At 46.3% G+C, this 141,256-nt stretch overlaps 5 protein-coding genes across 9 annotated transcripts in view; 3 read left to right on the top strand and 2 right to left on the bottom strand.

Annotated features, from left to right (window-relative positions):
• The first annotated feature begins 8,674 nt into the window (after positions 1 to 8,674).
• Positions 8,675 to 19,299, top strand: SELENOK (selenoprotein K). 2 transcript variants are annotated; one of them, XM_036737531.1, is made up of 5 exons: positions 8,675 to 8,761; positions 16,461 to 16,551; positions 17,608 to 17,688; positions 18,457 to 18,543; positions 18,820 to 19,299. In XM_036737531.1, exons 1-5 carry the CDS (start codon positions 8,743 to 8,745, stop codon positions 18,821 to 18,823), a joined length of 282 nt encoding a protein of 93 aa, XP_036593426.1. In that variant the 5' UTR covers positions 8,675 to 8,742; the 3' UTR covers positions 18,824 to 19,299. The 2 variants fall into 2 exon arrangements, with proteins under 2 accessions (XP_036593426.1, XP_036593427.1); XM_036737532.1 differs by lacking the exon at positions 18,820 to 19,299 and having other exon boundaries at positions 8,706 to 8,761; positions 18,457 to 18,547.
• A 3,606-nt stretch (positions 19,300 to 22,905) lies between these two features.
• Positions 22,906 to 39,028, top strand: ACTR8 (actin related protein 8). The gene is made up of 13 exons (XM_036739046.1): positions 22,906 to 23,128; positions 24,999 to 25,169; positions 29,514 to 29,624; positions 30,812 to 30,916; positions 31,252 to 31,425; positions 31,805 to 31,898; positions 32,270 to 32,402; positions 33,043 to 33,196; positions 33,437 to 33,532; positions 34,420 to 34,560; positions 35,760 to 36,024; positions 36,484 to 36,647; positions 38,662 to 39,028. The coding sequence occupies exons 1-13, from the start codon at positions 23,006 to 23,008 to the stop codon at positions 38,803 to 38,805; spliced, it is 1,875 nt and encodes a 624-aa protein (XP_036594941.1). The 5' UTR covers positions 22,906 to 23,005; the 3' UTR covers positions 38,806 to 39,028.
• Positions 39,029 to 40,788: 1,760 nt separating this feature from the next.
• Positions 40,789 to 60,250, bottom strand: IL17RB (interleukin 17 receptor B). 2 transcript variants are annotated; one of them, XM_036737757.1, is made up of 11 exons: positions 60,100 to 60,250; positions 55,805 to 55,829; positions 54,704 to 54,841; positions 53,902 to 54,029; positions 53,128 to 53,254; positions 49,742 to 49,789; positions 48,315 to 48,367; positions 47,239 to 47,307; positions 44,808 to 44,901; positions 44,190 to 44,291; positions 40,789 to 41,465 (listed from the first exon to the last, which is right to left on the bottom strand). In XM_036737757.1, the coding sequence occupies exons 1-11, from the start codon at positions 60,178 to 60,180 to the stop codon at positions 40,921 to 40,923; spliced, it is 1,410 nt and encodes a 469-aa protein (XP_036593652.1). In that variant the 5' UTR covers positions 60,181 to 60,250; the 3' UTR covers positions 40,789 to 40,920. The 2 variants fall into 2 exon arrangements, with proteins under 2 accessions (XP_036593652.1, XP_036593651.1); XM_036737756.1 differs by having other exon boundaries at positions 48,225 to 48,367.
• A 417-nt stretch (positions 60,251 to 60,667) lies between these two features.
• Positions 60,668 to 93,815, top strand: CHDH (choline dehydrogenase). Of its 2 annotated transcripts, XM_036737754.1 has the most exons (10): positions 60,720 to 60,889; positions 70,946 to 71,026; positions 76,002 to 76,109; positions 76,584 to 77,306; positions 78,959 to 79,110; positions 81,494 to 81,623; positions 83,531 to 83,665; positions 88,774 to 88,916; positions 89,926 to 90,028; positions 90,802 to 93,815. In XM_036737754.1, the coding sequence occupies exons 3-10, from the start codon at positions 76,091 to 76,093 to the stop codon at positions 91,218 to 91,220; spliced, it is 1,824 nt and encodes a 607-aa protein (XP_036593649.1). In that variant the 5' UTR covers positions 60,720 to 60,889; positions 70,946 to 71,026; positions 76,002 to 76,090; the 3' UTR covers positions 91,221 to 93,815. The 2 variants fall into 2 exon arrangements, with proteins under 2 accessions (XP_036593650.1, XP_036593649.1); XM_036737755.1 differs by lacking the exon at positions 76,002 to 76,109 and having other exon boundaries at positions 60,668 to 60,889.
• Positions 93,816 to 104,471: 10,656 nt separating this feature from the next.
• The window catches only part of CACNA1D (calcium voltage-gated channel subunit alpha1 D), a 359,630-nt gene continuing 322,845 nt past the window's right edge, over positions 104,472 to 141,256 (bottom strand). Inside the window, exons 40-48 of one of the 2 annotated variants that reach the window (XM_036737724.1) lie at positions 138,248 to 138,378; positions 117,122 to 117,238; positions 116,004 to 116,371; positions 115,597 to 115,623; positions 114,195 to 114,344; positions 113,248 to 113,411; positions 107,951 to 108,072; positions 107,113 to 107,433; positions 104,472 to 106,633 (exon numbers count right to left, since the gene is read on the bottom strand). In XM_036737724.1, coding sequence (XP_036593619.1) covers positions 106,340 to 106,633; positions 107,113 to 107,433; positions 107,951 to 108,072; positions 113,248 to 113,411; positions 114,195 to 114,344; positions 115,597 to 115,623; positions 116,004 to 116,371; positions 117,122 to 117,238; positions 138,248 to 138,378 — 1,694 coding nt within the window. In that variant the 3' untranslated portion in view covers positions 104,472 to 106,339. The remainder of the gene's footprint in view (positions 106,634 to 107,112; positions 107,434 to 107,950; positions 108,073 to 113,247; positions 113,412 to 114,194; positions 114,345 to 115,596; positions 115,624 to 116,003; positions 116,372 to 117,121; positions 117,239 to 138,247; positions 138,379 to 141,256) is intronic. The other variant, XM_036737725.1, reaches the window with a different exon arrangement.

Genomic DNA, 141,256 nt, shown 5'->3' on the forward strand with positions numbered 1-141,256 from the left:
CTTGACTGTGTACATTCATTATAAGATTGTAGGGTTTTTTTCCCTTTTTTTTCCCAGTGGAGAGGGGACGAGGTGAGAAGAGAGGGAGGCTAGGGATAAGGTTAAAAAAAAAAAAGGAGAGTCTCTGAAGCATTTATTTAAAAATCACAGGAAGGACAAGCAGGACACTTAGGAAAATTATATATTGAATTTAGTCTATCTTTTTTAAAAAAGCAAACTCCACATAATATTCAGTTTGATATATAAGCCTCTTTTGTCTTGCTATGTATACAGAAAGGCTCATCTTATTTAGTAGTTGCTAAGTTCAGAATTTTTTAAAATTAAAAGGGTTTCCCAATGAGTATAAGCCAGAAGTGAGACAGGACCAGGTCAGTCAACAGGGACCATTAAGCCGCAGAGAGAACAATCAAGGTTCAACAGAAATTGATACCCGGATAAGACAGACAATAATAGTAAAGGGTCACTTCAATGCCTTTTATGGCCCAGATCAACTTCATCCTCAGGTACTGAAAGAACTGGCTGATGTAACTATCTGTAACGTTGGAACTATGATGTAAAATAGGAAAGGTGGACAATACTGGAAAAGGTCAAGTGCTGTTCTCATTTTCAAAAGAGATAGATAACAGTCATTTGGACTCTGATTCCTGGTCAAGTTTTAAAACGGATACTAAGGGACAGTAAATGAGCATCCAGAAAAGGCGCTGTTACTTATGATAAGCCAGCACAGCTTCATCTAATCCAAGTCCTACCAGACTAACTTTATTTCCTTTTTTTTCTTTTGACAGAGTTATTAAACATCAAGGTGAGGGGAATGCTTAAAAAAAAATCTCATCCCATTCCTACGGCAAAAATGGAGAGTCATGGACTAGATAATTAGATTAGATGGATTCTGGACTGGCTGAATGGTCAGACTCCAAGAGGAATCATTCACTGTTCAATGTCAATGTGGCAGGATCCCAGGTCCCGGATCTGTGCTAAGCACAAAGTAATTAGGAAACTATTAAATACTGCAAAGTCAAATAGAAGTGATTCTCTCTTTGTATTACCAGGCCCGCTGTTCTTCATTAGGATTGATCGTTAAGATCTGTCAGAGTAAGGGAATTCTGTAAAAATTATAGATGGAAATAAAAGGAAAGTCTTGACAAATTTTCATTCACTAAAAGGACATCAATGACTACATGTTTTATGTCCTCACAGCTGATTACATGCTCATTAAAAAAGAAGATAATCTTTGCTAAGACATGTGCCTCTCTGCCCCATTTGCCAGGGATCACAGAAAGGCTGCTGTAGAGGCATCTTCAGATCAAAGGACAGAGACTTGGTGGACTGGGGTGAACATGAGCACAGTTGCCAGTTCACAGGGCTTCTGGTCTTTGGTGGCTTCTTCCTAGTGGCAACATCGCAATGTAACAGAGAAAGAAGGAGGGGCTCTCTGGGTTTTCCTGCTAGCTCAACCATGTGTAACAACAACCCGGCTAGCAGCAGCTGTTGACGTGTAAGACCCACAACAACAGCACACAGAAAGCTGCCAACACAACTTCTCTGATCTGCTTTACTAAGGAAAGTAAAGTTAAGGGGTTAACAATCTTACTTTAATTGAACATACATATATAAACTCACTTAGGAGGAAAAGCATCAACATCTGGGTTTACAAGCCAGGAGTTCTTAAAATAGCTGCCCAGAGTCCCACCTATTCCAGTGACTGAGAGTCCCCAGGCAAAATGCTAACCTTTGAGTTTTCATATCCTGTTCAGGGACTGAAGGATTCACACCTAATCAGCAAAAGGGTGTGAGCCTGGGGCTTAGTACCCAGTTAGCAAAAGGGAGTGGGCCTGGGGCTTTGCAGGTAGTAAGGCTTAATCAAAGGCATTTGACTACTTTAGCATTTCTAAAAGGGAAAAGAGTTAAAAAAAAAAAAGTCCCACCTTAATTGGCAATACATCATGTAGCAAGTAGAGCAAGGTTGGGCTGACTTGTCTGGCAAAGAGCAAATACCAGGTGATGATCAGCCTGGGAATGGAATCAGCCAAAGGAAACAGGGCAGCTTGAACCCAGGACCAGATCAGGTCAAGCCACCAGGAACAAGTGGTGAGAACAAATCAAGTGCAGGACACAGCTTCTTTCTCCGGATTTCCATAGAGCACAATGCTGGGGATATCATCCTCCTTTTCCCCCCCCCCGGGGTTTGTGTCTCAATTTCTTTTCCTTCTGTTTCTCAAACCAGCCTGGAGAGAGGATCAGAAAAGAACTGATTTAATCCTGGCTACAACCCCATAGCAGCCTATCCCTATCTCAATTTTCTATAGTATTTGGAACTGCTAATCGCTGTGGTCAAGACTGAGGGGAGTTTATGGGGAAGAATGGAGGGCTGAACTACTTACAGGGCCAGTTTTGTGGGTTTTTTTTGGTAGTATCTGAGTTTATTACAATCCAGATCATACCACTAGACTGCTCTGAAACCCAGACAGAGATCAAGGAGACAAATCTGAGCCAGGGGGTGGTATGATAGCCCCTGGGCACACCTTTTAGTATTACTTCTAACCTAATAGCAATGAAATCCTGCACTGCCCCAGAGCCTACTTTAAAAAGTAGTAATGACCCCATTAATAGGATCACTGTGAAAAGCTGCTCTGCATTTCTATTCTGCAACCATTAATCATCTAACATAAATGTTATTCTTTAAAGGAAATAGTAGCATTATGGGTCATCTGTGGGCAGACTGGCATCTCACTAAATTGTCCTTGGCACTCTGCTTGTTGACTCATATTACAGAGAAGCCGACAGCCCTAGGCCATTTGGCCAAATGAATACACTGAAATCTTGGAGGCTTGCATTGCTATCTTTTCAAAATAATGAGAATAGACTGTGATAAGAACAATGTGTAGTCTTTTGTTTTACAACCAGCTAATAACCCTGCATTTCAACAAAATAGCCTCTCTGTAGCAGTGAAATCACATGAGGCAACAGGCCAAACTAGATCCCTAAATGCCTTTTTCTGAATCAATATGAATATATTTCTAGTAGGAAACTTCCAGGTCATTTCCCAGTATTTTTAAACACTCATGGTGAAGAATGTGGTTCAATGCCACCCCCCCAAAAAAATAGTTTAGAATCTGTTTAGTTTTGTTCCCTTTGACTTAATGAATCCCCAAAATTATCATTATAAAGTTGTGGCTTGATAAAATGAACCTCCCCTCTACAGCTTGTATGGCAAACAAAGTTAAGAAACAAGCAGCTTTTAAGTGCTGGCTGGCTCACCTTTTTCCTTACCGGTGCCTAAGTCTGCCTTGTGTGGTTTAAGGTGAGATGGATGTATGTATGAATTGCTACCTGCAAAAGTGAGGCATTGTGTTATCACTACTTATGGGAAAATAATGAAGCTACAGGTGTAAACCTCATTTGAAGAGACATCTTTTCTTTCTTTTTTTTTTTTACATTTTTTAAATATTTATTTATTTATTTAACATATTTAGTTTTCAGCATTTATTTTCACAAGAGTTTGAATTACCAATTTCCTCCCCATTTCTACCCTCCCCTCCACTCCATGATGGCGTATATTCTGGTTGCCCTGTTCCCCAGTCAGCACTCCCCTCTGTCACCCCACTCCCCTCCCATCCCCTTTTCCTTCCTTTCTTGTAGGGCAAGATAAATTTCTACACCCCATTGTCTCTGTATCTTATTTTCTAGTTGCATGCAAAAACATTTTTGTTTGTTTTTGAACATCTGTTTTTAAAACTTTGAGTTCCAAATTCTCTCCCCTCGTCCCTTCTCACCCACCCTCCCTAAGAAGTCAAGCAATTCCACATAGGCCACATGTGTATCATTATGTATAATCCTTCCACAATACTCATGTTGTGAAAGACTAACTATATTTTGCTCCTTCCCAACCCATCACCCTTTATTGAATTTTCTCCCTTGACCCTGTACCCTTTCGAAAGTGTTTGTTTGTGACGACCTCCACACCCATCAGCCCTCCCCTCCATCATCCCCCCCATTTTTTTTTCTTCTTTCCTGTGGGGTAAGACTCCCAATTGGGTATGTATGGTATTCCCTCCTTAGGCCAAATCTGATGAGAGCAATGTTCACTCATTCCCCCCTCTCCCCTCCTCCCACAGAACTGCTTCCTCTTGCCACCCTTATGCGAGATAATCCACCCCATTCTATCTCTCCTTATCTCCCTCTCCCAGTATGTTCCTCTCTCATCCCTTAATTTGATTTTATTTCTTTTAGATATCTTCCCTTCATCTTCAACTCACCCTGTGTCCTCTCTCTCTCTCTCTCTGCTATATATATATATATATATATACATATATACTACACAACACACATAGATATATACATACATACACATTCACCCATATATATACACAAACATATATGTATGCATATTCCCTTCAGCTACCCTAATACTGAGGTCTCATGAATCATACACATCATCTTTCCACTGTAGGAATGTCAACAAAACAGTTCACCTTTAGTAAGTCCCTTGCAATTTCTTTTTCTTGTTCTTTTTCTTGATTACCTTTTCATGCTTCTCTTGATTCTTGTGTCTGAAAGTCAAATTTTCTATTCAGTTCTGGTCTTTTCACTGAGAAAGCTTGAAAGTCTCTATTTTATTGAAAATCCATATTTTGCCTTGGAGCATGATACTCAGTTTTGCTGGGTAGGTGATTCTAGGTTTTAATCCTAGCTCCATTGACCTCCGGAATATCATATTCCAAGCCTTTCGATCCCTTAAGGTAGAAGCTGCCAGATCTTGGGTTACTCTGATTGGGTTCCCACAATACTCAAATTGTTTCTTTCTGGCTTGCTTGCAGTATTTTCTCCTTGATCTGGGAGCTCTGGAATTTGGTGACAATAATCCTGGGAGATTTCTTTTGGGGATCTATTTGAGGAGGCGATCGATGGATTCTTTCAATTTCCATTTTGCCCTGTGGCTCTAGAATATCAAGGGTAGTTCTTGATAATTTCTTGAAAGATGATATCTAGGCTCTTTTTTTGATCATGGCTTTCAGGTAGTCCAATAATTTTTAAATTATCTCTCCTGGATCTATTTTCTAGGTCAGTGGTTTTTCCAAGGAGATATTTCACATTGTCTTCCATTTTTTCATTCCTTTGGTTCTGTTTTATAATATCATTGATTTCTCATAAAGTCACTAGCTTCCACTTGCTCCAATCTAATTCTTAAAGTAGTATTTTCTTCAGTGGTCTTTTGGACCTCCTTTTCCATTTGGCTAATTCTGCCTTTCAAGGCATTCTTCTCCTCATTGGCTTTTTGGAGCTCTTTTGCCATTTGAGTTAGTCTGTTTTTTAAGGTGTTGTTTTCTTCAGTGTATTTTTCAGTATTTTTTTGGGTCTCCTTTAGCAAGTCATTGACTTGTTTTTCATGGTATTCTTGCATCCTTCTCATTTCTCTTCCTAATTTTTCCTCTACTTCTCTAACTTGCTTTTCCAAATCCTTTTTGAGCTCTTCCATGGCCTGGGACCAGTTCATGTTTTTCTTGGAGGCTTTTGGTGTAGGCTCTTGCACTTTATTGACTTCTTTAGGCTGTATGTTTTGGTCTTCTTTGTCAGCAAAGAAAGAATGCAAAGTTTGAGACTGAATCTCAGTGCGTTTTCGCTGCTTGGCCATATTCCCAGCCAACTAACTTGACCTTTGAGTTTTTCAGTGGGGTATGATTGCTTGTAGACTAGAGAGTTCTATGTTCCACGTTTGGGGAGGAGGTGCCAGCTCTGTCACACCAGCACTGCTCCTTCCCCAAGAACCCCCAACCCGAACTGGGCTTAGATCTTCAGCAGGCTGTGCACTCCTGCTCTGATCCGCCACTTAATTCCTCCCACCAGGTGGGCCTGGAGCCAGAAGCAGCAACAGCCACAGCTGCCCCACCTCCGCTGCCCCCGGGGCTGGAAGCCGAACTGCGAACTCCTTCTACTCCCGCAGCTTTTCCCACTAACCTTCTCAGCAGTCTTTGGTGTTTGTGGGTTGAGAAGTCTAGTAACTGCCACAGCTCACTGATTCAGGGCGCCAGGGCCCCCTCCACCTGGCTCCTGGTTTCTTTGGTCCACGCCGCTCAGGCTGGGCTCTGCTCCACTCCGTTCCCAGCTCCCAGGTCCGTGTGGGTAGACCTCACCCAGAGACCATCCAGGCTGTCCTGGGCTGGAGCCCTGCTTCCCTCTGCTGTTTTGTGGGTTCTGCCATTCTAGAATTGGTTCAGAGCCATTTTTTATAGGTTTTTGGAGGGACTCGGTACGGAGCTCATGCTAGTCCCTGCTTACCAGCCGCCATCTTGGCTCCGCCCCCAACATCTTTTCTTTCATAAGAAGAAACTTCTGTATTAAAGATGGTTTACTGCAATATTTATGTTGAACTCATAGTTTTCTTTAAAGAATAACCTCTTGGCAGCCTCTTAAGTTTGTCAAAAGAGAAACAGGATTTCTTTTCTTTTCCCCTAAATTCTGCAGGTTTTGTCCCTTCTTCCCACTGAGATAACTGCATCTTCTGTCAACATCATTCTCACAATATTTTTCATCTGAGCTGAGCAGACACTCCACCCTGGGATAACTGCTTCCTCTACACTCTAGGAATCAGAACTAGCCCACTACAGAATACCCCCCACCTCCCATCCCAATAACAAGCATCTATATCTAGGGCCAAGAAGTGTCTTGATTATATGCCAAGGCCTAAGGCTAATCATGAATGTGGGGGAAAAAACTATCCGTAAAGGTAGATTCTTGTGTCCTAGCCAGGCACAGGCTGCCAGGTCAATTAGCACCCCTAAAACTTCAAGCAGTTAATCATGTGTGTAAAGCACGTCAGTAGTTTTCCCATAGATACTGGCACTTGTGTCAGTGGGCAGGAGAGGGAATTCTACAGGCCCATAAGTGTGTGATTCATCTGGAAGTACTAGACGACTGCTAGAAGCTTCCATACCCTTTGAGTTCAGCCATGCTCTCGCTGACTTTCTGTAACTCAATACTGCAATCTCCGTCTGTTGTGCACGGGGCTTTGCTTTCACCTTTCAGAGGTGTTCTTATGCTAGGGATAATACAGAGCCACTGATTTGGCTCCAAATTGGAGCCACTTTTTTACTGACATCAACCAACTAAAATTTATTAGGCACCCACTGTATGACAGGCGTTGTGCTAAGCTCTAGGGATGCAAAGAAAGGCAAAACTCCAACAATAAATGCAAGCAAAAAATCCTCCTCTCAAGTAGCTCACAGTCTAACAGGGGAGATAATAGATGCAAATGATTACGTACAAACAAAACACCTACAGAAAAATAGGAGTCATGGAAGAAGGAAAGCACTAGGATGTCTTCCAGTAGAAGAAGTGGTGACTTTGGCTAAGACAAGACCTGAAGGAAGCCGAGGAGGCTGCGATGAGGAGGAGAGCTTTCCAGGCTTGGGGGCCTGTCAGAACATGATGGGGACTGGAGGATGAATGGAGAAGCCAGGGGCATGGTCAGATCTGTATTTTGGGTCCATCACTTTGGATGGACCGAATGGGGGAGACACTGGAAGCAGGGAGGAGGAGGAGTCCAGGGGGAGGTAATGAGGGCCTCACCTGGGATAGAGGCTGTGAGTGGATAAAAGAGAGGAGTGAGGAGCAGTTAGAAGGTGGGGTCAACACGACTGAGATGGAGGGGAGGGCTGAGGAGAGGGGCAAACCTGGGGCTGGGGGCGGTGGTGGCTCGGGGCAGGAGAGCCAGGGCGCTGGAGGCACCTGCACTGCCAAGGCGGGGATGGGCATCTCTTAAGTAACCGCTTCCGATAGGGGGGAGCCCCACAAGCAGGACACGGGTCCGGTGGTGCCTAGACCAGAGGCCGAGACCGGGCTGGGGGTGAGCGCCGCTGGAGGCAGGGAGAGGGTGCTGGGGGTCCCAGGGAGGGGCTGGACGTGGCCAAGGGCAAGAGGAGGATACAGGAAAGGCTGGGTCTGGGGGAGGCTTCCCCCTCCCCGCCCGGGACCCCTGGCTCTTCGGGGTCAGAGACCACTCGATGGGCATGGTGGGGGTGGGTGCACCCGGCGGGGGGGCCCAGGGGTCGCCCAGCGGATACGCCGGGTCCACGCGGGGGTCACGGGGCCCCCTGGGCGGTCGGGCTGCCCTCTGGCCCGGCCTCGGGACCACCGCCCCAACCCCCCGGGATTACAGCACGCGGCTCTGCATACAGCAAGCGCCCAATAAGAGCTTGCCCCTGCCCCTCAGCCCCTACTCGGCTGCCAGGTGCTCCGGGGAAGGGGCCGCCCCCAGACCCGGGCACCCCACAGCATGGACCCGGCCCGGGTGGAGACGGCCGGACGGGGGCCGCCGGTTTCCTGCAGGCGGCCTCAGACACTTACAGCTGGGGCTTCAGTTTCCCCGACTTTCGTAAGCCCGGAGCTCCAGCGAGAAGGAGCAGCCTCTGCACCGGAACCAGCTAGGGTCTCTCTAGGCGGCTCAGGCTCGGTGAGCAGACGGCTTCCGGTCACGTGCCGACGCACATTTACCACCCCTTACGCCCCGCCCACTATTGTCGTAGAGACGCCTGGCGGCGCACGCGCGGCTTCGGGCCGAGCCCCCATACGCTCAGCCAATGGACTTCTCCCAGATCACTCTTGCGTGGCGCCCCGCCCTGTGACGTTAGCGGCGCTGGTGGCAGAGGAGGCGGGTCCCCCGCACCGCCACGGAAGCCGGGAGGAGACCACCGGAGACGGCGGGCGGAGGGTGGAGGGTGGAGTGCTGCGGGCAGGAGCGGCGCCATGGTGTACATCTCGAACGGTGAGTGAGGGGCGCGTTCGGGGCCTGGGAGGGGACTGGTCCGGACGCCACCGGGAAGCGGGGAAAGGGATCCGCCCACCCTGGGAGGCCAGCCCCCTAGGGCTGGGGGGAAACTGAGGCTCGGGGATGCCGGGGGAGGGTGACCTCGGAGGCCAGCCCTCCAGCTGGAGGGGGCCCCGGGGGCCCTCGAGGCGAGCCCGTGGGAGACGTGTGACGGAAGGAGAAACTGAGGCTCCGGGAGCGCCCCGCCCCAAATCTCGGGGTGGAATTAAGGAGGTTGTCGAGGGTGGCAAGAAGAGGGGCCGTGATGGGGGTCGAGGGGTGGAGAAGAAGGGAAGGGGGGTGGAGGAGGAGGGGAGGGAGCGATGTTGGGGAGCACGAGAGCTGACTCACAGGGGAGGGGGCGAAGGGCGAAGGGCCATGGTTGTTGTTTTACGACTTGGTCAAACTATGTATATTTTTTAAGGGGAAACAGTAACAAGTTTGCACAGTTTCTTAGACAGTCCTCTCCCCTGATCCTTGTATCCTCAAGCATTTGGGTTTATTGATGATTATTAAGCCTCAGAGACTATGGATCATAGCACCACAGGTATAATTCGTCATTCAACAGTCTTTTATTAAGCACCCACTTGATCAAGCCAGACTGTGCTAGGGATCCAGAGGCAAAGGATGAAACAATCCTACGCCCCAGGTGTCTCATCTAAGATGCCCTCATTTTACAGATGAGGCTCTCAGGGTCATGCATCTGTTATGGATCAGAGGCAGGATCTGAACCCACGCTCTAATACCAACTTGCCCTGGTTGATCTTGGGTAGGAGTCACATAAAAGTCTCGGAGCTTCAAGTTCCCGCCACATAACATGAATAAAATGTTTGCCCCACCTCCCTCTTGAGATGGTTGTAAGGAGATGAGCAAAACTTTCTGTGAGCTGTAGACATGTGCTTAATTAAAGTGGCTCACTTTTTGTTGGCTTAGTTCAGTGATAACAGCTCCCATTTCTGTAGTGTAGGGTGATTATTTGCTCACAACAGTCCCCAGTGTTTCCAGTATTATCCACGTTTTCCAGCAGAATCTGACCCCGGGTCCCCTGACTCGCCATTCTCCCATCCTCCTCCCTCCTTGTCTCACTTCTCCTCTGGAGGGTACTCTTCTAGTGCATTTGTATCATGGTTCATAAAGTGCTTTCTTGACAACAATCTTGTGTAATTTTAAAGGCCTTATCCCAGTTTTACATGCAAGAAAAAATGAGGTTTGCTTAGTGAGTTTTAAAGATTTGCCTGCCCAGAGTCTCCTAGGTAGTAAATAGAACTAGAACTCCTCTGGTCCCTTGACCTTCAGTTCCAACGTTATTGAGTACCTGCCCTATGATAGGCACAGAGACCAGGGATAGAAAGATGAAAACTAAAAATTACTGCTTTCAAAAACCTTCCAGTTTGCTGGGGTGGGGCAGGGGTGGGGGCTGTGTCAGTGGATGCTGAATAATGCCAGGCCAAATATGACAGGGGTAGGGAAAAAGAAGATTCACTCGAGAAAGTGCCTTTGATCTGCACCTTGACCTGAGAGGGAACCCAGCAAGCAGAGAAGAATGTGCTTTCAAAGCCCTTGGGACAGCAGGACAGGGCAAGGCCAGCACATAGTCCATTTTGGCAGAGTCTAAAGCTGCGTAAAATGATGTGAAATTAGATTGGAAACAAGTTAACTGCCAGGCTGAGGTGTTTGTATTTTAGGCAGCAGAGAGCCACAGAAGGCTTTGGAATGATGCACAGGTCTTAGAGAGATTATTTTGGCAGCTTCATGAGGCATGAGTTAGAGAAAGGAATGATTGAAAGGTGTGAGACCATTTAGTGGCTCATTTTTTGTGGAACTGAGGGAAGCAGATTCCAGGATAAGAGCTAAGGTGGTTACCTCGTGTGAATGGACCCAAAGGAAAGGTGCCAAGAAGTGCTCTGTAAGTAGAATAAAGATGATTCAAAGCCCACATTGGACCACAGGACTTACCTGATCACTCCCAGCCCCAAAACCCTCTGATTCTATGCTTCTGGCCCCAGGAAAGTAAAGAGAGGAGACAGAGGTCTGGACAATCTGGGCTTGTCCCCCCTTCCCCTCAGTCAGGAAGACAAAGCAGCCTGCAATCACAAGTGATGGGTATATAAGATTGTTGTGTGTGGCCCATACACCTCAAGCTGTCTAAACATGCACCCATGACTAGACCATCTGTGCTCTAAAATTGTCATGTCTGTTGCTTGTCATGACATTTAGGTAATTGACTGGAATTCAGAGCCATTTTTGGTAGATAGGGGCTAGCCAGAAGCCATCTCATGCTCATGAGGCCAGCATTGCAGGACAGCCCATGTCTGAAGTAGGGTGACATTGCAGAGTTCATGAAGCTGGGCAGTATAGCATGCCATGTCTCCACCCAGCTAGGGACAGATATAAAAAGATGAAATTTACTAGGCATAAAACTTACATCTTATATTTGGGTTCAAAAAATCCTTGCCACTAGTAGCAGGTAGAGGAAGTGTGGCAGGAGATAACTTTTGTCTGAAAAAATCTGGGGGCACGATTTCAAGCATCAGTGGAACCTAGGAAGGTGTGAGAGAGACAGAGAGAAGAGGAGGAGGAGAGGGAGAGAGAAGACAGAGACAAACCCTCTGATTTCTGCCCTGGTCTGACCACAACTGGGGGGGACATAGCGTTGGGTTCTGGTTCCACATATTAGGAAGGAAGTGCAGGCCTGCTGCTGGGTTGGTGAAGAATGAGAGAGAAGTCTTTCAGATCCTGCCTTAGGCAAGTTAGTGGGAGGAATTGAGTATGTTTTAATGTGAAGAAGAGAAAATTTGGAGCCATGATAGTAGTCTTCAAGTGTTTAAAGACTTGCCATGCCTTTTCTGCTTGGCCTCAGAGGGCAGAATTTGGAAGCAGCTGAGGCAGTCTGCAGTTTAACATAAGCAAAAACTGTCCAGGGCAGCTTGGAGGTGAAGCAGTGGTTTTCCTTCCCTGGAGGTCTTCTCATGAAAGCTGCTAGCAGACTTGGTTAGGGAGGAGCAGGACTCTGTGGCTTCTCCATTCCTTCCAACTCTGGGGTCTGAATGAGAGTGACAAAAGTTTGAAAGAAATATCAGAGATTGCAGAGGTAGAATTGATGGGATTGGAGATGGGAGTAAGAGAGTGGCAAAGAAACAAAGATGGCTGAGATTTCAAGCATTGGGGGATTGGAAAGATGGTTGTATCTTTAACAGAAACAGGGAAGTCAGGAGGAGGAGCTGATTTGAAGGGACAGGTGCTGAATTTGGTTCTGAAAGTATTGAGGTTCTATGCAGGTGTCCACCAGGAGCCTGACTGCCATCTGGCTGAAAGTGATAGATTTGGTAATCATTGATTTGCAAGGTAAAAGCCTACACTTTGCTCTGGAAATACATGAAATCAGCCTAAGTAGGAGATCAGATACCAAGCTTTGGGGAATATTGATTGATAGGGACAGGAAAAAAAAGAAAAGGAAATCTGTGGAGGAGACCAAATGAGCTAGAACCCTGAGAAGGCTTTTTCTGTGGAAGGTACCAAAGTAGCATATGCTTTAGAGACTTCCTATCAAAGGAGAGAGAGGGTGTTGGATTTAGCAGTTAAGAAGTCATTGTCCTCTGAGAGATGGATCCTGGAATTGAAGGGGAAGTGACCACTGAGCAAGTAGAAGCTAAAGGCACAGACTAATCAGTCATTCAAAAGGTTTGGCTCTCAGTTTCAGAGGCCAGCCTCCATGAATTGTGCCAGTAATTGGCAGTCTGTTCAGCCTTGCAGTACCCCCAGAATCCAGACCCCTGGTTACTGAGGAACCAGAGACTCCTCACTTCTGCCCACCTGTAGTGAGTGGCAACAGGCTGGACCCACAGAATTTCAGAATGAAAAGGTGTTTCACTTGCCACTAAGTTCAACAGCACCCTGAGAAGAATCCCTCCTAATGGAGTCAGCAAAGGTGTTATCCATCTCTTCTTGAAAAAGCTCTGAAGAGAGGGAGCCCCCATTCCACTTCAGCTCATCTCCTAAGAGAGGACAATTTTCCTGACATTGAATCTAAAGGCTTGTCTTTGACTCCCACCCTTCCCTTTGTGTGGGATGAAAGATCCTCACCAATTAAAAAGTTAATTTACAATAAGGAGCCATCTCAGGGTGGGAACAGAAATAAATTTTATTCAATTCTTGAGAATAGGGCGTCCTCTGCCAGAATAGATCTAGCAAGGGAGGCGCTTTACAAGGGGCAAAGCACCAATAATTATACCTAACACAAGAGAATTCCCACCCACCTCTGACCCCTCTCACCATTGGCTGGGAGGTGGGCTTACAATCTGAGCACGAAAGCCAGACAAAAAACTGGAAATCGAGGCACAGAAACTCCAATTCCCTTAGTTAATACAACTGAGGTAACATCTATAAATCTAAAGAAGGAGAATAGGATAAGGGGAGGGGGAGACCTTCCCCATTCTTTTACAGTACTTTTACAGTAAAGGAAAGCAGGTCACAGTGACCCTGTTCTTACTGAGCAAATCTTTAAACCAGAACCATAAGAAAGAACAAAAAGTTTCAGGGTAAACTTTCCCAGAGGCTGAGCCATCAGACTTTCATGGCCTTAGAATTTTTCCACTTCCCTGTTTCCCTATTTCTTGATCTTTAAACATTTCTTAGCATAGATAATAGATAGATATTTATACATATCTTCCCTGTGAAGTCTTTACATTTTATTTACCTCACACACCTTGTACCTGATCTGGCCTCTGGGGCCAAGCAAAACAAGGATGCCCCCCCCCCATACTTGCTGAAAGGTAAAGCATAGCTTTCGAAGTCTTCTCTCTTCCAGGCCAGATTCCCCCAGTTTTCTTCACTTGGTCTTCATGACATAAACTCTGGGTTCTTAGCCCATGTCTGTTTTACTGGTGTCTTTCTCAAATATTTGGGTCACACCTGCTTTTTTGGAATCTACTGAGGAATAATAAATTCTCTAACCTAATCCTTGTTAAGTCTTTATGAGTCTTTTTTTATTTGTACTTGTAGAATAACCAGTTGTTTAGACTGGATTCCACACTCAGGTTCACTGATCGTGTATTTGGAGTTAGTTTATCCCATTCCTATTCGGGACTGTTAAGTTGATTTTTTTTTCCCCACTATCAAATCTGTTGTAATCTTTTTTTCCCCACTTCTTCAGAAGAAAAAAGAAAGGAAAGAAAAAGAGCAACCTCAGCTGTAGGTAGCCAGTTTATATTGCTTAGAACAACCCCGTGGATCCCAGTCTGTTACCTTTCCCCTCTTCTTCTAGGCTCCACAAACCACTGGGTCAGACAATTGTTTTTCTTTGTCATCAGCCTTCCTATAGCTAGTTTGTTTTGGCTTGAGTCTCCCCTCCCCCCACTCTCATCCCCTGCCCCTCTCCCTGTCCCAGCCTAGTTCCCTGCTTACTTTATTTAATTTCTACCAGGATAACCAACTGGAACCTTCCCCAACCCAGACCAGATAAGAGTGAGATTCATACTATCTCTATCCACCAGCACCTCCCCCATGTTTGAACAATTCTTTTCCTTTGGTGTCCCAATTACTATCTTATTGTTATAAGAAACAATAAACTTCTCCTTCCTTCTCCCCATACTCTAGGTGTTTTTTTCCTTTGTTTTTTTAATCCTCTTTAACCCTTTTTAACTCTCTTTGTTCTTCTCAAAAAACCTAAAGATTTGAGACTCCATAGGGATAGTAGCATCTTCTCCCTTTTCTGGATGTAAGCACTTTCCAGGACTTCAGTTGGTACTGTTTCTTTTGTCTGTTGTGTTTGCCTTTGAAGGACTTAGCCAAGCTCTTGCTTTCTCAAAAGCAATGATTGGAAGTCATTGATTCACAAATCCTTTTTTTGGGGGGGGGTGGTAGGTTTATTGGCATGATTACAATGCGCCCATTTAGCACAGCTTTTGTTGCCTTGTTCAGCAGTGCTTGGTAGCTGGGCTGTCCCTTTAACTTGCCTGAGGGACCCTTAGCAGTATGGGAATGACCTAAGTAAGGTGCCCTAGGGCATGTATACACATGTTGAAATGCCCAGGTGCCAGCCTAGCCTGGGTGCCCAGTAAAGAGGCAAGGAGGTATCGAGGCCTTGGAGTGGTAGGAAGGCAGAAAGTTGTGAGGTCAATCATCCTAGGGTGGGGGAGACCAAGCGGACCCTCTAGAACCCAACACCAGGGAGAACATAACAAGGCTCACTTGTTCAAATACAGCTTTTAGAAATATTTCTTGTGCCTGAAAATTTTGCTTTCTAGTGCACAAAGCTATTTATTTTGTTTTGAAACGAGTAAAGTCCTAAAGCCTCCCAAGGACAATGATCAATCAACAACATAGAACAGAATTGTCAGACTTACCAAGAGAGCACAGATGCTTTCAGCAGGTGCCTGCCAGGGAGTCTGGTCAAAGAAGTGTTAGGGAGTAGAGAATCAGAGGCAAAATGTGGAGGTGTGAGGGCCATCAGGAGCTTGTGTGTGGGTGTGTCTCGAGGGAGAATTCAGCCTAAATCAAGAGTTTGTGAGCCCAGGCCTGGACTCTTGAGGCTCAGATAGAGTTGGCCTTACACCTTGTGGAAAATATTATACTATTTTATATCATTTCTAATTTCAACCAGACCCAGAGCCTGAATTAATGAGTAACTGAAAGAAAATCCAGGACCTGGACTTCTTTGTTCTCTCTAAAAGTTTGCTCAGGAAATACCCTTACCTCTGTCAACAAGACCAGATTAGACTGACCCTGTTAGCCATTAAAGGATGAGACCCTAACCCCAAGAAAGACTACCTCAACAAATCCTATTCAATTAAGGAAAATCCTCTTCTTGTATCATGGTTAAACATACATGGGGGTCATAAACGTGAGATAATACAGGCTTGCTAGGTCTGCTAAAATAACGTATATAAGTTTTCTCATTCCTTTGTTCAGATAGCCAGAGCTTATGCTCTGACTCCTTGTATGTACAAGTAAGCTAGCTTAGCTATGCTTTAAGGGAAAATAATAAACAACATGGATTTTTCTATCACCTAGTTCTGTTGTTTCCTTCAACCAAATTTTCAGGTTTAACAGCCTCCATGGAGACAGGCAAGCAGGCTCTTATCAGAAGCTGCCAGGCTGGCCAAACTGAGCTGGGGGCTCACCATTGAAAAACCCATAGCCCCTCATTTAAGGCTTAAAGTAAAATTGATCTGATATTCTGTTTTTTCTGGATGCAAGTGTATGCTGTAAGAGCTTCTGGGAGTGGCCCTTCAGGTGCCTGTCTCTGAGCAGGCAGGAAGAAAGACAGGTGTCAGGCATGTACATTCTCACTCATGGCTTCTGTGGGTGTTGGGTAACTGTGTATGTGTGGGGGTGATGTGGGGGTGTTTTAGGTGTGGTGTAGTGTGTTAGTGAGGAGTTCAGGGAGGTCAGATTCTAGAACAAAGGCCTAGGTCATTGTGCAGATCATCACCTACCCCATACCACCCCCCAAGACATGTGGCTTTGCTTGTCAGGGTTTCCTGTATTTGGGGTATGTTTAGGCAGAATGTTCACTTGGAAGCCTGAATCTGTTAGGGGTTGGTGACTAATGAAATGTTTATTTTGAGCATTTTAGTGTAATACCTGTTATAAATTATCTGTTTCTCAATGAGGATGTTGCTGATTTTCTGGTTTGCTTTTCCATCATTGATTGTAGGTCAGGTTTTAGACAGCCGGAATCGGTCACTATGGAGTTTATCATTCATAACAGATCTCTTTTGGGGAATCGCTGACTTTGTGATTATGTTGTGAGTATTTCTACAAATGTCTGTTAATTTAGCTCCTTTTTGTGTGTGAATCTGTGACCTCTCATCAGTGTGGTTCTCCACTTCCTCCAGCCTTCAGATAGTGTCCCTTCCCCTAAATCCTCCTCTGTGTCTCCATTGTAAGGTTAAATTTTGGAGCCTGGGGCTTCCATCAGTGTGGTAGCCCTTCTTCCCTGAGATGAGCCTCAGAGCTCGTGTCAGAGGTTGAGCAGTAGTGATCCATCCAGTGAGCAACCCTGCCTCTAAAGTGGAAAATGCAGTGGTGCTTTTGTGATGAGGTCTGTCAAAAACTCAGTTTTTCTTTTCTGAGTAATTTTTTATCTACCTCATTGCTGTTTTCTCATGAACAGTCGGTAATTTGTGGCCGTCTCTTAAACTGAGCTGCAAACCTGTGTGTGGAGCATGGCCCAGTCCATGGGTGGTGGGATTTCTGACAGGTGCTGTTGACACCCAATGGTGCTGTGGCTATCTGGGATCGTTTTACACTATACCAACACCTGCAGATTCAGCCAGAATTTCTTCAGTGTCTGCAAATGTGCTTGACCTGGGGGCTAGGAGATTTTTTTTTTTTAAGAAAAGAGAAAAAAGCAATAATCCTTGGCCCCCAAAGACCATGTAACTCACTGAGGTTTCCACCTCCAAAGAGCTCCATTTTGATTTGTACATTAGCAACAAAGAATACCTGAATTCTCTGAAGGTTCTGGGGGCCTTGTACATGTCTGGAGTGTATGAGTGTGTGGAGGCCTGGGGAGTATGAGCTCTTAAGACCTTCACTTTGAAAGCCAAGTCCACTCTTGGTGTTTGTGGAGTGTTTAGTTCAAGCAGCTTTCAGTGTGCATTCACATCTCCTGGAGCACAGTCCTGCTTAGCTTTGATTGACTTTACTCTGGAAATTAATTTTAGGCTAACCAGTTAATTCTTACCAAGCCTTAATGTCATCTGGTTTTCTTCAGTTTCAGATCCATTAGAAAGTGTAACTGAAACTGGTACCTGCCTTAAAAGTTTCTTTTCAGCCTTCTCATTTCTTCCCTCTTTCAGTTTCAAAAGCCTGCTTCAACAAGATGTGAAAAGAAGAGGCTACGTTAGTTCATCTGATTCCCGGTATGATGATGGAAGAGGGTACGTACTTGCATTTTGAAAATCACAGTATCTAGATTGAGAGGAAACATAGTGTGATACTCTGGGGGGAGGGATTGCTGGGTTTTACAGGTAAGCCCCTGGGTTCAAAGCCCAGCCCTGGCAAAGGACTTAATGACCTGGCCCTCCCGTTTCCTCATTTGTAAGATAAGGGCTAGGTGAAGATGGTCTCCAAGGGCCTTTCCAGTTCCGAATCTTTGGTTGTTACGTTTTAAGGCTTGTTGTTAGTCATGTCTGACTCTCTGTGACCCCATTTGGGGTTTTCTTGGCAAAGATACTGGAGTGGTTTGCCATTGCCTTCTCCAGCTCATTTTACAGATGAGGAAACTGAGGCAAATAGGGTGAAGTGACTTGCCCAGGGTCACACAGCTAGTAAGCAAGTCTGTGGCCAGACTTGGACTCACCAAGATGAGTGTTCCTGACTTCCAGCCCAGCACTCTATGCATTATGGTGCCACCTAGCTGCTAAACATTGAAAGTGCAAATAAACTTGCACATGAACTTGAAACCTTGTTTCTGGGAATGAATACATTGTATTCTGACTCTAAGCCCCTCTTACTTCTTTGGCTCAGTATTTTTCACCCACTGAGGGAGTTATTTCTTCACTACGCTTTGAGGCTGGCATCCTACATGGGAAAGCAAGAAAAGGGCCCCCTTGGAGACTTGAGAGGGCCATTGTGGAAGCTGCTTCACCAAGGCGGGGGACGTAGATAGACACATGGACTGATAAGTTTATTTTCCTTCTAAACAGGCCTCCGGGAAATCCTCGCCGCAGAATGGGCCGGATAAATCACCTGAAAGGCCCTAACCCCCCTCCAATGGCCGGTGGATGAGGAAGGTAATGGGACCTCTATCTCATCTGTTATTTCCAAAGCATTTTTGTTTCTAAAACAATTCCTACTTTGACTATTGAGGCTGTTTTAATAGAGAACCACACTTGGAAAGATGGATTCACTTTCATCAAGCTACATTCGATTTTTGTCTAGATTGATAACATACCAAAATGATTTGATTAATTTAGTTAGTATTCTAGCTTTCTTGCCTTATTCAGATGGCTGCTTGAGGGTGCAATGTTCTCAGTGCCCCTGCTAACTGGGTTCTTCTCCTCTGCTAGGTAAATGCCTGCTCTGAGAAGCGGGCGAAAAGACACACCCTCCCTTGGACAAAGGAAAAGAAAATCAAGTGTTGACCTTGGAGCAGTGGAGGGCCCTGTGTCTGAAGAAAGCTTGCTCTGTTTCTCCACAGATTAATGATGTTATGCTGGGAACTCCCACCAGCTGGGATCCAGTGTGACTGATTGCAGTTGTATAAATGCACATGTTCACTATCTCTTATTTTGTATAGTTTGTGAAAAGTCTCATGTAGTTCTAATAGTAAATATTTTCAGCTTGCAAAGCATTGCTTTTATTCCGCCTTGTTTGATAATGTCCCCTGAATTTGAGGGGAAAACCATCACTACAAAAACATTAAGTTTATTTTTAAAGTTCAGGAAAGACTTAATATTACTGTGGGTGGTCATTTTTCATTTCTTAAATATGTTCCTTTGTTTGCTTTAGTTTATGAATAAATCACATGGCACTTTTCAGTTTCCTAAGTAGTGTTCCATCATCTACTTTGCTTTTGTTTGTAAAGAAATCACTGTGCTTCATGAGATCTGCATGATTAGGCATCTTTATGAGCCTCCAACGTGTTAGAGAGATGCCTTCCATCTTTTTACAAAGAACATGGCCCCATGAGTACCTGAAGTAGTCTGTGTTTGTGTCAAGCACAGATCCCCAAGGTACTGAGGCATCTTGTACCTTAGGGGAAAATCCTGTATTCCTAAGAGATCCAAGCGGAAGCCTGATAAGATAGGAGGCTAAATGCAACCTTTATGTTTTGAATAATGAAGCAAAGTTCACAGGTGAGATTATATTTTTGAAATTTTCAACACTGAAATCTAATTTTGATATACTTGGAAATCCAAGGGGAAAAAAATAATCTGAAGTTGTTTGTTTGGTTTTTTTTATTGCTTGGGTGAGTGCTTGTTAAGGTGACTCTGCTGAGAGAAGTACTTCTAAATAAAGACATATGCCATGTGGAACAAAAAAAGAACACACACCCACACCCACACCCACATTCTTGAAGTCACCCTGCAGCTGAGGATGCATCAGCCTTATTACTGGTGCTGTGGGCAACCCCTTTGAAAGGAAGTGTGATCTTTGAGGAAGGGACTCTCTTGACTGTCAGTCGCTGCCCCCTTCCCCCCACCCCCCCAACTACTGGTCTAGGCTTCCTGTGTCTCTTTCATTCATCCCTTTCTGGCAGCTCACACAAGCTTCAGCCTCTTAGCTCAGGCCCTCCTCTTCTTTCTCCTCCCATCTTCCCTGGATTACCACAATAACCTAATTCAGGGGTCCATAAACTTGTTCTGGTTTTTCAAAATATATTTGTATAATTATTAGTGGTTTCCTTTGTAATCTTGTGTTTTAGGCTTTTAAAAACAATCTGAGAAGACATCCATGGCACAAAAAAAGATCGAGTCCCTCTCCTAATTGGACTGCAAACTTCCAGATTTCCCCTTTGCTCACTCTTTGCAGCCTTTTTGGACCTGGCCAAGTAATCTGTTTAAAGCTGCAGGCCTTCCCATTCACCTGCTCCAGAAGCTTCAGTAATGAATTCCCCATTTCCCTTAGGGTCCAGACAGACTCTTCTCTTGACAACCTTTCACTGGCAGATTGCACAAGTTAACACCCCCAGGCTCTCTGTTCTAGCCAATCAGCCCCATCAGCCGTTCCTTTCACAGGACCTTCTAGCTCAGGGGCCTTTGCCCCTGCCTGATGAAATGCACTCCTCCCCCCACTTCTCCCCTTCCTCCTCACTGACCCCCTTGGCCTGTTTGGAGCCCTTCCTCTTTAAAAGAAGAGGGAGAGCTAGGCCATGAAGCCTGGAAGACCTGAGTTCAAGTCCTACCTAAGACACTAGCTGTGTCACTGGGTGAATCACAACCTCTGTGCTCAAGACAACCCTTCCAGCTCTATATAAACTGCACAGAAGATGCTGGCCCAGATTGGTTTCTGGGAGTTTTCTCACTTGGGAATTCCCCAGACCAGTGAAGTCTCAAGTCTGGGCACCCCACTCCCCCCATCCTGAAGGGCCTCTCTGCTTTTAACTTGTAATCCTTCTTGGAGGGTTGGGGGGAGAAAGAAGGGATCTGTCTTCAATTGCCTGACACACAGTAGGCAATTAATAAATGACCACTGCTTATTTTGCCCAGGCTGCCCTCTGCCTGGCACTGCCTCCCCAGCTTCTTCCAAGGCTCTGTTGTGCCACCTCCCAAGGGACGGCCTTTCTCTGTTTCCCACACCCAATGAGTAGTGCCTTCTCTGCCCCAAATGTTAAGTGTACCTGGCCTATTATTCCCCCACAGTAAGAAGTTAGGACTTGTTTCTGGGCCTGCATCCCCAGCCTAGCATCCATGGTAGGCACTTAGAAATGTTTGTTGGATTAAGTTAAATCTTTGGAAAATTCTCAGCTAGAATTCAATTCCATCTATGAGGCATACATCATGTGCTGCAGTGAGAGAGATCTAACAGATAAAAATCCTTTCTCTGATAGGCAAAAAATGAAAGTGCACTGAGGTGGTCAGCTGCCCAATTGATCAGCCAGCCTCATGTGCCCCCTACTGTGTGCTGGGCACCAGGAACACATGCACAAATTCCTCCTTACAAGGACCCTACAATCTTCATGGGAAGAATTAAGGAATAAGTACAAATACATAAAAAGGACTCGGACACAGGTAGTTTGGGCAGGAGGACACCTGTGGCCCTCGGAAGATCAAGAGGAAGTCGTGCAGAAAAAAGTGACAAGAGCTGCAGCTTAAAGCAAGAGAAGGAAAGGAGGGAGGGCCTTCTGGGCACAGGGCACTGCCCAGCTTGGGTGGGAGAGTAGAAGTGGCAAGATTGTGCAACTAATTGGATAATTCCCAAGTTATGAACCTAGGAGCCTGGAAGGATGGTGGTGTCTTTGGCCAAAATGCGCACTCAGAAAGATGATGACTTCAGTTTTGAACATGTTGAATTTTAAATGTCTCTGGCACATCCGTTTCAAAATAGTCTAACATGCAATTGGTGATCTTGTACTGAAGCATGGAAGAGAGTGAGCCTGGACAGGGAGAGAGAGACAGAGATAGACACCAAAACAGAGAGAGAGAGAGACAAAGAGGAGATACAAGATACTTAAACCCATGAGAGCTAATGAGTTTGCCAAAAGAAGACAGAACCTTGGGATACACCTGCAGATATGGGGAGGGGCTACGGATGATGATCCAGCAAAGGAGACTGAGGAATGGTCAGACAGGTAGGTGAACCAGAAGAGAACAATGTTACAAAAGCCCAACTCATTGACTCCTCTGAAGCAGGATGTATGGGGTGTTCAAGGAGGACTAGCAAAGAGACAGGAAAACCAGGACACAGCTTAATAAATGCTTGATTGGTATGCCCTGCCCTTACCCCATGAATGTAAACTCCTTGAGGGCAGGGGGTGGTTTCATGCCTGGCATACAGTAGACATTTAATAAATGTTTCCTGAATGAGAAGGTTGCATCCTCAATCATCCCTTTGTTCTCTCTGATCTTCAACCCTATCCCTGTCTCCAGGTTCCTTCCCTATTGCCTTCAAATGTGCCCAGATCTCCTCTATCTTTAAAAGACCCTGGACCCCCAAGCTATCATTCCTTCTCTTCCTTTCTCATCCAAACTCAGCTGAAACTGAGTAGTCTAAAGTCACCAATGATTTCTTAATTGCCAGATCTCATGGTCTTTGCTCAGTCTTAATCCTTCTTGGCCCATTTGCTATATTTGACCCTGTTGAGCTTAACAAATGCCCTGACTGACATGCTGTGCATGTCCGGGCATACTAGGACTGTAGTGATAGGGGCCTGCCCTCAAGGAGCTTACCTTCTACTAAGCAAGCATTTGTTAAGTGCCTACTGTGAGCCTGATACAGTACTGAGCAATGGAGATGAAAGGATAAAGGAGATTCCGTCCAGACCCTCAAGGAGCTTCCATTCAAATAGGGCGGTGGCTCAACACTTGTTACGCAGCCTCCAGTCCTCCACAGTCCCACAATGCTTATCGCCATGCCGCCCTGGAGGCGGCCATCTTGGCTCCTGGTAAATGGGAGCCGCCGCAGGAACGCGAGGGTCGTTTGCGCCTGCGCTTACTCTTGCGCCTGCGCCTGCGCTTTGAGGTCGCCCGGTAGCCTGCTGCCCGGCTCTCCCAGTGGCTGAGGAAGGGGTGGGTGCCGGGGGCAGCGGCGACCATGACCCAGGCGGAGAAGGGAGACCCGGAGAACGGGAAGGAAAAGGGCGGCGAGAAGGAGAAGGAGCAGCGCGGCGTGAAGCGGCCCATCGTGCCCGCGCTGGTACCCGAGTCCCTGCAGGAGGTGAGGCCGCCGCCCCGGGACCATGGACGCGGAGCTGGGAGCGCCCCGCCCCACGCGCTGTCCAGTGGGGGAAACTGAGGCACTGCGCTCGGGGCTGGGCTCCTCCGCTGCAGCGGGCGGGGGATGAGCATCCTCGATCCGTGCTTGTGGACTGACTGCGAGCGGCTGGCCGGGACCAAGCACAGGGTCTCTAAGCCAGCCCCTGCCCAAGGGCGGGGAGGTCCTGGGGTGGGGAAAGGGGTGTGCGTGACTCTGAGGCCCTACTCTGTGCTGGGGACGCAGGGGAAGAAATGGAGCCCTACTGTGTGCTGGGGACACGGGCAGAAAATGGAGCCCTACTGTGTGCAGGGGACACAGGGACAGAAAATGGAGCCCTACTGTGTGCAGGGGACACAGGGACAGAAAATGGAGCCCTACTGTGTGCAGGGGACACAGGGACAGAAAATGGAGCCTTACTGTGCGCTGGGGACACGGACAGAAATGGAACCCTAATATGTGCTAGGGACAAAAGCGGAGCCCTACTGTGTGCCGGGGATACAGGGACAGAAATGGGATGGGGCACAAGTCAGTCATTTACATGCTAATTAAGTCGAATTATCCCATCCCCCCCAGTCTGGACTGCTGGCTTTCTCTCCTACATCAGTTACTCTCCATCTCCCATCTCCAAGCCTTTGCCTGGTGGTCCGGTATGGAATATGGGTCTTCATTGACCCCCCTCCCTTCACTCAGGCATTGTCGGTGCTGTCCTTGGTGCTGGGGATTCAGCCCTTTGGAGGATGGCCCTCCCCTCTGGGAGCTTTCCTCCTGTTGGGTCCCCCACTTGAACATAAGCTCCCCAAGGGCAGGTACCCCCCACCCTTTTTCTTTTTTACTTCATGTCCCCTGTCTTGTTTCCTTGCACATAGTAGGCCCTTTGTGAATGCTTTTTGACTTGGGTAAGTACCAGGTCACTGAAGGAGGAAGAGAACAGCTCTTAGTTGGGCTTTCTGGGGGAGATGGGTTCAGATCCCCCAGCTAAGGGGACCTTAGGTGAGTCTCTGAGCCTTGGAGAGGAGGGTGATGGTCCCTGGAGTCCCAGGGCGGAGGGTAGGAGCACAAACCTGAGGCTTTGGGGGGCTTAGAAATGTAATCATTTCTGCTTGACTGACTGTGTGGATCTGCCCTCATGGAGGGTCCATCACTGATTAAGCGCCTACCGTGTGCAAAGAAAGGCCAAAGACAGTCCCTCTCCTCAGGGAGCTTTTAGTCTAGAGGGGAGAGAACCTGCACATTAATAGCAAGCCCTAGGCAGGATTGTTAGGAGATTAACTAGAAGAGGAAAGGCCCTGAAGTGAAGAGGAGCTACTTCCTTGGGGTGGGGATGGGGGTAGCTGGGACTTGAATGAAACCAGGGGAGCCTTCCAGGCCTGGGGTCAGGGTTCAAGCTGGGAGGTTCCTGACCCTAGAGGTCAGTCAGTGTCCAGGTCTTGCCGACTCCCCAGTCAGCTCTCTACCCTTAAGGGCATCCTCTTTTGCTGTCCTTTGGCTCGCACAGTAAATGGGCTGATTGGCTTCTGCGCATTTGTGCTCCCATGGCCCTCCTTTGGCTGTGGGGAGGGGGTTTGCCCAGCAGTCAGGAGTGGAACTTTTCCTGGGGTCTAGATTGTTCTTTAGAGACATCAGCACTAGCTCCATCCAGGTAAGCTCAACGACTGCAGATGGGTGGGCAAAGAAACATTTAAAAGAGAAGCACAAGCAATAGACGTCTGTGATGGACCAGGCGTAGCTCCTCCGCAGGCCCTCCTCCCTGGTCACATTGCCTCATGTGAGCTCAGGCTTAAGAAGCAACGCATGTGTTTCCCCTGATCCCATTCTCTGTTTTGGATTGCAGCAAATACAAAGCAACTTCATCGTTGTGATCCACCCAGGCTCCACCACCCTGAGAATGGGGCGAGCCACAGACACCCTCCCGGTCAGCGTCCCCCATGTCATTGCCCGGAGGCACAAGCAGCAAGGCCAGCCTATGTACAGGGACAGCTGGCTGCTCCGGGAGGGCCTCAATGTAAGTCTTCAACCTTGCATGCATGGACAAATGTGCCTGTTTTGTTTTTTTTTAATTTAATTTAGTGGATTTTTTTCAATTAAGTCTTTTTCTCTCCCACCACCCCCCATTTAAAAAAAAGAAAAGAAAAACAAAGCTCTTGTAAGGAATATGTTTATTCAATAAAAACAACTCCCCTGTGGGCCATGTCCAAAAGCACAGGTCTCGTTAGACACCTCGAGTCCATCACTCCTCCATTGGCACCGTGGAGGTGGCCCTGCATTGTTAGAGCTGATGCTGCTCTGCTGGTCCTACCCTTTCACAGCTGAATCAGTTCACACACATCCAAAGCCTTCCCTTCCACAGTTACGTGTGGTTTTGTCGATTGCACTGTTTGTTAAAAGTGATTTTTTGTTGAGCCCATGGTCCTCCAATAGGTGTCCCATCCCATTGTATGGGTCTTCTCTCCAGTGTTGCAACTGTCAGCCCATCCTGTGGGTCTCTGATCCACAGGTGAGGAGGAATGTCCTCCTGCAGATTCCTCAGAGAAGGACCACCTACTATGCAAGGGCTGGAAAGTTCCTGGACATTTCTTGATTTTGATTTCTTGTCCGTTAGCTAGCCCCTGTGCTTACTGTGTGACCGACTGTTCTACTTTCCTAGTCATCTCTCTCTGTGATAGATTCCATTTTTACTGCTTCTGCACAATTTCTCATAATGTGTTGTAGCCACTCACCACTACCACTGGCTGCTCCTCTCCACCTTTGGGGGACCCCACATTTTAATCCTTTAGATACTGTGTGTTGTCTGTGACCTGTAGCCACGTGGCACTATCTGAATTTCTCATTAAGCAAGATGGCCGTGATTTGAGGGAGAAGGTCAGGGTCATTAAAAGCACTGTAGAAAATTACCTCGTGACCAAGATAACTGACATTCTTTTTTTTTTTCCCATTACTCATTGATTATTTATTTCTTTATTTGATATTTTTAGTTTTCAGCATTGATTTTCACAAGAGTTTGAATTACAAATTTTCTCCACATTTCTGCCCTCCCCCCCACTCCAAGATGGCATATATTCTGGTTGCCCTGTTCCCCAGTCAGCCCTCCCTTCTGTCACCCCACTCCCCCCCCATCCCCTTTTCCCTTACTTTCTTGTAGGGCAAGATAGATTTCTGTGCCCCATTGCCTGTATATCTTACTTCCTAGTTGCATGCAAAAACTTTTTTTTTTGAACATCTGTTTTTAAAACTTTGAGTTCCAAATTCTCTCCCCTCTTCCCTCCCCACCTACCCTCCCTAAGAAGGCAAGCAGTTCCACATAGGCCATATGCGTATCATATGTAAAACCCTTCCACTATACTCATGTTGTGAAAGACTAACTATATTTTGCTTCTTCCTATCCTGTCCCGCTTTGTTCAATTTTCTCGCTTGACCCTGTCCCTTTTCGAAAGTGTTTGTTTTTGATTACCTCTTCCCCCTATCTGCCCTCCCTTCTATGGGCCTCCCTTTTTTATCTCCTTCCTCCTTTCCTGTGGGGGTAAGATACCCAATTGAGAGTATATGTTATTCCCTCCTCAGGTCAGTTCTGATGAGAGCAAGATTCACTCATTCCTCCTCACCTGCGCCCTCTTCCCTTCCTACAGAACTGCTTTTTCTTGCCACTTTTATGGGAGATAATTTACTCCATTCTATCTCTCTCCTTCTCCCTCTCTCAATATATTCCTCTCTCATCCCTTAATTTGATTTTATTTTTTTAGATATCATTCCTTCATATTTAACTCACCCTTTGCCCTCTGTCACTCTATATATGTATATTCCCTTCGGCTACCCTAATACTGAGGTCTCGTGAATTATACACATCATCTTTCCATGTAGGAATGTAAACAAAACAGTTCAACTTTAGTAAGTCCCTTATGATTTCTCTTACTTGTTTACCTTTTCATGCTTCTCTTGATTCTTGTGTTTGAAAGTCAGATTTTCTATTCAGCTCTGGTCTTTTCACTGAGAAAGCTTGAAAGTCCGCTATTTTATTGAAAAGCCATATTTTGCCTTGGAGCATGATACTCAGTTTTGCTGGGTAGGTGATTCTAGGTTTTAATCCTAGCTCCATTGACCTCCGGAATATCGTATTCCAAGCCCTTCGATCCCTTAATGTAGAAGCTGCTAGATCTTGTATTATCCTGATTGTGTTTCCACAATACTCAAATTGTTTCTTTCTGGCTGCTTGCAGTATTTTCTCCTTGATCTGGGAGCTCTGGAATTTGGCGACAATATTCCTAGGAGTTTTCTTTTTGGGATCTTTTTCAGGAGGCGATCGGTGGATTCTTTCAATTTCTATTTTACCCTCTGGCTCTAGAATATCAGGGCAGTTCTCCTTGATGATTTCTTGAAAGATGATATCTAGGCTCTTTTTTTTGATCAGGGCTTTCAGGTAGTCCAATAATTTTTAAATTATCTCTCCTGGATCTATTCTCCAGGTCAGTGGTTTTTCCAATGAGGTATTTCACATTGTCTTCCATTTTTTCATTCCTTTGGTTCTGTTTTATAATATCGTGATTTCTCATAAAGTCACTAGCTTCCACTTGCTCCAATCTAATTTTTAAGGTAGCATTTTCTTCAGTGGTTTTTTGGACCTCCTTTTCCATTTGGCTAATTCTGCCTTTCAAGGCATTGTTCTCCTCATTGGCTTTTTGGAGCTCTTTTGCCATTTGAGTTAGTCTATTTTTTTAAGGTGTTGTTTTCTTCAGTATGTTTTTGGGTCTCCTTTAGCAAGTCATTGACTTGTTTTTCATGGTTTTCTCACATCACTCTCATTTCTCTTCCCAGTTTTTCCTCTACTTCACTAACTTGCTTTTCCAAATCCTTTTTGAGCTCTTCCATGGCCTGAGACCAGTTCATGTTTTTCTTGGAGGCTTTTGATGTAGGTTCTTTGACTTTGTTGATCTCTTCTGGCTGTATGTTTTGGTCTTCTTTGTATCACCAAAGAAAGATTCCAAAGTCTCAGTCTGAATCTGGGTGCATTTTCACTGCCTGGCCATGTTCCCAGCCAACTACTTGAGTTTTTCGTCGGGGAATGACTGCTTGTTCCAAGCTTGAGGGGCTGCGCTGTTGTTTTCAGAGCTATACAGCAAGCTCTGCCGCACCAGCGCTACTCCTCCCCCAAGAACCACCAACCTGGACTGGACTCAGATCTAAGCTGGCTCTGCACTCCTGCTCAGATCCGCCACTTAATTCCTCCCACCAGGTGGGCCTGGGCCCTGAAACAACTGCAGCTGTACTTCTGTAGCTGCACCACCTGCTCTGCCCCCAGGGTAGTGGCCAACTACAAACTCCTTTCACTCTGTCCCAGCAGCTTTTCCCACTAACCTTCTCTGTTGTCTTTGGTGTTTGTGGGTTGAGAAGTCTGGTAACTGCCACAGTTCTCTGATTCAGGGCACTAGGGCCCGTTCCGCCAGACTCCCAGTCTGGTTGGTCCGAGCGGCTGGGCTCAGCTCCTGTCTGCTCCCAGGTCCGTGCAATAGACCTTACCCTGTGACCATCCAGGCTGTCCTGGACTGGAGCCCTGCTTCCCTCTGCTATTTTGTGAGTTCTGCAGTTCTAGAATTTGTTCAGAGCGATTTTTATAGTTGTTTGGGGGGACCTGGGGGGTAGCTCACACAAGCCCCTGCTTTCCAGCTGCCATCTTGGCTCCTCCCCCATAACTGACATTCTTAAAAATTAGGAGTTTGTGCCAGATTTGGTGACAGCCAATCTGTAACAAAAATACAGTTGTACCATGTAGTAATTGACCATTTGTATTTTTTGCTGCAGGTGCTTAAAGAATTATTCAAGGAGTTGCTTGTTACTAAAGGAGACCTCCAGAAATCAGATCACAGTTTAAGCATACGTCACTTTCAGTTTTGATTCTAAAACTCAACCTTAGAATTCCAAAAACACAGCATTTCAGGATTCATTCATTTGTTATATAGTGCAGCCATTCTAAGGATATGGCCAGGGCCGGGGCTGCATACCTCTAACTCTCCTATGGGGAGGCTTGGGCCCAGGGCTTTTTGGTCAGGGGCCCATCCTGGGGCCTGCCTGAATATGGTGAGTGAGCCCCCACCCCGGCAGGGGCAGAGTGCACACAGCCTGGCCAAGGTGAGGAGATCTGTCCTTAAAAACTAACCAAACTGACTGACAGTTGAACAAATAAATAAACCAAACAGCGCAGTGTGATTCCTGTTTTTCTGATGATTAAAAAATTAAAACTCAGAATATTCTTACCCATTTCCTACTTCCGAATTGTGTCTGTGCCTGGGCAGTTATGTGTTCATAGAGTGGTTTTCTATTTTGTTCTTTATTCTTATCCATCCTTCCTTCTGTGCAGAAGCCTGAAAGTACTGAACAGAGACAAAATGGCCTTAAAATGGTGGACCAGGCAATATGGTCCAAAAAGATGTCGAACGGTGCAAGAAGGATCCCGGTGTCCCCGGACCAGGTGAAGCATTTGCTCGTTTCTGTGTCTTGGGCGTGATACCTCCTTATGTGAGTGAGCCACTGAATGAATGGATGAATGAGAACGGCATTTATTAGGTGTTTACCACATGCAGTGGGGATACTGTCAGCACAGGAAGGCAGTCCCTGCTCCCAAGGGGCTCCCACTCTAATGGGGGAAGGCAGCACATGACAGGAAGGCCAGCTCCAGGGCAAAAGGCAAGCCCCAGACATCTTTGAGGAACAGTAGCAGGGCAGGTGGGCTGAGGTCATGTAAGTAACTACAACGAGAATGTGGTGGGAGTCAAGGGTAGAGAAGGGGCTGGAAGGTAAGGCCTGCAGGGTCCCACGAGGTTGTATCCAGACAGGCTTCCATCTTATCAGAAGGGAAGGTGGGATTGATCCCCATCTCTTGAGCACCCTGGGAGCAGCCAGGCAGCTTGGGCAAAGGGAACAGAGAAGGGTGTAGGTAGGTAGGACCTCCCTCCCCAGTGGTGAGTGAGGCTTGGGGCTGGGCCTGCCCTGAGCACACTCCAGTGGTGTTCCTTTACTAGCTTCCAGTGCAGCTTCTCACTTCTTAGTAGACCGGCTACCAAAATCTGTTGACTGGTGGGCAGCCTTCAGGCAGGATTGCACTCATTCCTCTGTGTTATGGTGGAGGGCAGAAAGAATCACACCTGTGCTGGCTACCTGTGATGTTCCTGAGCTAGCATCACTAGTATTTTAAAACCCTATAATGCTAGAGGTGCAAGGCACCTTTGAGCTCCTCTCAGCCCACCTTTGTTTCTGAGTTACAAGATAACCAGGCCAAGAGACATTCCATTGGAAAGGCCGCCTTTACCATTGCCCTAATTTCAGGTTCTTGGATGAAGGTCTTACTGGAGTCTTTGAAAGAATGATGTAGCCCTTGCAGAAGCTTTAGGAACAGTTATGTGCACCACAGAAAGATGTGGTCTCCTCTCTCGGAAGAGTGAAGCATTATTCTCAGATCAATGCTGAATTACTGCTTAGATGAGAAAATCCTGGGAAGGGGAAATTACATTTGTGAGCAGAGAAAACACCCTTTTTACTGGACCCTTGGGATTCCTCCCCCTTGTCTAGGATCTTTGATCAGAACTGCTACTCTTCCTAGGCTGTGGGATATAGTCTGAATTTCATGTACAAATTGAAGGAATTTTCTGTAACTCCCAGGCTCGATCCTACAACAAGCAGATGCGGCCAGCAATTCTAGATCACTGCTCCGGAAATAAGTGGACAAACACATCTCAGCACCCTGAGTATTTAGTAGGAGAAGAGGTGAGCGATGTTCTCATTGTTGTAAAAAGTGGGGAATGGGGTGGGGGGAGGGGGCACTGTGGTTTGAGAATGGAATGGAGGAAGAGACAATTCCTCTTCTGTTTGCTGCTCATTGACTTGGTGGCCTGATGCTAATTCTTTATCTCTTGGCTGTTTCTAATCCTGCTTTTGGTCACTGAACATTCAGACTGTCTATTGAAGTGGTTCAGATTGTACTCTGGACATGGGACCACTCAGTAAATGTTAGCAAAAGTCTCTGGCCTTGATCTTTTGGTACAAACCAATAAAACCTGAGACAGTCGGTGTCCTTCATAGACTTTGTTTTTTATCCCCAGGCTTTGTATGTTAATCCATTGGACTGTTACAATATTCACTGGCCTATCCGCAGAGGTCAGTTAAATATTCACCCTGGACCTGGGGGCTCCCTCACTGCCATCCTAGCAGATCTGGAAGCAATATGGTCACATGTAATACAAAAATATTTGGAAATCCCCTTGAAAGACCTAAAGGTGAGTGAAGAGGCCCTCAGCATTCTGCGACCTCCCCTTTGTACTAAGCAGCTGGTGTCTGGACTAATGGAGCCAGCCTCCCCCTTCCCCAGAGCTACTAACTCAGGCTCCTTTTGTTTTCTCAAACCTGAGGCACATTTCTTCACCTGTTTTATGAGTTTTGTATTCAAATTCTTATTATTCAAAGAAAGACATGACAACTTTTTTCCATCTAAAACAAAGCCAGTAGGTAGCAGAGAAATAGGATATGTAAATTCCTGACTTGTAAACGTGGAACCTCAGAGGGCATCCCCTGACCCCATTCAGAGACCAGTTGGGTGAGAGACTTTCTGTCCTTTCTTTGGATGGGAACAGAGTGTGAATTTTCCCTTCTTTTTAGTATTATAGGTGCATCTTGTTAATTCCTGATATTTACAACAAACAGCATGTGAAGGAAGTGGTGAATATGACCCTCATGAAGATGGGTTTCTCAGGTAAAAAGCATTACAGTCAGTCAATAAGCATTTATTGTGGGTCTGCTATGCACAAGGTGCTGTTTCACTGAGTGTGTAGGGTGATTTACATGAATAAACAAAAAAAGATTTTAGTAAGAACTTAGTATGGGCTGGGCCCTGGTACCCGAGAGGTGAAGAAGGCAGCCCCTGTTCTCAAGGCCTCATCCCCTGAGTCAGGGAACAGACAACACATAGAGGGGACCTCGGCTACCCAATGGATGGAAATGCCTGGGGTTTTCTTGAGGGTCACAGTCACCCTCATTCACTATCTACCACTGAGCTCTCAGGGCCTGGCTTATGGACTCTGGTTATATGCCAAGTCCAAGTCTGGCAGTGACTGTTCTTTGCAGGCATTGTGGTCCACCAGGAGTCTGTATGTGCCACTTTTGGGAGTGGCCTGGGCAGCGCATGCATCGTAGATGTTGGGGACCAGAAGACCAGTGTGTGCTGTGTGGAAGATGGAGTTTCCCATCGGAACACTCGGTAAGGGGCTGGGGAGGGAGGCATGTGGATTTTTCCCCATGAGTTTGGTTTTCAGGGGTCTGTGATTTCATCAGTAATCCACCAATTCAGCTGACTCCTTTGAGCCTCAGAGATGGTCTTTGTGAGGTGCTGAGCTTAAGGATGAACCTCGTGAACTTAGCTTGGTAATCCATCTCTGGGCCCTGGCCCTAAAGCCCTTTTGGCTTGGTAGAACCTGCCCGCAGCTGGCCGACTGCATCTGAGAATGTAGGGTCACCTGAGTGCCGCCATAATGAGGCCCTGGAGGTGGGACTCGTGATCATGGATTGGCAGTGCCATATGCTCCATTTGCCCAGGCCAGCTCTAAGAGGGCCAAAGCTGCCTCTTCTTAGGCCTGAGACAGAAGGTGAAAGAACCCTTCCCTTCCCCTTTGCTTCTGTCACCTCATCATCTTAAAGGGTACCAACCCAAGGAATACAAATGAATGTTCATATGGACCTAAGGAAAGAAAGCTGCTGACAGGAAGTCCCTGGGGCTAGGGAAAGGAGCAGTTATCCACGATAACCTCCCTCTCCCTTCTACTTCCATGGGGTTATTGGAGAACGTTCTGTGCAGTCTTCGTCTTGGGGGAACCACCAACCCCACTCTGTTTTGGTTTTAGGCTTTGTCTTGCCTACGGGGGATCTGATGTCTCACGGTGTTTTTACTGGCTCATGCAGCGAGCTGGGTTCCCTTATAGGGACTGCCAGTTAACAAACAAAATGGACTGCCTCCTCCTGCAGCACCTCAAGGAAACCTTTTGTCATCTGGACCAGGTAGGTGCAAAGTCACGATGACCAAGGACAGAAATACTGAGATGGCCACGGAAATCAGGCACCTTGCAGAGTCCACAGTTTCTCTGAGTGACTCCTCGGCCCTTTGTGGGCCCTTCCCAAGCACAGTCAACTGATTGACATTATAATGGGTGGGCAGGAAAAGGTAGAAACCTGACTCATTTTGGAGCCTTCCATGCTGCTTTACACATGTCATGATTCTCCATTTTCCCAAAAACTTAGGACATCTCTGGCCTCCAAGACCACGAGTTTCAGATTCGACACCCAGACTCTCCAGCTTTGCTGTACCAGTTTCGGCTCGGGGATGAGAAGCTACAGGTAACGTTGGCCCAGGGGGCGGCCTCTGGCTCTAGGGACACCTGCCAGCTCACCTGGAGCTGTACCTCAAAGCTCAGTCTGAGTGCAAGCACAGAGCAGGGCTTTCTCCCAGGGTAGGGCCATCTTGGAAGCCTCTTGGGGGCTTTTCTGCCCCATCTGTCAAACTGCATCCTGTCCTCACTTGTGTAGTGAGAAGACAAGCAGAGTCCAGGATCCTGGCTCCGGCCCTGGTGCACGTTGGCTCTCTGGGCCTCAGTTACCTCATTTGTGAAGTGTGTCACTGAGCCCAGCAGTCTGAGGAAGCCTATGGACCTTTTTCCAAAAGCTGTCTTTAAAAACATGAAATGAAATGCATAGGATTACAGGTGAAACTTGTCATGTTGAAACACAGTTAGAAAAGTATTAAGAAAGAAAAGTTTACAGCCCACTCCCCTGAGATCTGTCAGTGGAGCCCTTGGCGGTCCACAGAGCCATGCTTAAGAGCCCCTAAGGCCTCACAGTAAGTATAACAGATGACATGCAGTGCTCACTGTGTGTGCTGTGCTCTGTGTTTTACAAACTTTATCTCATTGGATCTTCCAAAGCTCTGAGAGACAGGTGCCATGATTATCCCCATTTTATAGATGCCCCAACTTAGGCAGCTGGGTTTCAGCGACTGGCCTGGGGTCACCAAGCTAGGAAGCGTCAGGGCCTTCTCCCTCCAGGTTCGGCTCCAGCTGCCTCCTCAGTCCTCTAGTCCTCCCCCAGACCCCATCAGATGTTGCTCTCTCCATTTCTCAGCTTTAGAATGACATGGTCAGTTGTGCCGTCTGATGCCCGGTGGGGGTGCAGAGAGTGCCCAGGGGCGGCCCCAGGAGCATGCAGCTCTTCCTTCTCTCCACACTCAGGCTCCGATGGCTCTGTTTTATCCCGCAACTTTTGGCATCGTCGGCCAGAAAATGACGACACTGCCCCAGAGATCACAAGGTGACCCCGAGGACCCTCACGATGAGCATTACCTGTTAGCCACACAGAGCAAGCAGGAACAGGTCAGTCCCCAGGGGATGGGGGAGGGGGAGGCCTCGCAGTAATTGCTGTATCTGCCCCCAGCGTAGAGACAGCATCTCTGCATTTTTGTAGATGTTCTTGGTGAGTCTGGCTGGACACAGATGGGGGAAGGGGCTGCCAGGCAGCAGTTAGCCTGAAGATCTGGTGGTCTGAGGGGACCACAAAGAGTGCCTCTGCAGTGTAGTGGTGTGGTGTCCATGGCTGTGGCTAAGGTGGTCTTAGGTGCCATCTTTCCCTTGGACAGACCACGTCTGCAGCCTTGTTTACAACCCTGGGTTGCGCTTTACTGGGCAAAGACCTCAGTAAGCTGGACGTCATTCAGAGGAGGGCAGCCAGGGTGGGGATGGGCCTCAAGCTCATGCTGTGGCAGGGCCAGCTAAAAGCAGTGGAGAGAAGGCTCAGGGACAGAGCGGGGCTGTGTTCAGGGACCGGGGGGCCTGTCTTGTGGAGGAGAGAACAGACTGGTTCTATTCAGCTTGGAGCTGCTAGAGGGCCAGGGTCAGCCTCAGACTCTTACTAGTTGTGGGACCCTGGGCTTCTGCTCACTGAAATGGGAAGGAAAGAAGGAAAGGAAGGAGGGGAGTATGGACTTAGCATTCCACGTATGCCAGGCACTGGGCTCAGCATCTTACAGATGTATAATCCTCACAGCAGCCCTGTGAAGCAGCTGCTATTAATTTCCCCATTTTACTGAGGAGGGAACTGAGGTAAACAGATTAAGTGACTTGCCCAGGGTCACCCAGCTAGGAAGTATCTAAGGCTAGATTAGAACTCAGGTCTTCCTGACTCCAGGCCCTGTTGTCTGGGCCGTTTGGTGTCTCAGGCTGGGTGATGCTGGGTGAGTCACCTCAGGCCTCACGCCCCGGGCATCTCTCTAGGAGTGTAACCCACAGAGGGAGTACCCAGCACCAGTGGAGTCACAGGTGTGGACCAAAAGCCCTTCCTTGTCCCCATAGACCTCCCCCCCACCCACCCCCCGGTCTCCCAGAGTCCTCTTGGGAAATGCCTCCCCAAGAGGGCATGTCTTCTCCTAGTCTCAGCCCACACTTGGCCCTCGGACTGTCAAGGCCAAGGTTGGGCCCTGAAGCTTCTGGCTTGGTTCCAGTGTCTCTGAAAGCAAGAGGTGGTAGCCCGAAGGGTTATGGGTGATGCTCACCTGTCTCTCCTGGTCTTGCTTAAGTCTTCCAAAGCTACTGCTGACCGCAAGTCCATGGCCAAACCCGGCGGCTTCGACAGTGACCTGCGGGCTCAGTCTTCCGATATGCCAGAAAGGCTCCATCCCCAGGAAGTGGAGCTGGGGCCGTCCCAGAGCGACTGCCTGATGGCGGGCAACGAGTCTGAGGAAGCGCCCAGCGCCCTGATGTCCAGGAAAACCGCCGTCTCCCAGTTTGAAGGAAAGGCCCTAGGCCTGGACAAGGCCATCCTGCACAGCATCGACTGCTGCGGTAAGGAGGGCGCGTTGCAGGTGTCCTGCCGGGGGCCTTTCAGCCACCCGGGCAGCTCCTCATGAGTCAGAAGGTAGTATAAGGACCTGGCCTCACTCAAGATCCTTGACTCTGGCCCGTTCTGGCCCAGGTCTGCTGTCCACAGGGGATCAGACCCTTCTCCACTCGCTACATCTGGGTGTCGTTGGGGTCAGGCACCAGGTATCTGTGGAGCATTTTCTGGGCCGTGATAATGGTAGCTCACATTGAGAGGGGTCCCATTGGATCCCTTAACAAGCCTGGAAGGAACATGCTGTTCTTACCCTGTTTTACAAATGAGGAAAGTGAGGCAGAGAAAGGGTGAGAGATTTTCCCAGGATCACACAGCTAGGAAGTGTCTGAGGCTCAAACTCAGATCTTTATGACTTCCAGTCCAGGGCCACCTGGCCTGAAGGAATGGGGACATTACTGTCTTCACAGCCTCTGATGATACCAAAAAAAAGATGTACAGCTCCATCCTGGTGGTGGGTGGCGGCCTCATGTTCCACAAAGCCCAGGAGTTTCTGCAGCACCGAATCCTTAACAAAATGCCCCCTTCCTTCAGAAGAGTCGTCGAAAACGTAGAAGTCATCACGAGGCCGAAGGTAAGATGGCAATATGAGTGCTTGCCCAGCACCCCTCTCCTGACCCTGTCAGCCTTTGAGCAACTTCAGGGAGTGGCAATGGTGGGCGTCAGGCACCTTGAGGGCTGCTTCTGGAGCCAAAACAGCCAGCTCATAGGCTGGTCATCCCTAGAGAGGCCCGAGGGGCTCACTCCTCAGTCAGTATCATTGTAAACGTTTCGCAGGCTCCTGTCACTCCGAGGTGGCCCCAATCTATTTGATCTATATTGTCTCTCCCCGTTAGATGGTGAGCTCCTTTGGGCTGGGACGTCTCGTCCCTTCCTGTGTATCCTCAGTGCTTAGCCCAGGGCCTGGCACACAGTAGGCACTTCATCGGTGTTAGTAGACTAACAGATCCTCCTTGGGACAAGTTCTTGGGTGATGTGCAGTTATAAGGCGAAGGGGCTGGACCTCAGATCTCAGATCTGATGTCAAACCAGCTTGTGGCAGCCACAGGAACAGAGGCTCTGAGCATATGATTGCAAAGTGCTTGTTGCAACAATCTGGCAGGCAGCTGCTGTAGGGGTATAAGACCTACCAACAACCAGCACACAGAAAGCTGCCAACACAGGTTCTTTTGATCTGCTTTACTAAGGAAAGCAACATTAAGGAGTTAGCAATCTCAATTTAATCGAACATACAAATATCATTCACTTAGTTCAGGGGAAAAAGCCAGCACGCTGAACTTCAGAGCCAATGCAAATTACAAACATACATTTATAAACAGATCAAATACAATTCATAGTTACCAAGGAACCATCAACGTCTGAGTTCAGCCAGGAGCTCGACAATGGCTGGTCCAGAGTCATGCGCCACTCCTGCTGTGGCTTAGAGCTCCAAAAGAGAAAGCCAGCCTCTGGGTTTATATGTCTTGTTCAGGGTGAAAGGTGAGTCACACATGCGACTCACCCACGTGACCCAAAAGTGTCACAAAAATGCGACTTAAACCCATGTGGTCTAAAAGCCTCTGATATCACAAACATGTCACTCAAACCCATGTACACTAGGCTTTCCCTTGAGGCAAGGAGGTCATCAAGGAAATAAAGGTCAGACTCTTCAAGGGAACTTGCTTGAATAAGTGCTAAAAGCCCATCTTGATTGCCAGTACAGTGCTTTGATAGGATTCATCCCCAAGCCATTCACAGATTCTTACTGGATCCTCAGAAACCATCCTGGGAAGTTCAGTGATAGGAGTGATCATCTCATTCAGAAGGTAGAGGGGAAAGACCCACCGCAGGCTGTGGCCCTGGCACTCCCACGTGGAGCCACTGCTCCCTGGGCAGCTCCCCCAGCTCTCCTGCACAGCTCACTTGGGCACCTCTTCTACAGGATGCGGGGGCTAGAATTGGTGGTGATCAAGAGGGCTGCGAGCCTTGGATATCGTCGGCTCCAGCCCCCTCATTGTACAGATGGAGAAACTGAGGTGCAGCGACACTTTGCTTTTTGATTTTGAAGGTCATTCCTGTCTGTTCCTTTGGGAATGAGCCAGCCCTTGAAGCTAGGGTGCCACAGGCCAGTTGAGTCTGGTGAGACTTTCCTCGTCTGCAGGACCACTCATCCATCTCTGGAGGAAGGGTGGGCTCTCTATGCCATCAGTACTTCAAATGAGGTCTCCCTAGCGTTGGACACTTGTCAAAAACAGGATGGTCAGAATCATCAGCCTCTGTGCTTGTCTGAACTCTGGGAGGAGATCCGTTTTGGTCCACAGGCGCAGGCCAGGTCCTGTGCTCAGCATGTTGGCTCCTCGTTTGGTTTTCCTGTGTCCACGCTGCCTGGCAGGGTCTCAGTCCATGCCTGTCATGACAAAAATAGTTGTTCTCAAAATTAGGAACAAAAATTGCTGATGAAAAGGGTAAACATTTAATTTCACAGGTCACTTCCTCCCTTATGTGGGCTGATCTCCCGAGCTCTGGTTCATTCTTTCTATATGTCAGCAGGGCTGAAGCTCTTGCCTGAATGCGCAGTTGGTTTGACAGTGTTTCCTGTGTGCACCCAGGACATGGATCCTCGCCTGATTGCGTGGAAGGGCGGAGCTGTGCTGGCCTGTCTGGACACCACACAGGAGCTGTGGGTCTACCAGCGAGAATGGCAGCGCTTTGGAGTCCGGATGCTGCGTGAGCGAGCTGCTTTCGTGTGGTGAGCCCAGGTGTGAAGTCTGGGTTAGCATTGCAGATGACAGCGGGCTATGCGCTATGGAAAACTCAGATCTCACTTATTTTTCTAATTTATTGGTCCTTGTATTGGGTTTTATTGGGAGATACATGAAATTCAGTTTTCTGTTGAGGATGTAGTAGTGTTAGTCTTAGAACTGCAAATTGTACATACGATCAAGCACTTTGGAATAAACTTTTGGCATTGCTTAACTCTCTTGCCATGTTCTTTGCCGTACTTTAATCACAGAAATCCAGAGCTGTTGACATAAATCCTTCACGTAAGGTGGGTTTAGGCTGTTGTCACAAGGACAGCAGCTCCATTTTGTGAAAAGCATGCAGGTTGTGACCACAGGCCTCTCCCAACGTGACTGCTCCTGGCCTGTGCAGTGGTAGGCCCATTTGGGAATCCGTTTCCAATCTCATTTCCCATGTTCTCATATAGAGCAAGGTCAGGCCGGTTCTCTCGAGCTGTGTATGGCTCCTGTGTGGCCTTGAGTACTTCAGGTCCACCACCTTCTGTATGTTTGAACTTGGGGAAGGCAAATGCCTTTATGGAAGGGCACCATTAGGGAATCCTTCATGAGAAAGGGAACCAAAATCCGGCCACGCCAAAGGACTCTGCCCACATGCTTTTTGATGGCCTGAGTGCGGCCGTGGGCTCACTGGGAGCCCACGCTCTGGGAAGTTCATCTGGGCCTTAGGACAGACTATTTGTTGCCTTGCTGAGTGGGAGGAGGCCCCACCACAAAGGTGCCCACTCAAGGATGGAGCCACAGAAAAGCCATCTATCCTGAGCGCAAGCTAAGAGGACTGAGTGAGAAGGAAGGCCCTCCCCAGATGTCTGCGGGGCTACTTCTCCTGCGTGTTACTAAGTGGAGTCTGGGTGGGATGTACCACATGGCTGCAAAGACATTTCCAGCTCCAGGATCCTGTGGCTCCAACAAAAGCACTGGTTTTTCTCTGTCCCAGCACTCAGCGCAGTGCTGGGCACAAGATACGATAAGGATTTAATAAACATTTTCTTCATTTACTCATTCATCCGGTACTGAGTGGCTACAATATTGGTACAAGTGACTTATTGACATTCTCATCATGAATGAACCCAGCAGCTCATATGCTGCTGCATATGAAGCCTGACTTGGCAAGAACCTCTTTGGAGAAGCAAAGGCAGGGCTGGGCCCATCACGCAGAGAACCCCGTGTGGCGTCACTTGGAGGGCTCCTCGGCAGACAGCAGACCGGGACACCAGAGGAGGGCCAAAGAGTTAATATATGGGATCCTGCAAACTGAGTCAATGTTTTTCTTAGTATCCAGTGACTTCAGTGTGGTGAGTGGGGCAGAAGTAACATCAGCCAGTCAGCGTTTACTAACCTTGTACTCCGTGCTATGACAGAGAGGCAGAAGACAGCCCCTGCCCTGACTTTCTAGTTTTTCAGCAGTTCTTTTCAGATGTAATTTATATTCTCAGTTTTTTGAACCTGGAGCATAGTTAAGGTTCCGTTGTTTCTGATTAGAGCTAATATAGTAATTCGTGTACTATAATTTGAGATCTGGAAGCATTAATCCCCTTTTATTTCAATTTATTTTCCAATTTCATTCCAATTTTTTTTTTAATCATTTCCCTTGTGATTCTAGACCCTCTGTTCTTCCAAATGAATGATGTTATTTTGTCTAACTGCAGATTATTCCCGGTTGGTTTCTTAGCCTGACTTTCCAGGCCATGATATTCCCTCATCCCCCTCTCCCACCCCATTAATGTTATCAGTCGCTCTTTATGTACATTTGTGAAAAGGAGCAAAAATACCAACTTCTAAGTTCTATCAGCAGAGAGAAGTTTTACATGCTTAACAAATGCTTCTGTGGCTAAAAATACATGTCCAGGAGCCTGATGCAGAGCCCTAAATGTTAGCCTTCTTCCCCCTCCCAGTTTCCTAGGCCACCCCCCCCCCCCCACAAAGAAGCTGACCGCACATTCCCCTTCCAAAAGGCCAAGGTGTTACTGAACAATGGCCCCATTTCACTCAGTGTTTGTGTGGCCACAAAGGAAGTTCATGAGCAGGTTTCCCCTCTGCTTCCTGAAGTGTGCTCTGGTCCATTGTCTCCTATTGGGGGTGAGCTGGCCCTGAGGCGTGTGCCAGGTCCCCAGGGCTGATGGCAAGCAGGTTTCTACAGAAGGGGTTGGCGTCCTTCATGAGCTGGTACCTGGGACAAATGCTAAGTGCACTGTGATCCTCGGCCAAGGCAGCCTCCCCAAGCGAGACGACCAGGTACTTGTCCAGGGAAGTCTGGCTTCTCAGGTCACTGCAGAAAAGGTTAAATGCTAGAGCGAAGAGGTCTTGAGAGCTCTCCCCATGCCTGCCCGCACTTGGGTGGCAGGAGCTGTCACACGTGTCCGCCCGGCTGGAGAGGAGGAACACGATTCTGTCGGCTTCCTTCTTCTGGGTCGTGAGCCACAAGACCAGGCCCAGTTCTGCAATTTTCGTCTTCTGCCACTGGTCCAGGATAATATCGCTTCTGCAGTGATCCTGCAAGTACTCGGCAAAATTGCAGACGGTGTGATAGAAGCAGGCTTGGGGGTGGTATACGAGGAGTACCTTAATGGGTGGGAGGAGTGTGGGTGCATGGTGAAGAATCTTCTTGACTTTTTCTGCGAACAGAATACAGACAATACACTCATTAGCTGGGAGATGTGGATAGAAATGGGGTGTCAGGAAGATGACTTCACTGTGTGTGGTCAGGGAGGTGTCTTCTAGGATCATGGACTCTGCACCTGCCTCACAAGGTTGGGGTAAGCTGTTGTCATAGCCCGGCCATTCTGCCATGCCTCCTCCTCCCCTCAGGAGCTCACCTTTATTCTTCACAAACTAACAGACGCTGTAAATGCCAGCCCTAAAAGAACCTTGAGCAGTCAACACATAACCTCCCAAAAGGAGAGTGCCATCCTTCCAAGCAAAACTGTTGCCTCTCCAATCGCCTGAGCACAAACATTTTTAATTGCTGTTACCATGCAAATACTCATCACCTCAACCCTCTGTAGCAGGAAAAGCTCTCCAAATAGAGACTGAGCAGAAGAAATCAAAACCCCATGGGCAGAAGGTGAAGTGCATATCACTGCTCTCCTCCCATCTACTAACAGAACTGTACGGAGATGCTTTTGAGGAACTCTCACAAGAGGAGCTTGTGTCTCAAAACTTTTACTCACTTATCAGAAGCTGTTCTTTTATTCCCCTGTGCAATAGTCTGCCACATCTTAAACAAAAGAATTCGAGTCGGATTCCTGACTTGTTCCAAGACCATTTCTGTCTGGTTTCCATTAAATATATAATGAAGAGAACCATGATAGCTAACATATATTGACATAAAAACTGCTTCTGGGATTGAGAAGAGGGAATTTTCAGCTGAGGTCTCCAAAAAGAATTTTTTTTTTTTGGTAGACAAGATGGAATGTAGGTGGGAGCCAGTCACAAAGAAAACAGTATAATATTCCACTAGCATGCATACACACAGCAAGGATCAGCCAGTTTCCGAGTCTAAATAAGATAAAATTCTAACTCATCTTGGACCAATTTAAATCTCAGCAAACTTAACTGATTTAATTTATGGAAGAATTAAATTCCAGCTGAAATTGTTCTGGTTGAAACATGGCTTTTTCATCTGCCTCGCTTCCCATTTTAAAGGGTCTAAACATAAAGAGTGATGCAGTATATGGGGAAGGGCCAATGCTGAGTTTGGAGTTAGAGGTGCTGATTTTGAATGGCTGGAGTCTTTGGCCAAAGGTGGGCTATTTAAGCTCAGGGTTGGTGGTCATCCCATCATGGACCAGAGGGTGGCGGCATCTCTCCACCTTCTTCCATCAGAATAGCCCATCATCGGAATAATCCCCAGGGCTCCATGTAAGTGGGATTTTACCATCTGTATTACAGAAATACACAGGAGAAAGGCCCACAGGCCTGACGCCATCTTTTTACTGGAATAACTCAACAGATTAAAAGCCCTTTCCTGAAACAGCCCACAACAAAGAGCTTTGTGACCCTGCCCCTCCCCTTCAGGTGTCTCTCTCACACACACTTTGTATTATAGGCCCTAAGTGTAAAGTCCTTGAGGGCAGGAGCAATTTTATCTTCGTATTCCCTTTGCCCCGGCCCAGCAAATGGTAGATGCTTAATAAATTACGTTTCTTAGCCGTGTGGGACCTGCCTGTTTGTGCTTTGCTAGTATGGACCTCAGAACCTCAGGGTCACAGCACTCTGAAGAGGCCTTGGGAGACTTCAGGGGAAAAGCAGTGTTAGAAAAGGCTTCTTCAATGTTTCTGTGTATTTGTACATGTCTTACCTATGCTTGGAGCCTGTGAGGAAGTGCGGTGGGTGAACGTACACACACGTATCAGTTTATCAGTATATCAAAGACCATGTGAGAGCTTCTCCTCCACAGAATCCAAGTGAACTATACAAATGCCATCCTTGCAAATTCATAGATGCCTGCTGAGAATGTTAGCGCTAGAAAAGAACCTGGAAATGATCTCCCTGGCCTGGACAGCTGGACCGCTCTTTTAGGCATCTGATAATCAGAAAAGTCATTACGGTTCAGCAGCATCACCCCAGAATGCCACTCAAAAGCTTCTCCACTTACCCTACACATCCTTGCTTGGGCATTTTACAAATGATCGTAAGGGTTATTGTAGATTACAAAATAAAGAAGTCAGACACAGGTGTCGGTTGCCGGGTATACCAGTATGTGTGGGTGGGAGTGCTAGGTTTGTTCCCAACGTCCAAAGTATCTCCAGCAGATGGGGGAGGGGGGGTGTTTATCCACATGGGAAATAATTATGGCTGGTCCACCGAATCAGAGCCACAGGAACTACAGGCCCATCCTGGAATGTGATCAGTGTTGAGGTCAGCTTCTGTAGGAGGCAGAACTCACTAGCCTTTCCTTTTGGACTTTGAGCCGAGTGACTGGAATGGCCACTGCTGCCTCTGGTCCATGGCACCTCTTCCCTTTCCTCTACGCGGGCCACATTCCTCTTGGTGCAAGAAAGCGCAGAACAATAATATTTCACTAATATCTTACCCTTCTCATTTTTAAGAAACACTTTCATCTCCACGATCACCTGAATTCAGTGCTGACCCATCAAACCCAATTTCATACAGATTGAGAGACAGACAGGTTCAAGGACCCGCCCAAGGTGACAACCAGTATGTGGCAGGGCTGGGACTCAAGCCGTCATCTCCTGAGCCCACAGTCCATGCTGATCCCATCACATTTTAGCCACTGCTTCCAGGTGACAAAAGGGTATGTGTATTTTAAGCCCTATTTTAAACTCAGTTACCAGCAACATCAGGAGATCTGTAAACCTGCGAGCCAGGGCCCTTACCGTGCCTCCACAGAAGATAAAGTCCAACTGCTATCACCCATACGGCCACACTCAGAGTAGGGAGGATGAGGAACATCTGATGTTTCCGTGGTTGGCTTTTGTCTAACAAGAAAAAGCAGAACCACAACCGAGCGTAAAGTGGTTTATCTCAGAAGGTCCCTTCCCTTTTCCCCAGCTGCACACCCAGGACAGAATCTCTCTATCGCCGGCGGAAACACTAGCAGGCCTTTATGAGGAGCAGTGTCAATCCTGGATCTGAATGGTGCTGGGAGGAGCTCATCAGTTCCCATTTGGGGCTAGAAGACCTGGCAGAAGCAGAGAGAACAAGATGGAGACCGCCCTTCCTTCTCACTCCATTCCTCCCTGCCAGGATGTATCTCACCATACGTTAGCTTACACCTGTGATTTTGACTGGCCTTTGTCATCTCCCTAATTAGACACTGAGTTCTCCAAGGCCAGGCGCTCTGCCCTAGAGGCTCGGACTGTTGGAGCCAGAAGGATCAGATAGCTTTTCCAAAGGACATTCCACTCCAGCCTGGTGAAGGAACCATGACTTGGAGGTAAATACATCGCTCTGTCATGCCACGGACCTGGGAAAACGGCTTTTGGGATGCTTACCCAAGTTTGCTGGATGTCTGATTTCTGGACAGCTGGACACAGTCCCTCTGCGCCGTATGCAGTCATTGTTACATGTAGAGAAATAAGGAATTATCTGAGAAAAAATCACACCTGTGGATTTGTTTCTGTATATCTGGGCCACGCTCAGCCCTGCATCACCCTCTCCCTCCCCCTTCCTCCCCTTCCAAAGGACTGAGGTGTTGATAAACAATGGCTCCTCCACTGGCCTCTCGCCCCTGCTCTGGCCAATAGCGCCCCAACCAAGCCCCCTCAAGAGTCAGAGACTGTTCCAGACTGGAAGGGACCATCGAGGCCATCTCATCCAGTCTCCTCTTTTTACAAGGAAGGAAACCAAGGTCCAAAGACAGCATCCAAGCTCACTCCAGAAATAAACAGTCCTGCCTCTGCATTCTCAAATGCAAAACCTTTCCCCCTAGTCTGAAAATGAGGAGTTTGGCACAGATGAGTTCTGAGGCTCCTTCCAGCTCTGACACTTAAGTCTAGTGCTACATCCTGCCTCAGTCCCTAGTTCTTTGACTCCATTTCTGAAAAATGCAGATCAATTCAACCCAATCAGCCTTTATTAGAAGCCTGTTATGTGCCGGATATACTGAGAGCTGGGCACACCAAGACCAATTAGAAGCAGTGCCTGCCCTCAAGGAGCTTACATTCTCCCAGCACACCCACACCCTAGTTCTTGTGTGCCTTGTAGAACAACATATGAAAAATGAAGTAAGACCATACCTTCATTGGCCAAGCATTAAAAGAATTTCTCATCTACCAAAAATACCAGTACCTAAAACTTTCTGGCTTACCAGTCTACCAATCCCAACATAATTAAAATTTTAAATTTTGATTTTTTTAAATAAATTATTTCCTATTGGTAAAGTAAACAGATGTCTTCTTAGACGAGTCCTAGTAGAGGTCTTATTTGACTTAGGACAATAGTTTGTAAGATGTTTTATGGACTCTAGTAAACTGGTTTTGGCTACATCTCACCTGCCCAGCTACTGCCCCATGGAGACTAGGGAAATGAAAAACAACCTGAAACTCAACAGGGACTTGGGTGGTTCAAGAGTTCCTAGCCTATTGTTGTCAGATAACCAACTGTCTCCACTGGAAAATTGTTTAGGCACCCTAGGCCTCACTTTCTGTATCTGCACAGTGAAGACAACAATCTCCGTTTACCTCGGTAATAGAGATTTAAAGCTTCCTTGTCAGACAAAGCTCCCTCCCATCTGCCCCTTGTCCTGGCAGTGACCCAGAAGCTGAACTGACCCACATGAGTTCCCCTAATCCTCATGACAACTCGGTGAGATAGTCTATGGAGCTCTTATCTCCATTTTAGAAATGATGAAACTGAGGATCAGGGTCACACATATAGTGAGTGATGGGACTAGGACTGGAGTATCTCTACTGCCTGCTTCTGTCCACCTCCAGGGTTACTGTAAGGATACAGAGGGCTGAGAGAGTGGGATGAACTGTGGGAAGTGAAGAGTCAGACGGTCCCTGCTCTCAAGGAGCCCACATTTTAATGAGGGAGACAAGCCACGTGGAAGGTTCAGCCATAAGTCAGATGAAAAGGCCCCATGGTTTTTAGGGTGCTGTGACAGAATGGGATAAGGCCTCTCATGTCTCCAGCACTGTGCCTTCATGCTTCTCCTAAGTTTACTTTGGGGAGTCAGCCCTGGAAAGATGCTGAAAATCAAAATGACTTCATCCATCCACAGTGCCTGAGATGTTTGATCTATTAAAGATGGATGATAGTACTTGGGCAGAGTTTCTCACTGAAGGAGCTGAGTGTCAGAGTCCATTGTATCCGCTCCTAAGCTGTCCTGGGAAAGTGAGGCCTCACGCCCTTTCAGGACAAGGGGCCAATGGGAGGTAGCTCCTCCAGATCACCTGTCTGAGCAATCAAGGTGCAAACTAATTTTCAGAAGAAGTTAGGTTTATTATTATCATCTCCATTATACAGATAAGGAAGCTAATGGACATGCCCCAGGATAGAGAATTGAGTGGTCTGACACTTAGGGACTCTCCAACTGCTGGAGTCCCTGTTGGATTCGAGGTTGTTTTTCACTCTGGGGAACTCCTCCCCAGTGATTGGGCAGGTATATCAGGACATGGAGCTGGACCCCAGTGAGTCACACACTTCAACCTTTCACATATTTGCAAACAAAATGAGCAGCATTGCTGACCCCACCAGGTAGCTGGTACAGCTAGAGGTGGATCACAGCATGAGCCATCAGCCTCCCCCACCCACACAAGGGGACATCAGCCAAACAGCTCAACAAACGTACTTCGCAATGGAACACAAAGGTTGCCTGGGCAAGAAAGGGAGCATGGGATGAGTGCTATATACAGATGAATTCACTAGAAGCCCAGGTATGGGGGAGGAGGGTGGGAAACAAGCCAGTGAAGGGCTAGTTACCTGCACCAGGGCCCCTTTCTCTTCCTCTGCCGTCACTGTGATGACCACAGAAGCCTGGCTCTGGTTCAGCTAATGGACAGAATGACCATGGTTACATGGCAGATTCAGGGGATACGAGAAGGGAGAAAGCCACAGCTCTCAATGATCCACCTCCTGCTGCTAATCCCCCACCCACACCTCATCGACCACAGGGATGCCTAGCACACTGCTGGCACCAGGATCATCGCTGAGTCCCAAGGAGCCTTCCTGAGGCAAACCCCAGTAATCATTTGGCCTATCATATGAGTCCTTCAGAGAAGTCAGACAACCTGCCTACTTGGTGCCCGGCACTGTTCTAAGTCCTGGAGATACAGAACACCCAGCCACTTATAGATGGCAGTTTCCCTAAGAATATTTCAAGTGCCCCCATCTAATCAAATCAGGGCTCGGGCTTTCTGGGGTAGTAAATCCACCAGGAACAAAGCCAGGGATTGGGATCTGACTGAACCAAGTGAGGCATGAGAAAACTGGAATATTATTGTGCCTCAAGAACCAACAAATAGAGGAATTCAGAGAAACATAGAAGACATAAAAACTATAAAGTGGAGAAAGCAGAACCAGAACAGTCATACATGATGTAAAGGAAGGGATGAACTCAAACCAGTTCTAATGATTAATCTTGGTCATAGAGAATGGATAAAGAAACATGCTTCTCTCCCTCCATCGAAAGGATTATGAAGTCAGAGTTTCCTACGCCGATAAATAGTTGGTTTTGCTGAATTGCTTGTCCTTGTTCCAAGGAAGGGGGTATTCAGGAAACTGATTGTGGCTTAAGAAACAAAAGGCCTCAATAAAACATAACCAGTACATTAGAGACCTAAGACACTCAGCCTTGAATCCTGTCCAGTGTATCCTCTAGGCCTGGCCTTCTCCCTTTCCCAGGATAAGGAAGGAGGAGATGCTACAAAGGGAAAAGGGCCGAGCCTAGAGAGAAGTGAAGACAGTACCTCTAGAATGCCACTGTTTCCTAGGACATCATTGTTGTTTTCAATCAGGACCAAGTATTTGAACCCAAGGCTGCTGGTGCTAAAATTCACCTCCACACTCTTGTCCTTCTGACATGCGGTGATGTTTGGGGTCCACAGGCTCCCTGTTGGTTATTCCAAGATGGGAAAGGGTGAGGTTATCAACTCTGCCCTGATAGAATTCTCCGACACCATCTCTTCCCTCCATGGAGGTAAATACCCCATACTCAAAGGCTCTGGGATCAAGCCATTAGTTTCCCAGAAGAAGTTCTGACTGCCCCAGAAGGAAGCCAGGCACACTGAAAGAAGCATTCACTCTCTCAAGACCCATCTCCTCCACTATCCTGCTGTGTGACTGTGGGCAAGTCATTTGCCTGTTTTCTCCTTAGTAGAAGAAATGGGTTCATCAGGAGCATCTCTAGGGGTACCTCCCATTTAGAAGTTTCTGTGATCAAAGGTACCAAAGGCCATTCTTCCCTACAGTGGCTTTCACACTGGGGGAGTCATCACCTCATAGATATAGAATTGGAAGGACCCTCAGAGACTGTGCTAGTCTAACCACCTCATTTGACAGGGGAGGAAACTGAGGCCCAGAGAAGGGAAGGAGCTTGCCCTGTGTTATGCAGGTAGTAAGCAGCAGACTCAGGATTCAAACACAGGGCCTCTGACTCTGAATTCGGAACTCCTTCTGCTGTACTTTGGAACCTGGTTCCATGTCTGTTTCCTTCCCATAATACACATCGGAGGAAGAGGTGGCAGGAAGCATTCATGTTGGAATTTCGGGGGCACAGGGAGATGTCGCCCTGCCAGCCTGACCTTCACTAGCTTGCTCAGTGAACAACGTGAGGATGAGGGAACACCTCAACCTCCCCTGGCACAGGCTCTGTGCTGTGTCACCTGTGGCTTCATTCATGTGATTTGCAAGTCAAGCCCCTGGTTCACTTCTGGGAACCTGAAGGGTGTGGCCACACCACACGGGCTTAGTGTCCAGGTCAGGCACACCGCCCAGAAGCAGAACTAAGAATCCGGTTGGGGTCAGAACCAGGGTAGACACCTTATGAATCACTCCCATTTCTAGAGCTCCCAAAGGTTCCACAAGAACTTGGCTCATGACAGCCCCATGAGGCTGGATTATCACAGGTTTATCCCCCTTTTACAGGGGGAAACTGAGTCAGGGGATGAAATAGCTAGTGTTTATACGGTGCTCTAAGGTTGGCTAAGCACTTTACAAATGTCTCATTTGTAATGGTCCCCATTCTACAGATGGGGAACTGAGGCAGGCAGAGATTAGGTGAACTCCCCAAGGTCCCACAGCTAGTAAGTGTCCAAGGCTGGGAGGACACTCACTGGCCATCTAGGTAACCCCCTTATTTTGCCGATGGGAAACTGAGGCAGGCAGAGGTTAAGTGACTGGCCCAGGGTCCAACAGCTAGTGAGGATCTGAGGCCAGATTTGAACTCAAGTCTCCAATGTGTCACCTCCAGAAGCCCCATACTCACCATATTCTTGACACTTTTTTGTATATTTCATCACTGGGTCTTGACAGTCTAAGAAGGTAAAATAAGATGTTTTTACACTTTAGCCAAAAGCTCGTTTTTCCTGAGTCCTCATCTTCCCCCAACACACACATGATTGATGATGCCCCATAATGAAACAGCCCAGCACATAAAGCCCAAAGCCAGGCCATTGAATTTAAATGCAGCAGTTAAATTTTAACACCAAACCAAGGAAAGAAACTAATGCCCCATGCCATGCAAATCAGAAGCCTGGAATATAAATAGCACCAAGTCCCAGGAGAAGGGTGGGAGCCCTCCGTCATTTCCAAATGAGCTTTTTTTGTGGTTCTAGGACAAGTTGAAGCTGGCTGTCATCCCATAGACTGTGAGACCATCCTGGCCTGGATCCTGCCTTGAACACGAGGCCATGGAAATCTGCCTTTTTTGGCTCCCAATCCATCCGTGAAAATAACCCAACCCATTTTGTTCTCAGGCATCCCTGGCTTGTGTATACTCAGGTGGGGGTGGGGGGTGGGGGGAGAGTCCATCAACAGGGCAGGGGAGGGAGAATGGAGGATCCTTTGGGTTTAAGACCCCAGAATCCAACCCTGTTCACTTTAGCCCAGAGTCCTGGGCTGGGAGGGGGAGGGGGGGGGCGGGGCGGTAGCCCCAGGCCACAGTCTGCATTTCTATAGACTCTGTCAATTGTTTTCCCTAAAAGATTCTAAGCCACTTGAGGACAAGAGCTTCTTCACTCTTGTTTGTTTGGGTTTTTGCCCACCATCATGCACCTGGCATGGTAGGTGCTTAGGAAATACTGGCAGACACACCTGGGATCCCAAATTTCAATTTAAGAAACATTCACTAATTATCTGCTGTGATTACAGCCCCATGCTGGGTGTGAGAGGAGATACCCACCTCACGGAGCTTGTTAGGGGAACTGACAGACAGGAGTAGCTAAAATTCATGATAATCCTCCTGGCTATCATGGCCCAATCAGATTTATTAAGCCTGTGCATCAGGCATTATGCTAGGCACTGGGGACATAAAAGGAAATGAAAACTAGCCCCTGCCCTCAGGAAGCTGACATTTGACTACCCATTGGACAAATCCAAGGATGAGGTTTGGGTAAGGCTGCAGGAGGGAGTGGTGTTGAGGCCAGGCTTTTAGGGATGGAAAAGAGTTACCTCAGGCAGATTGGGGAGAGGTAAAGAAGGGAGGCCATTCCAGGAATCAGGCACTGCATGAGCAAAGGCAGGGCACTATGGGGTTTTCCTGGGGGACCATGAGGAGTCGAGTTTTGCTGGAGTGTAGAGCATGAACCAAGGAGGAGTATTACATGATGCTGGAAAGGTAGAGGAAGGCAAGATGGGGGCAAAGGTAGGACCCCAGGTCAAATCCTGCCTCAGGAACTTCCAATCTATGTGACCCTAAGCAAGTCACTTCACCTCTGTTTGCCTCAGCACTGACCTTCCAGAGATGTGGTGAGCATTAAATGAGATGATAATTGTAAAGCACTTAGCACAGTTCCTGGCATGTAGTAAGTGCCGTATAAATGCCCGCTATTGTTGTCGCTACTATAATCATCAATATTAAGATGATAGAGCAGCTTTAGCTAAACAGTTGAAGATTTCATACAGAGTTCTAACATGGCCGGACCTATGGATGAGGCAGATGAGTTCCAGGAGCCAGCCGCATGGGTGAACTAGAGGCAGAAGTAGAGAACTCCAGTAGAGAGTCCACTGCAATAGACCAAGAAGGTGACAGTGAGGGCCCCTGGTAAGGTGGAAGCTTCAAGACTAGAGAGAAGAAAGATCTTAGAGACAGCTGAGGGAGAATGGACCTCCCATCTAGAAGGGATGAGGAGCAACCATATTGACCCAAGTGGGCAAGTCAAAGAAGGAGCAGGTCTTGGAGGAAAGAGAACGAGCTCAGTCAGGAGGTGACATAGAGTTTGGAGTGTCCTGGAGGCTGTCAGAGATGCAAGAATTCAGGCCTGGAGAGGCAAATTTAGGAGTCTATTGGTCAGTCAACAAATTTTAAACAAGCCTCTGCATAACTGGGGAGAACTGAAATCATGGATGTGAATGGGATTGCCAAGGGAGAGAAGAGAAGGTCAAGGACAGAATTTGGGAGAACTTCCCACCTTGAGGATTTGCGAACAGGATGAGGAGCTAATGAAGAACCAAGAGGGCATAACATCTCCAAGCCAAGGGGGGGAAGAGTATTCAGGGTGCTCCTTGGTGTCACATGCAGTAGAGAGGTCACTGAGGCCACCAGAGTAGGTGACTAAGAGAAACTGGTGACTTTGGAGAGAGCTGTTGCCATGATCTCCACTATAGTGTAATCTCCTTGAGGGAGAAAGGATTTTTCATTTGTCTTTGTAACCTTGCCACCGTGATAAATGCACATTGAATTTGGTGAAAATGCACACAGAAACCAGATTATGAGAGGACAAGCCAGGAGAAGGGAGTCAGGAAGCAGAGACACTGTACGATGACTTTCCCAGGAAGTTTCACCATAAAGGGAAGGAGGGGAGAGATGGTAGCAGGGACAAGGGGAAGATTTCCACAAATTAGGGTAACAGATCAGTTTGTAAGCAGAGGGAAAGAGGCAATGGGGAATTCCAGCTTGAGGAGGCCAGACAATGATGGGGTACCTACTGGGGCAGGGTCCCAAGAGACATGGGGAGGGGTAAAATGGAGGGATTCATCTTGGGAAGAAAGGAAGCCACTTCTAACTCCTAGATGGGAGGGATAGAGAATGGGAGGGGGTTCAGTGAAACTGAGAAGTTTTGAGTAGCTCTCTTTGAATATGAATGAAAAGCCCAGCAGGTTGACCTCAGCAACGAGATGTGAGAAGCCTGTCCCCCAACTCCTTTTTGTGTGTTTGTCAGGGGAGTGCCCACAGGTATGGAACACTGTATACATTGGCTGGTGTGTGGTTTTTTTTAATGTATTGATTGGCTTTGCTGATTTTTTTCTTGTTTTCTAAAAAAAAAATCTGTCATAATGAGATGGGAGGGGGAGGGAAAGCAAGGGATACAGAGGGACATTTAAAAACAAACAAAGGAGGCTAACAAAAACTTACTTAAGAAACTAAACTATCTATTTTCCTGAAGCCCCAGTATTCCCGAAGAACAACCATACCGCTTTCACATGTTGTTTCTCTCATTAGACTGAGTTTCTTGAGGTCAGGGACCTCATTTTTGCCTTTTTGTCCCCAGTCCTTAGCACAGTGCCTGGCATACAGTAAGCAGAGAATTATGCTTGACCGACTGCCTGAATCAAGATAGATGATTGCCTGGAAATCCTGGGCTTGAGGACTGCCAGTACAATGAAAGCTGTGATGAGCAAAGGCCAGAGGGAAAGATCCAAGAAGGCCCTTACCTGGTGAGATGAATTTCACAGACATGGCTGTAGTATCTTCATTCATATTTGCAGGTGGGATATTATGGGCTCTGATGAAATAAGAGGTTTCTGGCTTTATAGAGAATCCAATGTAATGAAACTGCCACTAAAAGACAAAACAATTCGTGACAATTCAAGGGATCTTGGACGTTGATTTTCAGTTTCTGATCTGTGGCTTAAAGTCATCAAGTCACATGTCAAGTCTCTATCCATCCCAGCAATGGACAGAACAAAATGCATGGCCTGAACTGCCATGAGTTGTCAGAGCCAAAGAGGAGAGGCAAGGCAATATGGCGGATGAAGCACTACAGAAGCAACATGGAGTAGGTCACGTGTGTAGAAGATAGAGTCTTCTTCTACTTAGGACTGAATCTCACTCAAGACAGAACTGTGAAGCCTAGGGACTCTGCAGGACCCCAGAGAGGATAAACTTGAAGGGACTCTTGTGAGATTGAAAGTGACTTCTGCAGCTTTTACTGTGTAAATAAAATCTGGTCTAAGTCTGAAGCCTTGTGAGTCAATATGCTTATAAAAGGAATGGGGTGCCACCACTGAGGAAATGTCAGTGAACTTTCCAGGTTCTACCTGAGGTTGAGGCAGCAAGCCAGATAAATGAGAGAGATCCCAAATCACAGCCAGGCCCTCCATCTTAGGAGGCTGCCTGTAGATTCCAGCAATTACCCCTGGAAGTGACCAAGTTATCTGACCTACTCCACTTAGTGCTAAAATACACTCTCTGGGGTTTCTCCTTACTTTGCTGCCATTGGGTGGGGTTTGATTGTAAAATACTTCTGTGTAATTGCATCTCACACAGCTGTAGGATGAGAATTGGCCTTTTCCATCCACACAGATCTTGGTGGCCTTTAGCATCTGGATGCTGCCTAGAAGCAACGGGGTAAGAGAAGAGCATCAGGGAAAAGTCAACCAATAGACAACCAGCCAACATTTATAAAGGGTGCGCTATGAGCCAAATACTGAGCTAAGCCACAAGGATACAAAGTAAAATGGAAACCTGTCCCTGCCCTCAAGGAGTTTATACTCTAATAAGGGAATCAAACCATATGAATCAGAACATGGAAGATAAATACTTGAGTGGAGGGGAGGTAACTTTAGAAGGGACAGTCCTGAAAAGAGATGGACAAGTGAAAAGATAAAGACATCCCCCCACTCCAAGGGACATCATAGTGTTGGTGTCAGCATCTCCGAGGGCTATCAGCTGGAGGGGGCTCTGTCACCCAATTGTGCTCCAGGAACTGGGTATAACATTCCAGCCCTGAGTACCAGGATGGATCTGTAAGACAATCGTCGAGGGAGTTATACTACAGAGGGCAGGCTCAGTACTGGGTGATTAAAAACCACTAGCAGCTCAGGCACCCTGGCCATTGGTCACAAGAAATGCTGAGGCCATTTGCCTACATCCTCTTTCTAGTTCCCCGGTGTATTTTTCTTTTTTTGCTTGCTTTGGCTGATCGCAATAGACCCAATATCTTGGAGACTTCTATGCAGCAGAGACATATATTGCCTTGCTTCCACCATCCATACATCCAACACTCACCATCTTGCTTGAGTGTCCAGCTTATGTTCAAAAGGACTGCATCTGAATTGGTCTCGGGGCTGGCAACCGAATCCACATGGAGGGTCTGCAGCCCTCCTGGAGTCAGGCTGTTTTTGACCTTCCACTCTGCAGATGGACCTTGGAATAAAAACAGGAAGAGCTGACATTTGTACAGCACCGTAGAGCCTGATAAGGTACTATCGGTAGTGCAAGTGTCATTGGAGGCGGCAGGGTGGCTCAGCGGAGAGGTGTGAAGACCTGAGCTCAATCCAGGCTCAGATACTTACTAACTGGGTGACCCTGGGCAAGACACTTCACTTCTGCCTGCCTCAGTTAACTCAGCTGTCAAATGTGGTAGTCACAGCACCTCCCTCGAAGGGCTGTGAGGTTTGAATGAGATACTGTGTGTAAAGGACTCCAGAAATGTTTGGAATTGTTATTAACAAGTTTCTTGAATTCAACTGAAATGAATGAACAATGAACAAAAGACCAAAGGGTCCTTTGGAAAATCCTAGCCCAGCCTTCTATAAATATAAAAAAGAAAAGAAAAGCATCCACCCATCTCGATGCCGAGGGACTGGGGCCCAGCAGAACACATAGTGGTGAGTGAATGGTACAGAATACTGCTCTGGCATAAACAGTGACAGATGTGAAGAACTCAGAGCAATAGGGAAAGGACATCGAAGATAAGAATGCAAATAGGCCTGATAAAATCTAAAGGAAGATAAGAATGCAAATAGGCCTGATAAAATCTGAAGGAAGATAAGAATGCAAATAGGCCTGATAAAAATCTGAAGAATACTGAGAAGAAAGAAAGCACGGAGGGCCGGATGCAAATAAGAGAATGTTTTGGTCGAGTTTCCTTTAAGCAAATTAGAGTTTGGACTTTAATCTGTTAATTCTGTGCTTTATTGGGTTTCTGTATCTGACAGGATGTTTTGAGGGTAGCTATCAAATTCTAATTAAAAATGATTTTTGAAAGTCATCCCAAGATGGAAACTCAGCCTCCTCATTTTTCTTTGATCCCCAGTGACCACGATCAGTCGCTTTGTTTCTTTCAATGGGCCATAGCCATGATTTTTAGCAGACTCAGTTACTTACCCATCTCAGGAAAACACTTTATAGACTGCAAGAAAAGAAGGAAACCATGCATCAGTCACCAAAAAATGACAAATCCCTGTGGTCCCCATTCTGACCCAGATTTTCTTAACACAGTCCTTGGCACATAGCATCTGTCTTTAGAATGTTTGTTGAATGAATGAATGAGTAAATGAATGAATGAATGCATGAATGGCTTATATTTACCGTGAGGCAAGTCCTAGGAATGACCTTGGAGGTCACTGAATCCAGCTTCCTCATTTTACAGAGGAGAAAGTCAAGGCTCCAAGAGGTTAAAGAGCCTTCAACCTGAGTGTCTGAGGCTGGTCTTCCTTATACAGAGGCAAGAACTCTCTCCACCCAACTACATGTTTCCTACCTCTCAATCACAGCCTGACTTCCAGGTACTCAAAGACAATGGGTACTTTTTTTTTACACTGGAAAGTTAAGTTTTTCCCCATGAAAAAACTTTAGCAAAATCAGCTGAGCATCACTTGATGCCTAGGGACCAAATAAAGCCAAAGGCAGTGATTGGCTATGAATTTTCACATGGGGCTGGGGGAGGGGTGGGAGCCCCCCCCCCACCTCAGGGCACCTGGGGAGAGATGGGGACCAGACCTGTGATTCCATTGATCTAAGAACTCCCTACAAAGAAACTCCCTGTACTGATGCAGGTCAACACCTGCTTATCATCTTGGAGGGGGAAGGGGGCCTAGAGGACAGTGAGGGGCTCAGTGACTTGCCTGTGGAACCTAGGTCTGCCTCATTTTGGCTTTGACTGTGGTACCATGACCTTCCACACAGTTAGATGGTACCAGAGTCAGAACAGGTATGGAATGGACCACAGGTCCCTTTCAGCCTTGAAATACTGTTATCATGAGACTAGAACCTGCATCCTGTGACTCAGCTGCTTAAATTCTGGGGTTGTGGGGAGACAAGAGCTTTTTAAAGGCTATAGGATGTTAGGGAGGACCTACCTTGACCTAATGACCTCCCCCACCCTATTGGCTGGCCTTACTCTAATACACTTGGCCATCAGAGGTGCTTCCTGGGTCCATTAGCTTCATTCCCACCATGTCTCTATTTCAAAGCCATCTCTGAGCCAGGGTGAGAAAGGCACGGAACCAAGCTACTCTCTTTCTGGGGCCCCTGGGATTTGAGTTGAGTCCCAAATTCTTACCCATCCAATTCACTTTTAACTGAATATCCTGGCAGTGAAACTCCCCCTCTCCCTGGAGTCCATCTGTGGCCCAGCCCTGACTGCCACACTCTCTGGATGGCCCTCCCACAACCCTCAGAGATTTCCTGGGGTGAATGGCTCCCAGTGAAAACTCTGCCAGCCAACCCTGAGAATCACCTGTCTCTCTCCCTTCTCACTCAGCTGAGAACATTTGCATTTGGGAAAAAGCTTTTAAAGCTATTTTGGCATCTTGGATGTTCCTCCCCTTCCCATCCCTCTGATTTCTAAACTAAATCATTCCCAGTGAAGCTGTCATCCACCATGAAGCACTGGAATTAGGTTATGGTTGGTCAGAGCCTTGCATCTGGAGTTAGAGGACCTGCGTTCAGATCCTAGCCCTGCCATTTACTATTTATGTGAGCTGCAGCTTCCTCATCTCGAAAATGAGAGAAGTGGGTTCGAGGACCTTTGATTTCCTTTCCCTGGCACAGAGTGAGTCCTTAACGAATGTTGGTTAACCTCTGCCTTGGCCCAAGACCCATCCTACTACACCAAGTGCCCTCAATCCACCCTGCCCTTAAAAGGCTGAGATGTGTTGGCCTTCCAAGAATAGCTTTTTAAGAGAAACCTTACTGCATGTTGAGCTCTGGAGATGGGCTCCTTTGAGGCCCAAAGCTCATGTCTTCTGATAGAGGAGAAAGGAGTCTTAGATTGGGATGAAAGAATGTGTGTGCCAGAGGCAAGGCTTCTCTCAGGAAGTGGCAAACAGGGACAGAAGTGACCCTGTCCCTAGCTCCCCACACCCACCACCCACTGGCCCCTTACTTAGACATACAGGCTGCTATGTAGTCACACTATGGGATTAGGACAAAGGTGAGACTATTTGCAGAGTGGTCAGCACAGTGCCTGGCACACACTAGGAAGTGCTATAGAAATGCCAGCTACCGGCATCAGAAGAATTATCGTCATCATTGTGTGCCAAGCATCGTGCTGCTAAGTGCTGGAGACACAAAGAAAGGCAAAAACCCAGCTGCTGCTCCCAAGGACCTGAACTCACATTCTAAGGGAGAAACAACACACCACCAACTCTGTGCATGCCTGTGTGCATGTGTGATAGCTACCAAGAAGATGGGAAGTAATCCCAGAGGGGAAGGCACCAACCAGAAGCTGGGGTGGGGAGACTGAGAAAGACCCCTGCCAAGGGGGCAGGATGGGGCAGAGACTGAGAAAGACCCCTGCCAAGGGGGGAGTGGGGCAGAGACTGAGAGAACAGTGAGCCAACAAGAAGGTAGAGAGAGGGAAAAACCCAGGATTCAAACCCAGGTCCTCAGACTGAATTCACACTCCCTGTACCAGGCCATCTCCTTATGTTTCTGTCCCTGTCCCCAAATAATACAAACATCATGAGAACCAGGGCCAAGTCTGGAAACCTCAGGGTGCAGGGGGCCAGGTTTTGAGGCTGCATCGGTCTGTTGAGTGTATCATTTAGGTGTTCCCGGGCCACTCCCCACTCCACCAGATGAGCTCCTGGTAGGCATGGAACTGGTCTGGGTCTTTCCTTGTATCCTTTGTGCCTGGCACACAGTGGGTGCTTAATCAATGCTTGTTGGCTGCTTTTTCTTCCTGTAACTATCTAGAACATTCAAGTGCATCTCAAGGGCTTGGGGTGTTGCCGACAGTTGAACCTCAGAACGCAGACTGCTTGTTCCTGGTGGAAGGGACAGAATCCTGACTCTAGGAGGAACTGTAGCATCTGTGTAGTCCCAGAATCACAGAATTTGGGAACTAGAAGGGACCCCAAGTAGGCCTGGCAGGGAGGGGATTCTCTGACAAAGAAGAAAGGAAGCCCCTGGCAGGGAAGGGGGCATTGGGGGGAGGCTCCCTGGCATGGAGAGAGGGTCAGCAATTTAGTCGAACTCAGACCTGAGCAAGAATCCCCTCTGAATCACATGTGACACATGGGCAGCCAGACTCGGCCTGTGGTCCCCACTTAAGGCAGGACCCACCACCTTCCCCCAGCCACCTTTGGACGTGTCTACTTGGGATAAACTTTTTCCTGATATCCAGTCCAATCCCTTCATTTAACACATGGGGATACTTGGGCTCAGAGAAGAGAAATTCCTTGGCGGAGGTCTCACAGGTACCATGTACTTGGTAAGACGACCTGTATAAAGCACTTGGCAAACTTTAATGTGCTGTACACGTGCTAGCTGTCGTTTGGGTCAGAGCTGGGATTGGAGGAGCAGATCCACCATAAACCTCCCCTTACAGTTTACAAAGGAAGAAAGCTGAGCCTGAGTACATCTGGGTGAGTCTGGGTAAGTGGGGCACCTGGCACCTGAACCCAGGTCTCAGCAGACCAGAAACCTGCCCGGGGTCCACATGCTATGCTAAGGGAAATACTGCCAGCTAAAACGAGGACACCCCCAGCCTGGCCCCAAGGCCAGAGGTCCGGGTCTCAGTTTCCTTCTCTAAAAAGAGAGGTGGCCCCAGACCACCTCTAAGGTCTCTCCCAGGTTGAAATCCGGGATGCTGTGATAAGATCCTGAGGGCCTGTGCTGTTGTGAGTGAAAGGGAAGAGAACTAGCAGTGCACCCACTTCACCCCATCCCAATTCTCTGGGGATCTCTGAGTTCGAGGGTTCGGGGCTGGAAGATACTTTAAGGGCCATCGAGTCCCACCCCGGCACTCTCCAGGCCCAAGAAAGGGAGCGGGCTTGCCCACAGTGCTCACACAGGCTGGGACAGCAGGCCCTCCTCCTCACTCCCGAGCTCGCCACTGCTCTTCGGGTTTTCTCCCTCCGGGGCATCCCACCCTTGGGCACCTTCCAGGAGCTCAGCAAACTCTGGGCTCCGGGGGCAAGGATGGATGAGGGAATGGGCAAGGGACAAGCCCGTGTGCCTCGGCCAAGGGGCTTGACTTCTCTGGTCCGCCTCTGTTCTGCTCTCGGGGATAGGAAGGACTTACGGGTGCTCGCAATTGCAAAAGGGATAGCATCCGAGTACGGAATGGGACTGCCTAAGCCCGGAGGGAGGCAGGAGCGCGGAGGTGGGAGCCTAGGGGCTGCGAGCTCGGGCAGCCCAGAGGCAGGTGGGCGCTGGAAGGGGGCGGGGCTTACCTGCTCTGAGGCTCCCTGCCGGGCGACGCCGCTCAGCCACAGCACAGACAAGCCCAGAAGGGAGGGCAGCCCTGGCAGCATCTCTGAGGATGGACAGGGCTTATGGGACGCACCAGCTGGTGCGGGCTACCCGCCTGGCCACGGAGCCTTTGGCTGCTCCGGCTTCCCGGCCCCGCCCAGGACCCCGCCCTCCCGTGGCCCTGCCCACGGGGTTGGGCCGGACTGGGCTGGGCGGGGCGGGAGCTCTGAACCCTGTCCTGGGGCCCGGGCCCGGGGCAGGCGTGCCAGCACTGCGCCCTCAGCCCCCTGGCTGGCATCCAGGTGCGCACTCAGGTGTGCATGACCTCCCTGAGCCTAAAGGTTACTGTTATGTAAAACGAGGCGGGTGGTTGGGGCGGCCTCGACGGCTCCCAAGGGCCCTCGCAGCCCAGGTCCATGCCTCGCTTGGGTTGCGTAGAGCAACGACGGGCTCGAATCCGAACTCAGCGCTCAAGGCGCGGTGGGGGGGAATGAGGGTGCCGCGAGGAGTAATGGGACGCCGCGTTCGGCCGCCGGCGGGCTACCCTTTGTCCTTCCTGGGCCTAGGAGACGGGGGGAGGGGCGGTGCCTGGCGGGCCCCCAGAGTGGGGGTGGGGAGCGGCCCGCGCGGGCGCAGCCGTTAAAGTTTAGCCCGGACGGACCCGCCCCCTGCCCGGCCCATCCGCGCTCGGCCTCCGGGACTGTCTGCAGAAGAGTCCAGCTGGGAGCCAGGAGCGCTGGCCTGACGGAGCCGGCTGGCTGGGAGACCGCGGTGAGGGCTGGGGCATAAGAGAGGGAGAGAGGGGGACTGGCAGGAGGGGAACTGGGGGAAAGGGTGCCCCGGCACCGGGGGAGGGGAGGAGAGAGGAAGAGGTGGGGCCTGGCAGGGAAAGGGGCTCTGGGGTAGGGGTTCCCTGGCAGGAAGGGGGAGGGAAGGAAACTGGAAGAGGAGAGGAGCCTGGCGGGGGTGGAGGCGGGGCAGCACCTCCCAAAACGTCCCCCGGGACTCGCTAACCTGGACCCTTTCTCCAGTTGTAATTTGTGCCAGGGCCAGGCACAGAAAGGGAAGAGGAGGGCAGTCCGATGCCAGTCTTGTGGCCCTGCCGCCTTCCGGGTCGCCTGCCCTCATCACAGGAGATAAAATTTTTAAAGCCCTTAGCCCGATGCCTGGCATAGAGCAAGTAGTTAATAAATGCTTGTTCCCTGGGCGGGTTTGGTGAGAAAGCGTCTCCAACTGTCCTTGGCCCTAGGCCAGCTCAGCGGGGGCGAGCACATTTCTCTTTGGAGAAGGAAAGTGCCCATTAGAGCCCAGTCCCCAGCCGGTGAGTCCTTGGCTCGAAGCCAGTACTAGTCGCCCCGCCCCGCCCCACCCCGCCAAGGTGCTTGCAAACCCAAGTTACCGAAATCGCTTTGAGATTCCTTGAAATGGACGAACACCTGTGCTTGTTGGCAGAGGTTGGCCTTTGGGACAATTAGTTTGGCGTTCAGGGGATGGGGGAGGGAGCTGCACTTGGAGCTAGGAAGGTCCGCCAATCAATGGCGCCGCAGACGCTGCCAGTTTTGTGCCTCTTGAAATGGCGGTCATAGTGTTGGGAGGGTCCAAGGAGATAACTCAAGTGATCGCTCCAAGAAAGGCTTTTAAGGGCCAGATAAAACTCCTTGGTGTTATTAGGGTTGAAGGGGACCATCCCCCTCGCTTTACAGATGGGCAAACTGACACCCAGAGATGGACATTCACAGCTCAGACCAAAGGACACCTCCTACTTGAGCCATTACTGGACACCTCCCCCACCCAGGCCAAGAGAGCCTCAGAGTCAGGGAAGACCCAGGTTCAAGTTCATGCTCAACTGCCTCTTACAAGAGCCTTGTGAAAGAAACAGGACCCAGGTTCCCTTTTTTCTTTAGTACATGAGGAAACTGAGGACCAGGACTGGTCACTTATTTACACACAAGTCATACACCAAGTAGTCCTGCCTACCTGCTATGCAAATTTGGAAGGAAGAGATAAGGCTCATCTGGAATACTGGGAGGTATCAGGGATACTTCCTGGAGAAGGTGGCCCCTGATGCTTAAAGGATGGGAATGATTTCAGCAGTGCAAGATTTGGGGGAGTCAGTAATGTTTGAAAGATCATGGAAAATGGGACTGGTGCAACAGGTTGTTGACTGGCTGGGTCCAAAGAGTTAATGGTTAAGGGTCACCTTGGCAGGGCATCTCCATTGAGGTGCCCAGGGGCTCAGGCTTCAGCACATATAGCAGACTTATCTCATTTGAAGATGGCTCCCAGCTGGGAGGGATGTGTCAGTGTTGTACTGACAGCGAGTAAGACACGCCACAGAGTATAAGTTTTAAATGGAGAAGTTTATTAGCCGGCGACCGTTAGGGGCAATTAGATCTGCCCAAATCAAAACGGTGTCCCATAGAAGTGGAAGTGTAGTTTTTATAGAGAGTACAGGGTACAGTAGTTAATTGTCATTTTGCAGACTCAGCATGCCTGTGTTATTTAACTTTTTATGACCATGATACAATAAGAGGAACCTCCTGAATAGATTGTAAATACAACATATCGGATAGCTGACAAAGTGTCAACTGAAATTACAACCCAGGATCTCTGTGTCCAACTTGCCATAACTTCCCACAACATGGTATGCTCAAGATAAGGCAAAAGTCATATAATCCAAGATAATGTCTAGGGCTGAGGCTTTCATCCTTAATGGCCACAGACAGGCCAAGGGATGTTCCAGCTCAGTCTGTTGACATAAGATAGAGACATCCCTGAGCCCACTCAGTTAGACAAAGGAAGATCATTAGGCATTAGGCTTTTCCTGGAAATTTGCTTACATTCCTTGGAAAAGTCTTGGGGCCCAGGACACTCACCAAATGGCAGGAACTCAGTCTGTTTTTTATGCAGACTGAGGTTTGCAATTAGGGGCTGGGGCAGGGTTTTTCTAGCAATAGCTGGCTACTCAGGTATCACATCAGGATGCCCAAAGACTTAAAAGTTGCTGTAGAGCATGGGGCTGAAAATTCACAAAGGATCCAGTTTTCCACCCGGGTTTAAAAAAAATCAGCTTCCATAGGCACAAGTTGGTGAAGACCAGATCAGGCAGCAATTTGTCTAAAAAAATGATCCAGGGGTCTTAATGGACTGCAAGCTGAATCAGCATGAGCTGTGACAGCTGAAGGAGAATTCTGCCTTGGGCTTCAGTGAGAGGCACAGCTCCCAGGAACAGAGAATTCTTAGCCTTGCTATCCTTGGTCCCGGTTGAACCTCATCTGTAGTCTTGGGCCCAATTCTGTGCACCAGGGCTCTAAGAAGGATCATGATAAGCTGGAGAGGGTTCTGAGGAGGGCTAGGGCTGTCTTGTGGCTAAGGGATCCTTTGTGGCCCTAGGGGACAGAACCAGGAACAACCAAATTGAGGCTGGGATTCATGAAAAACTGAACAATTGGAGAGCTGTCCCAGAGGACCATGGGCCACCTGCCTCCTGAGATGCTGAACTCCCCTTCAACGGAGGGCTTGAGACAGAGGCCAGATGACTACTGGGATTCTTTCATGGGTCGGGCAGTTGCTGAGGTCCCTGCAGCTCTGATATTCTGTTTTTGTTCCAGGCCAGGATGGGTGTGTGAACACGGACTCAGGGACCAAAGAGGATGGGATGAGAATGGGGGGCACAGAGTAGTCTAGATTGACCTCAATGGCGAGTTCATGAAGAGAGGAACTTGATATGGCTTCTGGAACCTTGAATGCCAGGAACAGGAGTCCATTTCATAGGCAGATAATGCACACAGCATTATCTGTGCATTAAGAAGACTACTTGGTGTGAAGGATGGGTTGGAGAGGGAGACAGACTGGAGAGAGGAAGGCCATGAGAAGGACCTAAGATAAGAGATGAAGAGCCTCACCTGGGAGGGCCCCAAGGCAGCAGTGCTGGCCAGACTCACCTCTTCCCTCCAGAGCTATTGCTGTCCTCTGAGTCCCTCACTGCCCCACTTCGATGATGGACCCACATATCTCACACAGGGATTCCTAGGGTCTCCTGGCCTTGGCATTTCTCAGCCAGCCCTGGCAATGGCATCTTGGCAGATTGGACCCAATGCTTCTCTATCTGGGTCTTTCTTGGAAAGCAGGAGTTTGCATTTTAGCAAATTCCCGGAAGGAAAATATTCATCAATCACACGGGGATTGGATTTTAGCTCAAGGGCAAACACACAAGTCATTATTCTTCAGAATAGAAAGTGGGTCAGTCAGAGAGCTGTTTGCCCAGGAGAATTTGGCCTTCCCACATTCCAAAGGAACTCAGATACCCCTAGCCAGGTAGAGCAGACCTTCAGGAAGGGTTCAGTCAATTAACAAGCATTTATTAAGCCCCTTCTGTGTGCACTGTGACAAAAGAATTCCTTGCCCTCAAAGAGCTTAATCTCATTGTAGGGAGTTGGGGGTGGGTGGGTGGGTCATAGATCACTCCACAACCCTTCAGTGATTACCTATTTCATGCCTGGCACGGCTCATACAGAGACAGTAGTGAAACAGAATTCCTGCCCTCAAGGTGCTTGGGACAGGTTGGGTGGGCATGAGTAAGGAGGGAAGGGGAGGGAGAGGGCTTAGGAGGGAGGGGATGATCAAAGTTCTTCTCTGAATTAACCTGCCTCTGGGACTCCCCCATCAGCATCCAGCCTCCCCCCAGCTATATTTCAACCAGCCAGGTGTGCCCATAGGCATCTGGCTGCTCAGAAACCCCAGGCAAAGGACTATCACTCTGGGGAGCATCATGGGGACTGTCAGAGGCAAGGGGACAGGACCTGAGGACGTTTTTCCTTCCTGTGCTCATAGAGTCACAGAGCTGGGCTTTGAAGGTCAGCTAAGTTTTTATAGATGAGGGAATAGGAATCTGCTCAAGGCCACACAGCTAGTGACAGAAGGGACCAATTCAACCTCCTTATTTTATGGAAGGGGAAAGTCAGGCTCAGAATGACAAGGTCACACAGGCAGTAAGAAGCAAAGCCAGGATGTGAACCCTAGTCTAGAATCAGAGCTGAAAGGGCCTTTAGTGTCCAAACCTCTCATTTTACAGATGGGGAAACCAAGGCCCAGAGGGGGAAGCGACTTGCCAGGTCTTCCTGCCTCTGGCTGGCGCTTTGACCAATAGCTCTTCTTCCCATTTTCCTCCCCCACTTTGGAGAAGGGAAGGTTTTCTTGTTTCACAAGAAGAAACCCTGGGTCAGTCCCATAGCCTGCTTCTCTCCTTTGGGAAGGGCAGCTAGGCGTGCATCCTGGTATGAGTCTTGCCAGCCCCCAGGGCCAAGGACACGGCCCAGGGATTGCCTTTCTACCCAGTAGACACTGCTTTGGGTTGGAGCCAGCCAAAAACAAACTAGACTCTGAGGAGAGAGAGCATTTCCCCACAGAAACTTTTTAGCTGACCAGAGACTCTGGGCCTCCACCTGGGCTCAGGCTGCCCTCCCAGGAGGAATTTTCCATTTTGTTCCTTCTCCAAATATTTCCCAGGCCACAGGCTCCTGCCCAAATGTAGCCCTCAGTGGAATCATTGTCTTCTGCAGGGACTGAGCATCTCAAACTGCAAGACCACATTTTGGGGAAGACAGGCCCTGGACCAGCTGTTCATTGAGTCCCCAATCCCTGGGAGAGAAGGGATTCTCTTTGGAGAAATAGCATAGGGTCAGGGAAAACCCCTGAATTTGGAAGGGTCAGAATCACAGCTGTGCCACATAGTACCTGGGTGACCTTGACTGGTCACTGCACTGGGTCTCAGTTTCCCCATCTCTAAAATGAGGGGGCTGGACTCTGAGGTCCTTTCTGGCTCTAATAGGATTCTGCCCTGATATTCTTTGGGGGGCGGGGCGGGGAGAGAGAAACAAGTCACTTCACCTCAGAGCCCATTTCCTCATGTACATAATAAGGCGGTGGGACTTATATTGGGTCCCCCACCCCTGCCACAATCCTGGTGAGTAGGGCTGTGTCCAGCTGGAGACCACCTACGGGACTTGAGAAATGCTGCCCCATTCCAATCATTTCATGGGTGGCCAGTGGCTCCTGCCAGGAGTGTCAGCCCTGGTGAAGGACACGGAAGGCTCTGAGCAAGCCTTCGCCACTCTGGCCCACAGGAGAACTGCAAAGAAACAAAGCCACTGTTGTCTGCGTTGTGAGCTGCAGTATTCAGCTGTACTTCAACAAAGTATATGGGTGAAGCCTCGCTTGTACTATAAAGTGGCTTAGGAAGAGACAGATTGAAAGAGGAGAGACAGAGGTGGGGAGAGAGAGAGAGGAAAGATAGAGGGGAGAGAAAGAGGGAAAGAAGGAGGAGAGATGGAGGGGGAGGGGAGAGACGGAGAGAGAAGAGGAGGGGAGAGGAGAGGTGAGTCAGGAGAGAGGAAAAAGAAGATGGAGTGGGAGCGATGAAAAGAGGGAGAGGAGGGGAAAAGATGGGAGAGAGAGAGGAGAGACAGAGGAGAGAGATAAAAGGGATGGAGTGGGAGAGGAGGGGAAAAGAAGGGAGAAGGAGAAGAGGAGGGGAGAGGAGAGGAGAGAAAAGGTGGAGTGGAGAGATGAAAAGAGGGAGAGGGAAGGGACAGAGTGGGAGAGGAGAGGAAAAGAGGGAGGAGAGAGGAGGGGAAAAAAGGGAGAGAGGGAGAAGAGGAGGAGGGGAGAGGAGAGAGATAGGAGATGGAGTGGGAGAGGAAGGGAAAAGAGGGAGAGATGGAGAAGAGGAGGGGAGAGGAGAGATGGGAGAGAGAAAAGAAGATGGAGTGGAAGAGATGAAAAGAGGGAGAGGGAAGAGATGGAGTGAGAGAGGAGGGGGAAAGAGGGAGAAGAGATGGAGGGGGAGGGGAGAGAGAAGAGATGGAGTGGGAGAGGAGATGAAAAGAGGGAGAGAAGAAGAGATGGAGAGGAGAGGAAAAGATGGGAAAGAGGAAGAGGAGACACGTGATGGGGGGAAAGAGAAAGAGAGGAAGAAGAGACAGAGGGATAGAAAGGAGAGGGAAGGAGGGAGGGAGAGACAGGACACACTTGGGCTGAACCTTGCAGGCAAATAAGGATGCTCAGAGCCCCCAGTGAATCTGCCATGTCTGTGGGAGCTCTCTCCAGCCCAGATCACAAGGCGCTATCATTTTTTGTTCAGATCTCCCCTGAGCCAAACAAGGAGCTTGGGGGAGCTGAGGGCTCATGTTCTGTGGTCACCAGTGAAACAAGCCAACTATCTCTAACCATCCCTCGTTGTCAGGACCACAAAGGTAGTATGTGTTGGAGTTGGGATTTGAACTCGGGCTTTTCCTGACCCAAAGTCTATCATCCTTAATATGGATAGAAAAAGCCCTGTATTTATTTCCTTCCCCCTATATAATGTAAGGCAGCTAGGTGGCACAGTGGATAGAGCACTGGGTCTAGGGTCAGAAAGATCTGAGTTAAAATATGGCCTCAGACAACTAGCTGGGTAACACTGAGCAAGTCATTTAAACCCTGTTTGCCTCAGTTTCCTCATCTGTAAAATGAGCTGGAGAAAGAAATGGCAAATCACTCCTGTCTCTTCACCAAGAAAACCCCAAATGGGGTCGTGAAGAGTCAGATACAACTGAAAAATGACTGGAAAACAAATACAATGTCAGCTTCTCGAGGACAAAGTGTATTCCCTTTTGATCTGTATAGAAGATTTCCTGGAACAAGTAGATGATTAATAAAAAAGTTTGCTTTGAAACTACATATAACACCCTCCATCCATATATTGAACACTCCTTTGTCACAAAGAAAAACATCAGCAGAAGTGACCATCAAAGAGACTGGCTGACATCATGTACATGCACCACTTCATTCCCATGGCATCTCAACTGTCTCCACAGAGATAAAAAGTTTTTCATTCTCTTGGTTCTATTTATTTCACTTTGCATTAATGCCTACAAGTTTTCCCCTTATTTTATCTGAATATTTTCCATTTGTTGTTACTTACAACACAGTCTTGTTCTGTTAACATGCCACTATTTGTTCATCTATTCCCCAACTGATGGGCACCCACTTTGTTTTCCACTACAAAATGTGCTGCTTTTAATGGTTTGCTTTATATGGGACCTTTCTGCCTTTGCCTCCTTGGGGGATGTTCTCAGTACTTGGATTTTCTGCCCCAAAAGGTCCAAGCAGTGTTCTGGCCTTCCTCATGTTATTTGGGTAGGATGTGTGTGTTTGTGTGCTGTAAGAGATGCCAGTTTCAATGGATTGCCTGGCATATAGATGCTTGGCTTTCTGAAATCCTAGAAAGCAAAGATCTGATGGCATGTCTGAGAGGAGGAGAGCAGCCTGGGGCAGTGCCTGCAGGGATGGTATTCAGCATGCCCAGGAATGGGCACTCTTTTCTCCAGTCTCTGAGAAGGCACCAGACTAGAATCTTACCTACCTTCTGCCCCAAATATTGCTGGCATAGGGATATGCTTTTCAGGGTGTGTAGGGGGTTTGTTGTCCTCAATTTGCAGAGGTGGGGGACTATGGGTTTGGAATAGTGCCTCTACTATGAGAGATGGTTAATGTACTGGCTGGTTTGGTTAAACAGCTTTGATTTTTTGAGGGGGAAGAATATATTTGGAAATTAATGTAAAGAAATGGGATAATGCTGAGAACTAGATGAGATTTCTTTGGTATAGGGATCTCCTCCAGAGAGAAAACACTTTCTGTGAATACAGGTTGGCCCTTTCTCTACAACGTAGTCTTAGAGAGATGGCCAGAGCACAGAGACTTGAACCCAAGACCTTCTGGCTTTGAGACTGCTTCTTTCTCTCCTGTATGCCTTTGATAAAGACAACTGTAAAAATTAGATAAAAAACCAAACTGCATGCATCTTGGACCATTTTATTTGTTAGGAAATGGCCAATTCTCTTTATGTCTTAGGATTAGATTTTTATCCGAAATCTTTCATGCAGAAAATTTCCCCACTCAGCAGTTTCTCCTCTCACTCCAGCTCTGTTGATTTTGTTCACTCAAAAACCTTTGGATTTTATGTCATTAGAATTGTCTATTTTATCTCTTATGTTCCATTTAAGGAAACCGAGGCACAAAAGTAAAGGGACTTGTCCAAGTTCATATAGTTTATGAAGTGTCCAAGCTCAGGTGTTCCCAACTTTAAATGTAGCACCCCATCATGCCCACTTAGAGCTCACTATGACCTATGGAGGAAATAAATTGGCATCACCCTCTCTTCTGCCAATGTCCTCCCCACTTTTCCTGGTTCTTCCTTCAGAGAAGGAAGTCCTTCTCCCAGTAATATGTGCTTGGGCTGATCAAATGCTGGCTTGTTTGCCATCCTTATCTGATCCATTCCAGTGACCTCCTTTTTTGTTTTTTAACTTTGCTCTTGCTTTTTTTCATATTTTCCTTTTGGATCACAGTCCTTTAGTTCCTCTAAGGGAATTTTGTTATTGTTTAGTATAAAGTAACCCCCTTGGCCACTTGATTGGCATGGCACCCAAGCCATTAATTCATTTGTATGGTATAGGCATTTTTTTTTATCATTTTGGGGTAGTCCAGCCATGAACAATGATGATATTTCCAATTATTTTCCCCCTGAATTTCCATAAAGAGTATTTTATAGTTGTTTCTTAATCCTAGTGTATCTTGTAGTTAATTGGAATGGAATGTCTCATTTCCGTCCCTTTTCTCTGATTCTGGAAGTACTCTGCGGATAGTGATGATTTCGTGATTTGTTCTGTAACCTGCTGCTTTCCTGAAGCTGTTCGTTGTCTGCTTTTGATCTGGTGGTTTTAGTTTTCATTTAACTAATTCTCTAGGCTTGTCTAAGTAAATGATTGGACCACCCTCGTATAGGGATGGTTTTGTCTTTTTTCCATCCTTTGTATTTTTAATTTTATTTTGTCGTATTACTTATCAACAACGCTTCTAGAATTGTCAAATAGCAGTGAGGAAAGGAAGCATTCCTACTGTACCACTGTATTCACTGGAAAGGCCTCCAGTGCTGTGCAAATATTAACTCTTGGTTTTATACATGTTCTTTGGAGCATATTAAATAAGGGCCTTTCCATACCTGTTTGTTTCAAGGTAATCACTTAAACATAAAGTGCTACATTTTGTCATAGGCTGTTGTGTGTCTAATGACCTTACTGTATTATTCTTGTTTACGTGACTAATTATGGTAATTATTTTCTGAAGGTTGAGCCTTTTTTGTATTCCCCGGATAAATCCATCTTGGTCAAAATGAGTGTTTTTTTATATGTCGATGAAATCATTTTGCTAAGTTCTTATTTAAATTTTTGCATCCATATTTGTGAGGGAGATTGGCATATAGCTCTTTTAGCCTTGTCAAAAGAGTTTGGTAGTCTCTCAATTACTGAGAATAATTTTTGTAACAGGCATTCATTTTTCTTCAATCATTTGATAAAATTTACTTGTGAAATCAACTAGACCAGTCAGTCAGCAACCACTTATTAACTTTTGTTACGTGTCAGACATTATGCTAAATGCTGACGATCCAAAGAAAAAAGAAAAAACAAGTCTTGCCCTCAAAAAACCTGCATTTTAATGGGAGAGCCTCTGTGTGTGTGTGTGTGTGTGTGTGCGTGCGCGCGTGTGTAATTTTCATAATTCAGTTTTCCTCCTTTTAAAACAAGTAAGCTAATGGTTTATTGATTTTTTAAAAATAGTTCTGGGTTTTATCATTTTAATTGTCTTTTTGTTTTCTCTTTAATCAATTTCTCCCAATTTTCAAGATTTCTTTTTGTTCTTTTTTGTGTTTAATTTCTTTTCTAGTTGTTTTAATTGCACAGTCAGTTCATTAATCCTATTTTTTTTTCCCATTTTGTTACCTTCTAGATTCAGAGAAAGGCAGCCAACAGGTTTTCAGAGAGGGTAGTTTTCCTCCAAGAACTGCTTTAGTGGCCTCCCTAAATTCTGGTATGTTTTCTTATCGTTCCTCTCTTTTACATAGTTTGCAATTGTTTTATGATATGTTCTTTAAATATACTCACTGTTTAAGGCATTGTCACTTAGTTTCCATTTAGTTCTGTATCTTCCTTGTGTTTTCTGTATTAAATACTGTTTTTATTGAATTACAATCTATAAATGATATACTTTTCTGCCTCTTTAATTTTATATATGATGTTTTATCCCCTAGAAAATAGACTTTTTGAAGTACTATGTGATGAAATGTGTGTATGTGTGTCTGTCTGTCTGTATGTATATATAATATTCCCATTCAAATACCATGTATTTGAAACCTAATTTTTCCAACAGTATATTTAATTCAGGGGTTTTCTTTTTGCTTATCTTTCTTTTCAATTTATTTAGTTCTGACAAAGGAGCATTAGTCTTCTACTATTATTACCTAAATATTTTTTGCAATTCAGTTCAATTTTCCCATGTGAATGTGGTTGCTATGTCTTTTGATATACATGTGTACTTAATAACATTGTTTCATTTTCCTTTAAGCACAGTATAGTTTCCCTTTTTTTCTTGTCACAAATTTTTATTGTTGCCTCATCTAAAATTATCATTGTAACTCTTGATTGTTTGGAATCTGTCTGACATTATAAATTTTGTCCTGGTCCATTGTTTTCATTCTAGAGATTTATTTACTTTTAAAATGTGGGTTTATTATATATCAGATTGTTGGGAGTGCGTTTCTTATTCAATATGCCATTCTCTTTCATTTTTATTGGGAGTTTTAACCCATTCACATTTAAGGTTATCATGATTAGACTTGTGGGTTCTTTTTTTCCATTTCTTCTTATTTAAGTTACATTTGGTGCCTGCCATTAGCCTTGCTGAATTTTATTTGATCCTGGACTTTTCCCACAGTTTTCCACTTTCTTCCTGCACTTTCTCTGCCTTTTCTAATATTTCTTGAGTTTCCTTAAATTATTATTCTTGCTCCTGTTTTTATTTCTTTTTGCTCTTCTTTTTCCATCTTTGGTCATCTTTGCTAACTTGCTAAGTGGTATGGGAAATATTATACCATTTTATATCATTTTTAATTTCTAGTAGACCCAGAGCCTCCATTAATGAGTAACTGGGTGAAGATCCAGGACCTGGGCTTCTTTGTTCTCTCTAAAAGTTTGCTCAGGCAATACCCTTACCTCTGTCAACAAGGCCGGATCATTAAGGACGTTACCCTAACCCCAAGAGAGATTACCTCGCTTAATATTCTACAGGTATATACTATGTTATGGAATGTAATGAGACACAGAGATGCTGGGCTGTAGTTTCAACTGACTTTTGTCACCATCCTTTACAACTCTATTCCATTAAGGAAAATCCTCTTCTTGTATCATGGTTAAACATACATGGGGGTCATAAAAAATGAGGTCATACAGGCTTGCTAGGTCTGCTAAAATAACGTATATAAGTTTTCTCACTGCTTTGTTCAGGCAGCCAGAGTTTATACTCTGACTCCTTGTACGTACAAGTAAGCTAGCTTCGCTATGCTTTAAGGGAAAATAATAAACAACATGGATGTTTCTATCACCTACCTCTGTTGTTTCCTTCAACCAAACTTTCAGGTTTAACAGTGGGAAGTGAAATATCAAAGGTGTCTTTTGCATTTCTCCTACCGTTAGTGACTTGGAGCGATGTTTCATAAGGTTATTATAATCGGCTGTAATGCTTCTTTTGAGAATCTAGCTCTCTATTAGGGGATGGCTCTTTGTCTTGTGTATTCCCAAATTCCCTGTAGATCTTGGATATCAGGCCCTCATCAGGGACATTTGATGTACGGATCCCCCCTCCCCTGCCCCACAATAAACAGGAACCCTTCTTATCCTGCTTGTATTGATTTTGTTAGTGCAAATGCCAGTTTCATGTAGTTTTCTCTTTCATGATCCCCTGTCTTGTTTGGTCAAGAGCTCTCTCCATCACCATGAAGAGGTTTGGCGTTGAGGGATGCTCGACACCCCAAAGTACTGACATGCCGGGTCCTGCTGAAAGAATTCGACTGAAGCCTTCTCAGCCAGGGGAAAAGACAAAGTTTATTAAGGGTTTGCCATAATGGGTTGTCTTAAGAAATCCCACCCTTTGTGACGCCTGTTTCCACAAGCGGGCCATATTCAGAGCACCTTCATGGAGGCAAGATGGAGATTATATACACAAAGATTGTGGGAGGGATTGAGGGGTGGTCTGGGGTGACTACGGAGGAGCTGGATGGGACTGAGATGAGGTCAGACTCCAGGGTGGGAAATAGCTGAAGGCTACATGGAGATCACAGACAATAGAGGGCTAGGCTTAGGCAGAGACTTGGGCCCAATGATAATGCAAGGCCCATGGCCTTAGGGGAAGGCCAGATCCAGTTGGAAGACTCAAGGAGAGTTCAAGGGGGCTCCCAGAGACTGCGCCCTCATCAACCGTAGGTGTGAAAGGTGCCTGATGCAGTTTCTTCTTCCATCATGTGACTTAGTATTCAGGTGTCTTTTTGAGTTGATTGTGATCTATGGTGTGAGGTGGTTTAAACCTAATTTCTGCCACATTGCTTTCGAATTTTCCTGGCTGTCCTCACCAAATAGGGAATGCCTCCCCCAGCATTTACCTTCTCTGCTTTATTGAACATTCAGTTGGTTATTAAGCCCCGTTCGTCCTGATTCTTCCTTATGTGGTCATTTCTGCTGGTCAACCTCATTTAACTGGCACCAAAGAACTTTGAGGATTACTGCTTTATAGTATAATTGAAGTCAGGAAGTACCGCTTCCCCCAGCATTCCTCCTCTTTGCTTTTATTCTTTCCCCTGAAATTCTTGACCTTTTTTTCCTTGAGATAGAGAAGTTTTCTTATTTTGGTCTGGCTCCGGGTAGTTTGATTGGTATAGCACTAAATCTGTATTTTTATTTCAATAATATAGTCATCTTTTAAAAAAAAATTGCATGGACCAGTCATGAACACAGTAGGTGTCAGAGTGAATAGAAACTTGCCCAGGGTCACACAGTAAGGAAGTACCAGAGGCAGGATTGTAGTGCTAATCTGATCAAACATCTTCCCCACCCATTCAATAGGGCTCAGGTGGGCCTAGGTGGGAAGGCCTGATTATATCTTTGTTCATAAGTAGGCCCCAGACCTCTATTATATTATATTATTAGGTACTGAGGCAATGTGGGCGTGAAGCCCCCAGGGCCCTAAGGGGAGTTGCTCAGACCAGAGCGAATGGTATGTGCACTGAGTTCTAGTCAATCAGATGATGGCTAAGACTATAAAAAGAGAGCCCAGAACTGGGAGCAACAGAACCGAACAGGACTGGGAGCAGCAGAGAGCAGAAGGATTCGGAAGCAGAGAGCCAGCATTGAGAATGCAGAGCGGAGAGTACTGAACAAGAGGGAGTAGCGGAGAGCAAGGAAGTCGGAGTCAGCAGAGCTTCCAAAGACAGTGCTGAGGGAGGACAGGGAAGACTTGTGAGTGATCTTGTTGTAAGGAGGGGAAGCTTGGTTCCTTGCTATGATATTTTGTTATTTCCTTGTTACCACAGTGAGGTGGGCTTATGGGTTTTGGAATATTATTGCCACAAGAACAAATTGGGGGCATTGGTCCTTGAATCTGATCCCCTGGAGTTTATTTACTTAGACAAATAAATGTTATACTTCCTCTGCCTTCTACCTAGAGAATTCCTTATACTTCAAGATCCCGAACCATGCCCATGGTCCTCTCCAAGGTCATAAATTTTGCCTTACTGCTATACGGGCTTGAGGCCAGGTTCTCTTGGTTCAGTGGCTGACTCTCTGCCCACTACTCCTGATTGGGGAAAGGGGTATTTTGTTCCTGTTTCTTTCCTGAGGCTTTGAATTGTCTCTGTTTTCTAAGATGACTATCATGTCATCAACAAAAGACAGTTTTGCCTGCCTGTTCCTGTCTTTTAATTTTTCTTATATCTTATTTCTATTGCTAGCATTTTTTTGTATCAAATAACAGCAGGGAGAAAGAGATATACACATGTCAGGTGTTTATTGGGGAAACTTCTCTTGTTTCCCCATTGCAAATAACTTGAGCTTTTGATTTTAGATATATGGTTTTTATCCTATGGCCAATATATGGCTGGGTTTTTTTGGGGAGGGGGTGGATTTTAGCATAGGTAAGCACTGTACTTGGTCAAAGGCATTTTCTGCATCTGTTGATATAATCATGTGACTTTGTGTTGGTTTGCCAATTCTAAAACATTCTAGCAGTGTCAGACATTAAATGATGATACTGACAATGACCCAGAATCTTGGGTTTCTTCTTTTCCCTTTGCTGATTTTTGGAAGTGGGAGCAGAGATGACTATTGGCTGTGTGTGAATTCAGTGCAGATGGCAGATGGATGGATGGATGGATGGATTGGTGGATAGATGGATCAACTGGTGGATGGATGGATGGATTGGTGGATAGACGGATTGACTAATTGATGGATGGATGGATTGGTGGATAGATGGATCAACTGGTGGATGGATGGATTGGTGGATGGATAGACTGGACATGGATGATGAGTACAGACAGAAATGATGGGAGACAGGCAGGAACTGCTATTTATGCACAGGGCACATAGGCTGGAAGTGGCTTTGAAACAAAGACTGTGTTAAATTCTTACCTAGAAGAACCTCTGACTTCCTTGAGTCCAAGGCTCACAAGACTTGAGAGACTTATCTCAGATATTTGCTCTATGAAGAACTTTCCTTCCATTATCTGGTAACCTGAGGGGGATTGGATGGGAAGATCCATTCCAGCCCTTTCTAAATTGGTGGTCTTCTGACCTGAAGGATTCAGTCTGGTTTTTTCCCAGTGTAGTCAGCATATCTCTGGTCCAGCTCCTGTTTGTGGCAGCTGGGTAACTCAGTGGATAGAGCACACGACCTGGAAGACCTGAGATCTAAGCATCCCCAGGGAGAGCATTCTCATTTGGCCCTTCTTATTCCCTTTAAGGTGAAGGCCAATGGCAATGCTTCCTCAGGGTGTGCTGCTGTTACACCCATCTCAAGTTCTGTGCAAACCTCTGGTGAATCCATGTGGATATGTGCAAAAAACCACAAGGTAACTTGTGGGGGGGGAGGGTATCTGTCTCCAGAGAAGGTCTTCATGGAGAAGTTGGTGCTTGGAGGAAACTAGGAATTTGAAGAGGCAGAAGTGGAGTGGGAGAACATTCCAGGAGTGACACATAGCCAGAGCAAAGACATGGAGGTGGGAGATGGAGTGTCCCAAGAAAGAGCAATGAGAAGCCCAGTTTGGCTAGACTGTGGGTTGTGAGAAGGGAAGTAATAAAGTTGGAAGGGAAAGTCAGGGCCAGGAGACAAAGAGTTTTAAATGCCAAATAGAGGCATTTGTATTTGATCCTAGAGTTAATAGGGAGGGAGCCAGTGGAGTTGGAGTCTGAGAATGACATGGTAACACTGCCTCCAGAGGCCAGATGCCAGACGCCAGGCCAGGGTCTTAAGTTTCAGGTGACTTGCCCCGCTGCCATATTCTCATTATGTTTTGAGCATTTTACAATTGGATTGTGTCTTCTAGGGCAAAGGATTTTGCTGCTCCGGGTGAGGAGCATGTCTCTGTTCCTCCGAGCCTCCTCTAAGAAGTGGAGCCTCTCTCCTATGGCTGGGCTGGTGAGGCTCGCCCATCAGGCCATTTTGAATGGTGGGAAAAGAGACACCTACAGCTATATCATCGTCGGGGCTGGGTCTGCTGGCTGTGTCCTGAGCCACCGGCTATCAGAAGATACCAACAGCACTGTGCTGGTCCTGGAGGCTGGACCCAAAGACATCTTCTTAGGCAGTAAGCGACTCACATGGAAGGTCCACATGCCTGCTGCCCTGGTCTCAAACCTCTGTGATAATAAGTACAACTGGTATTACCATACCACCCCCCAGAAGGGCATGAACCAGCGAGTCATGTACTGGCCCCGGGGCCGCATCTGGGGTGGCTCCTCTTCTCTCAATGCCATGGTTTATGTCCGAGGACATGCGGAGGATTACAACCGCTGGAGTGAGGAAGGAGCCGAGGGCTGGGACTACAACCACTGTCTGCCTTATTTCCGCAAGGCCCAGACTCATGAGCTGGGCCCTAACCAGTACCGGGGTGGGGAGGGCCCCCTGTATGTGTCCAGGGGCAAGAGCAACCACCCCCTGCACCACGCCTTTCTGGAGGCAGCCCAGCAGGCAGGCTACCCTTTCACCGAGGACATGAATGGTTTCCAACAGGAAGGCTTTGGCTGGATGGACATGACCATCTACAAAGGTAAAGGGGGGCCAGGATCAGCAGAACCAAGACCATCCCTCACCTAGTCAAGGGGCACTTTTAACTGGATCCAAGCTTTGCACACACTCCTCCTCTCATCCTGTCTCTTCTGTGAGGTCAGAAGGATGGGTGATTTGAGCTCTGTTTTATGCATGGCTAAACTAGAGACCAAAAAAGGGAACAGGCTTGCCAGACAGTGGGTTGGGTTTTTTCACTTTTGTAAAAATATTACCCATTTTGTTGACCTGTTGGTTTGTCTAGAAATAGCATAAATTAATTAAAGATGAACTTCGAAAGAGAAATAACAAAGACCAAAAGACAGAGGCAGCCAGCCCCCTTCCTCAGTCCCCTAATCCAGGACCCCAAACCCTCTTCTCAGGGGGGATCCGCAGAGACCAGTCTTGGATAATAGCTGAGGAAGAAGAAGATAGTGAAGGAGTGAAGGGTGAAGGGAGTGGGTCAGATGGTCTCTGGGTGAGGGTAGTTATGATCATAGACTTACACATCACTGTATTGGGGGAGCTGAACTGAGGTCCCTGGTGTCCCTGCTCCCTCTCTAGTCCTGTTTCCTTCCATCCCTAAGACATTGTGGTTTGGCAATGACTATGCCAAGTTGATCTTGATAACAAAAGATCCTACATTCAGAGAAGGTTTGCTGTTATACGGGGCTTTGGGTGATACATTATCTCATCTTAGAGATAAAGAACCTCCCCCACCTCAAGTTCTGTGACTTAACCAAGGTCACACAGCTAGTGTGTGAGTGGCTTGAACCCACTTGAGGTTTGGGACCCAATCCACACTGTCCCTGGCTGCCTCTCCTATTTCTTAGAGACCTGTCAGGTAGTTTAGGATTTTAAAAAAACTTCCACAGGACAGGCTCTCCCTCCCTCTGCCTCAGGTGGGAGCACATGCTGGGGCCCAGTCAGGGACAAGAACCAGAATTCTGAGCCTTTGTTTTGTTTTGTACCCTTGGGCCATCAGTGTGGGGAGCTTGTAGACTCATCATAGTCTGAAACACATGGTATTACAAAGGAAATTAATTACATTGAAAGAGGGTTACTCAGATATTCTTAAAAACAAATTGAGGGCACCCTGGTTTAGAAGCCCTGGGGATCCCTGGCCACAGAAAGCTCAAGAGGGAGAATACTTTCTTCCTCTCTCCAAGAAGTCACAACAGATGGCACAGGAACCCTTTTACATCTTGTAAAGTCCTTGATAGGCACTGAGTCACTGAGCCTCACAGCTGCCCTAGGATGTAGGTAGTTCAGGGATTGCTAACCCCATTTCACAGAGAAGAAAACTGAGGTCTGATAAGGGAAGAGTTTGGCAGCTGGTCACCCGTTGTATGCAGAATTTGAACCCAGGTTTTTTTACCTCCAGATCCGACAAGCTCTCAGCCTCTCCTTTTGTATCACTCACTATTACTGCCTAGGCAATGGGCTTTTTAGTTGATGTAAGGACCTGGGAGGTGGGGTAGGGTTGGGTCATAATCAGTTCTTCTAGATTGGAGCCATAGGTGCCATTGCCAAGTGCCCACAGAGAAGTGATAATTTACCCCTTGAATTGGGAGGTACAGAATTGGACCTACATGTATGTGACAGGAAAGTTGAATTTCGTTCATACCAAGGCCACCATTCTGCTTTGTCCCCCAGGTCTTCGATGGAGTACTGCCAGTGCTTACCTCCGTCCTGCCCTGACCCGACCCAATTTGACAGCAGAATCTGGAACCTTTGTGACCAGAATTCTGTTTGACAGGACCAGAGCTATAGGCGTGGAGTACATTCAGAGTGGCCAGAAGAAAAAGGTCAGTGTGCCCCTTTGGTGGGGCCAAGGGGGAAGCTCACTTGCCCACCAGCTCCTCGGCCATGGTGTTGGCAGGTTGGCAGGTACGAGTGAGCAGGGAGCGGGGGCAGGTACTCATTCACCAGCTTCTTGACCTTTGGTCCTAGGCTGGAATGCTTCAAAGCACAGGCAAGGTCAGGCAGACTCCTTCTGCCCATTCGAGGTGCCATGGTTTCAGCCCCAGTGTCTCTGTTTGGTATCCTCATCTGTTAGATGAGAGGAGTTTGGGTTCTTTGGTCTCAAAGGTCTCTTCCAATGCAAACATGGGATGGGGTGAGAAAGCAGCATGGACAAGGAAGGCGGGTAGGGGGTGGGGTTCTTAGGGCCTCAAATGGAGGAATGGGTGTGGCGAGTTGGGAAGTATGTTAGGTTTAGAAGCAGTCAGGACCCAGGTAAGGCCCTTCTTGTTCTGCACTGGATCCTGAGGACTCTTGTCATCACATGAAACCTTTTCTTGTACCTCTTTGCATCACAGATTCTCAGAACTGGCGGCACCCTCAGAGTCAACCAAGTCCAAACTGTACCCAAAGGGTCAATGGCCTTCCTGATGCTTTCATTATTCAATCAAACCAGACAAATATTGATTAAGCATCACCGTCAGGCCACATGAGGCTTGGTTCCTAATACTATTGATCTAGGGAACATCAGAGGCCATCTGGTTCAACTCCCCCCTCCCATTTTACATATGAAGAAACTGAGTCCCAGAGAAATAACAGAAGCACAGGTCTGGAGCTAGATGGGGCTGCAGAGCCTCTCGTCCAGCCTTCTCATTGTACAGATGTGGAAGTTAAGGCCTAAGCAGGCTCAATGACATGCTCAGATATGCCAGGAGTGAGTGTCAGGGGGTGGGGTGGGGATTTGAGCCCAAGTCTTCTAATTCCTGATCTCTCCACTACATCAGTCTGGTGAAGAGAGGACTTGGGATGGGAAGGCTGTATCTGAAGGGCTGGTGTTTGTTCTCCTTGGTCCCAGAAGGCACAATCCAGAGAGCAGATTGATGTTGAAGAGAGGAGGCTTAGGCCGGATGTCATGATGTCCTTTCTAACAAAGAGAGCTGCCCCAGAGTGGGCAAAGGAGAGGCATTAGACTGCCTACCCAACGGAAGGTCTACAGAGCCGTGGTGCGGACTGCATTGTGTGCCTGTGAAACCTGGACAGTCTACCAGCGCCGTGCCAGGAAACTGAATCGCTTCCATTTGAATTGTCTTAGGGAGATTCTGAAGATCACCTGGCAAGATAAGGTACCAGACACTGAGGTCCTTACTCGAACTAAACTGCCAAGCATTCAAACTCTGCTTCAGAGAGTGCAACTCAGATGGGCTGGCCATATTGTTCAGTACATTTGCCTAAAAGACTCTTATGGAGAACTCACACAGGGCAAGTCTTTACATGATGGTCAGAAGAAGTGATACAAGGACACTCTCAAGGGCTCTGAGAACTTTGGAATGATTGTGTGACATGGGATAAACTGGCACAGGACTGCCTGGTGTAGTGTGCCCACATCAGAGAAGGTGCTGTGCTCTGGGCCCGACCTGTGATAAAACATTCTGAGCTCATGTTGGTCTGATCAGACACAACTGGATGCTCTGTAACTTGACTCTTAACAGTGATGTCATTTTGGTCTTCTTTGAGAATGAAGAACGATGACCAACCAGTGTATTAGCTGCATCATCTGGCTTTGTGCCATCCTGAGATTTAATTAGCCTCTTTTCAATGCCTTAATTCATGTCACAGATGAAAAACAATCAGTGGCTCTGGGCCGAGAGCAGAACCCATTAGCACCTCTCAGTAGAACTGTTCCTCCAGGTTGGCATCAATCCCTTTGGTCAACTGATTCCAAATCCACCTCTCTAATACTATAATTCAGTCCTCAATATCTCCATTTTGTCTATAAAATATTGTGGGAAATTCCCATGTCCTGGATCTATGGAATTTTTCTGTTTTACCAGCCCAGGAGCCCCATCAAAAGAGCTGTCAAGTTAGCTGGCATGATATTAGTGAACCTTTACTGGCTCCTAGTGATCCTAGATTCCCTTGTTGAAGGCCCGTGGATCACTCCTTTAATAATCTGCTCTAACATTTTTGTTAAGTATTATGTATAGCTCTTTGGTTTGAAGAATGTGCTGTACCTTCTACTTAAAAAAAATCTGGACGTTCACCTACCTACAATCCTAGAGTCTGTGTCTTCGCTCTGTATCCCCACTGGATTGTAAACACCTTGAGGGAGGGTCCTTCTCTTCTTTACACCTGCTACAGGGTTTGCCCCTGCTGATTGCTTCCCAAATGTTTGCTGAAATGACTGAATGAGTGGGGATCCTGGTGTCTAATCATGTCATGATTTTCCAGGTTTATGCTAGCAAAGAGGTGATTCTGAGTGGAGGAGCCATCAACTCACCCCAGCTGCTCATGCTGTCTGGAATTGGGAATGCAGATGACCTCAAAAAACACGGGATCCCTGTTGTTTGTAACCTTCCCGGTATGTTTCCCCTTCTCTATAGAGCATAGGCCTGCCAGATGAGATTCAGGGAAGACTCCCGAGGTCCATGATGGCTCTCTTCAAGAACTGAAGGGTCTCATTCAAAGAGGGATGAGCCTTGTTCTGCCTGATCTCCGAGAGTTGAGCCAGGAACAATGGGGCAAAATTTCAAAATTGAAGGATCAAGCTTGGTGTCCAGAAAAACTTCTTATCAATTAGGGCTATCCCATAATGGGATGGGGCTGCCTCCGGTGGTGGTAGCCACTCCTTAGATGACCTCAAGCCAGAGTTGGATGACCATTTGGTTGTAGAGGGGGATTCCTGATGAGCACCACACTGGATCACAGGGTCTTATGATTTTTGGTGACAGTGATTGGCTAAAGGACCCCATTAAGAGATGCCCCCTACTCCATTGGAGGGCATTTGAGAAAATTATCCATGCCTCTTCTTGGCCCCCTGTCTACTCTCACATAATCCTAGGGGAGCTTTGGAGATCCCACAAGCAGGAAGCATTGACCCTGGAAAGGGGGCCTATCTTCTTGGGCTCTGCCCTGGTCAGGAGGTTGTGCTGGTCCATGATGAAGGGCTCACCTCCTTAACAGCGAGAGCTGTTTGTTGTATCTCTAGTACATGGCCCAGAGTATGCATTTAATAAATGCTTCTTGACTTGAGTAAACACATATTGATCGCCTATTGCATACCAGGCGCAGTACTCAAAAACAGAGACAAAAAGACAAAATAAGTCCCGTGACCTCAATTCATCTTAATTCAGTTCAGTCTAACAAGCAATTATTAAACACCTACTGCATACCAGGCACTGGGAATACAAAAGTGAACATAATACTCCCTTCCCTCAACAAGCTTCCAGTCTATTGGAATGGCCCTACCCATCAGTATCCAGAAAAAGCTTTTCAAGATATGGAAATAAAATAGTAGTAGCTAAAAATGATTCTTTGTTTGGTACTGAAGTATAAAGTATCGAAATAATTCCTACTAGACTCATTTAATTATTTTTATTAAGTTTAGCCTACAGTGTTTTAATTCCCAGGCTTAGGTGAGCTTGAAGTACAGTAAAATTCTGCTCTCCGGCTGTTTTCCTCTATGATGTAAATGCTCCTAGGGAGGCAACAGTGATTCGCTGTGTAATTTGGAGCAACTCTAGTCCCAGAGACTGTGGATCAAGGGGGATTACAGAATCACAGAGATGGCAGCAGACCTCTGGTCAGTCCCCTACACCAGAGGACATGTAATCAGGGCATTCAGCCTCTGCTTTGGTCCCTTCCAGTTGAGCATGCCAGAAGAATGACCTACTATTGGGCTGTCTCAAACAACCAATCTCAGGCTGCCTGCTTTTTTATCCCCTGGTTATTCCTGTTGGGGAATAACTGCTTTGAAGTGACTGGAAGCTAGTCAGGATTTCAGAAAGAAATAATTAGGAAGCATAGTCAACAGCTGAAGACACTTTGGAGTTTAGAGGCCCTACTTCAGATATGAAAAAGATTTTCTCTTTGCTGTTTGCTAAGAAAATAATGGTGTGCACTGAGAAGTTGAAGCAAAATTAATTCCTGGAAAACAATCAGCCAAGTTTTCCCTTCTAACACCTAAAGAGCCATAATCTCAGCAAAGATCATTTCACCCAATCATCTTGGTAAAAGAATGAGGCATCCCAAAAGTCTCAGTGCTTTGGGACCTGCCTGGGGATGGGGATGGAAATCACTATCTTCTCCCCACTGGATGTGCTGAGGCGCCTGCAGGAGCACATCTGGTTTTCTTTCCCTCTCTGGGCTTCATTTCCCCTTTCTGTCCCATGAGGGCATCTTCCAGGTCCCAGAGCCAGTCCTGGATCCCACCTCCAGTCTCCTCATAACTTTTGTCCTCCTTTCTTTACTCCCACCACCCTCCTTCAGGTGTTGGCCAGAACCTGCAAGACCATTTGGAGATGTACATCCAGCAGGAATGCACTCAGCCCATCACTCTGTACTCGGCCCAGAAGCCTATTCGGAAGATGGCCATTGGGCTGGAGTGGCTCTGGAAATTTTCAGGTGGGCTTGGGGCACAGCTCATCTCCTCCCTGGGAGTTGGGGATGCCTGGGTTTCAGAGCGGTCCTGCTGTTTCTCTGCTTCTGCTCCTTGCCTCAGGCAGTGGGGTGCCACGGGACACAGGGCCAGGAAAGCCTGCCTTTGAATCCGACCACATAACCTGGGGCAAGTCACTGATCTTCCTAATGCCCCAGGTGTCTCCCAAAGACCACTGCCGCAGAGCAAATGCAATCTCTGACTGTTCTACCCCACCTCCCGTCTCCCTCCCAGGAGTGCCCAATCCCTTGGGAATGGAAGGGCTCTTGCATTCTTTGCAGAGATAAGCAGCCTACACTGCATCCAAGGTACCCTCTTTCTTGTCACAGACCATGTCCCCCTTTAGTAAAAAGACCACAGAGAGGGCCCAGAGAACAAACACAGGGTGAGAGAAGCATACACAGGGATCGCCTGGACACACCCCCTGATCTGCCCAGAGGAAGAGCCCAGGTTACTCACCAAGCCACCTCTGCCTCCTTCGCTGTGTGCAGAAGTCCTGCTTGGTTCATGAAGCATCTGGGGAGTTCACTGGGCCTGGAGTCAGGAAGACCCAAGTCTTAGGCTAGCTGTGTGATCTGGGACAGCCTCAGTCTGCCTCAGTTTCCTTATCTGTAAAGTGGGAGTGATAATAATCCACACCTACCTCTCTGGGTATTTGTGAGGATAAAATGAGATATTTGTAAAAGTCTTTGCAAATGATAAAGTACTGTAGGAATAACAGCATTTCTATTGCTCTTCTCATCATTATCACCATCAGCAGCAGCAGCAGCAGCAGCATCCTCATTGTTATCACCATTGTTCTTATCACCATTCTTAGCACCACCACCACCACCATCATTAGCACTATTATCACCACTAGTATTCTTAGCATTGACCATTTATCAGTTGGGGAATGATTTGTATTCTTACAGATTTAATTGAGTTCTCTATATATTTGAGAAATGGGACCTTTATCAGAAAAAACTCAATATATTTTTTTCATGGATATGATGTACTGACTGTATGTTTCCCTCCATCCGATTTACCTCCTTTTTATCCTTCTCTGTCTTTCCTTTCTCCCTGTCCATCCTCAAAAGGATTTGGCATCTGATTACAGCCTTCCACAGTTTGTCCTCCCTTCTATCATCCACCTCCCTTGCTTCCCTGTAGAGAAGGATAGATTTCTATGCCCAACTGAGCCTGTAAGCTATTCCCTTTTTGAGCCAGTTCTGATGAGGGTAAGGTTCATGTGCTCCCTGTCACCTTCTCCACCTTCCCCTGTAAAACTCTTTTGTGCCTCTTTAATGTGAAATAATTTACCCCATTCTACCTCTCCCTTCCCTTCTTCTCTCAGTGGATCCCTTTTTCTCTCCCCTAAATGTTTTTTAGGTAGCACCCCATCAAGGTCAACTTACACCTGTGCCCTCTACGTATAGTTCTTCTAACTGCCCTAATGATGATAAAGTTCTTAGAAATCACAAGTATCATCTTCCCGTTTAGGAATGCGAACAGCATAACCTTTTTGGATCCCTTGTGATTTCTATTTCCTGTTTACCATTCTGTGCTTCTCTTGAGTCTTGTATTTGAAAGTCAGACTTTCTATTCAGCTCTGATCTTTTCATCAGGAATGCTTGAAAGTCTCTGGTTTGATTAAATATCCATTTGTTCTCCTGAAGGATCATTCTCACTTTTGCTGGGGAGGTGATTCTTGATTACAATCCTAGCTTTCTGATTTCTTTTTGTAATCTAAGCTTTCTGATCCTTTAATGTAGAAGCTGCTAAATCTTGTGTTATCCTGACTGTGGCTCTATGATATTTAAATTGTCTTTCTGGCTGCTTGCAATAATTTCCCCTTGACCTGAGAGTTCTGGAATTTGGCTACAATGGTCCTGGGAGTTTTCATTTGGGGATCTCTTTCAGGAGATGATTGGTGGATTCTTCCTATTTCTATTTTACCTTCTGGTTCTAGGATATTATGTCAGTTTTCCTTGATAATTTCTTGAAACATGATGTCTATGGGCATTTTGTGATTGTGGCTTTCAGGTAGTTCAATAATTCTTAATTACCTCTTTTCAATCTATTTTCCAGGTCAGTTCTTTTTTCCAAAGAGATATTTCACATATTTTTCTATTTTTTTTTCATTCTTTTGATTTTGTTGTATTGTTTCTTGATGTCTCATGGAGTCATTAGCTTCCACTCGCCCAATTCCGATTTTTAAGGAACAATTTTACTCTGAGCTTTTCTCCTTTTCTATGTAGCATTTCTACTTTTTAAGGAGCTCTTCTCTTCAGTAGATTTTTTGTACCTCTTTTACCATTTGGCCTCTTCTGTTTTTTAAAGTGTTATTTTCTTCAGCATTTTTGGTGCCTCCTTTACCAAGCTCTTGACTCTTATTTCATGATTTTCTTGCATCATCTCATTTCTTTTCCAATTTTCTCTTCTTATTCTCTTATTTGATTTTTAAAGTCTTTTTGAACTCTTCTAGAGCCAGTGACCAATTCACATTCTTCTTTGAGGCTTTGCAGTTTTGACTCTGTTGTCTTCTTCTGAGTTTGTGTTTTGACCTTTGTTGATATCATAAGGAGGTTTTTTTGTGCAGCTGTTTTCAGAGCTAGTTCTGGGGGTCTGTACATTTTCAGTGTTTCCAAGATGGTATGATCTAAGGAAAAGTGTAGTTATCCTCTCCTGGCCTTTGCTCTGTTCTGTGAACAACCACAAGTACTCTTTTCTGCCGTCGAACTATAACCAGGATCCCTTCTCCTGTTAGTGCTCCTCGTCACTCTGGGTCTGTAACCTGGAACCACATACGGTATAGCGCCAATGCAATTTTCACAGGACCTACAGTGGCCATGAATATGCTGGCATAGTTCTGAATTGCAAAATATAACAGACTCTCTGTATGGAAGAGAGAACCAAAACATTTATTCAGACATCAGAAAGCAAATCCATCATAGCAACAAAGAAGTCCATACACAATAACAATGCAGGGGGCACCACCATCTCCAAGCCTTCCCCCCATTTGTACTCACAACTAGCTGCCTGCTTCCTATCTTTATCTCAGCTCTTATTAACAGCTCTGACTAATTTCCTCTTAGCTCTGCTCCACCCTTTCCATTCTACCCCTTCTTGATCTACTGAAGCTCCTCCCACCACAGACTCATGTGACTCAAACTTTCATTTGATCCAAGCAGGTCACATGGGCCTATTAATAGATGGGAAAGATCTTCCCATTAAGCAAAAATACATTGGTTGTTGGTTGATTAATTGTTGTCCTTCGTTCTCCAAGAGGACCAAAATGGCATCACTTGAGTCAAGATTCAACATGTCCCACTGTGGCTGATCAGGCCAATACAAGCTTGAAATGCTCTACCACAGGTCGGGCACAAATAGTCCATGTGAACATTTGGGGCAGATACTCTAAATTTGTGAATTCTACATCTCCTTTGAGCTGTTTCAATTCTGCTTTGCTCATAGAGCATAGCACCTTTTCTGATGTGGGCACACCATACTGAGCCTCAGGTCCTGTGCCAATGTCTCCCATGTCACACAATCAATTCCAAAGTTCTTAGACCTTGAGAGTGGCCTTGTATCACTTCTTCTGACTACCATGTGAATGCTTGCCCTGTGTGAGTTGTCCATAAAATAGTCTTTTTGGCAATTGCACGTTTTGCATTCAAACAATGTGGCCAGCCCATTGGAGTTGTGCTCTCTGAAGCAGGGTTTGAATGCTTGGCAGTTTTAGTTTGAGTAAAGACCTCAGTGTCTGGTACCTTATCCTGCCAGGTGATCTTTAGAATCTTCCTAAGACAATTCAAATGGAAGGGATTCCATTTGATGGATGGTAGACTGTCCAAGGATCATAGGCATACAACAATGAGGTCAGTACCACAGCTCTGTAGACCTTCAGTTTAGTAGTCAGTCCTAATACCTCTTCTCTCTTATACTTTCCTTCGGAGCCTCCCAAACACTGAGGTAGCTCTGGCAATGAGTGTGTCAACCTCACCATCTATGTGTACATCCCTGGAAAGTATACTACCAAGGTAAGTGAAGTTATCTACAGCATTCAAAACTCCTCCATTTGCTATAACTGATGGTTCCATGTATGGATGGTGTGGTGGTGGTGGCTAATGGAGTGCCTGTGTTTTCTTGGTGTTAATCGTTAGGCCAAAATTAGCACAAGCAGCAGAGAACTGATCCATACTTTATTGCATCTCAGCTTCAGAGTCTGCATTGAGCGCATAATCATCTGCAAACAGAAAATCATGCACCAACACTCCTTTCACTTTGGTCTTGGCTTGTAGCCTTTTCAAATTGAAGAATTTACCATCAGTGCAGTAGCTGGTCTTGATGCTGTGTTCATCCTCATTGAAAGCACTTGACAACATGGCTGAAAACATTAACAATACATAAAAATACATTAACAATACATATGGGCCATGTCTACACCCAGTGCCTGCAAAAGGTCCACTGTAAACTCCTTCTGATTGGTCATCCGACCCCCTTACCATCTGTGGGCTGAGAGCTCTAGAAACTGCCATTAGCACTCCCAAGGCCTGCTGCTGGCTTGCCAAGGTGTGGGCTGCACTCCACTCTTACCCCAGGGAGGCAGACTTTTCTAGCTAACCTTCTAAGCTGTCTTGGGCAAGGAAAGTTGTTTCACCTTGTGTTTTTGCTGGTTCTGGTGTTTCAGAGTTTGTTTTGAGATATATTTTAATGTTTGGAGGAGAACTTGGGAGAGCTCAGACTAGTTCCTGCCTTTACCATCTTGGCTCCACTTCCCAAATGTTCTCAATTCTGCAGGATTAGAAGAAGACCTAGAGGTAATGACCAAAGCGGTCTAGCTACCAGTGTTTTATATTTGCTAATTCATTGAATTCAAGGAAGGAGTCTACCAGTGTCCCCCAAATTGGAACAGTCATGGCCCCCCAACTTTTTCCCCAGCCACATCTTAGGTTCCCTTTCACATGAGGTGGTCAGGTAAAGGCTGAGTGCCCACCAGGGATATTGAACCCTGTTCAGGCTTGCACAAGCCAGTTGCTGAGGCCTTCCTTCCCAGTGTGATTTTTTTAAAAAGATTTTTCTTCTTCCTTCTCAGGGTGGGGAGCTACTGCCCATCTTGAAACTGGTGGATTCATCCGGAGCCGTCCTGGTGTTCCTCACCCTGACATTCAGTTCCACTTCTTGCCTTCTCAAGTGATTGACCATGGGCGAGTCCCAAGTCAGCAGGAAGCTTACCAGGTGAGCAGCATGGGCACTGCCAGGCCCTGTGGCCACTCCCCAGTGGAAGATGACCTTCTTCTTTATTACCAACAAGTGTCATTGCTGGTTGCACACCAGACTAAACATGGTGACCACTTGGCAAAGTTTAGCAAAGCCGTATCTTGTCCTCAGGACACTTCTAGCCCAGTAGAGGTGGGGAGGAAGAGACTAGAGATAGTTTAATGCCCCACTCCTCACACCATCCTGGCTATTTCCAGGACCTTCACTTTGTTACTCAAGTAGGAAAGAATAGGGCTGCCCTTGGGGGAGCTTCTCATATGGAAGCCCCAGGTCTTTCTCTGGACATCCTTAGGAAGCCTATGACTTAAATTCCCTAAAACTTGATAGTGGCTATCATTTTTAAGAAGAAAAATCATGTGGGGAAAGTTTTGCTTGGTTCCCTGGTCCTTAGTCCCTTTGTGAATAAATGAGTGAATGAAAGAGTGTGGATTTACAGTGGGGGGTTTAACCCAAGGTTGGGGGTCCATGGATATAGATTTCAGGGGGTCTGTGAACCTGAATGTGGAAAAAAATTACCTTATTTTCACTAATTTCTAATTGAAACTTATCAATTCATTTAATTCTTTAGGAACACACATGTGAGAAGAATGCCATAGTCTTCCCTAGACCCCAGCCAAACTATGGTTCAGAACCCTTGGGGAGGCTAGAGTGAGCATGTGTGGAGGTCAAGCTCTATCCATGTTGACATTTCCATAGACTTGGGGAGGTTCAGACAAGGCTGGAGGTCAGAGCAGTTACAGGTGAAAGATGTAGAGTCAGATTTCAGCCTGACATAAGGCAGACCTTCCTACAGCTGTCCTCCCCCCAACCCCAGCCGAGGTCCTGAGTTCACCTCCGGGTAAAGGCATGATGGGTATGTTGGAGAGGGGATAGTCATTCATTCAGCAAGCATTTATTTAGTGCTTACTGTGTGCAAGGATTACTTAGTGAGGGGACTTCATGGCTTGGTGTGTTTGGACTATTCCAGGTGCATGTGGGGACCATGCGGAGCATGAGTGTGGGCTGGCTGAAACTGAAAAGTGCCAACCCCATGGACCACCCAATTATTGAACCTAACTACATGTCAACAGGTAATTAATTGGCTGGCCCCTCAATCCTTTGCAGAATTAGGGTCTCTGGGTTTGTCTCCTGGTGCACATCGAAAGTCTTGGATTTGTAACCTTCTGTGTTGATGAATTTCCCATAGATAGAGGTGACTAAAAGCCTTCAGAAAACACCATGGTGGTTTCTTCTTCACCACCACCATCATCATCATCATTGGAAGAAGGAGGAGGAGGAGATGATGATGATGATGATGATGATAATGATAATGAAAGCATGGTGTTTTCTGAAGGCTTTTAGTTTGCCTTTTAACAGTTCGCATTTATCTTTACAATTTACAAAGTGCTCTCCATACCTTATCTGGCCTGGTCCTCCCTTCCCTCTGGGAGGCAGCTGGGGATGCTGATATTCTCAGCCCAGGAGCTAGGGGTTCCTGGGCATTCCCAGGGTAGAAGGCTTTTAATCCCCTGCACATAGGCGAAGTTGATATCTCTAATTAATATCCCTCAATGAAAAGCTGTGGGGAGAACCTCTGGCCTCAAAGACCAGGCTCTCACACTTGGCCATGTGGCTGTTGGCAGGCAGGTCTCTTGGTTCTCTGTGCCGATTTCACGATATTCTCCTATATCTTTCATGTAGGGTCATTGTTTTTTGCGGTTTGGCTTTCAATGTGACATTAACTTGAGGTCTGCACTTGCATTGAGCTAGGTGTTTCAGGGAAATGGGAATAAAGTAGAGAAGGGAATGAACGGGGGAAAATGAGTGAGGAGGAATCTTTACCAGTCTTCTTCTCCCTCTACAGAAGCAGATATTGAGGAGTTCCGTCTCTCTGTGAAGCTAACCAGAGAAATTTTTGCCCAGAAAGCCCTGGAGCCATTCCGGGGCCAGGAGCTCCAGCCTGGAAGTCACGTGCAGTCTGACCAAGACATTGATGCCTTTGTCAGGGCAAAGGCCGACAGTGCCTATCATCCTTCGTGCACATGTAAGATGGGCCAGCCCTCTGACCCCACTGCAGTCGTGGATCCTCAGGCCAGAGTCATTGGCGTAGAGAACCTGCGGGTGGTGGATGCATCTATAATGCCCAGTGTGGTCAGTGGCAACCTCAATGCACCCACCATCATGATAGCAGAGAAAGCCTCTGACATGATCCGAGGGCTTCCAGCGCTCTGTGATGAGGGTGTTCCCGTCTACAGGCCTAAGACCTTGGAAACCCAGCGATAAGAGACCTCACGTGTCCCTGACAAGGGAGCGTCTGGAGGAGAGTTATCTTTAAGAAAGCAGACCCAACAGTAGCTTGACCTTACTTACTGACCCCAAGCCAAATTATGGAATGATTTTGGACACTGCTAGATGCTGGCCTACATGGAAGCAAACTACTGTCTTGGCCAGCCTTCTCCAAAACAGACTTGCGGAAGACCTGTGCGTTGCCTATAAATGGGGCGAATTTTCCCCCAGCCTATGCTGGTTATTTCTCTTTTAAAAGAAATTTCATTTTAGATGTGTGGCCTAGAAACAGACCCAAATGGCAGGTAATTCAGGTAGCCGAAGTCTGCTCCAATGACAGCCTCAACTAGGAAAAACACCAGTGAAGCGGTTTCTCTTCTTTAAGCTCCCTGCCTGGTCAGAGCCCATCTGTGGGACTGGGTCCCCCAGTGGGAGGACTGTGGGCTCCTCTTTACACCTTCCTTACCTTTATTCACCCTTTCACCTCAGGGATGGCTCTTGCCTTAGTCTCCAGGGAGCTTACCTGGGGCAGGGGAGTGCCGTCAGGCATCTGTACTCATCCTGTGGAACTGTTGGCTGAGGTGTCACTGCTGGCCCCTTAGTTTTAAGGAGTGTTTATGCTGGCTGACTGACCCATTCCAGTAGAATGTAAGGGCCTTGAGGACAGGGAGGGCTTCATTTTCTGTCGTTTCTGTGACTAGCACCCAGCACATTGCAATGCATATAGTAGGCACTTAATGTTTATTGAATTGCATGGCATGATTCCATGGATGTGATTCCTGAAGGCTGCGGTGTCAGACCTGAGGGGGCCAATCTCATAACTCACATTCTACTTGGTGAACAACACCCTTGAGGACCTGGCTCTCACCTTTCCCTCTGTGGCCTTAGGCCAGATTCCTCAACTGCAAAAGAGGAACTGGCCACTTTCTTCCCATCCCCCACCTTGTAGGACCAAATGAGACAAATGGATGTGAAAGTGTTCTGTAGAAAGCCCTACAGCACCCATAGGGTACTTTGACTTCCTTCTAGCTAAGATTTACATAGTACTTTGAAGTTTGGAAGACAGCCAACACATATCTCATTCAGGTGCTAAATGGAGCTCTTGGCTTACACACACACACACACACACACACACACACACACACGCACGCGCGCGCACGCTTGCAGAGCACCAGTGAGGTTTGAACTGAAGCTCATGGACCATCTAAGACTACCCAGGCTTGAGCTGTGTTCTCCTTTTAGGCACCTTCCTTCGCCCATGTTCATCCAGCCTTGGCTTGAAGACCCATGCCAATCCATTCCACCTCTGGAGACCTCGACTTCCTCAGAGGTTTTCCCTTATACTGAGCTGTGATTTCAACCCATGAAGTTAATTAGCTCTTCATCAGGTATAGGTTGAACTGGGTGACCTTGAAGGCTCCTTCCAGCTCTGAACTGTTGTGATGCTGGAGAACTGGGCCACCATCTCTGCCATGCATAGCGCAGTCTGTGGGTACCAGGCAGCTGGGACTCCTTAGTAGGGATGTCTTTGGACCTGAAAATACCAGACACGAACTCCATGTCTTCAACAGGAGTATCTGAGGGTTTTTTTTTTGGGTGGGGGGAGGAGTTGGGAAGAGTCCTTTTGCATCAGTCAGCTGGGCTTTCTGGGACAGCAGTTGTCTGGACCCTCAAGTAGCATCCTCCTCGTTCCACAGAAACAGATGTCCTGGAAACTTCCCTCATCTGTTTATTTCAGATGTAATCTCACACCAGTCTGTTGGCAATAGGACATGGAACTACTCGCCATTAGTGGGTGATCTCATCTGAGAATCTCCCGGAGTCCACAGGATATCACCTTAGCATATGGTGGATTCAACATGTGAACAGCTAATGCTGAAATTTGAATCAAATGAATAAAATAGGAATTGATAAAGATTGAGTGCATTTTTTAATTAAGAAAAGGGACAGAGTACCCGATGGTATTTTTAAACCAACTAATGATGTAATTTAATTCTTAACTTTGTGGCCAAAATGAGTCTATTTCTCTTGGGTAATAGGAAATATACTTTGGCTTTACTTATCAGAAAAAGGCCAATCTGCCTGTGATTAGTAACGGCACCATTACTAGGGAAGAGTATAGCATTGGGAGAAGGTAGGTCAGGGGTGTAGAAGGAAAATTGGGGAACCAGGCCTTTTAGAATAAAGGAGCTGGATAGAAGGCAACAACCCACCGACTTGGGCTCCTGCTTTGAGAAGAACATGGAGCTGACAACCTGCAAACAAGATTTGTCACTTACTGAACTTTTTGATCACCTGGGAGGCTAATCATACCAGAAAATCTCATTTAGGGGCAAGCAGGGCTTGGCTACAGTCAGTGCTTAGTATGTGCCTGGCACATAGTAGGCACTTCAATGCATGTTGACCTACTGACATCATCGTTTACTTCCTTTGGGTTATGAAGAAGCTGCCCCCATGGCCATGGCAAAGTTTAAGAAAGTTAGCATTTTCATCCCTCACCAATCACAATTTTCCAGCCTTTTTGGTGTTTTTTCCTAAGCAGGATCTGGACCTGTATCTTGCCTTAAACAATAAACACGACCAAAATCTTTCCATATTGCCTTATGTGCCACATTATGGATGCATCTCTCTTTCTAGAAGCTTCTTGTTCCCCGATTGAAGCTTAACTCTTATTTTTCTGCCTGAGTGCCAATGACAAGAAATACAGTCTGTGTAAAAAAAAGTCGCTTCTCCTAAATTTCCAAAAATTGAAAGCTATGAACTCTGGATCATACAGATAAATGTTGGGGAGACCAACATGTCCCAAATAGTATCAACAAGGAAGAAGGGTAAACAGTATATTACCAATAGCTAGAACTTCTACAAGGCAGCTAGCTGGCTCAGTGGTTAGAGCACTGGGCCTGGAGTCAGGAAGATCTGAGTTCAAATCTAGCCTCAGACACTCACGAGCTGTGTGACCATAGGCGAGTGACTTATCTTCTGTTTGCCCCAGTACCTTTGCCAGGGAAATTCCATGGACAGCATTGGCTTGCTGTGGTCCGTGGGGATCTAAGGGGTCAGACGTGACTGCACAACAACAGCGAGCATCAATAGAGTATTCTGAGGTTTGTAAAGTGTTTTACGATATCCCTGTGAGGGAGGGGCTATCCCCATTTTACAGATGAGGACACTGAGGCAGACGACAATGATGTGACTCGGACAGGGTCACAGAATACGTGTTTGATGCTAGATTAGAACTCAGGTCTTAATGACTCCAGGTCCAGCACTCTAACCACTGTGCCACCTAGCTACCTTGTTTACTGATTAATCCATAAGGGTCCTATTTATATTTACTGTCAAGGTTATTCATTCACAATGTATTTTTCCTCTGTTAAAGGCATTTGTGCCTGTCAGTCAACATACGTGAATTCCCATTAAGTACACTTGGATTTCTGCCATAGCAGGGACCCAGACTCAGCCTATCATTTCCTCCATTGGTATTCATAATCAAGGCTCTTATTTTGGTAGGGTGTTTGTCCTTTACAACCCAAGAATAAACTGAACCTCGCATGGTGAATTTATTGGCTTTCTTTACCTGCTATAACGTGGATAATGTGTCACAGAGGCATTCCCAAGGAGTTCCTGACTCCTGGGTATTTATGGTCCAGAAAGGCCTGATTGCTGATGTTTGTCATTTAATTCTGATTTAGTCACCTAGAGCACAGATACAGTTTGGCACTTTTGTCAGTTTCTTTCCCAATTCCTTTCTTCCTTTGTGCCCTTGACCAGTTCTAATTTTCTTTTTTCTTTTTTTAATTTATTTAATATATTTAGTTTTCAGCATTGATTTTCACAAAAGTTTGAATTACAAATTTTTTCCCCATTTCCACCCTCCCCCCACTCCAAGATGGCGTATATTCTGGTTGTCCCATTCCCCAGTCAGCCCTCCCATCTGTCACCCCACTCCCCTCCCATCCTCCTTTCCCTTCTTCTCTTGTAGGGCAAGATAAATTTCTATGCCCCATTGCCTGTGTACCTTATTTCCTAGTTGCATGAAAAAACTTTTTTTGTTATTGTTTTTGAACGTCTGTTTTTAAACCTTTGAGTTCCAAACTCTCTCCCCTCTTCCCTTCCCACCCACCCTCCCTAAGAAGGCAAGCAGTTCCACATAGGCCACATGCGTATCATTATGTAAAACCCTTCCACAATACTCACGTTGTGAAAGATTAACTATGTTTTGCTCCTTCCTAACCTATCCCCCTTTATTGAATTTTCTTCCTTGACCCTGTCCCTTTTCGAAAATGTTTGTTTTTGATTACCTCCTCCCCCTGTCTGCCCTCCCTTCTATCATCCCCCCTTTTTTATCTTCCTCCTCCTTCTTTCCTATGGAGTAAGATACCCAGTTGAATGTGTATGGTATTCCCTCCTCATGTCAAATCCAATGAGAGCAAGATTTACTCATTCCCCTCACCTACCCCCTCTTCCCTTCCTACAGAACCACTTTTTCTTGCCACTTTTATGCAAGATAATTTACCCCATTCTATCTCTCCCTTTCTCCCTCTCTCAATATATTCCTCTCTTATCCCTTAAATTGATTTTATTTTTTTAGATATCATCCCTTCATCTTCAACTCACCCTGTGCCCTTTGTGTGTGTGTGTGTGTGTGTATACATATATATACCTACATACGTACATACATAGACACACACATATGTATATATATGTATACACACATATATATATACATATGCATATTCCTTTCCGCTACTATGATATTGAGGTCTCATGAATCATACACACCATCTTTCTATGTAGGAATGTAAACAAAACAGTTCAACTTTAGTAAGTCCCTTATGATTTCTCTTACTTGTTTACCTTTTCATGCTTCTCTTGATTCTTGTGTTTGAAAGTCAAATTTTCTATTCAGCTCTGGTCTTTTCACTGAGAAAGCTTGAAAGTCCTCTATTTTATTGAAAATCCATATTTTGCCTTGGAGCATGATACTCAGTTTTGCTGGGTAGGTGATTCTTGGTTTTAATACTAGCTCCATTGACCTCTGGAATATCATATTCCAAGCCCTTTGGTCCCTTAATGTGGAAGCTACCAGATCCTGTGTTATCCTGATTGTTTTCCCACAATATTCAAATTGTTTCTTTCTGGCTGCTTGCAGTATTTTCTCCTTGATCTGGGAGCTCTGGAATTTGGCAGCAATGTTCCTAGGAGTTTTCTTTTTGGGATCTATTTGAGGAGGCGATCTGTGGATTCTTTCAATTTCTATTTTAGCCTCTGGCTCTAGAATATCAGGGCAATTCTCCTTGATAATTTCTTAAAAGATGATATCTAGGCTCTTTTTTTGATCATGGCTTTCAGGTAGTCCAATAATTTTTAAATTATCTGTCCTGGATCTATTTTCTAGGTCAGTGGTTTTTCCAATGAGATATTTCACATTGTCTTCCATTTTTTCATTCCTTTGGTTCTGTTTTATAATATCTTGATTTCTCATAAAGTCACTAGCTTCCACTTGCTCCAATCTCATTTTTAAGGTAGTATTTTCTTCAGTGGTCTTTTGGACCTCCTTTTCCATTTGGCTAATTCTGCCTTTCAAGGCATTGCTCTCCTCATTGGCTTTTTGGAGCTCTTTTGTCATTTGAGTTAGTCTATTTTTTAAAGTGTTGTTTTTGTTAATATTTTTTCAGTATTTTTTTGGGTCCCCTTTAGCAAGTCATTGACTTGTTTTTCATGGTTTTCTTGTATCATTCTCATTGCTCGTCCCAATTTTTCCTCTACTTCTCTAACTTGCTTTTCCAACTCCTTTTTGAGCTCTTCCATGGCCTGAGACCAGTTCATGTTTTTCTTGGAGGCTTTTGGTGTAGGCTCTTGGACTTTGTTTACTTCTTCAGGCCATATGTTTTGGTCTTCTTTGTCACCAAAGAAGGATTCCAAAGTCTGAGACTGAACCTGGGTGTCTTTTCGCTGCCTGGCCATGTTCCCAGCCACCTTACTTGACCCTTGAGTTTTTCATCGGGGTATGACTGCTTGTAGAGCAAAGAGTACTTTGTTCCAAGCTTGAGGGGATGCACCGTTGATTTCAGAGCTATTTCTATACAGCCAGCTCTGCCACACCAGCATTCCTCCTTCCTCAAGAACCACCAACCCGGACCTGATGCAAATCTTCAGCAGGCTCTGCACTCCTGCTCTGATTCGCCACTTAATTCCTCCCACTACGTGGGCCTGGGGCTGGAAGTAACTGCAGCTGTAGTTCTGTAGCTGCACCTCCCCCACTGCCCCTGGGGCAGTGGCTGAACCCCGAACTCTGTCCCCTGCAACTTTTCCCACTAACCTTCTCTGTTGTCTTTGGTGTTTGTGGGTTGAGAAGTCTGGTAACTGCCACAGGTCACTGATTCAGGGTGCTAGGGCCTGTCCTGCCCGGCTCCTGGTCTGGTTGGTCCTGCTGCCTCCCACGCTGAGCTCTGCTGCCCTCTACTCCATGCATGATAGACCTCATCCAGCGACCATCCAGGCTCTCCTGGGCTGGATCCCTGCTTCCCTCTGCTATTTTGTGGGTTCTGTGGTTCTAGAATTTGTTCAGAGCCATTTTTTATAGGTTTTTGGAGGGACATGGTGTGGAGCTCACACAAGTCCCTGCTTTCCAGCCGCCATCTTGGCTCCACCTCCGGAAGTCGACCAATTCTAATTTTCAAAAATTTCAAAGCTTCGACCTGAGGGCAGAGGAAATGGATAACACCTCAATATAAGTCACCAACCTGGATCCTCCAAAGGAAGGGAGCATCCCTAACATGTCAGAAAGGAGACTTTTCTTGGAAGAAAGGGGAGAGCTAGGGAGCTCTCTTGGAAGGGAGGGCAACAGTCCCTGTTTGAAGTTATGAAGCAAGACGGGGTAACCTTTAACATCACTGGGAGTCCTGGGTTTTCTCCTCATCCCCTCCCTGGCATGGATGGTGTTCTTGCCACATAACCCTTCATGTGGAGAAGACAGTGTGGCCAAATGTAGGAATCAAATGATTAGGAGAAACTGATCAACTCTTCCAAAATTTTAAAACCGGAATTCAGGCAAATTATTCTTGTTCCAATGGCTACACTGAGTTGTCCTCATTCTGCTCACACTGCATGTGGTGGGGGCTGTGCTTAGAAAGGACCTTGAGAATTTGGTCACCCATCTAAAGGTGGGTGACCAAAATGGAGAAAGACCTTGAGTTCATGTCATATGAAGACCTGCCACACTTGAAAGAACAGAGAATGCTTGCCTGGAGAAGAGAAGACTTATGGGAGACAAATTTCTTGTTAGCCCTGGACCTCTTTCACATTCCTTCCATCTATTAGCCCTCGTTGAGACCTGACTCCCCTCTGTTGACACTGCATCCCAACCACTCTCTCCAGTCTTGGCTGTACCTTCTTTCACATCCCGCAAACACTTGTGTCCTGCTATCACTTCCAATCTCTCTCTTTACCTTCTCCACTCAGAAATCTTTCCTCTGAAGGAGGAAAGTCAATCACAGTTCTCTGCCCATTCACATTATGGCAGCTATAGCTGGCTGATCCCAGGTCATTCTCACTCCGTTTTCAAGGAGTTCAGCTCCTCGGCACCCATCTTTTTCCCCTTCCTATTCCTACCATTCTAAAAGGAGACATCAATAATCACATAGTGTTCTCTCAAATGCCTTCCCAAGTCCTTTGGTTTCCTTCTATCCCATCATTCCTTCTTCCTTCCACTTCGGCCATACAGGTCACACACTGGATCTCACCACAAGGGTTCCGCTTCCCTAATGCAGAGCTCTGACAGCCCTATCTGATCATAACTAATCATTCCCCTTCACCCTATGTCATATCCCTGCTGAATCTATCCCCCGCAGCAAGACATGTAATATTTCTAGCATTCAGTCTTTTCTCAGGCCACCATCTTTGCTCCAACTTCATTATTTAACTACTCCAATTTCAACCCAAAGTTAAACATTTCACTTTGGCACTGTCTTCTGTATTTAAATTCCTTTTCTCCTTTGCCCTCTTGGTGCTTTGTCAACTGCCATGTTGGATAGATGTTGGATCACTCCCTCCATGTACCTCCTCATGAGACACTGAAGGCAATTTCAGAAGTCCCACAACTGTGCAAGTTCATGCTAGCCAACATCAGCCAGGTCATCACTCCATATATATATCACTATATATACTTTCCAAAGCCTTTCTAAACCCAGAGGCAGTTAGGTGGCACTGTAGTGCACAGAACACAGGGCCTGGAGTCAGGAAGACCTGAGTTCAAATCCAGCTTCAGACACACACTAGCTGTGAGGCCCTGGTCAAGTCACTTAACCTTCATCTGCCTCAGTTTCCTTAACTGTAAAATGGGGATAATATCACCTCTCTCCTGGGGTTGTTGTGTGGATCAAGTGAAACATTTGCCAAATGTTTAGCACAGTTCCTGGCACATAGTAGGCACTTAACAATCTTTCCTTCTTTCCCCATGACCTGAATTCTCTCCATCCCTTAGTGCTTTCCTGGACTACCATCCTTTGCTCTGGCTTCCCTTTCATTCTTTACCAATATATCAGTTCAACTCTACACTATCCTTTACTCCCTTGGTCCCCCAGTCCATCATTTGTCACAAGTTGCCAAATGTTAACCCTGGATTACACCCACCATCTTGTCTCATCTGCTCCTATGCACATGCTGTGGAACAGAACTGGGAATGTCATACGACTGTGTTGACTAGGTCTACTAGAAATGCATGTTATTTAACTTCAACTGGGCACTCAATGCAGTAAGGGAATTCTTTTACTCTTCCCTCATTGATTCTCTATCCCACTCCCCACAGAAGTTACTGCAAACCTTCTCTCCTCAAACCCCCAGAAGCCCCTCTTCTGCCCCTATAGCTAAGGATCTCTCCTAGCATTCTAATGAGAAAATGGAAGTCATCTGTCTGTGAGCTCCCTTTTCTCCTTCTCTGAATTTCCCAGCCCCTTGACATCACCGCCACCCCCCCCCCTCATGTCCTCTCCTTTACTCCAGGCTCTGAGCTAGTGGTGATCTTTTTCCTCCCCAAGGCCAACAGTTTGACATGCACTCCTGACGCCCTCCCCTTCTGCTTCTCCAGCAGATAGCCCCCACAATCACTCTCCCTCTTGCGCTTGTCTCCAGGCCCTAACTACTGGTTCCTTCTGTGCTGCTTATAGACCCATCCAAGTCTCGCCCCACCCCCATCTCTTAAAAAACACTTTCTTCAGCTAAACTCCCCACCAAAAGTTGTCTGTACTGGTTGTATCCACTTCCTCTCCTTTGACTTCTCAACCTTTTATTATCTCTCTCTAAAGTGTCAAAGTATATCTTTTTTGTACACATTCATTTTTTTAAAAAAATTGAATTTCAAATTCTCTGCCTTTTTCCCACCTATTGAGAAGGTAAGCAATATGATATCAACCAACTGTATCTTAATTGCCTAGTCTGCTGGTTTTTTCTCCATCCTCATTCTTCTTGACCTCTCTGTTCCATTAGACATTATTGGTTGTCCTCTACTCTGGATGCTCTCCTGGTTCTCCTTCCTGTCTGATGACTTGAGTCTCTTATTGACTGTCATTCTTATCAGGCCTTCTCATTGTGAGTGTACTCCATTGCTCTGTCCTCGACCTCTTCTCTTTATCTTTTTAGTAATACCAGTTCACATGGCTTTAACAATTATATCTCTGTGGATGACTCTTGAATCTCTTCAGTTTCGGGCTCACATCTCCAGCTGCCTCGTGGACATTCGGAACTGGATGTTCCACAGGCATCTCAGACTCAGCCTGTCCAAAACAAGACTCTATTTCTTCCCCCTCCCCCTCCTAAACCTCCCCAAACCCATGTCTCTTCTACCTTTCTCCACCTCTGTCTAGGACATCGCTGTCTCTCTAGACATCCAGGTGTATGTATGAACTTGGTTATCCCCCTTGATCTGTCACTTCACACGTCCAATCAGTGACCAAATCTAGGTTCTACCTTGGCAACATCTCTTCAATCTGGCTCCTTCTGCCACTCACCTGACATCACCCTGGATATTCATCCCTCCCCAGGGACTACTCTGACAACACATGATGGGTCTCCCTCCCACATTTTTTTCCACTCCGGTCTCAGCACAGCTGCCTAAATGAGTTTCCTAAGGTGCATGGCTGACATCACTCACCTACTTATTGAACCCCAGTGGCTTCCTCAGTCTGGCACTGAAAGTCCTTCGCAACCCGAATTTCTTCAACCTACATTTCTAGCCTTGTGGTTTAGTTATGCTGGTTTCTTTTTTGTGCTTGATTTAATTCATTTAATGTTCTGGTCCCTCATGCTTGGAATAGACTCCCTCATCTCCGCTTCTCAGAATTCCTGGTTTCTTGAAAAGCTCTGCTTAAGGGCCATGTTTTACATGAATGACTGATCCCCCAAAACCATCTTGTATATATATTCAGTTGTTGTCCATTGTTGAAGAGGACCAAAATGACATCACTATGCTAGAGTCAAGATTCAATGTGTTTGACTGTGGCTGATCAGACCAGTATGAGCTTGGAATGCTCTACCACAGGTGGGGCACAAATAGTCCATGTGAACATTTTGGGGTGGATTCTCTAAATTTCCACATTTTATGTTTCCTTTGAGCTGTTTCAGTTCTGCTTTGCTTATAGAGCCAGCACCTTCTCTGATGCGGGCATGCCATGCTGAGAGGTCCCGTGCCAGTGTCTCCTATGTCACACAATCAATTCCAAAGTTCTTGAGAGAGACCTTGAGAGTTTCCTTGCATCACTTCTTCTGACCACCATGTGAAGGCTTGCCCTGTGTGAGTTGTCCATAAAACAGTCTTTTTGGCAAGCGAATTTTTTGCATTCAAACAATGTGGCCAGCCCATTGGAGTTGCGCTCTCTGAAGCAGAATTTGAATGCTTGGCAGTTTAGTTCGAGTAAAGACCTCACTGTCTGGTACCTTATCCTGCCAGGTGATCTTCAGAATCTTCCTAAGACAATTCAAATGGAAGTGGTCCAGTTTCCTGACATGATGCTGATGGATTGTCCAGGATTCATAGGCACACAACAATGAGGTCAGCACCACAGCTCTGTAGATCTGCAGTTTGGTAGTCAGTCTAATACCTCTTCTCTCCTGTGCTTCCCTTTGGAGCCTCCCAAACGTTGAGCTAGCTCTGGCAATGCATGTGTCAGCCTCATAATCAATATGTACATCTCTGGAAAGTACACTTCCAAGGTAAGTGGACTTATCCACAGCATTTAAAACTTGTCCATTTGCTGTAACTGATGGTGCCACATAGAGATGGTGTGGTGGTGGCTGGTGAAGGACCTGTGTTTTCCTGGTGTTGATTGTTAGGCCAAAATTTGCACAAGCCTCAGAGAAGTGATCCACACTTTGCTGCATCTCATATACACTACATACATACATATAGATATATACATGTATGCACACACATACATATGTGCATCACGTCTCCAGATACACTGTAAGCCACTTAAGGGGGAAGGGCATCAGGATTTAAGTGCCTACCATGTGCCAGGCACTGTGCTAAGTGCTCCATAAAGATCTCATTTGGTACTCAGGATAACCCAGGGAGGTAAATGCCATTACTACCTCCATTTGGGAGACAGGGAGATGGAGGCCTCAGGCAGAGTTAAGTAACTTACTCAGGGTCACAGAGCTAGGAAGTGTTTGGGGTAAAATTTGAACTCGAGTCTTCTTGATTGTAGGCCCAGGGTTCTGTGCAATGTGGCACCCCTAGCCCCAAGGGCAGTGACAGTTTCATTTTGTCTTTGTATTCCTAATATCTGGCACACAGTGGGTGCTTCATAAATGTGTGTTGATTGCTTATACACTGGATGAGTCCCCTTAGGGCCAGTAGGATCAATTGAATTTGAATTATATAGAAGGGGTGATAGTCCCAGACATATCTTATCACCCAGATACTTCTGTCCCCCTCAGAATTTCTAAGATGCACTTGGCCCATAGGGCACAGGAAGATGTATATTACAAGTTGTGTCAGATTTCTCTGCCCTGTAGAAAAAAGTGGGAAATCCCCTTGCATTTAAGAAATTTTATTGTTTTCCAAGACTTTCCCTAAGATTCCTCATTGCCTAACTCAGTATAGATCATTTTGGAATAGCGTTGGTAAAGTTGCTTATGCAAGCTGACATCGCAGGTGTGTCCCAGGTTTTCAGGCCCTTCCCTGGGATGCTTTCAAGGCCTTTTCTTTAAGTGACTCTGTCTTCTTGCTTCAGAGTGAATCTCTCAGGAATCCTCCATGCTGACAGCACAACGATCCCAGGACTCCCATCTCTGCAGCCCTTTCATGGCTAAAGAACGCTTTCTTCTGGTCTGGTAGGCAACACGAGCCTCATTTTGCCTGTAGTTCAGAGGATTCAGTAGGAATCTAACCTCCCAGGTTATAAAACTCTTCAGAAAAATACTAAGGTGAAATTAGGGTACCTGAAGAGAACAGCTAAGGGGACTCTGGCCAAATTGTAATCACCTTGGAATGAATCCTTTTTTGGACCTGAACCTGTGGTTTTGATGGTGAGGGAACTCTGGAAACACGTTTGCAGATGAAGATCTGCAACCTGGGAGTCCTGGAGGGCCATCTGGGGCCACGAGAGGGAAGCAACTTCCCGAGGGTCACACAATGAGGACAGAGCAGAGGTAAGACTTGAACTCAAGTCTTCCTGATTCCCAGGCTAGCCCATCATGCCACAATTAAACAAATGATTAACCATGTCTACCTTATACTCTTGCTCACCACTTGTGAAGAAATGATGGATTTTTCAGTCATTCTCATAATGACAAATTTACTAATTTATGATTGAGTCCAATGTGAGGTGGACAGACAGGCTGCTGAGGTGTCCCTTTAAAACTGTCCAGTCAGAGAACACATCTGCACCAGGGAACTCAGAAGCTGGAGAGTGTGCATGAATCTGCTGTAACCTTGTGCTTGTGGTGTGACATCATGATGTCAGGTAGATGATCAATGGAAAAAACCTAAAGATGCACTCATGTGTTCCCATATTTGGGTAAAATCAGGAGAGCAGCTTGGAATGTCCCCATCCCCAGTGAGTTGTACATGTGGACCTACTGAAAATGGCTGGATTTGCCTCTATGATGGCAGGGTGTCTCTCCCCACTAGCCCACTCCCTTTACCCATCACCTCCAAAAGAATGTCCCTCCTAAATTTATCCCTGGTAAAAGCTTATAGTAAACTAGGCTCCCAGGTATAATAAAATTATTACACAGTTTTGTTCCGAAGAATATTTTGCATTTTAATACAAAATTATGTAGGTCAAGAAATAGTCCTTTTACAAACCTTAAGGTATTTGCCTGGATTTGTAATAAGAATGATTCAAGAAGAGGTCCGTGAGGTCTCCATTACAAAGTGTCATTATGTACAAAACGTCTGACTGGTTTTCTGTGTAGGATGTAAAAAAAAAGCTGGAATTGTTACCCATTCTTTGAGAGCAGGCACAACTGCTAAGGTACCTTGGCCAAGCCCGCCATTGTTTGTGAAGAAGAGAAGAAGTCTTTGACAGTCTGAGTTTACCCCAAACTGGCTCATAATCCAGCAATGGAGTTCCACTACGGTGTAATCCAAATTTCAGCCCTCATTCAATTGCATAAAAACAAACCCTTTAAAGAGAACTCCCAGGCCAGTGAAAAGGGGAGAGGGGGCAGAATGCTAGTTTTACATATCAGGACCTGCTCAGTGGCCAGGTCTCCATGTGCTCCCTCCCTCTCCCATCCCTGGTTTCTGTTTACAAGCAGCAGAACTGGTCCCTAGGGGACATGGCTACACATTGCATTTGCCTGTATCATCCTTTCTGTAACAGATATGCAGAAAGAGCCTCCATGGTCGCCTGAAAAGACCATGACTCTAAATGCTCCTGGGTCAACACAATGAGCTCAACCGACTTTGATAACTGCCACTGAACAGAGCGCTACCCAAGAGATGATGGCAACCCGCCGTGGATTAGAAGGGGCACAGTTTCCAAGCAGATCGGCCTTTCCCAAATCTAAGACTGCAAAGAGTCATTTTATGCATATCTTATTTAAAGAGAGATTGATACCAACTCAAAATATTTTAGAAAATCTCATTGTGTCAAGTTTCTTTGAACTCAAAATCCTGCTTTCTAAAGAAATTCACATTGAAGCAAAAAGAGGTGGCTCGGTTTAACTCCTCTCCTGTAGCTCTCTACATCCTAAGTAAAAATCCAGGTAAGTATTCTTCCATCTCAAGGATTCAGTGGAGAACCACAATAATTCGGATGCATGGATATTGCTGCAGCTCCATTATGGTACAATAATTACAAAATATAGACCATCTCTTTACAAATACAAATTAGAGTATGTTACAAGGCATGTACAGGAAATCTCTATGATATATTTTTTAAACAAATGATCTCATCTAATGCTGTTTACCTGGTTGTGATTGCATTAGTAAGAATGCAGTTATTCCAGTGTAGATTTGCCCTTAATGTGACAGTCAGAAAATAGACTATCTCAATGATATTTTCCTATGTAAACTGGTGTTACATAACAGAATCGGGGGGGGGGTGGTTTTTTTCCCTTTCCATACCTCTGATAGGTAGAGTCTGACATGATACATTTCAGAAGGGGATCAGAAATTAGGATACGATTTTTGGGAAAAGGAGGGAGAGTTAACATGGATATGGCCAGGTGGACACAGTTACTTGATATGCTAGAGGGATGACGAGATAATGACATGGCCAGCTGTGGCTGCCATCACCTTTCATCCTTTCCCACTGTGTGTTTGAGAGGACACACAGTGGCACTGACAAATGCTTTTCACAAAAACCTTTCTCAAAGACAGCGATGTGGGTTTGAAGGACAGGCAAGGTGTAACACTTAACTCCTTCCTCTCCAAAAGGGTGGTTTGAACCTGCTTTGGTTCAATGGGGGTATTCCCCACACACCAGTCTCTGTGACAGAGGCTTTCCTGGGCTGCACCAAACAGGGCAGACTCTCTAACAGGTTTATGGCTTCCTTGAAAGGTGCCTTCACTTGGACCAGTCAGATTAGCTACTGACTGCCCTGAGGCCCTTTTTTCTGGACCCTTTTCACCCCACCCATTATTTACAGTGCAGCAAGTTTCTTTCTAAACACTATAAGGTTGTGATGCATATCATCTCATCCGCCAAGTCTTCTTCATATCTACCAGGGTCTGCTTCCTCATCACTATAGCCAGGACCAAAGTCAGGAAATTCATCATCTCGTCTATTTAAAATGGGACACATATCCCCATTGGTCCCATTGCTCATGTTGCCATTCAGAAGGTTACTTGCTGCACTTTCCATCTCATCGATGGTCATATCACAAGCATCAGCGATTTCATGTTTTGTAGCAGACACAAATTTAGGGTCCCTGGCGTAGCGACCTAAGCCTTCTGAGATCAGAACCTGCAAAGCAAAGAATAAACATGATTATTGTGCATCGCATGGGTGGCAAATTAGAAAAAGGTTGTGAGGAGAAAATCATGGGCTAATTTATTACATTAAAAAACAAACATGCTTCTCAAAAATACACTTTTTAGACTTAGGAGAAAGCTCCAAGAATCCAAAATTGCAACATGGCTAAAGAAAAAAAAAGCCCACTTGCAGGGGTTGATGAAAGACTTACTCTGTTTCACCTAAGATGAAGCTCCCAACAACTTCAAATAGCCTAATGAGACAGTTCTTTATATAGTAATCCCTGAGAGCCAAGCAGAGAACTGAGGCCCCATTTTATAGAGAAATCCTCTCTGAAGGGCACCAAGAGACAGTCAAGTAGCATGGCTGTCCTCCTGGCATTAGGTAAGGCTCAGTTTAGAGCTCCCCGAACATTTTCTGTACCAGACTCCTTGAAAAGGCCATGCTTTAAACCATCAGTTAGTACTCACAGCTTCTACCAAGCTATCCGCACTTCTCTGCTTGTCGCTGTGTTTGTGCCTGAAGTCATTGGGGATGGTCAGACTGGCTGGTGTGAATGTCCTATAGGAGATATCAGGGTCATCTGTATACCAGGAGCTCCGGTGTAAAGAAGGCAGGCTTCCATTCATCTGATCCAGGGAGTCTGACCGTTCTACTTGGATTAGGGGAGTATAGTAAGGAGTCCGGTCCTTGTATGGAGGGGTGGCTGGTGGAGTAGCCCATGACCGGGTGGAGTGACTTGGTGAGTATTTCTGAGCTTTACTAGAATCCAGGCCTGCAACTGCCATGATCTGAGGAAAGAAGGAAAGGCACTGGGAAGCCTCAGGGTTCCTACAATGGTTAGACTTCACTGTAGCTAATCCAGATTTTTTTTTTGTTTTCCTTTAAAGGAAATGGAGTTATTTCATCACTTATAGTGAGTCACAGTTTCAAGGGGGGAACACAAATATTAATGTTTTAAAAGAAAATTGGGAAAATAGGGCTCAGTTAAATTAAGAAACTAAGCTCTGAGACATGTGCTGAATCTGGGGGGAAACCCCAGCATTTTTAACTAGTGGAGAAGAGCCCAAGTAATTGCCGAGTGCAAACATTACTAGAAATTCTGGCACCATTACTCAGTTCCCACCATTCACTGGGCACTTACTTTGTGCCAAGTTCCCTATTGTCAGGAGCCTTGGGCAGGGATACAGAGAAAATGAAAGGAAGACAGGACTGTGCTTCAGGGAGCTGGCAGGCTAGCGGGAGGGGGGTCGGAAGGGGCAAACCACCTTCAAGGTCTCATGAGTGCATTGGAAAAGTCTTCCTCACCTGTTGCTGCATCAGGTGCAAAGGCAAAGCTGCACGATGATGAAAGGAAGGAGACAGGGTGATCTCATCTTGACTGCCCTGCCTTCGCAAGCACTCAAAGTTGAAGGATGACCTCCGGTTTGCTAGGAGAGAAGAATAAGAAAAGGAGCTCAAGGAGTCACATGCCTAGAACTTCAAACAAAGCAGGCCCAAAGGAAATCACCAGATGTAATGGCAAGGGATTCAAGAGGAATACAACCAGTTTGAATAAAAAATGATAAAAAATTATTAAATCAACATTTAAAATATTTTAAATAAAATCATTAAAGACATTAAATATAAACAAATAACAAAAGTTCACTAATTCAGTGGGGAGAGGAGAGGAGAGGAGAGTTCTAGTTTATGTGATGACAAGTCAAGTTGTGGGATATGTTCTACCTGAGGAGAGGACCCAAAGGCAGTGTCACCAGAAACAATGACCAGTCACAGTGATCTTCCGTGACATGAAGCTAGTCTTTGCCCAGGCAGGAATTAACTCCTGCACCTGGCGCCAAAGGCATTTCGGATGAACAGAAGATACAAATGCTGGTCCTGGGTAGTTCATGGGGGGAAGTGAGTGTTTTCTAAACGCTGCTTCTACTTCTCAGTTTGTTTTCCTTTGGTTCTGTTACAACAGGACCCTCATCACTGATGAAAGTGGGTATGTGGGCTGCTGGCAAACCACGAGGAGGGTGCCATCCTCGGCCCAGGGGAGGAGGAGAGGCCCTGGTAGGAACAGGTTGGGCAAGGTCAATCTGTGAGCCCTAAGAGGATCTTGGTGACCCAAGGCTAGCTTCTGCAGGGCAAAAGGAAGAAGTTCAGACCAAGTGTTCAAGAGCTTCCATCATGTCCATTGCAGATAGGCTCAGCAGTGAAGCACAGGCCTAGTCACGTTGCTGCTCAAATGTCTTCAGGAGCTCCCCAATGCCTACAGGATAAAGTCCCATATCTGCCCGGCATCCTAAGCTCACCATCAGCTGGTTGCAACCTTTCTTTTCAGCTACTTCACCCAGCCCTCCACCATCCATACTCAACACCCCAAGCTCACTGCTTAGAATAACACTGTAATTTAGGGGGGAAAGAACACTGGATTTAAAATCAGAGGACCTGGGTTCAAATCCTGCCTCTTGCCACTTAATGTCTGTGTAGCCTTGGACAAGTCACTGAAATTTTTCAAATATCATCTTATTTGTTCCTTACAACTACGTAAGGTAGCTGCTGCTATTTCCATTTTACAGTTAAGGAAACTGAGGCAGACTGGTTAAACGAACTGCTGAGGATCACACACAGCTAGTCAGCGTCTGAAGCAGGATTTGCCTTCGAGCCTTCTGGACTCCAGGCCCTCTGCTCTGTCCATGGCACAACCTCACTGCTTGCCTCACCTTTGTTAAGACACTGTTGACTCGCATATGGTTCGCAGCCCACTGGAAAACTAACGCTGTTTCCCAGATCAGTGCTACATGGCCACATCTGCACTGCTCGATGCCTGCAAAGTTGATTTTTTAACGCCCGAGTGTAAGGCTTTGTGTTTATTCCTATTAAACGTTACCCTACTTATAGTTTTGAGGCCCCGCTGTCTCCTCCCAGTTTTGTGTTATTTGCAGGTCTGTTGAGTCTTTATCTCACTAATTATTTCATCCAAGTAAACGATTTAAGAAAGGGCTGCACACAAGCCCCAGACTCCTTCCAAGATGACATCAAATCAACGATTACTCTGCTGGCCCGGCCACTTGACCAGTTCCAAATCTGCATATGTGTCCTAATACCTATTCCACACCTTCCCATCTTTTCTAAAATAATGACACGGGAGAATTTATCAGGGCTTTGTAAAATCTGGGTAGAGCCAATCTTCGGCATTCCCTTCTTCTACCAATCTACTAGCCCTGTTAAAAAAGGCAATCACTTTAGTCTAACATGCCCCCTACCCCTCCCTGCCACCCTATGGACTGTGGGAGGGAGCTAGGAAGAACAGTGGACAGAGCACAGAGCCCAGGGTCAGAAAGATCTGAGTTCAAATCCAGCCTCAGACATGTATTACCTGTGTGACCCTGGGCAGTCTGCCTCAGTTTCCTCGGCTATAAAATGGGGGTTATAATAGCACCTACTTCTCAGGGCAGTTGTCAAGATCAAATGAGATAATTGTAAGAGGTCTCAGCGCAGCTCCTGGCCCATCAAAGGAGCTATAACAGGGCTGACTCCCTTCTCTTTCCTTCCCTATGGGCTCAGATCCCATCTATGGCAGTACTTTGGAGGGCTGCATGGTGCAGTTGATAGAGAGCACTGGACCTGGGAGTCTGAAAGACTGTGTGACCCTGGGTGAATCACTTGAACTCTCTGTACCTTAGTGTCCAAATCTGTAAGAGGAGCGGATGTGTAGCATCTCCTCCCGCAGCTCTGTGAGGATGGTGGTGAAGGCCTCATCAAACCCACTGAACAGACAGAAAATGGAGGTCTAGATCACAGGGTTGGTGAGGAAGCTGGGCCCTCCAGCCTGGATCTTCGGGCCCAGGGCCAATGAAACAAGACAATCTCAACCTCTTAGGATTTTGTGCTTGTCAAGTTTAAAGGGGAAAAGAACCTGGAAGATTCTTGTTTGGTCACAGGGTGGACTAGATGGACCCTGAGCTTCAGTGACATTTGAAGAAAAATGTGAAGGAGGAATGAAGGAAGAAAGGTGCTCCTAAACCCTTCACTGTAAAGGGGGGATCCATAGCTCCTAGAAAAAGGCAGGGGGAGGCACTCCCCCCAAGTCCAGATGGACCTCCCCACCTCCAAGTGGGCTCTCCTCCCAAGATGAGCTGGATCCCCCCATACTCAGAGAGCCAGACTCCTGGGCAGTCTGACCCCAAGGGCTCAGATAGCAGGGAGGGCTTGTCAGGTTCCCTTCAGGCTCCATTCCCTCCCAATAACCCAATTTGAATTCCCCGAAGGAGAAGTCTCCTCCAAAGGACCTTCTCTGCTCTTATGCAAATTGACCCCAATATTTGCACTGAACACCAGACCTGCTTTGATTTTTTCTGATTTCTTATTAACCAAGTTAAAGAGGCCCTGGATTAGAAACCGCAGCAGGGGAACAGCCCTCTGGACTCTTCTCCATGCCTCTGCGACAGCATTCAGGAGGGCAGGGAGACAGATTCAGAGCTCAACTTTGTTAACAAACACTTGAAACTGTAGCAATTGAACATTAATTGTGGAACTCTGCTTATGGGCTCAAGGAGTAGGTTTCTGCCCCAAGACTAAAACCAACAAACCTGCGATGGCTGTAATGGAAGATTCCTTCCCTTCTCACCAAGCTTATATTTGGATCCACATGGGAAGCCAGGCTCATTCTGTATGTGTGCATGTGTGGGAGAGGCATATGTGTGGAATGTGTGTGTGCACACATGTGTGGCATGTGTATGTACATGATCCATGCCTGTGTGGTATGTGTGCAGTGCACATGGTGTACTGTGTGTTCATGTGGAGTATGCGCAGTATATGGCAGCACATGCATGTGTGTGCCTTTTATCCCAGGCCAGGCACTGGATTGGAATGCTTTTTCAAAGGCCCCTTGGTGACAGCAGAAGGCAGCAGCAAACAACGTTCACCCTCCCTGTGGCACCGTCTTGGGCCTGGAAGGTTGCAGGAAGCTGCTCTGGATGCCCTGGGCTGAAGGCCAGGGAAGCTGACTTCAATGAGAGACAGACTTGCACTTTGGGTCAGCAAACCCTTCTAACAATGGGATCAGATCCACCGTGGAATAGGATGCCTCTGGAGGTAGCAGGGTGACCCTTTGTGTTGGTAAGCAAAATGGGCTCCTTAGCACTTCATTCAACAAGTGCCCTTGAATAGTTTGGCTTTTGTTCCCTTTGAGTAATTCATTGAGCCTTACTAGGTGCTAAGCCCCAGGCCCAAAGCCCTATTAGGTGTAAAACCTTAGTGGGTGTGGATTGGCAACCAAGGTGGGGCCCAAGGTGGGGGTAACTCCAGGGAGGGCCTAGTTTACATGTCTGGGACAGCAGAGGCTTTTAGACCACGTGGGTTTAAGTCTGCCTCTTTGTGATGATTCTAGGTCACGTGGGTGAGTCGCATGTGGGACTCACCCCTGACGCTGAAAAAAATATAAAAACCAGGGGTTAGCTGTCTGGAGCTCACTCCCGCACCAGTGGTGGCGCGTGACTCTGGGCCAGCCCTTGTTCTGAGCTCCTGGGCTGAACCTAGATGTTGGTAACTATGAATCTGTATTGGGTCTGTCTGTTGATGTTTGTAATTTGTTTGTATTTTATTCTGAAGTTCAGGGTATTGGCTTTTTCCCCTGAACTAAGTGAATGCTGTCTGTATGCTGGATTAAAGTAAACTTGTCAACCCCTTCACCTTGCTTTCCTTAGTTAAGCAGATCAAAAGAACCTGTGCTGTTGGCAGCTTTCCGGGTGCTGGCCGTGGGTGGATCTTACACCCCCACAGAAGCTGCTAGCTGGATTGTTGAAACACCCTTGCGGAGGTCTTCACTTGTCTGAGCATCGCAGGGGGGATTCCTGCCTTGGCTCGGCTTGGACCAGACAGGAACTATGGCATCTGTGACTAACTATGTGGCCACTGACCTCTAATCTTTCTGTACCTGGCCATGAACCCTGAACATGCCTGGATGGATTGAAATGAGTCATGTCCTACATCCCCAGATGCTTCTCCTGGGCTAGAAGGCCCTTCTACCTCTCATGTTTGGGGGCTGTAATCGAGTTTGTTTTGGGATTGGGGTGGGGGGTTGAAGAGAATTCTTGACTTATTCCATGGTGAAACATTGCTGATGTTGGGCTCAGAAAACTTGGGCTTGAGCTGAGACACTCACTCTTCCTAGTTGTGTGATCCTGGCCCACTGCCTCAACCTCATCACAGATTCAGAGCTAAAAGCATCCCTCGAGAGGCTGGGGCAGCTGTTCCCAGGCAGGGGAACAGTCAGCAACCTCCTTCACAATGAAGATGACCATGAGGAGGGGAGAGGAGATTGGATGAGCTGAGGGAAAAGATGCGCAAATAGGAAACAAGGGGAAAAAGAGGCGAAGAAGAAACCAAAAGAGAAAGAGAAAGGAGAGGGAAGAAAAGAAGCCATGCAGGAGTGGGCGGGCCAGACCTCCCTTGGCTCCACGCCACTTTGGGGGACTCTCTCTGATGCTCTTTTGTGGGCCACTGGCTCTGGGAAGAAGAGAAGCTCTGCCAGCAGGCTACAGAGGAGACAGGTGAGGACACCCTCACAGTTCAAGGGGCAGGGAGCCTTTCCGCAGCCCCACGATAAAGGGTCTCACATGTGGGAGTGGGAGGCAGCAGCCGTCTCCTTGGAGACCTCTTGGATTCGTAGCAGATGGGTGAGTCATCCTCCTCCAAGAAGCTGTGCGGGTGATGGTAACCCCGTGGCCTCTCAAAGTCGGAGCTGTTGCCTGGGCATCTGTTGTAGAAGTCATAGGTTTGCCTGGGTGTGAAAAACCCACCAAGAGAGTGAATGAACGAGGGCCTGTCAGGATGGCCCAACGAGCCTGCCCTGCAGGCCCAGCCCTGGATCCTCTCCCAGTCTTCTACCTAGCTGATTTCAGGGAGAATGCTAAGAAGAGACTGACTCACTGTCCCTGGACATTCAGACACAGGAAATGGCCACTGCACCCTCCCTCACTCCATTTCATGGTGATACCTGCTGTTCCACAACTGATCTGTGGCTCAGCACGTTGTTCATGTTTTCTGATCACTTTCTGTTTGGATCCCCCCCAGATGCTACTGTCTGCCCCTTTCTGATGATAACTCCCCTGCTACCCCCCCGCCTGGGCCCAAGCTTCAGAGGCCCTCCTGCCTCCTTTGGAACTCTCCTGGATACCTGGCTGCCCACTGTCCAAACAGTGCCCAACTGTTCCCCCTTCTTAGAAATGACCCACGAAGTCCAAAGAGCTGCTTAAGTAGTTTCAACTGTCCCTGAAAACGAGTCTCACTGCATACCCCCTGAATGAGAAAACCAACCAAAGCCTCCAGAAGGGGGCAAGGGCAATCAGGGAGGACCTAAAGGCTCCCTCCCCTAGGTCTCTTCCCTCTCCTCCCACTCACTGTCCCAGGGCCTGGCTTGGCTGAAGGGAAGCTGGGAGCACAGAGGCTGCCTGCCAGTGGGTGCTGCCACCCTCTTGGCCTTGAGAGGTGGGAAATGAGAGGGAAAAGCAGAGGGGGGCATTCTGGGAGATCTCATTTTGGCCCAGGGTGGAAGTGACCTCACCTGCTCCCCACCAGCATACAATCATCCTCATAGTACTCATCGCCACTGAAATACTCCTGCTCCCCCAAGCATTGGTGGTCCCTGAAGTAGTCATACCCCTCAGAGTCTTCCCGGCAAATAGTAGGGAGCTGCCCATCACCAGAATCAGACCTACAGTCAGGAAAAAGGGGGACGGGGTTGGCTTTGCATCAGTATGGTGGAGGAGCACACACACACACACATCCCCGGTCAGTGTGTAAATGCACCAGTGTCACTGGTTTCTCTGTTCTCCCATCAATCACTCCCCTACTCCTGTACCCTTTGCTCCTGCCAAACATGAGTCTATCTCTGCACACCCTAAGTCAACTAGATAGGAGCCATCAGGGTTAGAAGTTGTTCTTGAGCACTTTGCAAACTCTTGGTGCTAAATAATCCAGCTCAACATGATGGGAACTACAAAAGAAAACACGTATGTTCATAAAGGTGAAGGAACTGAAAACGAAAGTACAGGGGCCTCAGCAAAAGTCACTTTTAAGGGCTCTTTGGTCTTTCTCCTACCACCTAACCTTCCTCTCTTCTCATATTGTAGCCTTGGGCTGCCACAGAACGCAAGTTCAAAAGCTGTCTTCTCTGCCTGGTCAGCTAAGTGGTCCAGTGGACAGAGTGCCGGACCAGGAGTCCCGAAGATCTGAATTCAAAAGTGACCTCAGACGGTCACTTAACCCTGTCTGCCTCAGTTTCCTCATCTATAAAATGAGCTGGAAAAGGAAATGGCAAACCCCTCCAGTATCTGTGCCAAGAGCCCCCCACTCCCCAAAAGGGGCCACAAAGAGCCAGACGTGACTGCAAATGACTAAATAAAAGGGGACAAACTGAACTAGGAAGACCCACAGTTTTCACAGTAACAACTTCTGTCTGGTGCTCCATCTCCCCTTATCCAGGCAATGTTGACAGCTCAAGGGAACCACCTTCTTCACTCATGCCCCCCAATTTAGGCCAGTTGTGCCTCCTAAATCACTGACAGTGGAGGTCTGGCACCCGCCCTCTGATCCAAATGGTCTAGGGGCTCACTTTATTTTGTTGACACTAGAGGAGAGGCTTCTCCTCATCCCTGAGGCATGAGGACTAAGCCATCTGGAGGTGTGGAATAGTGAACTGGCTTTTCCATATAACCCATGTCTCTAAGAATTGGGTTGGGCACACTGTTGGAAACCCCAGGCAGATCTGAGGTAGGCCTGAAGTTCCTTTCTTTCAAAAAGGCAGCCACTTATTCCACACTTCACCACCTAAGGTCCTGAGTTAAAAAAAGCTTTCTTGAAAATTGGCTTAAAGGAATTTTTCCCATTTCAACATTAAAATAGCCCAATTTCTGACACTCAGACATCACAGCACTTAACACACATTTTGGGGAATGGGAACATACCTAATGTAAGTTTCGTAATAGCGGGTTCTATCCAGGAAAGGCATAAAATATGGAGGGGGGAAAACAAAATAATCAGATAAAAGTAAATATTTCCAACAAAGGTTATGAAAATGTAGGTATGCTACCTGCCAATCAAGTCAACAGAACTGGGGCAGATGGAGAGTTTTTTAGGGAAACTACAGGAGGTCATATAATGGAAGCTCTCTTTTTCTACTAAGACTCAGAATACTTACACCTTCCTAGGAAGGAGTCCCAATTTTGTTTGTAATGCTTCTCAACCCTAAATAGGAATTTGCAACAGAACGTGGGAAAAGAGAGAAAGAGGGAAAGGCTAGGGCCACTCAATCAGATGGGACAGGCTATGGGTGGGAGGCTAGGCTACCAAACACAAATACATCAAAGGTTACCTTGTGATACTTGACCTTCTTTGAGGCGCATGCTCATGCTTGTGCTGTGAATGATACCCATTTTCAGACACATGCTCAAGGTTTCCAATGCTGGGGTGCTTCCCGTTAGCAACTTTGGACATATTGGCATTATTGAGATTGGCATTTGTTGAGTTGGGAACTTGCTTTCCTATGGAATTATGGTTATGATGGTTAGGATACACCGAATTTCCTGCTGGAGGAAACATTGGGTTCTCAGTATCGCTTGCAGATGGAATTGAAGGCCTTTGGACATGCAGGGGACGGTGGGTGGTATTTGTCTGCTGAAGGGAATCTCTCCTATCACTAGTGACATGATTGACATGGTTTCCAAACAAGGCACCATTTCTCTGCAAAATAATGGGAGACAATACCAGGTAATTTAACACAGCATTTGGCGCAGGCAGGCTAGCCACGTTAGGTTTTTTTTTCTTTTTACATGAAAAAATATTCTACTAAAATTCTACAGGATCCCTGAGATGAACAAAAGACTGTGAGTGTCTGAAAAATCCATGTGAATGTGCCAGCAGGGTGGATGTCCTTCCCCCGGACAAGTGTGAGGTCGCCAGTGCTCAGAGATGGGAAGCAGGGGCACTCCCTGGCAATGCAGGCTGCCCTAGAGAAGCCCATCCCTAACCCAGAGAGTGTCACACCCATCTGAGGCAGGTGGCAGCCTTCGGGGAGTGGGCAATGGATGTAAGCTCTAGGCTATGAATCAGGCAGAGACTGGCTGTGTCGTGCATGGTGCAGGATGGCAGGGATGCGGTGACAGAGTGAGCTGATCACATCCAGGGCATGGGTTGTGCTCCTCTCTGGAGGCCAGAGGGGAGCTGCTCCAGCTGCTTTCGAGGTGGATGGGAGGAGAATGGAGCTGGTGGGGCGAAGGCAGGGATGGTCATGGAAGTGCTGTGTGTGGAGTTCTCTGCCTAAACCTATGTGTTTGTGCCTCAGAACGTTGTGCATGTTACAACTGGTCTGAATTTGCACAGGCTTGCATTGGTAGCCCAAAATGAAGTCTTAGAAGCACAGACTTTGAGAGTTGGAAGTCCTGCTCCACAATTTCCAAACGGACAGTATAGAGCTGTGTTTTGAATAATTACTTTGAATACATCTTCTTCTTCCTCTTTGTTTTTGTCCTCAGGTTCATCATCTTGCAAATCACATGATATAGCGCGACGGATTTCTGGCCCAATATCATGAAGGGTCCTTAATCCCGCCTAGATCAAGGAGAATAGCAGAAGAAGTTAGACAGCCCCCTCCCCCGGCTCAGGCTGGCGACTCGGGGTGACTAAAGTTTGGGTGTGGGCAGCTCACAGGTTTGCCATCCTCAAGGGACACTGCTCATGCTTGGCAATGCCAGTCCTTCAGAAGGGCAGAAAGACATGACAGCCATTGGCCATCTCCCTGGCCTCTGTGTGATCCAAGGACGATACCCTAGCTAATCTAAGGACTGGAAACTGATGGAGTCTAAGAAGAGAGAAAGAAACCAGTCAACAAGTTGGTTTGGTGGCCTGGGCTGCTGCAAGGTCTGTTCATTAGGTGAACGGGGAGGTATTATATCTGCTGCAAAGCAAATGAAGGGGGAGGACCATGTGTTGAACAGGAACCAATCAGGTCACTTGGGATGATAAAGTTGGGTCTTTGCGTGTACACAGTCCTGACTTACTATTCTGGCTAGAAAACTCCCAAGACTGAGCTTTAGCATCATCAAGGCCCCAATCAACTAAATAAATGTGATTCAAGATGAGTAGTATTGTTACATGGCGGAAAAGGCCAGTTTTGGAGTCAGGAAAACCTGGGTTCAAGTAAGTCACTAATCTCTCAGTGACTCAGGCAGCCTCTAATCTCTAAGACTAGACCATGTGAAGGAATTTGCCACATTGTGAATTCTCTACACTTATGAAATCCCAAGTCAGGGCCAAAAAAGAAACCAAAGGTCCATTCAGTAATGGTTTTCCTGTGTCCCACTTCTTCCATATGTCATCAATGCATACATAGGTGGCTCCCCCCAAACCCTGGTCTCTGACTCTACTTAGAAAGATGCCTGGTGACCCAAACCCTGAACCTCTATGGGAGGCCTGAGAAACCTTTTGCCATTCACCATTGTAAGACATCAAATAGAAGGGCTGCTGGATTATCTCTGTCAGGAGGGACTAAGTGGGGAAATGCAGCATGTGACAATGAACCAAATAGAAACATCTCAACCACAAGTATGGAGGCACATTTAGGGACCGTACCTGCCATTTCACATTTTTCCCTTGGGACACTATCACCCACACAGAGAAGAGATGGTTCTTCCTTGTCCCCACTTCTGAGTCCTTCTGCTGCTTTGAGTCTTTACCTACTACTCCTCTATCATTCGTCTGCCTAGCAGTCTCTCTGCCACATGCCAGGGTTTTGGAGAACTCTTTAGAAGTGAAGCTTGGTGTACAGCACTTAAGTCTGCATCTAATGCTTGGAGAATCAGAATAGTTTTCGAGTGAGAATTAGGCCACATGGGAAATCTTCAGGGAAGAAAGTCACTTCAGTCATTGCATGAAGCCCAGCCATATGGTGAAGGAATAGTGAGACTGAGACACAGAGAATGTGTTTTGGTAATGCAAGGGGCATTATAGGACCAGATGACGGCCAATGAGGGGGTTGCTTGGATGCTGCCTGGGGAGGGACTGCAGCCCCTTCTCTTATCATTTACCTTGACCCTTATCTCTCCTGCCCTGACACCACAGGAGTGACTTTCATTTTTAAATGTAAAGTTATAGGAATTTGCCAATAGATTTTTAATGAAGTAGTTTACCCTGAAAGGACATGAGGTCTCCAACAGAACAAGGGGAGCAAAAGCAATCCATCAGAACTGTTCTTGGAAGGAGGACCCCAAGTTCTTTCCATCTTAGGAAGTGACCGAGAGAAAGAACTGGTAGGAATTAAAGCCTTAAGGCTCTCGGCATTAAATATTCTGTCTGGACAAGGAAAAACAAACTCAAATCCTAATGCCAAGATGATAGTGTTTTTCCATGGGCAGATGTTCCCTGGGCTCTGCTTCTATTCCTCAGTGTCTTTTGGCCCCAGGTAGGACCCACAGACATGCTAATGATAGTCATAAAGTCATTTGACTATCAGCTTCATAACAACTTCTTTGCATATAGAAAGGTAAGGGAACCAAAGGTCATGATAAAATAATCCCGTTCTCATATAACAGGGTTGGAGGTATAAAGAGGACATAAAAACAAAACATGTAAACCCATCCAAAGCATTCTACAATTCAGTTTGGAATCTTTTAGGGGGCATTTATTTACAAAAAATAATGTAAAAGAGGAGTCTGAAAGGTTTGAGTTCTTCATCAAATGAAGGAAGAGAGGCTTGCTATGCAGTGGAGCAGACACAGAAGTGTGTGCAAAGCTGGGACAGACCCCTGTGCTTGTGTCTCCACAGGGATAACCACATGTCGCCATGAACCTGCCCAATGTGCTTTGGTGAATTATGAACGCCCTTCTGCAGCTCAGATGATACGGCTTGGTAATTCCCTTTATATTTCATAATTCAACTCATTGCACTAAGTTAGAAAATAATAAGAGAAATAGAAAACTATTTATTCGAACAAAGTTTTGACATTGTCCTATGCTGGTTGGTTTAGCATTTCACTGAAACACACAGAGTGAATAACAACATAATTGCGTAAGAAAATCAAGACTGTCTCCAATTGTCTCCCCCCCCTCCACCCCATTCAATAACACACAAGGTTATGAGTCAATAAACACGTTAATGCAATGCAGCCATGTTTCATGAGCTGGGACAGGCCCTACAGTTGGTTCAGGACAACACAGATCATGAGTAACATTGGGTGGGGGACAGAGACATCACCTTCAAAGACAAATAGTGATACAGTATTTGTTGAAGAGACATTAAGATGGAAAAAGGCATCTCCCTAACCAAGAAACAACAACAAACAACAACAAAAATCTAGAAAACATTATCACATCCGTTCTCTCCACAAGGAGTAAAATATACTTTTGGAGATACTGGCATTTCTTCACAACTTGAAAAGAGTCACATGTAGGGGTGGAGGAACACACTGAATGGGACAATGGCTCTGCCCCCAAATTTGAACTGAAATAAAGCCTAAATACCACATCCTGAAATTATTACATGTGATAAAAAGTGTTGGAGAATTTCATATCAGTCAGGCTAAATGGCTTAGGCTGTTCCTTAAATTCCCAACAACTTCTAACTCCAGAAAATACAGAATACTGCCTTAAATTGTGCAAGAAAATCACTCTCTTTCTATGTCTAACCCAAAAGGACTACTTTTTTCTTTAAAACTTTACAACCAGTGTAATTATCTTATTTTCCCATATTTTACACATTCTAATGGCAAAATATCATTGCAATAGAAAGATTTTCAAATCTCATTAGCCATTAACCCTGCATAATGAAATCTAATTAAAAACATTTCTTTAACATTACAGTCATACGATTTTAAAGAAACACACAGTAGCTATAAAATATTCTATGTATAAAGACAATAGTGACTTAGTTTGAACATGTCCAATCCTATAAAATTGTAAACAGTTTCAAGCTTTGTGTTTTTTTAAAATGCTAGATGTTCCAATAAATATTCAAGAAACTATTTTTAAAAGGAGAAAAAAACCAAAAAAGCTGACACTTCTAGATTCCATTTACTAGAAATGGGAGAAACTTTCCTACTCAATATCTAAGGGGACTTCTAAGTAAGAATGTCACTACCCCTCCAGAAGCAATGGCACAGAATAATGTCTATAATGTCTATAATAATTGTCTATCAGATGGAACATTCATTTAGCTCCTAGACAGTCATTCTTGGCTAGCTTTCAGATTTTAATTTTTGCCAATCTGTGTACTTTGAATATTGAAGCAATACCCTGGAAAACTATTGGTCATTGACGCTATCAAAGACATGTGTGTTTGGTCACTTACACAGCCATTAAAAATCATGCAAAAATGCTTTTAAAAGAAGCATCAGGGTGAACCTAGGCCACAGCAGTGACCATAAGACATAGAATACTCAAGCCTTGGGTGGTGCAGCCCATGAGATCACTGCTGAGGCCCTCCAGGAAAGAACACATTGGTGTCTGACAAAGCCACAGTTCAGTTTGTGTTCAACAGCCCAATTAAACAAGTTATGTGGCATATTTATCCTTCAGTGGGTTTCTGCCAATGTCTACTTTATAGTTAACAAGATCAAAAGGAGGAATTTGAAATTAAACTACTGTCAAATAAACTAGCTCATCTGAAAGTCACTGTTTTCCTTCTCTTCTAGTTGATGGAGAGTCCGTGGATATACCCTACATTTTGCAAATGTTTTTTTCCGCCAAGGAAGATGTGATTGTGATTTCATTTACTTATTTATTTTGTATAGAATGAGCAGGGATGGAGCTCCTCCCCATTAATTGTCAATATTAATTCCCTTGCTAAGTGCAAGTTTAACTCAAATGTCAAGACTAAATTAAATTATTCTTCCAGTTCTCCGGGTTGGGCTCAGCTTTATAAATCGAGTTTATCATTCTACATGGGAAGACAAGGGAGCTGACTGAAAATGAGTGGCTTTCCTTTCTCAGATTCTCCAACAGCAAGTCAATCTACAAGCGATTTGTGTTGGAAGAACTTAATTATTCATTGTAATTTGTGATGCTAGACTCAAGAGGGACTTATTAATTTCCTGACACCTTCAAAATGTAGGCTCTGCAGTGTTTTGGAGTTTACTCCCAATGTCAATGCAAAGCCAACTACTAATAAAGGCAAGATGTCAGGTATGATGGTGGTGGTGGCGGGGGTGGGGGGGGTGGGGGGTGGGCAATCATTTTTCACTCTCATTGAAGTCTGAATGACTTTACTTTTTCAAAGTGCTTTTTACAAAAACATCATCTCACTGGATCTTTATGACAACGCTGAAATGTAGGTGGACCGGTTATAACCCCCGTTTTTCATCTGAGGAAACTGAGGCACAAGGAAGTTAAAGGATTGGCCAGAACTGGTGTGTCAAAACTAGGACTTTAGGTGCCTGAACTCTTAGTTCTGTGCTCTTTCTGCTACAGTTTCATCATCCTGCTGCCTTCATCTCCCATAACCCAGGACAGAGACACATTATAAGAATCATCTGAGAAATAACTTTTGTATAGTAGGAGAAAATCAAAAAAGAAAACCTCATTCCTTAGATCCTCATAACTTGGAATTCATCAACCTTTCAACAGGGTTTTGGATGAATCTTACCTCAATACTATGAATGAAAAAGTTTTCAATGCGAATTAATTGTAGAAGCTATATTCAGGGATAATGTTTAATCTACTCAAGAGAATAATATTGTAACTACAATGGATTCTTACCTATTTATTAAAGCAAATCCCCTCCATGGCAATAGTATAGCTAATAAATTTACATATCTTTGAAAACATTTTATATTTTCAAATTTTTGCCAAAAACAATGAAGTTTGGCTATGTCAAAAGTTAGCTTTGAATGGGTCCCATGGGACAACGTCAAGATACTTCTTAGTTACCTCAGCAGCATGTGAATGGAAGGGGGCAGGAGAAGGAACAGAAGGCAGTTAGTAGTATGAGTTTCTAAGTAATGAACATGAAAAGATGAGGTTGCAAGTCCCTCGCCTTAAAGGAGATCCTGGCCAACAGAGGCCTCCTAGCACTGTCTATCCTTACAGAGGCAGAGCTACAGCTCGTAGGTTCTCCAGGTTCTTCAAGGCCACCTTTGATGGGGATCCCTGTCCCGGGTTATGGGAAACAAAGGCACCAACAGGGTGAAAATGGAGTAGAAAGAGCATGGGACAAAGAGTCCAGACACCAAGAGTCCTAGCAGAGGAGGGTTCTCTATACCAGAAACACCTCGCCTTTAGAAATGGTCAGTGCTTGGGTTGTCCAGAGCTTGCCCCCATTCTGGTACTTCCTGAAACATCAGAGCAAAGCCCTCCAGTTTCACCTTTGCTAGCACCAGGACATACAGGAAAGAGAAAAGATTTATCCAAAGAAAGATACACATGGTCATATAGAGCATTGAGACTTGTTCTCCAGCTAAATAATATGGGTTCTGGCCAGACCTGAGACAAGGCATTTGTGCAAACCGGGCAAGGTTTAAAAAGGACGCCCTTTGTGTTGCCCTGATCCCTGGAGGTTTTGAGTCTTGACAGTAAAACAGACATATTCATAGAGACACGGAGATTTGGGGCTGGAAGGGATGTCAGTAGCCATAGAGTCCAAACCACACTTAAAAAGCATCCCTGCCACCTGGCTCCATGAATCATACTTCCATGCCACGGTGTGTCCCATGGCTGTCACTAAAATATGGCCATTCGTGCACAGTAATACTGAAAGGTGCCCCTCGCTGTGCCCTCGGAAGGCCTCTCACACAGGCGGCCACTTACCTTTCCTACCCCAGAGCACTAGTGCTGCCACGAACACTTCATCTAAGTCATGAGGCCAGAATTATGCATCAGGACTGACAAGATGTGCTCGGTAAGTAAAACATCATCACAAAGGAAAAATGGGGAACGACAGGATCATCATTTTTTTTGCACTAGTATCCACTGTATAGGCCTCCTTTTCAACAAACGTTGAACATAACTGCTATCTTCAACGAGAAAAGGCTTCATCCAACAAAAGCAGCACACAGTTAAAATAGTTAATTAGAAATCAGCTGATATTCACCATCGCTCAGAGAAATATTGGCCGATGACCCAGGCAGGGGGGAGGGGGCAAATAGCCATAGAATTTCTTGAATATTGCCTATGTCCTGAAACCATGGACTTGGTCATTCTCATAGTAAAGAATTTTCTTAGTTTAAACCATTTTTTCCATGTAGGTTGTATAGGAGCATGCTAACAACCAATCCCCAGTGACATAGATCCTTCTGCTCCTGAGCTAAAGCTGAGTTTTCTCCAACCATGTGTCCCTTACAAGCCAAGGTCTGAGACAACCCTCACAATGCCCATCTGGTGTTGGTTCCTGCGTGTAGCCAGAGTTGTTCCCTTGAATACAACAAGATTCAAATGGAACAAGAATCTTTTCGTGTTTCCTTCAATCCTCTAAGTCTCATCTAGATGGTTGCCATTCTTTGTATGTTTTAATTAAATTTATTTATTGACTTGGAAGGACCATGAAACAAGCTATGCAAATAATATTACAGTTCTAAGCACTTTTTTTGGAGGCTCAAAAGAGCCTGGACTACCTCTTAGCAGGACTTGGATCAGGTAGAACAAAGCCAGTGTAGCCCTCTGAGTCTGAGGCCAGAGTAATGTTTACTGGTGAGGGTGAATACACAGGATGGTCTACAACTGACATGCACGGCTTGGTTCTTCCTATCAAACACCCAGCAGGTGTATGCTATGAAAAGGAAGTTTCATCATCACTCTTATGGAAGATTGTTAGCACTGCCACACTCATTGAGCTTCCCTGCTTTACCAGATGTGATGCCACGTAAAGGTACCACAGCCACTTTCCAAGTCTACTCAGTCTCCTGGCAGAACTGCACATCTACCCCAAGCATGTCAAGGCTAAGGTACAAAGACATAACCTACAGCCCTGCCAAACCCCAAGTTTAGAAGAGGAAGATGTCAAGGTCTCAGGCTGGATATATGGGAAGGTGGCACCATCAATAGTCTTAATCCTGTGGTGAGAATGAGAAGGCTAGGCTTCATTCTGCTAACATCCACATGAGTATGGAGGTCAGTGGGTATATATTCTACTCCACCCTCCTATTCTCCAGGCATAGGCATCTGCTGCCCAAATGGCCTGATTGTTCTTTGGAAGACTGAAATTGCTTGGGGTGAGGGTGACTGTAGGGAGCTGATCCAAGGCTGTCTTACTTTTCCCCCTACATTAAGTGGACATTCTCCTTAGCGTATGTACCACCTGCTTGGTCCATAGAGGAATCTCCCCTCCATGTACACCAGCCTTCTCTGTAATGGAACTTCCTGGAAGCCCAGAGTGGTCTTACCTCAGGGCAAGATCAACCTCAACCTTGCCTGCCTAAGGATCCCTCTCTGCTTGTTACACTTCAAGAATCACCCAGGCACAGTTATCAGATGGGGACCAGGAGGTCTGGGAGAGCTTCATTTTCTCTGCACCACGCAGATTCCTGCTTTTGAGAAACAAAGGTACATGACACCAGCACCTGACCTGAAACTCAGTGCGGCACCTGAGCCCATCAGCCTTATTCATCGGCAGATCCATTTAGCTGTGCCTTGCAATCTGCTCACTGGGACTACATGACACTGTTGATTTCTCTTTTTCTTCTGCTGGAGAGGTACTGAGCAACTAACCAACCACCTCCACGTTAGGTAGAATTCTATGACTCTTAGAAATGGAAAAAGCACCTTTGTGGTGGCCGTCTGCTTTTATCTTTATGCCTCTTGGCTAATCCTAAACCTAAAAAGGGGAGATGCTCCCTTACTTTGTGGATGACAATGGTTTAGGACAGAAAAGGACTTAAATAAAAACAAAGATTTCTCAAAGTTCTGGTAGTAAACAGGCATACATTATTATTAGTCTATTCTTAGTAATAAGCATTTATACTTTCAAAGTGCTTTACAATCAGTTAGCTAGTCCTCACAACACCCCTGTGAGGTAGGTCAACATTATTATCCCCATTTTACAGATGGGAAAAGAACTGAGGCACAGAGAGGTTAAATGTCTTGCCCAACATCAAGCAACAAGTGAGTGCTGGAGCTGGGACTAGAACCCAGGTTTCTTGACTCCCCGATGTCCTTGAACCTAGACCACGTGCCCCAAAGAGGCATCCACTTAAGTGGCTGAGCCCGGACTGAAAAATGAACAATGCTAGACGGCGTTTACACGTTGTGACATTTCCTACGGAAACACGAAGATGAGACCTGAGGCGTCGCCTTTAATCTTGGCGTGTGAGTGTGTGTGCATGTGTTTGTGGGTACAACTTAGTGCGTCTGTGTTTCTTTCCCTTAAGAGTCCCCCTGGGGTCCGTACTGAATGATAGCACAGGAGGATCCCAGATGAAAGGTAGATCGTGGCAAAGAAGTCTACAAAAATAGCTTTGTCAGCTCAGGCCGGGGCGGCCGCCAGTCCTCAGGAGTTCAAGCAAACTAGGCATGAAAGACTCGAGAACGTCGTCATCCGCCCATCCAAAGCAGACACGTGTTGGATCTTTTGTGTGTGTGTGTGTGTGTGTGTGTGTGTGTGTGTGTGTGTGTGTGTGTGTGTGTGTGTGTGTGTGTGTCTCTCTCTCTCTCTCACTCTCTTTCCCTTTACTGGACAGCTAGCTTCTGACACTGTGTTCATTTTCCCTCAGGCCAGCTGTCCACCCCCTGCCCCCTTTTCTCTTCTCTCCCTAGGTTTCTGCTCTGAAGGGCAAAGCTATTGAGCCTTGCATATTCCTTTTTATTTTTTTTAAAGGAGTAGCCATGTGCATTCCTGGTGGCCGTGGCTCCCACAGATAGATGCTGCAGCACCGTTTCCCACCTCCCGGATGAGTGGTTTTCTTGGAAGGGATCAGACTGTGGATGTGGGTGTTTGGTTTTTTTCCTGGGCTTCTCCTGAAATGCCGTTTCAGTAGAAATAAGCCCTCTTGAGCCTTCTCCCTTTCAAGGCCTTAGCCACAAATGCCTTCCGGCTAACGAGTGTGATGATGTAGCTCAGGCAGAAAACTCTAAAGCATCCGTTCAAGCATCTGAAACAAATGAATCAGCCAGTGAAATCTCATCTTTTAGTATTTGTTCTCTTAGAGGAAAAGTGACTGCTTTGTCTTTAGATGGGACCATGCTTTAAAAAATAAAGAAGAAAATAAAGACCCCTACATTGGAGTGCTATGATGACTAGACAGTAACTGGCAGCTGAGTGCCACAGGGGTCCCATTTCCTGTCTGTCCTGAGCAAATGCGCCTCCTTCGGGAGACATGATCAGGGTCTTCAGCTAGAGAGGCCTTTCGGGGAGAGGCACTGGCTTCTTAGGATGTCACCAATGTTCCCTCTGCCCGCCTAGCTCGCCCAGGGCCAGCCACAGCGAAGATTCCATCACACAATCTAACTTTGTACAGGCAGCAGGAAGGGGCTCCGCTTGAAACCCAACTTCAAAACAATACCCCAGTGGGGGTTCTCTCCTTAAGACAGACTTTCTACTGCCTTGTGTGGGCAACGGACAGACAGTGTCCTCAGATCCTGTGAGACAGCACATCTTCCGCAGAAAGGAAATTCTTGGATGATGCAGGAAAATGCAACAAGGACCAAAAACCAAAAAAAAAAAACCCAGACCCCAAAAACCTCAACCAAAAACCTATACAAATATCAACCAAAACTTTTCCAACTTTGATAAATCTGTGTCACCCCCTCCTCTTTTCTCATTCGTGATTTACTAAACTAATTCACGTCTGGATATTGCATTAATGTTCTTGTATGGCAGGTTTGATGAGGAGTACAAAATAACATTATTAATGCTGTGAAATGGACTGGATGTGGTTGAAGCGACAGCCAAGGGTATTGACTGATGAGCTTATTGGCTCCCCAAGGAACCCAATGGATCACAAATGCAGCAGCGGCGGAGGCCAGGCAAAAGCAGAATAAGACTGAATGGCAAGTGGGAGGTGAGGACAGAACCAAGGCCTGATTCATCCTCTCTCTCTCTCTCTCTCTCTCTCTCTCTCTCTCTCTCTCTCTCTCTCTTTTTCCTTCTTGGTCCCAGGGACTTGAGAAAGGGGTGTTATTGATGATAATGATGATAATGATGATGATGATGGTGGTGGTGTTGGTGGCGGCGATGGTGATGGTGATGGTGATGGTGATGGTGAGGAGGAGGATCAGAAACAATAGAAACTACACATTCATCCAGGTTCACAGATGATTCTGGGAGGCACAGCTTCTACCCATATGCTGATCCACGAGATCCTCACATTGCTTCTTTTCAAGGAGGAGGCAATAGGGCAATGGGTTAGGGCAAAGAGAAATTAGATGGATATAACTAGGCATAAACTTTGCTCTGTGGTTCCCTGTCAGGAACCATCTAGCAAAGATTTGAGATCTATCCTGGAATGAGACTGAAACATTTTCAGACCAATCATGCTCACTGTCAATGTATGCTGCATTCACATACATACACCAACACACATACACTCCTCAATAGACACATGGTACACACCACCCTTGCCCTAGCATTCACAGGGTGAGCTAGGACTGTACCAACAGCATAAGCACTCGTTCCCTGGGCTTTGCCTACTTCCAATAACCACTTCCCATCATGCTTCTCCTGCTTTCTTCCTGGATGTGTGACTCAGAGCACAGCTTTCTTGTTCCCATCTTGATTCTACCATGCTCTCTAACAGCCACATCATGACCTCATAGTCCATCAAGTAATGGTGAAAAAATACCAATTCATGCTAATTAAATTCCAAATAACAAATAATATTTGAAGTCATTTCTAGAGTAGGAGAAGCCAAAAATAGAATATGATTTGTCAGTCTATATGGGTTTTTTTCATAAGCCAAAATACATTTTCATCATTTATTTATATCATGGTCACAAGTGACTTTTGTGGCCTGTGGATATGACATAAATTACAGGTATATCCTTTTTAGTGGAATCATTTTGATGAATAGCAAATAGTTCTTTTCTATAACCTGCAAAGTTTAAAATATGCAAGGAAAAAATTGTATCACTACTTAAATATAGTACGGAAATGTCTTTGGCCTATACTCTCTCTTCTGGTGCTAACTCTACATGTTGTCCATACTCAGGAAGCCTCCTGGGCATAATGGAGTAAGCTTAGCCAGCATCTTCTTTTCAGTTTTGAAAAACTAGAACAACTTCATCTGTATCAATGGGAAGTCTCACTGGGCTTCATCAAAGGCATGAACCTCCATGTTATCACCCATGTTACCCACAGAAAATAAGACAATCATGACAGAGGGACTATTAATACTTTGTGAGATTATTCAGAGAGGTAGGGTGTAACATATGTGGGCTCCAGCAGTGCTAGGATTGACCCCTCTTCAACACTAGCCATGTGACCATGAACAAGTCATTTAAACTCTCTTGGCCTCCAATCCAATTCAACAAGCATTTATTAATTGCCTACTATTTGAAAGGCACTGAGTACCAAGGCTATAAAAACAGAACCAAAAAAAAAGTTTTTTGTCATCAGGGAGTTTACACTCTCCTTAGGGGACACCTCATGTAAAAAGGACGTATATTTAAAATAATCTGAAGAGAGATTAAGCAGATCAAGAAAGGCTGCCCATAAGAACCGGCATACAACCTTCTCTGAAGGATGTCAGGGCTGCTACAAGAGGGAGGTGAGGAGAGGCAGGACCAAGTTTGGAGAGCAGTAAGGAAGCCAGTATGGTGAGCACCTAGAATATTTGAAGGGGGTGATTAACAGGCAGTGCTTTGGAACAAGGAGGTTGGAGCCAGACTGTGAAGGTCTTTAAATGCCAAGCTGAGGAGTATCTGAGTTAGAAGCAAGACTAATTGAGGATTCCTGAGAAGGTGAGTGACATAGCTGGGAATTATGCTTTAAGAATAGTGCTTGGACAGCTATGGGAGAAATGGATTGGAGCAAAGAGAGGCCAGAAGCCAGGAGTCCAATGTGGAAGCTGCTTCAATAGTCCAGGTGGAAGATAAGTAAATCCCTGAACTAAAGTGGTGATGAAAGATGCCATAAAGGGAGAAACTACAAGACTTGACAGTTCTTTGGTTTGGGGAGCAAGGGGGAAGGGAAGAATCAAGGAGAACTCCAAGGTTAAGAACCTGAAAGTATGGAAGGATAGTGGTACCCTCAAGAGAAGTGAGATTTGGAGGAGGGGTGTGTGTGTGTGTGTGTGTGTGTGTGTGTGTGTGTGTGCATGTGCATGTGTGTGTGTGCACACATGTGTGTGTGCACATGTAAGTGTATATGTGTGTATGTGCATGTGTATGTGTATATGTGTGTATGTGCATGTGTGTATGTGTGTGTGTGCGCGCGCGCGCAAGTTCTGTTCCGAACAAGCTGAGTTTGTGATGCAGAAAGGTCATCTAACTAAAGGTGTCCAACACATAGCTGAGAGTAGGGGACTGGAGCTTAGGAGAAAGAGTAGGGTTAGAGGAGCAGAGCCAAGATGGCAGCTGGAAAGCAGGGACTTGCTTAAGCTCCCCCTCGGGTCCCTCCAAATACCTATAAAAATGGCTCTGAACAAATTCTAGAGCTGCAGATCCCACAAAACAGCAAAGGGAAGCAGGGCTTCAGCCCAGGACAGCCTAGATGGTCGCTGGGAAAGGTCTATCGCATGGAGCTGGGAGCAGAGCGGAGCAGAGTCCAGCCTGGGCCGCACCAGGACCAACCAGATCAGGAGCCAGGCAGAATAGGCACCCTGAATCAGTAAACTGTGGCAGTTACCAGACTTCTCAACCCACAAATGCCAAAGACAACAGAGAAGGTTAGTGGGACAAGCTTTTGGGACAGAGTGAAAGGAGTTTGCGGTTGGCTACCACCCTGGGGGTGGCGGAGGTGGTGCAGCTCTGAGGCTGCTTCCAGAGCTACAGCTGCAGTTGCTTCCAGTCCTAGGCCCACTTGGTGGGAGGAATTAAGTGGCAGAATAGAGCAGGAGTGCAAAGCCTGCTTTGCCCTGCCTGCATCAGGGCCACAATGCTGGTTGGCAGTTCTTGGGGGAGAAGGAGCGCTGGTGTGGCAGAGCTTGCTGTGTAGAAGTAGCTCTGAAATAGCAGCACAGCCCCTCAAGCTTGGGACAAAGCACTCTCTACTCTACAAGCAGTCGTACCCTGACAAAAAGCTCAAGGGTCAAGTAGTTGGCTGGGAACATGAAGAGGCAGTAAAAATGGACTCAGATTCAGACTCAGACTTTGGAATCTTTTTTTTGGTGACAAAGAAGTCAACAAAGTAAAAGAGCCTACATCAAAAGCCTCCAAGAAAAATATGAATTGGTCTCAGGCCATGGAAGAGCTCAAAAAGGATTTGGAAAAGCAAGTTAGAGAAGTAGAGAAAAAATTGGGAAGAGAAATGAGAAGGATGCAAGAAAACCATGAAAAACAAGTCAATGACCTGCTAAAGGAGATCCCCAAAAATACTGAAGAAAATAACACCTTAAAAATGGACTAACTCAAATGGCAAAAGAGCTCCAAAAAGCCAATGAGGAGAAGAATGCCTTGAAAGGCAGAATTAGCCAAATGGAAAAGGAGGTCCAAAAGACCACTGAAGAAAATACTACCTTAAAAATTAGATTGAAGCAAGTGGAGGCTAGTGACTTTATGAGAAATCAAGATATAAAACAGAACCAAAGGAAGGAAAAAATGGAAGACAATGTGAAATATCTCACTAGAAAAACCACTGACCTGGAGAATAGATCCAGGAGAGATAATTTAAAAATTATCGCTCTACCTGAAAGCCATGATCAAAAAAAGAGCCTAGATATCATCTTTCAAGAAATCATCAAGGAGAACTGCCCTGATATTCTAGAGCCAGAGGGTAAAATGGAAATTGAAAGAATCCACCAATAGCCTCTTGAAAAAGATCCCAAAAAGAAAACTTCTAGGAATACAATCGCCAAATTCCAGAGTTTCCAGGTCAAGGAGAAAATACTGCAAGCAGCCAGAAAGAAACAATTTGAATATTGTGGAAATATAATCAGAATAACCTAAGATCTAGCAGCTTCTACATTAAGGGATAGAAGGGCTTGGAATATGATATTCTGGAGGTCAAAGGAACTAGGATTAAAACCAAGAATCACCTACCCAACAAAACTGAGTATAATGCTCCAAGGCAAAATAAGGATTTTCAATAAAACAGAGGACTTTCAAGCTTTCTCAATGAAAAGACCACAGCTGAATAGAAAATTTGCCTTTCAGATACAAGAATCAAGAGAAGCATGAAAAGGTAAACAAGAAAGAGAATTCATATGGGACTTACCCCACAGGAAAGAAGGAGGAAGGGGATAAAAAAGGGGGGACGATAGAAGGGAGGGCAGATGGAGGAGGAGGTAATCAAAAGCAAACACTTTCGAAAAGGGAGAGGGTTGAATGATAAATCATTATAGAAGATCCTCCATATTATGGTGTAAGCCCAGCTCTCCCTTCCCCCTTGCAGACCTATAGACTCTCCCTCTTGGAGACTGATAGGCTCTGAACAAAGACAGGAGACAATGGACAGGAAATGCTCCTCTCCTGCTTGGAGAAACATTCCTGAGACTGCTTAGTCAGTTCTTGGGAATAAGGGGGGTGGAGGTGGCTCCCCTCTCTGGCGGGAAAAACTTTCTTTGTTCAGGGTCCTATAAAAATCACCACATGGGTGAATCACATCAGAAGCTCACCCACAGAGAAGATGCTTTGCCTGGGATTACGTTCAGAAAAACCACCAAGGAGGCTGTAAGAGGGGTTCCCCAGCTTTGGAGAAGCCTTGGGTACAGGTGCTGAATGTGAAGTGTATGTTGTATGTGTGTCTTTTGTCATTGTCGCTGCATTTGTAGAAAAGAGAGGGATTCCCCAGCTTGGAGAAACCTTGGGCAGTGGTGTTCCTCTGAATAGGTGTTGCCTCTGTGTGTCTGTGTCTCTGTCTTTGTCACTGCATTAACTGTGTAGTAGCAGTTGTTAAATAATGTGGTTGTGGGTTTAATAGAGTATTTCCCCTGTCTTTCAATAAAAACTTTATTCTGTTGGGAGTGTGTCTTATTGCCAGCGCGAATCTGAATCTGAACCTAACCTAGCTTAACTGAACAAGAGTCAAGGGAGAAAATTGAATAAAGGGGGACAGGACAGGAGGGAGTAAAATATAGTCTTTCACAACATGAGTATTGTGGAAGGGTTTTACATAATAATACATGTGTGGCCTATGTTGAATTGCTTGCCTTCTTAGGGAGGGTGGGTGTGGAGGGAAGAGGGGAGAGAATTTGGAACTCAAAGTTTTAAAAGCAGATGTTCAAAAAAAACAGTTGTTTTAGGAAATAAGATATACAGGCAATGGGGCATAGAAATCTATCTTGCCCTACAAGAAAGTAAGGGAAAAGGGGATGGGGGGGAGTGGGGTGACAGAAAGGAGGGCTGACTGGGGAATGGAACAATCATAATATATGCCATTTTGGAGTGGGAGGGAGGGTAGAAATGGGGAGAAAATTTGTAATTCAAAATCTTGTGGAAATCAATGCTGAAAACTAAAAATATTAAATAAAATAATTTTAAAAAAAGAGTAGGGTTAGATCACTTGATATGAGAGCCATCTCTGCAGAGAAATTATCACTGAACTCAGAGGAGCTGAGTCTATCATTAGGAGAGGGTTTTGAGAATAACTGTAGACAATATAAAATACTTGGGAGTCTATCTGCCAAGACAAATCCAGGAACACAACTACAAAACATTTTTCACACAAATAAAGTCAGATCTGAACAACTGGGAAAATATTAATTGTTCATGGTAGGCCAAGCCAATATAATAAAATGACAATTCTACCTAAATTAATATATTTATTCAGTGCCATGCCAATCAAACTTCAAAATATTATTTTATAGAGCTAGAAAAAAATAATAAAATTCATCTGAAGAACAAAAGGTCAAGGATATCAAGAGAATCAATGAAAAAAAATGTGAAGTCAGGTGGTCTAGTCATAGCAGATCTCAACCTGTCTTATAAAACGGTAATTACCAAAGCAATCTGGTACTGGCTAAGAAATAGAGTGGGTGCCTCAGTGGAAAAGATTAGGTATGCGTTACATTATAGTAAATGACCATAGTGATCTAGTATATGATAAAACCAAAGATTCAATGTTTTGGAACAAAAACTCATTATTTGAGAAAAACTGCTGGGAAAACTAGAAAATAGTGTGGCTGAAACTAGGTATAGACTAACATTTAACACTGTATACTAAGATAAAGTCAAAATGGGTACATGATTTACACATAAAGGGTGCTACCATAAGCAAATCAAGAGAGCATGAAATAGTTTATTTGTCAGATACATGGATAAGGGAAGAATTTAGGACCAAAGAAAATATACAGAGCATTAAGAAGTATAAAATATATAATTTTTGATTATATAAAATTAAAAAGTCTTTGCATACACAAAACCCATGTGACTAAAATTAAGAGAAAAGTGGAAATGAGGGAAAAATTTTTACAGCAAGTATCTCCAATAAAGGCTTCATTTCTCATATATACAAAGAACTGAGTCAAATTTATAAAAATGCAAACATTCCCCAATTGATAAATGGTCAAAGGTTATAGTCAGTTTCCAGACAAAACAAAATCAAAGGTATCTAGTCATCTAAAATGCTCAAAATCACTATTGATTAGAGAAATGCAAATTAAAACAACTCTGAGGTACCACCTCACACCTATCAGATTGGCTAATAAGACAAAAGATGAAAATGACAGTTGTTGGAGGAGATGTGGGAAAACTGGGACACTAATGCACTGTTGGTAGAGCTGTGAGCTGATCCAATTATTCTGGAGAGGAACTGGGAGCTATGACCAAAGGGCTCTAAAACTGTGCATACATTGCATTCAGCAATACCACTGCTAGGTCTATGTTCCAAAGACATAAAAACAGAAAATAACCTATTTGTACACAGATATTTATAGCAACTCTCTTTGTTGTGGCTAAGAATCAGAAATCAAAGGGATGCTCATCATAAAATATGTTTAAAATTTTAAAAAGAGAAGGAATAGAGAAAGAAGGGGATGAGAAAAGCACCTTGGGAGACACTCATGATTAGGGAGCAGACATGGATAATGATTGATCAAAGGAGACTGAAATGGAGCAGTTGGAAAGGTAGCAAGAGAACCAAGAAACAAAAAGTCAGGGGGGAGATAGCAACTAAAAGGAGGGGCCGATCAACAATACCAAATGTTGCAGACAAGGATTGAGAAGAGGTCAACAGATTTAACAATTCATGACTCACTAGTAAATCTGGAGAAAGTAGTTTCGGTTGAGTAAGAGTCAGAAGCCAAGTTAGCAGAGGCTGAGAAAGGAAGGGGAGGAGAAATGTAGGTAATGAGCGTAGACTGCTTTATCTAGTAGTTTGGCTCAGAAAGGGAGGAGCTGGAGGGAAACTGTGTGAGGACATAGTTGGAGCAAGTAAAGGCTTTTTAGGGATGAGGAGGAAGCCCTGAGCATACAGGGAGAGTCTAAAGCTTGTAGGGAGATAATGGAGAGGGAGAGCATGTGAGATCGAGGGGCTAACCTCAGTGATGACATGAGAGTTACCTCTTCGTCAGACACTAGAGCGAAGAAGAGAGAATAGGGTATGTGTGGTCTTGAGGCCAGGAGAGAAGAGGGGGTTTGAGAAAAGGGAAGGTCCTCTGCCGGCCAAGGTGGATAAGGAAGGCAGAAGTATGGAAAGTATAAGGAGAGAGAAGAAGGTTTGGAATAGCCACTCTAGGGAGTCCAAGTACAGAGAGTATCCTGAAAGGAAGAATAAAGGTTACAGAGACACCTCAACAGAGTAAATAAATTAAAGAGTCTGCCGAGGACTTGGGCAGCTCTGCTCCATGGCTTCCATGAGGAGGTGTGGAGAAGGCACATGGTGGGAATAACTGAGGCCTGGAGCTGGCAGAACATGAGTTACAACAGAATGAGGCAGCAAGGCTTGTGAGAACTGAGGATGTGCAGGTTAAGCTGGCTAACCACAAAGGCCCAGATAAGGAGGCCTCAGTTCCCTCCTCCTGTTGGTTTGCGTTATTAACCCCAGAGCTAGGGACAGGGCTGTCACGTAGCAGATGGTGATTAAATGTGGATAATGCCTACGTGACAGGGTTGTTGTGTATGCTCCAATGATATAAATGATGTAAAATGCTTTACAAACCTCAAAGTGCTACATACACGCTAGCTATTGTTAATATAACACCAACTGGCAATTTTTTTCTTTGAAAATTTATCATTTTCTGGGCCAATCATCTATACTAAGAGAACAAAAGTCAACTCCTATCTGGTGAGCCAACATTCGGATCTCAGCACTCTGTCCCTTCTCTGAGCTGCCTTAGTACAGACCACTTCAGAAGGCCCGTAAGCAGCGATGTTTCCGTTCTCACTGCCTCCCTCAAGCCAGGACAGAAACTCTGGGTCCTGTCTCTACAATAAAGGGCTGGAGCTTGGAGAAGCCCTTTCAGAACTACTCTCCTGTCCAGCTGAGTTTAGGAACAGGAAACTGATGTAAGATAAGTGCTTGACTTTTGTTCTTCCTACAGAGAAATATGTAAGTTCGTTGATATCTGTCAAGTCCCTAAGAAGAACACTGGAAATGTGCATTATTCAACCCGTAATCGAACGTAAGATAAATGGAAAGCTTTTTTTCCCTTCTCTCTCTGATGGGTAAAAACCACAGACTGGATCCTTTGGCCAAGTTCCAAACATCATTCTTACCTTACTCTCTTACTTAACACCTCCGTGTTAAGGGTCCCCGTCCCTGGGGCTCCTCCATCCCTCTGCCTGGGCTTCCACAAGCCCCTCCCAGAGCCTCCATTTAGGGGGAGGGCCCGGGGCAATCACCTCACTGGTCCCTAACCCGCTGCAGGACTTCGTCACCTCCCCCTTCTCAGCCCCTCTTTCTGTGGCAGTTTCCTCCTTTAGACTGGCAGCTCCTTGAGGTCAGGGATGGTCTTTTGCCTATCTTTGCACAGAAAGGGTGCTCAATCCAGGTTTACTGACTGACTGTTGTTGTCAGGAAGCAGAAAGGTGTATACAGAGAACTCTGGAGAACAAGGGTTCCAATTCTGCCTCATTCCCTCACTACTAGTGAGAGCTTGCACAGATCTCTGAGGAGGTTGATGGACTACGTGGCCTGGACACCCCTCTGAGCTCTAAAATGCTGACTCCGCGATTGTATGGAGTCCATGTGCTCTCTCCCCTCAGGCTGAGGTGGGGAGGAGTGAGGGAGCAGGCCCTTTACAAGTAGCACAAGATTCTGGGTGATAACCCTGTAGAGTTGGCTCAAGGCTATGTGGAAGGAGGATTCTGATTCACCTGGTGAACATGTTAGAGGAGGAAACATTTAGAGTTGCCTTCTGTACTGCAAGATTCAGCTTCTCTCTTACGGAATGTTTGACCTTCCATTTCCTAACAGAGACAGCGTGCAGTTGCGGTCGCAGTCACAGTCACACACCCACAACCACCCCCAAACACACACCACACACTCACTATCCTTCCCTTTCTCTAAAAGCATAAACAAAAGAGAGCTCTAGGCATTTTCTCCAGGAGAAATCTAAATTCCTTTAAAGATTATCAATATTATCCAAGAAGCTAAACATTACCCAAAAGATTACTGTAAAAAATCTGTGATTGAATGAAACAGAGAAGAAATGCTTCATTGTGTCTGTCACCTTCCAAGGAACCAAACATGTTCTCTCATTACCTGGGATAACACAGGCTGAGAGTTAGCTGGACAGCACCTGCAGAGAACCTGCCAACCTGGCAGCAGAAGCACAAGGGTATTCTCCCTGGTGCTAGCTCGGCCTCCATCTACCTCCTCTCTCCTCTGTCTGTCTGCCCACCCACCCACCTCCAATCCACCATTTCCTGATGCTCTTGCCTGATGTTCACCCAACAAGCCTGATGAGGGTTGAACTGAGCCCCTCCATGGGCAGGGAGCCAGAGGAGTGCCAGGACACTGTGGAACACACACACTCCTCAGGGACCCTGGGCCCACAGTGGAGCCACAGCACCACAGCCAGCCTCAGTCCCATCCAGATAGGGCATACACAGACAGAGAGACACACACACACACACACACAGAATACACACAGAAAGGTGATGGATGTTACTGGAATGCACCATAAACCAAACAAACAAATAAAAAGAAAAAATACCTAGTCAGATTCAGAGTTGACTTTCTGGCCCTGGTAGCCCTGAGAGCCCCTGGTAGTGGACACCTCTCTGGGAGAAAGCTCTCATTGAAGCGTCAGGGCAGTGGAAGGAATGGAAGGGCAGCTCCCGCCCCACCACCCATGCCTCTGCCCCTCCCATGACATTCTCATGACAGCTGAATGAGAGCTTACGGACTGGTCTCCGGCAGCTGCAGTGAGCTTGCGGACCGTGCAGCTGGGATGACCGCAAGCAGCAAAGGAAAAGAACGGCGCCACTTACCTCCTTGGCCCAAAATGGCTATCCCTGGCCCGTGGCAGCGTCCATCCACTCAGTATCTCAGTTTAAACAAAGTCCCGGAGGCACTGCTGATCGTGAACGGTCAGCTACCTGGTGCTTCGAAGAAGCTTGCAAAGTGGTTAGTGGGAAAAGGGGGAAAAAAAACCAATTCACCTGTAGAGCAATCGTGGTGTTCTTCGCAGGGTACTTTCCCACCAGGCCTTGTTCTTTGCGTTTCTTGAATTTCCTAAAGTAGTCCTGTATCAGGAAAGTGGCATAGAACTTCCCCACGGTTACCTCATCATCTAGATGGACAGACCAGACAGAGCTCTCCCGAGTCAGCACATGTGGACCAAAAGCGTCAACACGCACACCTGGCTGAGGGGTAATGGGCAGGGACGGGGCCTGAGCACCCAACCTAGGGCACTAACTAGCGTCAAGCGGGCTCAGCAAAGCAGCTGGGACTCCAAGTGAGAGTCATTTCAGTGAGCGAGCAGGAAACAGAAGATTTTGATGATGTTAACAGAGGCAGCACATTAGTAAAAACTGTGAAATGCTGTCTGGGTTATTTTCTTAAAGTGAAAAATAAAAGGGAAAACAGAAGGGGACCGGTGGGCCACATTTTCACCTCAACACACAGAGATTTACATGTGTAACTACAAAGAAACTTGGCTGCAGTTTCCCACCCAAATCTCGGTGCCACGAGATGAAAGAGTCGACCACTGAAAGGTGGAGAGAAAGCTCTACAAGTGTGGTTAGGTTCAGCAAAGTGACTCTGAGGGATCCTGGTGGTGCTAGGGATGCTTCCTCTCTGCCAATGACCTCCATGTCAGATGGGCAGCGAGAGCTCCAGCTAGCCAGAAACGGAGCTGAGCCTCCACATGCAGAGTTTGCAATTGGAACTTGACTGGCAATGTTGTGGGCGATGCATGAGGCAGAATGGAGCACAAGGACTGTACCCCAAGGGCTCAACACGGGGTTAACCTGTGAGTGGGCAAGGACGGCCAAGTGATAAAACTGGAGTTTGAACCTGGACTGAAGGATGGGCACCATAAGGATAAACGCCATGTGACACGATACTGCAGAATGGGAACGCCCGGAGGACAGGGACTAGTTTTCATTGTTGTAATCACAATATGCATGATCTGAGATCTTGGGGCAGAAGGAACATTTGGCCTCATTTTATACATGAGGAAACTGAGTTTAAAGGACTTGCCCAAGGTTGCATGGGTGGTAAGCTTGAGAAGTGGGATCTTGGTTAATAAATGTTTGTTCAATTGAATAGAATAAAATAGAAAAATAAACCATGATCCAGATCTATGGGAAGAGATAAATCCCAATGGTAGAGAGCAATGTGCAGTGCAGAGATTGCCGGGTTTGAAGTCAGAGGGCCAGGGTTCGAATCCTGCCTTTGTATTTTGCCTATCTGTGTGTCGTGGGGCTGCCTCACCCAGTCTCTGGGCCTCCGTAAAAGAGGGGGTTGGTCTAGTTGGCCTCCAAGTTCTCTTCCAGCTCTAGATTTACAATCCTTGTCAGTTCTTCCATGACCTTACCAAGGTGGCAGGCACACCTATGGTCAGTGTCTTGACTGACATTCTGCACAAAACCTGCTCCCATGTGACAGGCTGAGGTGGCCTGGAGACACTTCATCTGGGTGCACAACACAGTCATGTTTTAAAAGCAGGCAGACATTCCCTCTTGGGGATTGTTTCTTAGAAGCTACAGCTTTGGTGGCCCTGACTCTAGGACTGCCTCCAACCCTTATGATTATCTTCGAAGTCTTCACTTTTTGTTAAAAGCTTCTCCCTTGGGAAAGGGGGTTATGTGCATTCCCTCATCTGATTTGTGTCCTGGTTGCCATCTGTAGAGCAGAATGAGGTTTCTTCAAAGATAACTTCTCTGAAGTCTCTGCCTTGGGGAAGCTTTCTAAATATGGTCTGATGCTAAAACGTTTATAGTATTGATAAAAGAGGTTTGAGATAAAAAAAGACCACTGTGATTATGGATGTGGCCACTTGATTCATCCTTCCCACCTTTCCTTCATCCATATATTAAGAACATATACAAAGCAACACTCTAGGGCATAGAGGCTAGGCCTTGGCAGGTTTGGCCTGAGCTGTCCCAACAATCCATCTGAAAGCTGATCCATAGCCTCAGCCTCTCCCTGTGACCACATGGCCCAGGCTGAGGCTGGAGCCCTCTGCCTAACCATCTGAACATGGTCACCAACTGCTGCCTGACCCAGGGGGTCTCCCTATGACCTGGGACAAGGCAGCAGCTCTTAGATGTTTTTGAAACAAGAAGAGCCAAAGCTCCCAATCTTTTCAGAGACCACTGATTCAGAGACCATTGATTAGTTCAAGGGAACTATCTAGTCTGAGCCCTGTGCTCTGTGTAGTGGCTAGAATTTGATTTTACTCCTGAATTAGTTGACGTGGTCCTGGGGGCAAGGGCAGGATTAATTTCCAGGCCATTGTCAGGTGGATGATTGCTGAGGCTCTTCTAGACAGAGTGATCTAGAATCATATTAGGGAATCAGGTTTTTCTCATTAGAATCCAGGTTCCCAAGCAGCCTGGATCTCTGGAAAGCAGAATTCAAAAATCATTCTCTTATGTCAAAATAGCCAATGTGTGCAAAGTTTTAAAGTATTCTGTAAATGCCAGCTTTATTATTGTGTGGCCTTTTGACCTAGGAAGATGAGCACAATGGTTGGCTAGACTCCAGCAGAAGTTTTAAGAATGAAAAAACCAAAGCACTAGCAAGACAGAAGAGAAAGTTAGGAGAGAGAAGCAAAGATGTGGGGAGCAGAGGGTCTAGTCTGGCGCTCTGTTCTCTCTCCAGAACTCCGGCTCCATTTGGTGGCATGGTTATTTGGGTCTCTGCCGTACCCTCTTTACAAGATTGTAAGCTCCTTTAGTGTAGGACTAGAACAGTGCTCTGGGCTATCTGCCGAACTGAAGCAGAGATCTGGATGTGGTAGATAAGGAGGGAGGAAGGTGACGTGGATTCCAGGCCAACAGTAGAAACTTCTAGCTCCCCTTTAGGGTGAAAATGATCCAGGACAAGGAAGAGATACAAACAGGGAGAGAATTTTTGATTGAGAGAATTTATTTTCCCTCATAAGAAAGAACTCCAGAATTCATTTAAGATCTCACCCCTGCTGTTCTACATGAAGAAATGGA

Source organism: Trichosurus vulpecula, chromosome 9 (genome assembly GCF_011100635.1).
Source record: "Trichosurus vulpecula isolate mTriVul1 chromosome 9, mTriVul1.pri, whole genome shotgun sequence".
NCBI classification, from domain to species: Eukaryota; Metazoa; Chordata; class Mammalia; order Diprotodontia; family Phalangeridae; genus Trichosurus; species Trichosurus vulpecula.

What these genes read in the sequence shown, in the direction of transcription:
- IL17RB (XM_036737756.1), bottom strand. Translation starts at nt 60,180, where the DNA reads ATGCTGCCAGGGCTGCCCTCCCTTCTGGGCTTGTCTGTGCTGTGGCTG. An exon ending in AAAGTGTTTTCCTGAGATGG is followed by an intron (nt 54,842 to 55,804) that starts GTAAGTAACTGA and finishes TTTTATTCCAAG; the next exon opens with GTCCATCTGCAGAGTGGAAG. An exon ending in GAAACAGTGGCATTCTAGAG is followed by an intron (nt 47,308 to 48,224) that starts GTACTGTCTTCA and finishes TCTGTCCATTAG; the next exon opens with CTGAACCAGAGCCAGGCTTC.
- ACTR8 (XM_036739046.1), top strand. Translation starts at nt 23,006, where the DNA reads ATGACCCAGGCGGAGAAGGGAGACCCGGAGAACGGGAAGGAAAAGGGC. An exon ending in TACCCGAGTCCCTGCAGGAG is followed by an intron (nt 23,129 to 24,998) that starts GTGAGGCCGCCG and finishes TTTGGATTGCAG; the next exon opens with CAAATACAAAGCAACTTCAT. An exon ending in GCACAGCATCGACTGCTGCG is followed by an intron (nt 36,025 to 36,483) that starts GTAAGGAGGGCG and finishes CTGTCTTCACAG; the next exon opens with CCTCTGATGATACCAAAAAA.
- CHDH (XM_036737754.1), top strand. An exon ending in GTGGCTCTGGAAATTTTCAG is followed by an intron (nt 83,666 to 88,773) that starts GTGGGCTTGGGG and finishes CTTCCTTCTCAG; the next exon opens with GGTGGGGAGCTACTGCCCAT. An exon ending in ACCTAACTACATGTCAACAG is followed by an intron (nt 90,029 to 90,801) that starts GTAATTAATTGG and finishes CTCCCTCTACAG; the next exon opens with AAGCAGATATTGAGGAGTTC.